General features: G+C 41.2%; 1 protein-coding gene and 1 long non-coding RNA gene across 3 annotated transcripts; one reads left to right on the forward strand and one right to left on the reverse strand.

Annotated features, from left to right (window-relative positions):
* Positions 1-12,031: 12,031 nt before the first annotated feature.
* LOC137096832 (uncharacterized) lies at positions 12,032-22,205 on the forward strand. Its single transcript, XR_010909760.1, has 3 exons — positions 12,032-12,224; positions 17,648-17,862; positions 21,829-22,205. It is a non-coding gene; the product is annotated as an uncharacterized lncRNA (long non-coding RNA).
* Positions 22,206-36,805: 14,600 nt separating this feature from the next.
* On the reverse strand, positions 36,806-121,347 carry TFEB (transcription factor EB). 2 transcript variants are annotated; one of them, XM_067468008.1, is made up of 10 exons: positions 121,009-121,347; positions 70,700-70,807; positions 50,704-50,950; positions 49,429-49,683; positions 48,707-48,787; positions 47,992-48,112; positions 47,782-47,838; positions 47,504-47,579; positions 46,055-46,202; positions 36,806-45,080 (listed from the first exon to the last, which is right to left on the reverse strand). In XM_067468008.1, the coding sequence occupies exons 3-10, from the start codon at positions 50,899-50,901 to the stop codon at positions 44,592-44,594; spliced, it is 1,425 nt and encodes a 474-aa protein (XP_067324109.1). In that variant the 5' UTR covers positions 50,902-50,950; positions 70,700-70,807; positions 121,009-121,347; the 3' UTR covers positions 36,806-44,591. The 2 variants fall into 2 exon arrangements, with proteins under 2 accessions (XP_067324109.1, XP_067324110.1); XM_067468009.1 differs by lacking the exon at positions 121,009-121,347 and adding an exon at positions 120,170-120,725.
* Positions 121,348-121,896: the final 549 nt, after the last annotated feature.

Genomic DNA, 121,896 nt, shown 5'->3' on the forward strand with positions numbered 1-121,896 from the left:
TTAGTTGAAAGAGGGTTCCGTTTTGTTAATTGCCCTGATACCATTTTGGTTTGTTGAGCTTGGAGGTGGGGCAAGGGAGGCTGAGGGGAGGGAGGGGGTTGCCCAATTTTTGCCCTCCTGAGAGCCTGGGCTGGTATCATGTTGAGATGCCATGGGGAAACAAAGGGCTTGTGCCTGCCCAGGCATAACTTAAGAATGTCTTTGTGTGTATCCTAGGTTGGAGAAGCTCGATTCCAGATTAACTACCATGGTTCCATCCTGTGGAATCTTGGGTTTTGTAGTTTGGGAGGTATACGGGCTTCTTTACAACACTCACCTGACCTCCAATACTAGAGCTTTCTGACAGAGTATTGAAGTCCATAGTCAAACTGCAAATCCCAGGATTCTACAGGATGGAACCATCACAGTTGAAAGTGATAGCAAACTACTACAATAATAGAATCATAAAATTGGAAGAGAACTCCATTCTACCATGCAGGAGCACCCAATCAAAGCACCCCATGAAATGGCCTTTCAGCCACTGCTTAAAAACCACCAGAGAAGTAGTCTGCCGAATATATACTTTGTTTTCCCTGGCATTGATAGGAACCAGCAGGTGATTGTTCTCTTTAATGAAGCGGGATAATGTAGATGCTGAGCTTAAATCAAAACATAGGGCGCTTCCAGACAGTGTCAAAATGTGGGGCAAATAAGTGGAGGAAAAAATAGTGGAACCTGACAACAAGTTCAAACACAGACTTGTCAGTCTCAATAAATTGTACCTCACCATCCTGACACCTTCATTTGTAGCTGATTTTTAAAATCCATAAGATGAATGGGGGACATCTGGCGGAAGTTTCCTTTAAAAAAAAATTCTTTCCAAGATGTGCTGGACCTCATATGCACTCATGCAGATATCTAAATGTACACACAAGCAGATATCTTATCATCTCTCCTCACCCTATTGTAAATTCAAGCTCTGTTTAATTTCATAAAGCTCGGAACAAAGCAATGGTTGTAGAGAGTTCTCATTGTAATTGCTTTCTAATTGTGCTTCCATTTATCCACCTGTGTGTTCATGGCTCTATTTGTTTACAGCCCAGAACAGTTGTTTTGGAATTTTTAAATGCGCACATGCGCTGGAACAGAACAATTAATTATTGACTGGAGACATATGCAGTCATGTGAATATGTGCATTTTAGGCTGAAATCAGGTTTTAACTAGTGCTTTTTAGCTGTTAATCTGAATCAGCGTGCATTTTTTTGAAAAGACATTTAGCCACCACCATCCCTTTTATTGTGGTGTCTTCTGCATTTTAGGGCCTGTGTAGAAGGGCCCATAGGGAGGCAGTGTGAGTTTTATTGGTAGAAGCAGGAGGAAAGGGATTAATTTCCTTCATGGATTGGATGGCCCTTGAGATCTATTCTGGCTCTATGACTCTAAGCCCTGCTTCAGTATACTGATAAGTCAAGAGGTACTATTTCACTTTAGTTTCTAAAAGAGGGAATGTGGTCATTCAGGTTGCCCTCTGTGTGTTTTATAATCTGAAGGAAAACAAAAGAAAATCCAGAATCCATAGGCAGCCAGTATTTTTACTAGAACCAACACATTCTTTTAAGTTCAGGGCTGCTTTGTCAAGATATATGTTTTATGAAAAAGGAATATGGTGGGGGAAGGATCTCAGCATCCCATAAACTGGAACCAATGCTGTAGCTACATAAACTCAGTCCTAAAATGGAGGTTGCAGAATTATATGTGTGATGTTATGGACATGGAATTACAACTCCAGGTCTTTGAAAACACTATGGAAATATTTCTTCTCTCCATGGCTCCTAAGGAATGGGTTTCACTGAACAAGCTTACTTTACCTCATCCCATGATATTACTTGCTGCAAGAAAAATAAAGAGACTTCTTCACATTGTTGTTGAGGTGTGTGGCAATACAGGAAGATGATCTGTCCATAAAAATCCTTACCAAATGAAGACTGTCCATGTTGGGCATGAGAGTATTCTAAATTTTAAAGTTATCATATATATAACAATAGAATAATAATCGTGATCAGTCTCAGTTCTGCTTTTCCAGAATGAAGGCTTAGGACTCCTCCAGTTTATATATTATGTAATACTACAGAGTGGAATGAACAATTCCATGTTTCATCACCTGGCAATACTGTTACTTTTGTTTCATTCCCAATTAAGCCACAGAAAGTGAAAAATTCTGCCTCCTCTATACCATGGGAATTACTAGATTGTCCATAAAATCAGTGGTGCTGTTTAGACTTTCTTTCCTGTTAGCTGACAGGAAAGAAAGTTCTTCAGACTTGGATCTGATAAAAAGCAGTTTATTCTCTTATATTTTATTGTCTTGCTGTTGGGAATGAATTAGAGCAGAATCTTCACATTTCCAGGAAGTCTTGCTACAAAGTGACCAGATCCCAGATCCAGGATTGGATTGTGTTTGAGACTGTCTCTGATTACATTTGAACTTATTTCTCCACCAAGGATGTCTCATAATTGCAATTCTATACCCAGCTGCCTGAGAATGACCCCTGAATTTAGTGAACTTTTCTGTCTGATAAAATAAAACTTAGCAATAGTTATCTTTCCCAACCATATTTTGAAAATATACATGTGTTAATGCACACAAAACAGGTGCTTAAATGGTGCTGTGATGTGCACCCACATCCAAATATACAGAAAGTAGCATGTGTACAAATCGGCCAAAAGGGGATGAGGAAAGAAAGGGGAGTAGGATCAAGATGCACTGGGCTGTAATCATGAGAGGAGAGCAAAGTGAGACCACTGTCCTGCAAATAAGAATTTTGGCCCCTCATGAAATACTTCTTCAGTCTCCTGATTTCTAGCATTGCAGTAACTGAAATCTTCAATCAAGCATTTACAAATATAATTTAGGCTCCAAAGAAAAGGGGCAGTCAGCAGGTCCAAGGGAATGCAGACACAGCAGATGTAAAAGTTCTACTTGTGAACTATTTTCAGTGTCTCGCTTTCTGCAATGCTAAAAAAATTGCAAACTGAAGGGAAATTTAATGTGGCATTCAAAATTCAGAATGGGCAATGCCCTCATCTCTCTCTCCATAAATACAACCCTGAAGATGCCATGAAAACTGTAGTCCCCAAGGTGTAAATGGACAGTTGCAATTCTGCTTCAAGATTACAGTGGAAGAGGATGTGAGGGCTATCTGGCTGCAACATCTGTCACCCCATTGATCGTCAGGGTTGATTCAACTGATCTGGCTGGCTAGGCGGGTGTCCCCTTCCTCCCTCACCGCTCCATGTGTGTCCCTCCTGAAGCTGCATGCTCGGTGGAAGAGGACGATGTCCAGGTATAGAAGGAGTGTACTGAGGTCTCCAGTCTTCGGTCCCAGGTATACGATAGCTGTGCTCCCCTGCTAGAACCTCCAAACAAGCTCAAGGTCCATTTAAAAGAAAAGAAAAAAGGTTATAGTGGAAGAGCAATGGGTTCTCTTACAATTGGGCTTCTCTTACTGTTCTGTGCAGTACCTTGGACTTCTCTTACAATTCTGTGAAATACCAAACATAGATTCCTATCACTATCATTATCCTGATAATCCATCTTTTCTTCCTGAACAAGTTATCTTTAATGGAAAGAAAAATATATAGAAGAAATGATGTGGAAATGGAAGTGTTATAAGTTGAAAACAGCATATCCCCCCAACATACATACACACATTCTGTTATCCCAACTTATAGGTTGTGCAGGCTTGTGAGGGTAACAAGGGAGCAGAAGCAGCAAACTGTCTGTCATTATGGGAAATTGTGTTTGCATATCCAAAGCTTCTTATGCCTCCTCTCTCTTAACTCTGGAATCTGGACTTTTTAGTTTATCTGTAACTTCACATCTTTGTTACAAATGAGATTTGCTATTCTCACCGAGTAGTAGAAGGAGAACAACAGATGTCATATGGCACACATTCCTAAGAGTCCCATCCACTGCAGAGTCAGGAGACAGGCTGGAAAAGAAATCAGGGGAGATTTCCAAGGCTGACTCACTCTGTGGGCCAAGTCCAGAGAACCTGCTGCTGAAGGGGCTGGAGTGGGGGGCATGGGACAAGCCAGGGCTGGCAGGAGATGCAGAAAGTAGTACAAGGGATTTGCTTCCCCCCCCCCCCCCATCCCAGTATGTGACTGAGCCGCCTTTTCTCCCACAACGGCTGCCAAAATACAGCGAGACAGGGTATAATTACAGACACTTACTGTGGCCATTACACCACCGGCGCGGGCTGCGCAAAGTGACACACGACCCGTCAACTCCTTATTCACGCCATTAAGGAGACTCATTAGCATCTTCACTCAGAAGCAAAATTACCCTCACTGCTCATTTCAAGATGTCATAAATTTTAATTTAGGACCCAAAGATAGCACAATGGGAGCGAGCACACAGGCTCTCTTTGGCACAGTTAGAAGGAGGGGTGGGAAGGAAGGAAGAATGGGCTAGCTGAAGGAAAGATGGTGGGCTTTGTTTTGCAACAAGAAAAAAAGAAGGCAGCGGTGTTGGAGAGACCTAAGTGGAGGCGGCCTGTCTAACTCAACAGGCAGAGAGCCCAAAGGGACCCTATTGCCATTTTGTCAGGAGTGCCCCGTAGTGTGTCCTTTGCATGATGGAGCTTTGTAGGTACAGCTCCAGTGATCATGGTTGTCCTTAAATGTCAGAAGATTGACGCAAGCCACCCAAAGGGATCCAATGAAACTCTCTTCAAATGATGCCTGAACATTTCTTTCCCCTCAAGCTAGATATCTCCCCACTGTCCCCAATGAGTTTGACTTCATTTTTTTCAGTGTAGAATATTTTTCTTGAGGCAGGGGGGACGGGACACCTCCAACGTTGTTTTATGATCACTTCTCCATATGAAATATCTCTCTAAAAGAAAACAGGAACTATACCGGTGGTCCCCAACCTTTAGACTGCCAGCTGGTAAGCTAACAGGGTTTTCTGGAAGTTGAAGTGTAAAACCATTGTTACCATTATCATTCTTATTCTGTTTATTTACACCCCACTTTTTCTCTCCACAAAGGAGACTCAAAGCAGTTACAAAGGAGACTCAATGTGATCTGGAAGACCAAAGGTTGGGAACCACTAATCTACATCCATTGTTCCCAAACATTGGTCCTCAAGCTGTTTTGGACTTCAAATCTAAAAAAAGCCCTAGCCCTCTTCACTAACAGGAATTCTGGAAGCTGAAGTGCACAACATTTGAAAAACCAAAGTTTGGGAAACACTGATCTGCAGCAAGTGTGATACTCATGTGGCTCTTTGAATGTTGATGGACAGCAATTTCCCCACTGGCATAAGCTATGGTAAAATTGTGTCAGGAGTCTCACTCACACACTATCTGGGAAAAAGAAACACAATTAATAGTTCCATCAGAACTGCTATTTTCTGCCTGGCCAAATTCAGCAAATCTGTAAAGTAATGTACATATTTTCTAGCCATGTTGATGTCATTCACTAAGCCCACCAGACTGCCAGATCGGTTACTGAAGTTGCTATTAACTTTGCTTAAAGGAAAAGACTAAACAGCAAGACATTGGAGAACAGTGCAGGCATTATTCTCTAGAACAGTGGTCCCCAACATTTGGTCCTCCAGGTGTTTTGGACTACAGTTCCCAGAATTCTTGACAGTTGGCCAAACTGGCTATAGTTTCTGGGAGTTGAAGTCCCAAACATCTGGAGGACCAAGGTTGGGACCCATGGCTTTAGAGAACACAGAAATGCAGGATATTCAACTTTACGAGTCAAATGGGCTAGTTTGGAAGACTTTATCAGCAAAAAATATGATTACCTATTGCAAAAGTAAACGTGGATTCCATTTGTAGTTCTGGTTACCCAGGTATCTATCTCTGGACAATTAAATGCTTAGCATCCTGTCTGTTTTGACCTTGGCTTGGCTGACTTTAGGTATTATTATTAATTATTATTATTATTATTATTATTATTATTATTATTATTATGTATATACTGCCCTATCTTCCCAACGGTACTATGTAGTCTGACATATCTTCATGTTTAAGTGGCAAAATGATCTGGGGTCTTTCTGAGCAAGTTCCAGGCAAAAGGGATAAGCAGAAAGGACTCACTAGACAAGATGGATCTGATAGGCTTAGGGGCCATGGGCCAAATCTTTGGGAAATGCCATGAGTTTATAGAATACATTGCTGAGCTCAGCAGCGTAGGGATGCATAGCCAAGATCATTGAAATCAGCTATCCTGTAACACCTTTTAACCTCCCAGTTGTATTTAACTGGAGAGTTAACATGCAGTAAAAAGAGTGGTTTCTTAATGCCCTTTTAGTGGGTGATTCTCATCCATTTTAATGAGTATGAGAGCAGAACCAAGGAAGAACTTGTGCACTTGGCATAACATGATACCCATATAGCCCCCTCTCCTGAATTTCTCAAACCATGGGAACAAAGTTGTGTAAATGTAAGGAATGAGACTTTAACAGTTTTACATTTGCCTATAAATCAGAGGTCATCATAGGCCACTGCCTGATGTGTTTGCTCCCATTATCACATTGTGAACGGCTGCCTTTAATTCAGACCGGATTCAATGGAGTTTACTTCTGAGAAGACAAATACAGTATTTTGTACAGTAAGTCTGTGAGTTGGTTCTGAAGTTCACTTTCCACCCCATTGTAAGATGCAGGAAAAGGACATAAAGAAATTAATATGAAACAAATGTATCCATTCTTTTTTTAAAAAAAATGCAACCGTAGAGGAAACGAGGAAGTAGCATAGTATGAAAGAGGGGAGGGGTTTTTACAGGAGGAAGCAAGGCTCAGGAAAGTGCCAAAAGAAAGAAAGGGTGGAGTTGTATTAAAAACCTGAGAAATAAAAAGTTTCACAGTCGTTTCTGCGTTTCCTGCCAAAGGTTGAAATGTCTGCCAGATATTCATGTTTCCATCCCAAGACAATATTTCACACATTCACCTCCATGTCTGCAAGACCTGTACCAGCGAAAAGAAGTCCTTTAAAATGATTCTCCTCTGATGTGTCAGAATGGGAAAAAAAAGAACTTTGTTAATTTGTGCCATTTGGGAGCACAGATGTGTACCAGTAAACAGTTAAGGGGGAGTCGAAGGGCAAGAGCCCATTCAGTGACTGCATAGCACAAGCTGTGCAAGCACAGCTATGTTTCACATTAAATTGCACCGTAAATCAACTGCATACAACAGGTATTACAGCTGTGTTCCTCCCCCTTTGTAGTGATCTATATGACTCATCTAATCATCACTAAGAGCCCACTTACTTATCTTTTTATAGTGGCGGCTCCAAGGCTCTTGAACCCCCTTTCTCAAAAAGGCTAAAATGCTCAATCTACTCTTTGCTATCCATTCACCAGTAGGCCATGTCCTTAGCAGGTCCCTGGAGATGAAAGGAGTGGGATGCATCCTTGCTGATCCCCTGCTCTCTGGCAATATGGAAATTGCTCTGTTAGCGAGACTGCACTGGTTACAAGTTGGGTTATAGGGAGGATTCCAACTTATGCAAGACAGAATTCCAAATGAGTTGGAATGGCACATATCCAGCTTACACCATTGTAATTAACCAAGTGGATACTAGCAATTGTTTGAAGACTGCTTCTAGCATATTTGTATACATGAAGTTAAGAACACTGAAAAAAAATTCTATTTATTTATTTATTTAGGGCTTTTATATTCCGCCCTTTCTCAACCTCCACAGAGGGACTCAGGACGGCTAACAAAGTGGCACCCCATGGCACCCACATCAAAACATAAATATACGATTAACAGCAATGTAATAATAACAATATAAAACAGTATAAACAATATAAAAACAGACAACAAATAGTCAGTGGTCACTGATTTAAATAATTATCCAAGGACAGTCCATCAGTTCTAAATAAGTCAACACGTCAGTAGGTCAGCCTATTCTCCAAAGGCCTGATCCCATAGCCTTAGACCCCGTTTACACTGCCATATAAAATCCAAATTATCCTCTTTGAACTTGATTATATGGCAGTATAGATCCAGCCTAAGTCATTGGGAAATACTATCCTTTGTTGCTGTAGGATACAGACTGAACTGGTGTTTCCTGTCTGTTCCACTGTAAGTACAGAAGAGACTGCAAAGTGCAAGACCGTAGGAGACAGTTTAACCAAATATATTCAGCACATATGGTATAACCTCCTTATCTATCTGTGGATACCTGAGGCTATGAATAATAGCAAACCCTATTTGATTATACTTGGGCCAGAAGTGTATCGTAGAATAGCATTGGGGGACCCAGAAGGCCCACAGACACTTCAAGGAGAGAGTTTCTTTGACTGTGGGTAATGATCTTGTCACATGGTTGCTGGAATCTCCCCAAGTCAGTGGGGAGCGGGGGAATCCAGCACTCCATGCCCTGCATCGCCCCGCATTGCCTAGCTCCTGTTCCAGCTGATCCCATGGACTGAAGTGTGGACTGTGTGCATTTTAATGGCAAAAATGGGAAGCCTCCCATGTTGCCTTGGCAGTGGCATGTGCCAGCTCTGTCCTACATCACCCACTGAGCTGTGCTGGTGTCGTTTGATGGAAGCCAGCAGGCTTCATGAGTGATGTAGGGTGAAGCTGGCATATGCCCCCGAAATCTGCCTTTGTGATGAGGTGGTAAGTGAAACTGTGGATATTGAATCTGTGAATAAGAGAGTCATACTGTATACTGTGGATACCCCAAGATAGCTAACAAATGCCTTATTGAAAGGTGAGAGACTGTCCCACAGCTTCCCATATTTTCAGAAGCCTTCAATATTGGGTAAATGTGCCCATCCACACAAAGGCAGACTGGTGGTCTTCTAGCATGCCAGTTGATTAAGAACCTTATCACATTGATGAGGGGCAGCAGGGCGATCTGCCAGCCTCTGTGGCGAATCTGTGGGGCAGCAGGGCAATCCCATCACCCCACACCTTGCCTCGTCTGCAGCAACACTTCCCCATCACAAGTGGCGAAGCATCACCGCGTGGCTTCCACCTCTGCTGGCCATGTGGCTCCCTACAGACCATGGGAAGCTTCCTGTGTTCTATGTGAAGCATTGCAGAATGCTTGCACCACACTTGGATGATGGAGTCCCACTGGATGTGAGTGTGCATTGTGTGATGCTTGTGCCACAACTGGATGATGGATTCCCATCAGATGTGAGTGTGCGTTGTGTGATGCTTGTGCCACAATTGGATGATGGAGCCTCACCGGATGTGAGTGTGCATTGTGTGATGCTTGTGCCACAACTGGATGATGGAGCCCCACCGGATGTGAGTGTGATGGGCATTGTGGGGCTCCATGGATCATGTTGCAAGCGTTCTAGGATGCTTGTGAAGACACAATTGATGTAGTGGTCAATCTGTGAACCCTTTCTTTGCCCCAAGTCCTTGTGCTCATTTGAATATTAATAATAGGACACACCCCCATTACACCCCCATAGACAGTCAGTTTCAGAACAGAATGCAATTACAGGCTCTTAAACTTTACCAGTTTTTAAGGATCTATGATTAATGAGTTCAAATGTCCACATCTTAAAAAAAAAAACAAGGGAGAAGGCTTTAAGTAGAAAAAAAGCAACTCCAATTACAGTAGCGGAGGGAATCTAGCATACTTCTCTGCTTATAAGCATATATATCCAGAAAGGTTATGTTAATTTTTAATGTACGAGACTATAATTAATTTCACTGGCTGGGTGGATTAGCTGAGAGTGTAAATTTCAGCCTTGGCTTGAGCAGAGGATAAACTAATGCCAGGAAACACCATAGAGCAAGGCACTTGAGTCTTAAGCGTTTTGCTAGATTCGCAGGGGCGCTTAGAGTCATTGCATGCTAGTAGAGATAATAAAATAATAATAATGCTTAATGTATTATCTGGAAATCTTATATCCTTCTATAAAAGCATCTCTGCCCCCTTGCTTTAAAGGAGTGGATCTTGAAGCACAGAAGTGTCCTCACATGTTAAGGGTCTCTGCCAGAGCTCAGTGTTGATAGCCCTTCTTGCCTCTGGAAGAGTCAGGTCAGAAAAAAGACCCGGGCTGGATGTTCACAAGGATGGGGCATGCAGAGAGCCTGGAAAGGTATTGCTTATAACAACAGCCTTTCAGTAGGCTAGAAATTCCCAGCAAATAAATTGTAAGCATGGAAAAGTTACTTTTTTGTCAACAACTCCCTCCAATTCCTTAACAAGCATAAGGAGTCCCACAGCTGATAGTGGCCAAAAAGGAGTGTTCCCAAGCTCTGTGTGCATAGTCACAGGGTGCCAATCTCACCAGCTTTCAGCTTTCTTGACTGTCCTGACTCCCTTCCTCACAACCAAATGAGTCTGTTGTGATGAGGGAACACTGAACTTTAAAACTGGACAGATCTTCGGTGTGAATCTGATTGTAGAGTTCTGGATCCATTCCTCAAATTGTTTAAGTCGCTAGAAGTTTATCCTGGAATTAAGAGTGACAGCCTTTAGGTTTTTTGCTCCATTTTCCCGCCAGAAAAATGGAATTCCCTCACTTCTCTCAAGTTAATGTAGATTTTATGCACAATATTTTTGTAGAGTTCTGTGCATGAAACAAAGTTTGTGCACAATGAACCAGAAAAAAGCAAAGATGGCACCATCTCAACCACTTATGTGGACAATTTTAGATTTTGGAGTCTTTCAGATTTTGGAATTCTGGTTAAGGGATGCCTTGTACATGCAAAGATGATTGAGCTATAATTCCTAAGAGCCTATTTATAGTGACTCCCCTGCTAGCTTTACGTAGCTGGATATATGCATCAGTGTAGTGATACATCCATGGACAAATGGATCTGTGATGGTCATGAGATGTTGCATTGGATTGCATTAATAAGGTTAAAGAAGATACAAAGGTCAAAAGGTCACCTGAGACCAACTGATATGATAGCAGTTTATTGGCAGAATCGGTTGACAGTGTTAACTGATTTATATTTCACTTTTCCAACAAAAAGTACAGATAGCAGTGTTTAATAGGATTGTAATAGCATAAAATAAAAATCAGTGAAAAGGGAAATCCAACAAACAATTTCAGTCAGCAACAACAAAATACAACAAATCAAAATGTATCTTTAATGGTAGCAGGAGTTAAAATGCTGCAAAGTAAAACTGAAAAAATAAAAGTTGTGTCATCTTGTCTCTTTCATAGAATCATAGAGTTGGAAGAGACCTCATGGGCCATCCACTCCAACCCCCTGCCAAGAAGCAGGAAAATTGCATTCAAAGCACCCCTGACAGATGGCCATCCAGCCTCTGTTTAAAAGCTTCCAAAGAAGGAGCCGCTACCACACTCCAGGGCAGAGAGTTCCACTGCTGAACAGCTCTCACAGTCAGGAAGTTCTTCCTAATGTTCAGATGTAATCACCTCTCTTGTAGTTTGAAGCCATTGTTCCGCATCCTAGTTTCCAGGAAAGCAGAAAACAAGCTTGCTCCCTCCTCCCAATGACTTCCTCTCATGCATTTATACATAGCTATAATGTCTCCTCTCAGCCTTCTCTTCTTCAGGCTAAGCATGCCCAGCTCTTTAAGCCACTCCTCATAGGACTTGTTCTCCAGACCCTTGATCATTTTAGTCGCCCTCCTCTAGACACATTCCAGCTTTTCATTATCTCTCTTCAATTGTGGTGCCCAGAATTGGACACAGTATTCCAGGTGTGGTCTAACCAAGGCAGAATAGAGGCGTAACATAACTTCCCTGGATTGTTAGGAATTGTTGGGAATTGTGGGTGTTGGAGTCCAAAATACCTGGAGGGCCAGAGTTTGCCCATGCCTGCTTTCAAGAAGCAAGGGCTACATTGTAGATTATCTTCATTGTTTTTGCAATTCTCACAATCAATTGTCATATTTTTTTGCAAGCTTTCACACACTTCCTTCAGTATCTAAACACTGTACTGAGCTTTGGCTTGATTTATTTAAATCTAAATAATTGGTCAGTTGAAAAAGAGGTGATGAATCAACACAAAAACTCCTTAAATATTCAATGGGCCAGCAGGGCTAAAGAGTCAATACAGAGGCTTCCCTTCTTTGCCTTGCGCTTTGGTCTGTGCCACATGTATGCGCACGCCGCTGTCTTCCCCGGATTTCTGCTTTTGACCCACATCCTGAAGGAATAATGGCCTCTGCTTTCTATGGGCTTTAGTGTACGCAGAATGGAAATGCCTAGCCAAAGAGCAGACAGAAGCAGGCCCGGGAAGGCAGGGAGCGCGTGGCCTTGAAATACAGTAAGTTTTTAAAAGAAAGAAAAGGCTCCATTATTCTTGCATTAAAGTGCCTCTCTCCCCCTTTCTCCCTCACTCTGTCACTCTCTCGCTCACTTGCTGACTCCCCCAGCCTCTCCGAAGACAGATCGCTCCCTTAATCACTCTGGAAAAGAACCCCAAGCCGATATAATATTATAATTAATTAATTCACTAAAAAGGTATTAAATTTCTTTTCCCCCCTGTGGATATTATCTGAATTCATTGACCTTTAGAAAAATCACCCTCTAATTGTAACCAGGTTCAAGTGCATTTCCAGCCTGTCCCTTTTACATTAATAATATCTTCCAGGACTCTGCTATGCTACTTAAATATTGTATAAATTTCAGTGCCCCCTTAAAAAGGAGAGAGAAAGAGGAGGGGAGAAAGGGAGGCTTGAAATGAAAACTGTAAGAGGTCTGAAAAGGCTTTTGAATGCTGGGAAAGGAAGCTGAAGGATTTGAGTTTAAACTGAGTATGTGTATGTATGAAAGAGGGAGACAGAAAGGAATAAACCCCAGGAAAGCCAAACTCTGTCCTAGAACTAAATGGAAAGAATGAGCTTAGTTGTCCCATTTCCGGGCCCTTAGATCTTGTGACTTCAAGATAACAGCAGGTCATCTGTAGCCACACTTTTATAGGTGACAAGAAACATCAACTTCTGCCACCTCACCTCAGTTATCTTTTCATATGGGACAAAAGTACTCAGTTCTCAGGCCTCCCTTTGCATCTGTGCATCTCTCCAAAATTCAGCAGTGAGTCCAAGTATCACAGAAAACTTTCCTGGCCTACAAGCACAATCAGATTTTACCTGCACTGTACTGTAAGTGTATATGTGCAAGGACTTTGAAAAATATTTTAATGGAATTAAAATATGTTGTGTGATTTCAGTTCTGATGAAATCAACAGATTATTTCTCTGTGAGCTTGGAAATAACGTCATACAAATAATTCTTTACTTGCTACTGAAGTTCTAAGTACATGGCTTTAATTATTGTAACTTGCTTCATTCCTTTGTATTAAACTGTACCTTTTGAAATATTTTACAGGCAGCCCCCGAATCACAAACACCTGACTTACAAATGACTCATAGTTAGGAATGGGGTGAGAGAACAGGAAGTGAGAAAAAAAATAACCCTTGGGGGGAGAATAACACACACATTCACACACACACACACAAACACACACATACACACACACTTACTTAAGCGATCCCTCATTGGCTGAGTATGATGGCCTTCCAAGTGTAGTGTCTTGGTGTTGGACATGTAAATGACTGTGGAGCCCTATTCTTGATGTGCATGTTCTTCCACAGTAAGGGCATCAGTTTCCAGGTGGAAGGCGATCCCAAATTAAGGTTGGCTTGAAGTGCCTTCCTCTTGGCATGCTTCTCCCTTTCGCCCTCCATTCATGCCTCTTCACATTCTGCAGCACTGGTAGTCACAGCTGACCTCCAGTTAGAGTGCTCAAGGGCCAGGGCTTCCCAGTTCTCTGAGTCTATGCCACAATTTTTAAGGCTAGATTTAAGCCCATCTTTAAATCTGTTTTCCTGTCCACTAACACTCTGTTTTCCATTCTTGAGTTGGGAATATAGTGACTGCTTTGGGACATGGTGATGGGACATTCGGACAATGTGGCCAGTCCAGCGGAGCTGATGGCATAGAAGACATTTGTCCACCTGTCCTCCCAAGAGATTTGCAGGATTTTTCAAAGGCGACACTGATGAAATTTTTCCAGGAGTTGAATGTGACGCTCGTAGACAGTCCATGTTTTGCAGCATATAACAGGGTTGGAAGGACAATAGTTTTATAAACAAGCACCTTGGTATCCCTATGGATGTCTTGATCCTCTACATACATACTACCCAAAAGTGCATATATATATATATATACACACACACACACACACACACACACACACACACACACACAATTGGTTCTGTAGGTTTGTATATGGCTGGAGTTATACTGAAAGAAAGCACCTGTTCTGAGTTACAAACAAATTCAACTTAAGAACAAACCTACAGAACCTATCTTGTTTGTAAGTTGAGGTCTGCCTGTATAGATATGGGGATGCTGCAGGCTCACTAAAAGGTAGAAGAAGGATATCTCCTTCTACCATTTCAGAAAAGAATAACCACCCCACTGAGATCAAATTGACCTTCTCCACATGTCAGTTAATCTGTTCCAGGATTTTGTATGAATCTTAAAGGATCTAGACAACTTTTTGGGGGGGGGGGGAGTTAGAATCCAGAATTTTTGATGGCTTCCTGACAACAAAGTCTAAAAGAATGGCTACACCACCCCACCAACATGGAAGCCACTAGGCACCACTCATGTCTTCCCTGAATTTTTTTCTCCTCTATGCTAAAACATATCCTGTTCTACCAACTGTTTGCTGATAGAACTTGCTTTCCAGATCCTTCAATGTTTTTCTATCCAATTTTTGTGAAGACGGGAATAATATTTGCTCCAAGTATTCTAGCACTATACCCATTCCTCAAGAATGCACAAAGATTACAAGTAGTACCTCTGAACCATAGTGTGTAATCCGTCTGTCCCTAGAGACCAGAACTCATGGCCCTTCCCTTTCGACAGCCATCACCTAGAAGTCTATCCTGGTTTTACAGTGCTCCTTGCATTAGTTTTTTGTCATTCAAATTATTATAATGTACAAATGCTTCAATTGTTTTCAGTGGTTGTATTTTATTATTTTAATGTTTGTTTGATTTATTTTAATCAGACCATGAGGCATGTCAAATAGATAGAAAAGCAAGATATAATATTTAACTGCATGAACTTCTCAGGCCTTTTGTGGTTTCTTTTCTTTCTTTTTCTCCCAATAGTACCACATTCACTATTGACTGTGAGGAAAGTCAAAATGATTAAAAACGAACCAATTGCTCTGAAAACTGTCTTACCCGTTTCCCCATTCTGGTCCAGTGAGCCCTACATGTATGTGAAAAGAATTGTAACTGAACTATATGAGGTTTGCTTTCTTTCTTTTCCTTTGTCTCCCTCTGGTACAAGTCCGTTCCACTATGTAAGAAAATGCTCTTGAAATCTCTCTTATTGTCAAAAGCAACCCATCATATCTCACATGAGACTCCTGCTGGAAAGTAAAAGTCAGAAGTAGAGACTGGAAGTATTATTTTTGAACTACATCTCCCAGTTTCCTGGAACAACTTGACCTCTGGGAACATTCTGAGAAATCCCTAAAAGGAACTTTTTCAGGTGATGGTCATATGCACTTGAGCACGTGAAGGTCATTGCACAGCCTGCTGAGTTACAGGTCAAAGTCTCGGCATTGCTTTACTTCATTCGACCACAGTATCAGATAGACTCCAGATGACCAATCCCTGTGTCACTCATAAAACTGATCTACTGCAACGCTTTTAAACTTACAAGAACTTACAAGTCAGCTAATCAGCTTTTTCACATCTGACTAGCTGCCACAATTTTACCACATCTTTATATATATATATATACTGGTCTGTAGGGACTGCTGGCTCCTAGCACATACAGGAGCAGAACTGATGCAAGCCCCTTTAAGAGCACTGTTGTACTCTCCCCTTTGAAATAATTGTTATGAAATGGTAAAGGGTGTGGAGGAAGAAACTATCTATACCAAATCTATCACTCCATCTAACCCAATATGTTTAACCTGACTGATAGTTGTTAACCTTCTTGGTTAACCTCAACTAGAGAAGACCCAATAGATCAAATATTGAATAGTGAGTCAACAGATAGATCAATAACATTTAGACCTTTATCCGTAATTGCCTGTGTTCAGTGTGCTGCCTATTTGAGGGAAATGCAGGTTATAAATAAAGGGATGGATGGGATTGTTTCCACCAGCTATTTTTAAAAGCACAGACATTGGGGAAACTTGGCACTTCCAACTTGCAAAATCCCAGCATACTGTATGCTTGGAAAAGTCACCTTTTGGACTACCACCACAGTGCTTTGCATATGTACTCTTCCCCTTGGTTTTTCTACATTTTCCACATTATCTTTTGGACTGCAACAGCTCTGGTGCCTTGCAGAAATATTCAGATACACACATTTGGCATTTCTGCACCAAACCTTGTGATGTAGCAAAGAAGAGTGAATATTCAGGAAACACACAAGTGCCAGTTTGTTTTTCTTTATTTGACTTTTGGGAACAATAAAAACATATCTTGCACCTTCATTGTGTTGAATATGTTGTGTATATCAAGTGGAAGCAATATCAATTCAGTCCATTATTTTACCCAAAGGTTCTGCACATATCCATCTTGCATAAGTCTGTCCTCTTTTGATAAAGGAGGTGCTATGCCTCAGTGGTAGAGCAAATACTTTGGTTACAAAATGATCCAGGAAAATTCTTACATAGAACTCAAGTAAGTGTTATGGTACACTCAGAGAAAGATTATGTCATAAACATCTATTATACGTTGAACAAACATAAAATACTGTTCAAACTGTTTTAGGAAAATGTGGTCTCCTAAATAGGACTCTTCACTGAGCACAAATTGTTCTGATGGTCCTTACTGAATTTCCAAAAATGATTTTTCAAGGCTTTGTCAACAGTGACCATATTTTGCTGAAATTTGTCATCAAGCCAAGCCATAGTTAGGCAAACAAATGAAAGGAGAAGGAAACTGATTTGTAACAGTGAAAGAGAGAGGAGAAGCGTGAAGCTCCAAACTATGCTCCTGGTTACAGATAAGACATCTGAATTAAAACAATTTCCATAATTTCAAAATAGAAGTCACCTCTGCCCCTTTCAGCTAGCAGACATGCTGTCTCCGTTCCTGCTTCATATATATCACCACGGTTTACAGCAGTTTGATACCACTTTAATGGTAATGCCTTCAACCTATAGACCTCCCAAGCACAGAATTTCTATCACATTGCCATCCTGAGAAGAATCTATATTCCAAAATGACTGGAACCTACAGATTTTTTTTGTATCGATTATATTAGAAAATAAAGTAGTCATGGTCTTTGTCTTGTTCAGACACTCTTGTTCAGCATCAACTATTCATGAATTAATCAATTTAATATTTCTTCCATTTATCTATCTAGGCTAGTTTCTTCATTAATACAAAGTGATAATATAGCAAAAACATGTTTTTTTTAAAATGGCTCAAAAAGAAAAAGGTGTGTTTTCACAAACACAGTGGGAATATACTACTGATCGGTCCTGATTAAACATTGGTGTAATTTTTCACAAAAGAATAGATTTCAAATAAGACAATCCTCACATGACAACTGGTTTATATCATGTTTGCAGATAATTATTATCCTGCCTTGTGGCCAGTTGGAGCAGAATGTAAGTGATTTAAAGTATGATCCGTTGAATTGGGTAAGTCCCCCTGAAATGTAAACTGTCTTTTGTGTCTTTGTCCATTCGGCCCAAATGAAGAAAACTGTTGCTGCTACTATTTGCTGCCACCATCATCACCGGATCCAGAATTAGAAGGTCCATGTGAGGACTTCGGCTTTGGGAGAGAGGACGTCCTTCCCAGGATGGCTGCTGCAAACAGGAGTACAGGATGTATGCTTGGACCAACTGGGTTGGTTTGTGCTGTGATGTAATTAAAAGGAAGAAAAAGTGCTTCTTTGCACAGATGATACCAGGTGAGACATGGATTTAAACTATTGTGTGAGGAACAAGGTGATGGAGTTGGAGTGAATTTCTGAATGAATGGTTTTATCTGAGCACCCACTCAAAGCTTCTGTGTGTAGTGCAAATAGATTGCATGTTTTGTGCAGTATTTTTCAAAAGCATAACAACACTAAAGAGTTAGCAATTAGTAATCCCGGGAGTTACTTTATGGAGTGTAGGAGAAGGTAGTGAGCTATTGGGTGATTATAGTAATAAGTAACATAATTAGTTCCTTTTAGGAAAACAACTTTCGAAGCTCCGATAAGCCAAGTTTAGTAGTTTCATCAATATAACACTAAAGACTTCTGGAAAGGTTCTTCACACAAATAGACCTTTCTAAACAGGGCAGATTTTGCCAGGGAAGTGTGTTGTTTCCTTGAACTCAAAAGTGATTCCCTCACCTTCACCCCATCTCCAGGAATAAATACCTGGATTAGTTCTGCTGCCATTGTATTCCCTGAATTAAAAAGAATTCTGAGCCAGCTTTTGCCAAAAGGCAGAGTTAGGTAGCCATCTTAGGAAGCAGCTTGTTTGTATAATGAAGATAGTAAAGTATGTCTTACTAATTGGTGGTTATTATTACTGTGTCTTACTACCCTTTATGGATTTTCTGTCTCTTGAGGCAAAGAAATTTGGCAGGCTTTGAGTAATTTGCATCATGAGAAGTGAGGAAAAATTGGTTCTTTTCCCTGGCTCACACCTGGTACTTGCCTCAGCTTCTTCAGTCCAAATTAGTTCAGGTAATTCCCATTGAAAGTGGTCAATCATTGGTCAATCAGTACTACTGGCTACAACCCATTGATTCCATACAAGGTGGCACCAGACATATTTCAGTTTGCCAGATCACAATCATTCTAGCCCCTTAAATTTCAGAGCCAAAATATTGAGACCTATGCATGGTCCCAAGTGTTGTTTGAGAAAAGAAGGAGATAAAGATGAGCCAAGGGCACCCGCTTGAGACATTACAGTCACCATTCCATAGCAGTCCACACACACTTTTGATACATTGCTCTTACTCTAAGATTCTTCCTCATTGTCCTTAGGACTAGAGAAGAAGAGCCAGGCCATGAAACTCTGGGCCAGCTTTCTGATTTGGTATCACTAGAACGAAGGCTGCCTGTTCACCCATGATGGGTACTCACATGAACCTGGAGGTGGCCTTGAGTTCTCAGGTGAAATCTAGCGTTGTTTATTCTGGCCAGGATCAGCCTGTATACAAGCTTGTCCAAGCTCTATGATTTTGGGGTGCAGCCCTTTCAGTTCCACACCTTCCCAGTCACATTTGGTAGGAACAAGGAGTGGGCCTCCTCAATGGTTGCTCCCAGAGTTTGAAACTTCCTTCCTCGGGAGTCTAGGATGGCTTCCCCTTTGCGCTTCTTCTGCTGAGAAGTGAACGCTTTTTTATTCAGACCCGCTTTTCAGAATTAACTGCAATGGCTTCAACTGCTTTACCATCTTATTGACTTTTTATTTTCTATTTTGAAAGAACTTTTAGAATAGTTTTGATTTTATACAGATTTTTTATTTGCATTATACATCCATAAACACTCAATATACTTACCTTTATATATTTTATTGGTGTATTTAAATCTGTACATTGTCTTGATCCAAGAAGAGAGATTCTCAGAGTATCAGGTGCTGTAGGACAGTGCCAGTCCCTGAGCAATTGTGTACTAGTCCCTTGTAACTATCCGGAAAAGAAACAAACAATTGTAGCCAATGGGCACAAACCTGGTGTTGGTTCCTGGCATATTGGAGAGGGAAGATGTTGGCCACCAGATCACATAATCTTAGAGGCTCTGCTGCAGGGTGTGTCTAGTAGAAGACCAAGGAAAACCTTGCCTATGGTATTCACAGGGTCACAGTGAGTCAATGTATACTTTATCTTCTAAATCAATTAATGGTAATAGTAGGTATGGCAGCTGGACAGCAGCTTAAAGCTGTCCCTTCACCTCTTGTTTCTGTCACTGCTACCCCAAATTAGACACATGGAAAGAGAAACCAGGAAATCCCACAACAGCACAATAAAACAAGACAATTGAATCTGGAGTTGCCTTTTGCCAACAGGATCAACAATCAAAAACAGAAAATCTCTTGTGCAAGAATTCATTTCAATAATGTAGGAGAATGTCAAGTAGATTATGCCCTTAAATAAGCAAATGAAAAATTCCCGATGGTTTTGTTCTGACCTGCTTCTTAAAATTATTAGTCATTCACATTTTGCAGCTGAAATTCATATAATTAAGGGCTTCGTGTCCAGATTGTCACTAATGCAAATCCACTAAATTTGTCACATACAAATGTCTCAACAGCCATTCAGTTTGGCTCTAATAGCAGTGGCACAGTTAAGAATCTATCAAGATGCTGTGTGTCCTCAGTTAATTTTTTCCGGTTACTATCTGGCTCTCTCTTGTGGCCGTAGATGTTCCATACAAGCTTCCTCCTCAGCGTGTACTCTTCTTACAAGATGAGGGAAAAAGACAAAACAAGCCTGCCATCTCTTACTATCAAATTTCTAGTCTCCTGCCATCACTAATTATTGGTGATTCTTGCAAAACAGAGAACAAACATATTGGGTACTGTCTACGCTGAAGCAACTGGGCTTAGTTTCATTTCTCCCTTTTGTGGGCTCCAGTTTACTTCTTCAGATGCATGAAGCTTCTTCTTCTATGTTCATGTTGATCCCAGTGCTTCAGATGCATTGGAAGAAGTCAATTGAAGTTCATGAATGAAATATACTGGTTAACATAGTGCTACATGATTATCATAATTCTTTTTATATTAAAGCAGAATAACAAAAATATTTCTCTGGATGCTGCTGTCCCTTCTTGCCATTTCTTGGGAAATACTCATAGCAGGGAGCCCCCGGTGTCACAGCAGGTTAAATCACTGAGCTGATGAACTTGCTAACCAAAAGGTCATTAGTTCGAATCTGGGGAGAGGGGTGAGTTCCCGCTGTTAGCCCCAGCTTCTGCTAACCTAGCAGTTGGAAAACATGCAAATGTGAGTGGTTCAATAGGTACTGCTTCGACAGGAAGGTAACGGCATCCCATACAGTCATGCCAGCCATATGACTTTGAAGGCATCTACGGACAATGCTGACTCTTCGGCTTAGAAATGGAGATGAGCACAACCCCCCAGAGTCCGACACAACTAGACTTAATATCAAGGGGAAACCTTTACCTTTACCTTACTCATAGCAGAAGGTCTGACAATCAGATATTCATATAACTATTACTCTTGAAACACCTTTGAAATGAACCATAGGGCTTCCCCAATTACTGTGGAATAACTTAACATGATGAACCTGTGTAAAAGTAGCCCATCAAAACTTTAAACAGTAGGAATGGAGAACTGGAAGGGAAAGCCCACCCTGGTCCTTCTCCCATCTGTTCTTTTCTACCATGTATCAACTAAATACCCCAAAGGTATTTTGATTTTGGAAGTTAAATATGGTCAGTTTTGCTTAGTACTTAGATGGGAGAATACTAGGTGCTGTAGGCCACATTTCAGAGAAAGAAATTGACAAAAAGCTGACTTGAATGTATATATACACACATCAGCAATAGCAGCTTCCTTCCCACGGCATTTTAAATGTGTACATTGATTTTATTTTTATTTTTTTAATGATTCAGTGGTTATGTCCTTTATGTTATGTATCCTGAGTCGGTCTTTGGGGGCAACATTCTTGTGGAAAAAGTCATCTATATGCATTTACATTCTAATGCAATCTGATTGTGATCACCCAACAGGGAGGAAAATAGCTGGAGGGGGATTTAGATTTGAAAAATGGTTACAGAGAAAATGCCCCATCTCCCAACACTTCTGTGATCCTTATCACCCTCCCAAGGCAGTCCTCCCAGTTTTAAAAGGGCCTTCATGCTGCTGCTGCACACATTTACATGTAGTTAACTTGGCTTCTGTTTTTACTCTTTCAGGCACTGGAATGCACATCAATCACAACTATTCCCATTGAGAAATACCTCAAGGGTCTAGAATAGATGAAGATAACAGAACATGGAATCTGTTATTGCTGTGATGGCTACATCAAAGGAAAGATCCTTTCTGAGCAGGAAAGCAGGAAAAATTAAGATCCTACATTTTAAAATAACCAATATATTAATGAATTAGAATGGAGTTATATAAAGCCACTAAGTGCTATATAGACTTGGCTTTGTCCCCAATAGTGGCATTGTTGTTGTCATCAAGTTGGCTTTGACTTACCTCATTGTAGTCTATAAATGAGAAATCAACAAGATCCTGTTATTAATAGCCCTATTTGTGTCTTATAAACTCAAGGTCCTGGTTTCCTTGATTGAAGTCTTCTGCTTTTCCTATTATTTTCAGCTTAAAGGGGCAAAGTGTAATCATCTTTCCAAATGTTGTCTCATGACATCTTCAAAGTATGATAGTTTAGTCATTTTGGCTCCTAGAAAGAAGTCAGGATCTTATTTGATCCTTTCATAGCTGCCCTTCCATATCTTCGTATTCTTGTTATTATCTAGCTTATATTACATATAATACCGGAGTTGAAAAGACATAAAATATTCAGTAATAATTGATTCAAAAATAATATACTGGCTTTTATGCCAGTCAATGTGATCACGCTGGCACTACCCTTAAGGTGAAACGGGAGACCTTACTAAACACACTGATGTCATAAGCATAGCCTCTTGGTTCACAGGGGTTTGCAGTCCCAACACAGTGGAAAGGCAGACTCATAGAATCATAGAGTTGGAAGAGACTCCATGGGCCATCCAGTCCATCCCCTGCCATTCAGGAAAAGCACAATCAGAACATCCCCAAGAAATAGCCATTCAGCCTCTGTTTAAAATTTGTCGAAGAAGAAACCTCCATCACACTCTGAGGCAGTGAGTTCCTCTGTTAAACAGCTCTTACAGCTAGGAAGTTCTTCTTCTAGCTAGAAGTTCAGGTAGAATCTCCTTTCCTTTAATTTGAACCCATTGCTTTGAGTCTTAGTCTCCAAGGCATCAGAAAACAAGCCTGCTTCCTCTTCCTTATGATGGAGCCCCCGGTGGCACAGTGGGTTAAACCCTTGTGCTGGTAGGACTGAAGACGACAGGTCAGAGGTTCGAATTCGGGGAGAGTGTGGATGAGCTCCCTCTGTCAGCTCCAGCTCCCCTTCCAGGGACATGAGAGAAGCCTCCCACAAGGATAGTAAAACATAAAAACATCCAGATACCCCCTGGCCAACGTCCTTGCAGACGGCCAATTCTCTCATACCAGAAGCAACTTGCAGTTTCTCAAGTTGGTCCTGACATGAAACAAGCAAACTTCCTTATGACATCTTTTCAAATATTGAAACATGGTTGTGGGATTATATATCTGTAAAACCTGTGACAACTATTAATTTTCATATATTTTCTTTGATAGGTAACAATCTGTGACATAGGTACACATGCACTTAACTCAGTTCACATCCTCTTAGATACATGATTGCATGAGGATTGGGGGTGCATTTGTGGCTGTTTAATAGTGCATGATTGTGCTGCTTAATGCACAGTTATTCGTGTATGCTATGCATATTGTCCCTTATCATATTTTAAACAGCCACTGAAGAAGGGCATACAAATATTTCTTGGACAAAATATGCAGGATCATTTAATGGAATAAAATATTTTATATATCCTGAGCTTTCTTCACCAGGAGTTTCAATAGCAAGCTGATCTGAAACTCATGGCAAGTATGTGAACCAAGTGTGTCAAGGCTTTTACTCCTGAGGAGTGTGCCACCTTGTGGCCTAGTTTTTCAACCTCACCTAATTACTTCATCCTGCACTGCAGATTTTTATATATTTTATGTATTTATTTATGTTACAAAGAAAATATATCTGAGATACACAGCCTCAGAATGCTTAGTATGCATATCAAGTTTTATATGTCTGAGTTTCATAGTTGTGAGGCTATAGCAAAGACAGATTTTCACACAACTTCTTGTAGATTTACATACAATTTCTTCATGCAGAAGGCTATGTATCTGATCAATCAAGTTATTCAAATTCATCTGTCTAAATCTGAGAGTATTTGCATGAAATACAGTTAGCAGGTGGTATCTGGCATCTACTTAACTTCACCACATCTTATGGAAAGGATCATAATAGCCATGTACAAATATGTGAAAGGAAGTAATAGGGAGGAGGGAGCAGACTTATTTTCTGCTGCCCTGAAGACTGGGGCGCGGAACAATGGCTTCAAGCTACAGGAAAGGAGATTCCACCTGAACATTGGGAAGAACTTCCTAACTGTGGGCCTATCCAGGCAGCCCCTTTAATGCGGGAGTTCCCGTAATTAAAAGGGAGCTGTCTAGATGACGTGCCTGAGAAACATGAATTCATTCTCCACAAACCAGAAAAACCCTGGTTTGTGACGAATGTAATTGTTAGATGTAAGAAAGATGTAAGAAAGACAAGATTTCTTTCACCAGTTTCATAATCTGCAGAGAGATTGGCTACACTTGACTATGCTTTGGTAACTTCTAGGGTTCACTGCTAGATTCCTCTGTATGAGGTTTGTCATTAAAAACTGTTCAGAAACTTCAGTTAGTCAAAATACAGCTGGCAGGATAAGAGACTGGAACCGGTTGACAGGGATAGGTGCCTCTCTATTTGTAAGTCCAGTTTAAAGGTGTTTTGACTGCTGTTCAAAACCCATATGGCTTAGTACCCAGGTGAACTGCAGCTGAAGAAACACTGCATTCTATACACATGATGTGTGTAATGAGATCATATGCAGAGGCTGTTTTTCAAATAACTCCATTACCTGCAGTCAATCAGGTGATGAACAGAGAACGTTCTCAGGAATTTACTGCCCCAAACAGGCCAACCAGGAATCAATATTGACATTCTTTCAAATCAGGGAAAAACATATTGACTTTCAGATTTTAAGATGTATAGAAATGTATTTCATAGGTTACTGTTACATTTATCAATTTGGCTTTTATATGCAAACCACATCAGAAGTTTCACTGAAATGTGGCTTATATGTAGTAATAATAATAACACTTTATTTATATTCCAGTCTGTCTCCCTGAAGGGACTCAGAGCGGATTACAACATACACAGATAGGCAAACATTATTGCAGTATAATAACAATGACATACAAATACTCATCTCCTGCTTTCTGGAGGCAATGTTCAACTCTGGCCATAAGGAGAAGCTCTTGTTCCATTTCCCAGTCAAGGAACCTGTTGTCCATAGACACATCCTGATTCTTTATTACCTTCCCGCCAAAGCCGTACCTATTTATCCACTCACATTTGCATGTTTTTGAACTGCTAGGTTGGCAGGAGCTAAGGCTAACAACAGTAGCTCACCCCAACCTGCGGCTTCAAACTGCCAACCTTTAGGTTCAATAGTTTAACTTGTTGCACCACTGTGGCCCCGTGTATATTTTATGGAAAGAGTTAACAAAATGTTTCAATGTAAGGTGGGCCTACAATGAACAAAATAATTTCTGATCGCTCTATATGATTATTTATTATTTATTTTGGGCTTTTATATCCCGCCCTATCTCAACCTCCGAAGAGGTTAGACTCTAGTCAAAAGAGTCTCTCCAAAGGATATGTATAAGTGTAGCAAAATAAATAAATAGAATCAGTAGTCCTTTATTGGGGGAGGGGGGCTAATTATGCTAAAGGCACCAGGTCACATCTGATCTTGGCTGCTAAGCTGAATAAGCCCAGGTTAGTACTTGAATGGGAGACTATTTCATAGGAAGGAACTGGCAAAATCACCTCAGAAGATTCCTTACCTAAGAAAATCCTATGAAATTCATGGAGTCGCCATAAGTCAAGGGGAAATTTGAGGGCACATAAATATACATATATACATGCTTATATATGAGAATTTGCCATGTACAAATACTGAAATTTACCCCTGCAAACAAATCTTTGAACAAAGTGATTATGAAATAGAAGCCTTGACTCATGGAGGAAACACGTGGGGCTGTGGAATTCCCTTCCACGGGAGGCTATTTTGCTTTCCTTTTGCCAGCATTCAAAGGCCTTTTTATTGAAGTAGGCATTTCATGGTTAATTGGTTTCAGAGAGCCTGTCTGTAGTGTGTGGGTTGTGCATTTTTAATCTTCAATGTTATGTTTTCTAAATGACTTTACATCTCTGAAAATTGACAGCATTTTGATATGATCTCTTGTTTATCTTTAACTTTCTATCATCAGGTTTTGATGGCTTTATTACCTTTCATCCCCATTGTGAGTCACCTTGGGTCCCATGTTGGATGGATACAAACTGATTGATTAAAGAAATCTGGCTTTATTGATCAATTAGTTTATATTCTACCTTTCTCCCAATATGAGACCTAAGACGGCTAAACAACAAAAGCAGCTTTTTGTAATAGGGAAGGGTCAATACTCTTCTATGCATGGGCAGCAACCAATATATGGTAATACAGCCAGGAACAAGGACAGAAGTTTCAGCAATTCTCCGCATAAATAGAAAGAGGAAAAATAAATGAATACATCTGTAGTAGTTACTGTCTTTACCCTTTTCCTCATCTCTAAGGACTAGATCCCTGTAACAGAGGAGCGAGGACTCATGTGCCATGTTCACGTGGCAAGCTCTGCAGGGAAGTTAATAAGAATCGCAACCCCAAGCAGCCCTTTGCTGCCTTCTTATATCCCACTTAGGACTTTGACATGAATCCCCCCCCCCCTTGCTTCAGGTGGCTTGTATTCTGTCATCAACAGCCCTTTCCAAGCCCTGTTTTTAGTGACAGCTGTTTGGCGGAAGGAAACCCCCTTTCGTCCTCTCTTTCTCCCTTCTGATCGCACAGGGAAGCCTGCACTGTTCGACGGGTCTTTTGCATTTCTGCGTTGGTTCTATTAATTGGAAGGAGGGTTAAGAATTTGCAAGGTCGTTTCAATCTACATCTGACCTTCAGAGTAATCCTCTATACCAACACCAGAGCATGTCATTAAAATGAGGCCCTCTACCATCTCCCAGCATTCTTTTATTCTCTCCTTGTGCACATTAATTGCTCATAAGTTGATTTGATCTCCCTATTCTGCAAGAAGTAAATTGGCCTCTTATTTCACCATTTTCATCCTGTTTTCTTAATTAGGCCCTTAAAAATCTCTAGGGCCTCAGCCAGGCCGCAGGCCTCATCCTGGGAATAAATTTTGATCTCCGCCTGATAAAGAGTGAGCAAACCCTGAGATTGAACAATGTCATTCTTCCCCTCCTCCCCTTCTTGCTATTCTCCTGACATGAAAAGGCTATCAGTTTTTCCTCTGTGTTAATATAGGAAATAATTCACACTTCAGGCGTTGTTCTCTATTTAGTGTTCACACTCCCCAGATAAATCAAATCAGGATGAGCATTTTTTTAAAGTGTCTGAACTCTTTTTCTTTCCTCCCTTACCCTTCTTCTCTTTTGATAAAGTTTCCAATATTAGTCTTGATAAAAAAAAATTACCCACATCATCCTGGTGAGTCTATTTTAAGGGCTTTGTTGCAGCAGACCAATCTAGGATGTAATTGTATCTTTTTGGGAAGAAAGTGGCCCACTTTACTGCAAACGTTTCTGTGCTGCACCTGCTTCGAGTAGTTTGGGATGGCTCATCCTTTTAAAGGGGCATTCCTGGAAATTAATTCAATCAACAAAACAAAATGTGAGGAATCTCTGGGAGCATGCGCATAGGCACACACTCAACTGGCATTAAATAATTTTTAAGAGCCAACAATGACTTTTTACAAACACAAGCAGGACAAGGAAATGTTTAAAACATTTTGCCAAATTAATAAATTCCAGAGAACCAACATGATGTGACAATTTGAATATTGAACACACTCAGAGACTACAATTTTAATCCCTGCTCAACCACAGACTCCAAGCCTGGATCTATACTGCCATATAATGCAGTTTGGAACTACAGTGTTCCCTCACTTATTGCGAATGTTACGTTCCAGGACCACTCACGATAAGTGAAAATTCGCGACGTAAGGACACTCTGCCCACTCGAATTGGTGGAGTGTCCCTACTTTGTGGCAGCCTCCCCCTCGCCACCTCTGCTGCTCCCTGCCTTGGAGGTCCCTTCCACGCCAGGCTGGGCACCCAAGCCTGGCACCCAGCCTGGCGAGGAAGGAGCGGGGAGCAGCAGAGGGATGAGGAAGAGGAAGCCGCCGCCAAAGCCTTTTTTGTCAGCGACCTCCTCTTCCTCACCACCACCGCTGCCCCCCACCTTGGAGGTCCCTTCCTCACCAGGCTGGGCACCTAAGCATGGTGCCCAGCCTGGCAAGGAAGAAGTAGGGAGCAGCGGAGCGATGAGGAAGAAGGCACCGCCACCAAGGCCCTCTTCGGCAGCAGCCTCCTCCTCACTGCCTCCTCTGCTCCCCACCTCGGAGACCCCTTCCTTGCCAGGCTGGGCTCCCTTGGGCGCCCAGCCTAGCAAGGAAGGAGTGGGGAGCAGCTAAACAGTGTTCCCTCACTGCTCCCCACGAAACAGCGAGTCAATAAGTGAAACACGAAATAGCAAGGGAACACTGTACATCATATGGTCAGTCTAAAGTCTACACCTATATGATGCAGCTCAATGCAGTTAAACTATACTGACTCTATAATACAGGTCCAAACTGCATTACGTACCAGTATAGATCCAGCCTATGATCAAATAACATTCTCTTAGTTCCGTCTAAACACCTCTTGTAAATAAACAGAAAATCAAAACCAAATTGGCGTTAAGGTAGGCACAAGTTGGAAACAGTTTGAAAATAAATAAGAACAAAATTCAGAAAATTCAACATAGGCCTACATAATGCAGTTCATTGCAGTTCAAACTGCATCATTTTGCAGTGTCCACCCAGCCTCAGTTTATCTCCTTCTGAATAAATGCAAATATTAACATAATGCATTCTTGCTTGGACAGTTTGGTCTCATGAAAATTATAACATGGAATTCACGGTTACTACCATGGCAGACTAAATCAAGAGAAAACTATGCTAAATAGGATTATTTCACAACTCATCCAAGATGTTGAGCCCAGAAGAGAGAGAATGGCTGGAGATTTGTCCCACCAGCTCTGTTGGGAAATGCCTGTGGAAAAGTTGGATGGAGTCACATCACTACACCCTTTTGCAGATTGACTGTGATTCTGATGAAAGTAAAATGATCACACAGTTGAAGCAGAAGGTCTTCCTCTTTCATACTTCCTCCTTTCGGACACTGTGAAGGATATAAGGCACCCAGATGGCTCCTCAGGTAGTTTCCTATCTGAATTGCTTGTGTCAGACATGTGCCCACCACTTTCCCTGAGGGTTTAATTACTGCGCTGGGCAGCTAATCAGAGGTCTGCAGCAGAAAAGGGTGTTGCTATGGTTACAGGGCCTAGGTATACAAAACCCACTACTCCTACCATCATGTTGGGAGGGCCTGAATGAGAATGGGCAATTGAGGAAGGGAGAAGTTTGGGATTAAAAAAGTTGTTGCACTTACAGCATTATCACATGGTGCTGTAATAGCGCTATTACTCCACTTTCTTGCCATGCCTTCATCCCATGAATTTCTGGGGTTTGTAGTGTAAGGATTACCTAAAAACTATGACTGAGAACCTTAAATGTGCCCCCTCCCCCAGCTTTCAACTGCAAATTCCATAGGATGTTGCCATGGCAGTTAAAGTGGAATCATGCTATAACAGTGTAGAGGAGGCATGGACAAACTTCGCCTGTCCCAGGGTTTTGGACTTCAAGTCCCACAATTCCTAACAGCCTCAGGCCCCTTCCTCCCCCCCCCCAGCCGCTTAAGCAGCTAAGGGAGGGGGGGACAAAGGGGCCTGAGGCTGTTAGGAATTGTGGGACTTGAAGTCCAAAACCCTGGGACAGGTGAAGTTTGTCCATGCCTGGTGTAGATAGATGAGGCTGCTATTAGTCAGATCAGTGGCTTGCTCGCTCCTCCCTATGACTTTCTCTCATATATTTATACATGGCTATCATGTCTCCTCTCATCCTTCTCTTTTTCAGGCTAAATATGCCCAGCTCTTTAAGCTGCTCCTCATAGGGCTTGTTCTCCAGACCCTTGATCACCCTCGTCTGGACACATTCCAGCTTGTCAATATCTCTCTTCAATTGTGGTGCCCAGAATTGGACACAATATTCCAGGTGTGGTCTAAGGCAGAATAGAGGGGTAGCATGACTTCCCTGGATCTAAACACTATATTCCTATTGATGCAGGCTAAAATCCCATTGGCTTTTTTTGCTGCCGCATCACATTGTTGGCTCATGTTTAACTTGTTGTACACAAGGACACCAAGATCTTTTTCACATGTACTGTTCTCGAGCCACGCATCCCCCATTCTGTATCTTAGCATTTTATTTTTCCTGCCTAAGTGGAGTATCTATCATTTGTCACTGTTAAACTTCATTTTGTTAGTTTTGACCCATCTCTCTAATCCTCTAAACCTCTCACAGGATGGTAAAACATCTGGGTGTCCTCTGGGCAACATCCCTGCAGACAGTCAATTCTCTCACACTAGAAGCGACTTGCAGTTCCTCAAGTCACTTCTGACCTGAAAAAAATCCAACACGTACTTCCTGTTGAGCATTAAGTGGAGATCTCCCATAAGGAAAAGGACCTTTGTAGCAAATCTCACTATGGCAAAACAGATTGGGGCAATAGAAGCAAAATTGAGGACTCCAACCTAGTGTGTCCTATTTTACAATGCACTTGTCCTCTGCTTGAGACATTTAGCAATTCTTCAGAGAAATAATGTTTCAGATAATGTATTGCACCAAATCTGAAATGTGAGCAACCACTCAAGTTGTCTTCTCCAGAAGACCAGAACTTGGAAAGGCAGCTTTGATAAGACCAGATGAGATCCTGAAGTGTAAAGATAGATGACTGAATAGTAATGTTAGGATGGCCCATGACATCAAGTTTTTTTATTGCTAAGTATGGTTGAGAATGCTGGACAGTGAAGAAAATTAATAGAAAGAAAATAAATTTTTTTGAACTGTGGTGCTAGAAAAGGGTTCTACGGATACTGTGGATTGCTAAAGAGACACATAAATGAGTCCTAGCACAAATCATGTCTGAGTTCTCCCTAGAAGCCAAGATGACTAAACGGAGGCTCTCTTACTTTGGTTATATCATGAGAAAAGATGTCTCACTAGAAAATGTGATAATGCTTGGATAGAGTAGAAAGCAGTAGGAAAATAGGAAGACAACCTTCCAAATGGATGGACTCAATCAGGGAAGTCATGGCCTTCTGCAAGACTGAGCAGGGCTGCTGCTGATAAGATGACTTGGAGGTCTCTCATTCATGCAGTCACCATAAGTCAAAGACAACTTGGAGACAGATAACAGCAATTTTATTTTCAGCTAAATTATAATATTTTGGTCCAAATTTGCACCTATACATATTAATTAGCATATGTAAATTTTATTCAAACTTTTATCTTCCTTTTTGGTGATGTGTGAGTCACTACCCTAAGGAGCTTTCAAAGCCCTACCTCTCAACCAAATCAATTATGGAGAGGATAATGAAGGAGTCTACAGGCAGTTCAGCCCTGCCATCGAGAAGGGTTCTCACTCAACTCTTTACTCAACAGCCACTTGAGATGCCAGTTCTGAGGCACATGGAATGATGTGATTAGCTTCTGTTCTGACAAGCTTGGTGATTAGGCCCTGTTAAGGACAGTAGGGAATGCCATGGGAGCAGAAGTGGGCTTATGAGGAGCTTTACAAGAGTTGCAGCTAAAGACTGTGAAGCTAGAATTAGGAATCTTTGGAATCCCATGGTAGTTAGTGGTGCTACCGCTTCTTGCTAAATGCTTCAGTTAAACTCTAGGGACAATGCATTCCTCTTGTGTATATTTAGCTCACTCATGGCTTTTGACAAGTTACAAATAGGGTACGTTCTTTTGAGTTTATGGCAACAGCTCACCGCCGTTTCAATATGCTCATCTAGACAAAAATAAGAAATGGTTTACAGCCAGATTATTTAGGTAAAAGACAGTGGATAAAAGGAAAAATATTCACAAGTTGAATACATTTTTTTTAAAAAAGGTAATGCAACCCAGAGTAGAAAATAAAGGGAAGGGGAATATGAATATTCAAAATATATTGTCTTGCTCCGAACCATGTATATGCAACTACAACTCATTTTTAATCATTTAGAGGATCTCAACAGGGAAGGAAACCATCTACACAACATCGTAAATTTGTTACTTAATGCTAATTATAGTAATGTTAAAGTCTCTACTAATCCCAAGGGCAATTGTATGGGGGACCAATCATCAGTGCTCCAGCTAAGAGATAACTCGCAACATAGAACTCTTCAATTGAATAGGTTATCTCTGGAGATACTTAGCACCCACCTCAATAGAGGAAGATGGGGTTCCCAGAAAGCAATAAGAAAGTCCCGAGTCAGCTTCTTAATAAAAGTCTGAGGGAGACCAACATCACTTCCATTGGGTGACTGCAAAGAAACAACAGCCGTGCACGCCTGATATTAACATTCAGGGACTTTGCCATGCCAAGAAGACTACTTAAGACCTTACTTATTGGGTTGGAAAATACAAATTAGGAGGGTATTCAAAGACCTATGAATTTGCCCCTTATTGGCAGAACACAAAAAGAGAACTCTTCCCCTACTTCCAGAACTACCCATAGCCTGGGAGGAAAAAAAAGGAGCCCTCTTCTTGAGCCAGGACATCATAGATGGGCCACCGCTGACAATTCAGCAGTGGCCCAATTCAGGTATGGGTCTGGTTAGGAAAGGCTAGTTATCGGCCCCAAACAGGCCCACAGGGAAATAGTTGAGACTGACACAATACTATACCCAAAAATACTGTTCCCAGAACCATTCTCAGGAAGTATTTATGACTCTTTTGAATTGCTGTGTTGAGAGTCGACTGAGACAACACACTCCCAATCTTGTTTTAGGGATTGACTAGGCCAACAGTCCCCTAATTTCCAATATCCTTGGTTAGAGGAAAAGGAAGATATGAAGCAAGAAAACAGGATTTTAGATTTCTCAGACCTGCCCGAGTGCAAACTCTAGTGTTCCCCCCAGACATGCTGTCTCAACTAACCCGGATAACACTGGTAGTACCCTAGGCTTTGCTTGCTGATGGTAAATGTCAGGTCGGTCAGTGGTAAAACAGCAACCATTCAGGACTTGATCCTGGATGGCCAGAGTGACCTGGCACGCATCACGAAGACCTGGCTGGATGAGAATGGAGGGGTTAACTCTTCCAACTCTGCCCTCTGGGCTTCATGGCCCAGCAGCAGGCAAGGTCTGGGGGACAGGGAGGGGGTTTGTGGTAACATTCCCCTGACCAGAATCCCCTTGCTCAGCTCAGAGGGTTTTGAAGGTGTCTACCCTAGAATGAGTGACTGGGACAGATTAGGGATTTTGTTGGTGTACTGGCCACCTCGTGGCCGAAAAACCTCCCTAACTCAGAACTTTTCAATGTGGTTAAAAGGCTATTAAACCCTAAAGTATGAGCCAGTATTAGCTAGTCAGCTGGGGAGATCTTGCTCTTCATCCCACCACTGTCGCAGGTCTGATTGGTGGAGACAAGAGATAGGGTCTTCTCGGTGGTGGCCCCTCAGCTGTGCAACTCCCTCCCCATGGTATTAGATTGACCCCCTCCCTCCTGGAGTTTAGAAAACAACTAAAAACTTGGTTATGTAAACAAGCATTCAGTGAGTGATATATCATTGTTTTAAACTTGCAGTGTACTTTTTATTTTATGCCAGGCATTGAATTTTCGCCATTTATTTGATGTGCACCACTTTGAGTCTCCCCAGGGGTGAGAAAAGTGGTATAAAACTGCAATAAATAAAGGCACTTTTTCGGGGGTGCCGCCAAAAGCTTTGGAATGCACTGCCTGAAGAAATCAGATCAGTTCCTACCCTTATGCCATTTAGAAAAGAAGTGAAGACTTTCCTGTTTGAAACAGCTTTTAATTGAATTTTAACCAAGTCCTATTACCTGATGGTTCATACAGGAATTTTAGATCTTTTTTATCTTAATTTAATTTTAACAATTTAGATGGATGAGACTATGGAGCATTCTTATAATTCATACGGTTTGTTTTAGCTAATGGTTTTATGTTACACTGTATATTTTAAATATGTTGTGAGCCCCCTTGGGTCTGTCAGGAGAAATTCACGATATAAATAGACTTGAATTTATATGAAGGGTGGGTAAAGTGAGGGCAATGGGCATTGCATGTGGCTACCAAAGGCTAGTTTGTGGCATGATCCAAATCCAGAGTCATTAGACTGTTGTTTTTCTAGTGTACATGGATGGATGGATGTGTGGGGGAGGGGATGAGTCATCTTTTTAAAAGGCCGCAATTGTATGCTTAATTTTTTTTTCAACACATTTTCAAAATCAAAAGCATTGCTCTGGCAAATTCTGTATTTTGGAATTGGTTGTTGGGTTTTGCTTTTTGATTTGGTTCAGCAAGACTGGACAGTTTGTGGAGGAGCTGATTGTTGGGTTGTTTGTTTAATATCCTACCTTTCTCCTGGCAAGATCTGAAAAGGTTTAACATAATTTACAACAGTTGACTGCTGTCCCTCATTCACACTGTTTTAGAAAGGATTCTATGCAGGGTACGTACACTGTAAAATTAATGCAATCATTTCTGATGTATGGAGATCCTAAAGCAAATCTAGAATTGGGACTATTTAGCACTTTCTGCAATAAGTGTGCTGTGTCCCTCATGTTTCCTATCTTCATTTCCATGTTGCAGTTCAATGAAATGGAGATTCCGCAGGGCATCTGTGAGCTATAGGGCAGTGCAGACTAAAATTCAGCCTTTGCTTACGTACACGGTCAGGACTGAGTACTCTCCAATCCTTCTAGACGAGACTCCCCAAACCACCTTTTTCCTGGTTAGAATCTAGCCAAGAAAAGCATCCTAAAGTAGCAATTAACTGTTTTGTAAAGGTTGTACGCATATATTTTAAACATTGAAAATACAATTTTTGCCAAATTGTATTCCACAGATATGTAAACCCAATTTTCCTAACTTCCAACAGACCTCACAACCTCTGAGGATGCCTGCCATAGATGCAGGCAAAACGTCAGGAGAGAATGCTTCTAGAACATGGCTACACAGCCTGAAAAGTACAACAACCCACTTTTGCCAAATGGATTTCCAATAACTGCCTTTTCTGTTTTGTTTTGTTTTGTTTATTCCCTCAGTATTTGGGGCAGTCACCAGTCTCAAGGGTAAAAAATGGCCCCCTCTCAACTTCTGGAGTTTGGCATCAAATTTGAAAATAATATCTCCTTGTCAGCGCTTTTAAAGCATCTAGTACACTGTGGGATATTCCCTGAACTGTGAAAAAAATGTTTCTCTGTAATTTGGAGTTTTGGGAGGAGGGTGTTTTGAATCCTATAAGGTCTCCTCTGAAATAACATCAGCTCCTGAATCTATTTTGAAATTGATTGTCCCACATATAGTTCAGTATATTCTAAGGACAGTGGGTGTCTAATGGCTTTACAATATACTGGGCCTCAGAAAAAAATGGCTTTCTATCACTGTGGTTGCTGTTTGCACCATCTGGGTAAGATATATGCTAGCATTTTTCTTTCAAGACCTCCTACCTTGTACTTGCATAGCTCAATGAAATCTTCAGTGAGTGTGAGTTTCTACAACTTGTGAATACAGCCTGAAACAATGAGTCTGTATATTGCATGGTGATTTTTAGAAAGCAATTTTTTTGTTTACTTTTCGTAGGAGTACTAGTCTGGGCTTTCGTTTGTGCTCTGTTTACTGAGATATGGGATGGAAATCTGCCTTTTTCAAAACTGCTGCAAGACCTTCCATTTTGTGGAATGCATGGCACCTCTTCCAAGTCACTCATTCCAATTTTGAACAACCCAAATTACCTCTCTATCTGTGTAATTGTGAAGAGTAAAGACAAGAAAGATTTGCACTATTTATTTACTACACTACATCTACTCTGTGCTGTCAAAGATTCTTCTACCTCAATCAGTCTATGTATTGTCAATATGAAATAAGTACGTTTACGGTATTTTTATGCAGAGCCTAACTAATGTAGATCCCTTATTAATAACCACAATTTCTAGAAAAAGACTCAATGAGCCCAACCTGCATTGCCATTGCTAAATATTCACAATTTAACTTATTTCTTTACTATTCACTATTCTGAAACTAGGAAAATTCATTGGGATTTGTGAGAATTAAAGGAAGGTAGGAATAGCAAATCTTGTTATAAATTGCCAATTTGTACACAAACGTAAAGCAATCTCAATATTTTACCTTGATTTTTTGAAAGGCCATAAAATGTCAAATCATGGCATGCTGATTTTATATGCAGTAAAAAAAATGTGATTTGGGAAAGTTCCATTCATTTGTGCATGAAAGGTAACCTTCATCTACAAACCAGAGACATGGGAGTTATAAATTCCTGGATTGCCATGCCAACAGCACCACCTTGTGCTCTTAATCGTCAAGCACAATTTGTTTAAGTGCATAAATCCTTTCCAGCTTCAAGATTTGTTAGGGGGGCAAGTTCATCTGTAGTGGCAACAAAGACCAGCACCTACCAAAAATATTTAAAATCTCCACATCCATACAAATCTACACATCCACATTTTCCTTCCTGAATGTTATATGGACTGCAATCGTTGGAAGGACGTAACTATTCATTTCTGTCTAAAAAGTTTTCATAATTCATTTGTAATTCTCGCTTTTCTGCCCCACATCCTTCTTGCAATAATTGGAAAGTAGATATCATTTGAGGAATGGACAAAAGGAACCACTTTAATTAAATTATATTGAGTAGATGACTTCTCACCATTAAAACTGTGGGGAAATAATATAAGTGCTATAGCATGAAATTGTGATTGAAATACATTTCTGCACTCCCTCCATCCCAGAAACAAGCAGATATATCAATCAATCATAAATAAATAAATTTTAATGATTTTTTCTCTCTGTTCCAGTCCATTATATATATTTTACATTTATTTATAAAACAGTAGTAACAATTCATAATCAAAGCATGGTGCAGTTCTTCCTTTTTAAAAAATAACAAAAAAATTCTTTAAAAATGTGAGACCAATTATCACCAAAAAAAAGTATCAGCCCCTCCATTCTAACACTGGAAGAGATTTTGGTAAAGTGTACCTTTCAGCTATTCCAGTTTGGAGTCAGATAAAATATACAACTTATCAATTTATACTTATTCCTTCTGTATACAAGCTAAGCAATAGAACATACTGTGTTATGGCATATACTAGGATGGGAAGAAGGGAGGAAATGTGGTATAAGCATCTTTGCACCCAAAGTTTCAAAAATGATTTCAAGTTCCTCTACCACAAGAAATTAAATCAGTAAAAGCTTGAGTTCCCCCCCCCCCTCAAATTAACCCTTTTTCATTTACTTGAGACTGATGTACTGGACGATAAGGTACCCAAAAGTTTACTAAATACATTTTTGAAGAAAAAACTTTGGTTCTGCATCTCTCCAAATTCACCTGCTTTTAAAAGCCTTCTGGGTCTGAATCAATGTTTACAAGCACATCAAATATTAAGGCTACAATAGAGATGCACACTTACTTAGAAGTGAGCAAGTGAGATTCATACACTAACATACACAACACAAACACACGCAACGATGTTTGGGTAGACTTACTATTAAGCAGATGTGCCCAGGATTTTGCCATAAAATCTATTGGCACATTAAAAATAAGTTGTTTTTATTTTGCAGATCACATTACTACATAAGGAGGAAATACAGACAGGTGTCCTGATCATAAAAGCTTTCAATTAAATCCTGAGAAGACAAGGCACTAAAGAGGGAAAATTGGCTTCTTCGGCAAAAGAGTGCTTTCATGCCTCATTCTTATGCTGTATCTTGTAAATCAGTTAAGCACACTGCATAATACTTGTAATAACTTTACATGCAAACACACTTTATAAGGTTCCAATACGTAACACTTTCAAGTAAGTTGTTCTCCTCATTCCTCCCATCAAAAAGTCTTTGCGATTCTGTGGTCTAAAAGCCATCAGATCTATCTTCCAGTATATTTGTTGCAGCAACAGACACCTTTTCTTAATGCCAATTCACATCTTGCATTCTGTTTCACCAAACCTTTAATATACTTTCTTTTTGCCTGCTAGGGCTTATCTGCAAGAGCTAAATTGTGAGACCTCGGGACACACGGCACCAACAAGGAGTAGACATCTGCATTCAAGCTGCTATACATTATGATTCAGAGAATATAATCTGTGCACCTACTGGCATTTGGCAAGACTTCACAATATTCTCTAGCTCAAGAATATATAAACACAATGTCCCAGAGTCCGCACATTTGCTTTCAAGGATGCCCACTACTCTTCCACAGATACTTCACATATATTTACAGCTGTACTTTTTGGATCATAATTTCAGGCACATAAATCTACAAATGCAGAACAATGGATCTTGGAGCTTCTGGAACTGAAACTCTGTTGATAGCCTTTTTCAACATGATACTTTCCAGCTGTGCTAAGAAGCCAACAACTCCCATAATCCAGCCAGAAGGGCCATGTGGAGCATGACCAAACAAATCTGGAGACCAAAATGTTTAGGAAAGTTGATCAATGCTGCTCATCTAAACTACACATTCTAGGCAGGAGCCAGCATGATGGGGTTTGAGCACTGGACGACAACTCTGAAGACCAGGATTCAAATCCCTGCTCAGGCAACGAAACCATGGGCCTTGAAGACCTTGGTCAAGTTAGACCCTCTCAGCCGCAGATAAAGGCAACCATAAATCCTCTCTGGAGAAATCTTTGCCAAAAAAACCACATGCTAGGTTCACCTTAAGAGTTCCCATGAATCTGAATGAGACCAATACTTTCTAAACTTCCAATAAATCCCTTCTCTGTGAAAACTCTGTAGCTGGCATCCTGTCAGTTTAATCCCAACTAGAATAGACCAACTGAAGGAATCACCTGATTTAATGGCTCTTCTTTAGTCAGGACTAACAATAGCCTTCCGGTCTGTTTATGTATGTATACTTCCATCCACCCACCTTTAGAATAACATTCCAATTTTGCAACAGCCATTATAATGCAAAATCAAAATTAAGAATCAATTAGAATGCCTCACATGCCTGCATCTCTACATGTGCCTTTCCAGATGGGCAAAATAATGCGCCCATCCGAAGTAATGCAAGCTCCTATCCAGCACCATTGTTACAATACTCCATCCCCACATAGTGGAGAGAGGCAGAGGTAGCCTTGCTGTGCAAATATATATATTTACAGATATCTGGGTGGATGTGTGCTGCCCTGTTCAAGCGTGGTTGTGCACAACATCTAAACCAGGAATGGGCAACTGTGGCCCTCCAAATGTTTCTGGACTTCACATTTAATCAGCCCTCATCACTGGGTATATACACTGGGGCTAATTGGAATGGTAGGCCAAAACACTCTGGAAGGCCATGGCTGCTCACTCCTAAAGGCATACAAAACTCATAAGGAGGAAATACAAAATGGCATTGTATGAAATATCTAAAAATGTCTTTGGGAAGAAGAGGAGAAACTTGTATCACTGGCTGTAATGATGCCAGAGGAAAGTGCCCGTGATATTATTGCATGTATGCTGCATACAACATCTGTGCAATGTGAATGACTGCAACAGTGGTCATCGCTGTGGCTAAAGGGAAAGTGTGTCTTCTATAAGATCTCTTGATCATACTGAGCAGTTCAACAGCACCTAATTCATTCACAGCTTTCTCAGTTATTCAACATCTTAAATGTTCAAATGCATTATACGGCATCACACAGTATAACTGGTTTCACAGTTTTAAAATTGTCTTTTTTCAACTCAAAATGAAATAGAATTAAGTTGGGAAATAGGAACAAGTTTAAAGTTGAAATGGGTATTTGTGGTGCATGAGTTCACAGGAGGTGCTTTGTCATAAAAAGATTAAAATATTTTCAGAATACCATTATCTTAGAAAAAACATTTTATGTTGTGAAAACACTACAAATAAAATCAGATTAAAAAAAAACTCCCTTGGATGAACTTGGAGCAGATTTCACCCAAGCACAGGACACAGTTTTTATCAAAACCAGCAATTTGCAACATTCATGTTTGATGCAACACATGCTCCCACCTGAATGCCATTGTTAATGAAATTCAGAAACTAGCTAGAAGAAGAAGGAAGTGCCATCTTCCTCTGAAGCAGCTTTTATCCATTGTTTTTGAGACTGCTGCTTGCAAACTTAACAAAGGCTTCAGGTGGATTTTGTTTCTGTTGTGATTAATGACTGTCTAATGAATTAATTTTACCTCTCCATCTTTATAATATTTTATAACATTATAACATATATGCCATGATCATTGTTTCCATTTTTTCAAACCTATGCACTCTGCTATTTCAGTAGAGGAATGCTCACCTAGTCTTTTTATGTTGGGAATTTCTCTAGCACATTCCACAAAGCTGTGTGTGCGCACCTTCAAGTCACCTGTCAACTACTTAAGGTAACCATGTACACAGTTTTCTTAGATAATGAATAGTCAAATTTGGCTTTGCCAAATTCTTCCTCTGAAATATAGCCTACAGAACCTGGCATTCATTGGAGACTTCACATCCAAGTAGAAAACTCATACTCTACTCTTTGGTAGATATTTTATTTCTCCGACTCTTTAAAAAAAATCTTTGGAAACCATGTCTTCCACTTGTCCCTAAGATCTCTCTCTCCCCTGCATACATTTTCCTCCTCTAGTAAGGCATGTTCCTGCCTTGTTTCTAATCAATGTTGAAAGAGCATTGCCTCCTTGTAATTGTGGGAAGAATGGAATTGCAAGAATACCATGTAAATTGTACAGAAAGATTTTAAACAGCTACAGTTCCCAGAACCACGATGGATCACTGAAGTCACTGTTTTACCTGAAAAAAGTATTTTGATTATTCTACAGCTAATGATTCCTAGTTCCAGAATCCAAAACTGTATAAATAAGATTTGTTTCACAAAGTAGTCACTCTTTTTTAGTATCTGCTGGGGTTTAGTTCTAGGACCTCCGAGGATTCAAACTCTGTGGGTGCCTGTCCCATTATATACAATGGTGTAGAAAATGGTATCCCATGTATAAAATGATAAATCAAGTTTGGTTTGGCATATTTTCAAGCCAGGAATGGCTGAATCACTGGACACAAAGGACTGACCATGTAAGGAACTGCCTTATGCCAGGATAGAGCATTAGTCCACCTATCCCAGTATTTCAACTGGTCTTGGATGGTAAGTAGAGTCAGTACAGATTAGTACTTGGTTAGGATACTGTCAAGAAACACCTGGTGCTGTAGACTATATTTCAGAGGAAGGAACTGGCAAAATCACCTTGCCTAAGAAAGCCCTATGAGATTTCCATAAGTTGACTGGTGACTTGAAGGCACAAGCATACCCATTAGCAGCTTCCTAGTTTCTCAGGCAGAGGTCTTTCCCTTTACCTGATAGGTCTTTAACTGGTGATGCCAGGGATCAAACCTAGGCCCATCTGTGTGCAAGAGAAGCACTTTTCTGAAACAGGAAGTAACTTGTAAAATGGCTCAGAGGAACTACAAGCATGGCAAAAATGCCCACATGCCCCCTAGAAATAATTTGTGGACATTTAGGGGGGGGAAGTGTTTTTTATTTTTTCTTGTGGGGAGTATGTTGTGGGTTGCATTTTCCAAGATTACTTGGGAGGCTAATGAATCCCACTAGGCTTCCATGTATGCCAACCCTGAGATGAAGCATCTCTTCTTAACCCCTTCAATAATCAGGCTGAGCAGGATTCTGATGTTAAATGGGTGGAGGAAGACATTCTCCCTTCTCCACAGGTTGAAATTCATAGATTCTATAAGCATTAGTAAGACCTTAAGGCATACTTGCTCCAAGTTCAAAAGGACTAGACTAACAAGCTTAATATAACAATCCAAACAGTATCACATTTAGCCTTTACCCAAATGCACAAACACTATTCCCTCCGTCCCCATTGGACTGGATCTTACTGATTCCTTTAAAAAGCAATAATATTCTATATTCTAGTATTTGAAACAGATAATTCACATTCAAGCAGGTCCAATGCAAACCAACCATCTCAAGCCCCTCAATAGGAGACTTTGTCTGCCTAACATTTCACAAGCTTGATGATACCAAAAGTGCTCAAACTGAAGATGGGCCACTGTCTACCCTGAGATCATTCAACAATCAAAAATATACATTTCCCATAAGAACTATCCCTTGATTAGTTACTCTTAGGCACTGAACAAAGTTCTTGTCAAAAACTTCAGGCCAAGCTTCTGACAGCTACCTGATGCAAACACAACCAAGGCTGGAACTAAAGAGGTCCAAGCGTTTTGATTTTCCTGAGCTACCAAAAAGGATTATTAGGAACTGCAGAGAAAACAATTCACCCAAAGTTTCCAGGCTGGGATTGCAAAGTACCACCAATTGCTAAGTGGAGGTATCCTTAAGTCCTGATCTAAAATGCCCTGGGAAACTGATGGCAGGAATGAAATCCATTCATTCTCAAACTCCCAGGTTACATGGTAGAGATGAAGGGATTTTTGACTGCAAAAAGAACCATGTACAGATTTTATCAGTTCTAGGAGACAAGGGATACAAAATTATTCATAAGACGGTATGAAATAATTCAGAGCAGTAACATATCACCAGCACTGTTGGGCATGGTCTCCACTTTCATTTAGGCTACATATGAGAGAGCGCAGAATAGGATATCCAAGAGCAGGTATGCTAGGTGTTTCCCTCCACAGACAGATGTGCAAAACTTCAAATTTATGTTTACTAGTTAAATATACCACATCACAGAAAAGTAGCTGCATTTCAATGATGTATTGCTTTGTAAATGGTATTGAAAATAAGGACCTCGGGTATATGTATAATGAAAGCATCACACAGATCTCAAAATCCAGACAGTTAGCATAAACAAGTGTATGTATGCAACTGCCCTCAAAACTTCACTATTAGCTTAGCTGAATATACAGTATTTTAGATCAACTAATGCAAATGAAGAACAAGGAAAGCTTTGCTGAAAGGCTAGCATTTGTAAGTTGTGGGTCACCAGATGTTTTGACCTTCAACTCCCAGAAATCCTAACAGCTGGTAAACTGGCTGGGATTTCTGGGAGTTGTAGGCCAAAACATCGGGGAACCCACAGGTTGAAAACCTCTGGTCTAAAGAAATGTGTTTTTCTTTGTAGCAAAGCTACAGATAAAACATACAGCCTATAGAGCAACAGAATCAGCTGAAAGAAAGATGGCTCCTAGTTAACCTGATCGGCTAGGTCCTCAGTACATTATATAGAAACCTCATCTGAATAAAGAGTGAGATCCTGTGTGCAGTGGTACAAAAGGAGCAGACATGCAATAGGCTTTTTTAATGAAACCAAGCATGATTTTAAATGGCGAAACAACCTGATAATGCTCCATGGTAAAAGGCTGCTGCTAAATGACTGCAGGTGTGCACACAAAGCCATCCTGCCCCACATATACCTATGAGGCTACACAGGGTTCTAGCCAAAAGAAATTCAGAAAAAGTGAGGAAGGGTCAAAGCCAAAAATAAACTGCAGTGACCTGATCTTTGGGGTGGGGGGTCAGATTAGAGCAGAGTTTTCCAAACATTAGTTTATTGGCCACAGTGGATACGTGCGTCACACCATCATAACAAGAAATGACAAAAATCCTGGAAATGTATATTTTACAAAAATATGAAAGTTTTTCATGAAATGTTGTGTCCCTATACATTCTGTCATTACAATTTATGTATGTGTCCGTATCTCTTGTAAGAGGTTGGTTTAACCTCCAGTTTGCTAGTAAAACTGAATTATTGTATCGTGAAATGATGCATGTCTAAGTAAAAGTAAGTAAGTGAGTCTAAAATGTGTGTTACCAACATGAAATGTTTGGAAAACTCTGGATTAGAGATTTACTTCAAAGCCTAATGGAATATTACTTTGGAAAATTGCAGTAACTTCATTAAGGCTACAGTGCTGCATTTGGGCTTCTAGGTTTAAAGGTGTTCTACACTATCTCTTTATCCCTCAAAAGGATAAATACACCTACTCAGGACACATGTTTTGGCAGTAGCACCACACTCTCCCTTTTGCAGAGTCTACTGGGCATCCCTGACTCATATAAGGAAAGAAGCCCCAATATGGGAGCATCCCTGAAGTGGTCTGTAACCTTGTGATTGTAGCTCAAGAGGCATTGGGAAGGGAACAGTGAGGGACACAGATGGGCCATGATGGTCTGTGAGCACAAATTAGCACCAAACCTTGTTCAAACCTGCTTTTTAGACAGGATGAACTACTGCTTGGCCATCTGCACCAAAATCACATTGCAGCAAAGAAAAACAAAGCAACAAAAAAGGCAAAGTGGCTTTGCAGGACATGCAGTATGAAGGCACAGGAATCAGACAGTCTGGAAAGGAGTTGCAAATCCTGAATATCCTCCGATCATGACCAATGAAGCAGGATTTCTCAGTTTTTGGCAAATCAGGACTGGGGGGAAGGGGTGAACTTTGTGCTGAGGATCCGTCTCACCTGCACACAAACTGTCCATATTTTAGGATGCATATCTGTTTAGTCTCACAAGCCCCTAAATAAGTCTGCAAGGATAAGGCAGAAGGAGAAATCTCAGAGAACTAATATTTGACTCTTAGTCTGTTCTGCCTTGGAGGTTTCAAATCACAGCATGTCTGTGTCCTCCATGCTGAAACTGCTTCGGCGACTGCTGGCCTTTGAGGCTTCTGGGGAGACGGCAGAAAACAAGGGGTCAGGAGCCACAGGCAGCATGGTATCCTCCATTAGCATCAAGTCTAGCTCCTTCTTGGACAAAGAGGGGAAGGAGACACTTTGGCTGGGATCCAGAGAGTCATGGAAGCCTCTAGAGTTGTCATCAAAGCTCAGGCTATGGGTAAAGTCCAGCTGATCGTAAGGAGACTGTGGAGGAGCAAAGTGAGGCTGGTGTTGTTGAGCTTCCAGCTCAGGATGGAGTTGTGGCGGTGGCTGAGGGGGCAGTGGCTGCTGTTGCTGCTGCTTCTGCTGCTGGATCTCTGGTGTCCCCTCATCCCCAGAGGTTTCTTGCTTGACCACCTGCTGAGCTAGTTCAGCCATGTTCATGCCAGAGGGAGAAGTGGTTGGCAGCCCATGGACCCGAGCCTGCATCTCCAGCTCCTTTAAGAAGGCATACAGAGTTCTTACACAAACAGTAAGAGTGAGCACAATGCAGACAGGGCTGCACTAAGACAAGAATGCAGAAACAACAGGAATCCAGTCTGTATAATACCTGCATACAGGCAAACCTAAGCACACACAACAAATAATTGCTTTTGAAGACAGCATGCAGGAGCTTTCACAGGACCAACTTATTTATAATGCAGTATTTTTTTTCTAGCAGCAACTCTATTGCTGCTATTGTTTTTAATTTATATTTTGGTCATCAATAAATTTGGAGCCCCCGATGGCACAATGAGTTAAACTCTTGTGCTGGTAAGACTGCTGACTGACAGGTCAGCAGTTCAAATCCAGGGAGAGTGGGTTGAGCTCCCTCTGTCTGCTCCAGCTCCCCATGCGGGGACATGAGAGAAGCCTCTCACAAGTATGGTAAAACATCAAACATCCAGACATCCCCTGGGCAACATCTTTGCAGATGGCCAATTCTCTCACACCAGAAGTGACTTGCAGTTTCTCAAGTCACTCCCGACACAAGGAAAAAAATCAATAAATTGCAGCCGACTTCATACTGAATGTCATAGCTTTGAAATAAAAACTGACAAACTTTTTAAATATAAATTATTAAGATAATGTAGTTTTATGGGATATTTGTGCTTCTTTAGCACCCTGCACCTGGTTAGTGAGCTAAATAAGCATATGACATGATCTTTGGAAAAACATTGTCAAATGCATATAGCAACCAGTATGATCAACAAAAGGAGTACATGAGTAAAAGACAGAGAAAGAATGTGCTCTGTAGTCAGGGATGTGAAGCACTCTTTCATGTTTTCTCGGGGCAAGAGGATATGAGACAGGTGAGCAATGGATGGAAGCTGGTATATCTTTAATGATGGGATAACAAAAATACAGTTTCAACAAGCATGTGAAGGTGACTTAGAGAATTGTAAGCAGAGAGCAAAAAAGGGGGAACCTACTTGTATGCGGAGCCAGAGCTGCTTGTTTGCCATTTCCAGGCGTCGAGAGTGATTCTCAAGATCTCGTGACCTCTGCAGGTCTTTCTGCATCCTCCTGATATAATCAACAGAGGCTTTCAGGATTGTCCCTTTGTTCCAGCGCACATCCCTGATGTTGAGACATGGGAACAAGTAGAACATTAGCAACTGAAAGAATTACTTCCAGATTGACAGCAGGTTTACAGCTGGCTGTTTTCAAGCAAATGGATGGAGGAGTTGAAATGTCAAATATGTCAAATCATTTACTTGTCTCAAAACCAAGAAAAAATCCCTTTTAATGAGTTGTGTAACCTTAGAATTATTGAAGTCCACATTCCCTCAGGGGCAATCTGTCAGTGGCTACATGTCAGCATTGAGTTGATATAATTGATTAGTCATGTGCCACAAATTGAGGCACCATTGGTTATTTTGATTTCCAGTGCTATGACTGTAGTTTACTTCTCCAGATGTGCCAGGTGTTGATGTTCTTAGGCTGCCATTCCATTTAGCTGCCACAGGACATGATAGTCAGAGAAACTATCCTGTGTTCTATTCTTGTTTCCTATCCGATTTCTCTTTTCAAAAATGACTTCTTTGGCTTTTTAAATATTAAAGGTTGCTTCTTGTCACAAGGATCCAGTGAAATAAAATGGGTTTGAAATATCAGTTTGGCAAAAGGGTAACAGGCATAAAAAGAAACCAGCCACTCCAAGACTGACGATCTACACTATTTCCCAGCTCAGCTTTGTAGCGATTCAGCTGCAGCTGAAACTTGACACATGAATATAGGGCAGTGGTTCTCAACCTGTGGCTCCCCAGATGTTTTAGCATTCAACTCCCAGAAATCCTAACAGCTGGTAAACTGGTTGGGATTTCTGGGAGTTGTCAGCCAAAACACCTGGGAATCCACAGGTTCAGAACCACTGATACAGGACCACAATGCCGAGTTTGGCCCTAAAGATAAAGTTTTATGTACTACTGTTTATTGATTTGATCTACTCTTACATTTTTAAATAGAAATTAGCCAATCACACTGAGAATTCTGCAGGATGACACATCAGCTCCCTCTCACTAGTGAGCAGTGGTGCCACAGTCACAAGCAGGCGTCCCTACGGGGTCCTGTTGTAACTCCGTGGTGAAGTGTGGCTCACTGAAAGGAAGGAGGACTGGACATATCATCCTTCAGTGCCCTGCTCACCAGCACCAGAGATTGCCACCCATCAGTGTGGCTGGCTGAATTATAAGGTGGATTTGGACAATCAGATTGGGAGATAGAACATAGCCATGACATAGTGGCAATACGTCTGCTGCAGGATCTCAGCTAATTTGAGTTATATACAAAACATAACATGAGATAACCCCTTTTCCATTGTTTCTTTCTCAGCATGGATTCTAGTGCCAAGAAAACATGGAGCTTTTACCAGAACTTACAGATCTCCAGCTTTTGGGATGAGCATCCCTAGTTCTTTAATGCGATCATTGATGTTAAACCTTCGTCTTCTTTCAACTATAAAGAGAAAGACAAAGAAAGGGAAATTTAAAATTGCCTAACACATTTCGCCTTGAAAAAAGAAAAAAGGGAAGTATAATTTTACATTTTGATACTGGTGCATAGGAGACACTGTTGACATCCCAACAAGAAAGGATAAGAAGGAATAGAATAGGAAGCTCTGAAGAGAAATTGGGAATTTGTTCCAGCTAAAACTTACTTAGATTGTGATTGTCCTTCTTCTGCCGTTCCTTAGCCAAAGCACGGCTCTCAGCATCTAGAGACAAAGATCAAATTAAAGTAGCCAGTCAAGAAAAGACTGAAGCACTTATCCATACATATGCATAAACACCCCCTCACTTGCACTCTAAGGCAAAGCTGGAACTGAGTATTTTCCCAACAACTCACTCAGAAGGCCATCATAAATTACCTGTGTAGTCTCTTTTCTGGGTGAGATCAGCAGGACAGGAGCTGCTGGTCATGCCCACCACAGAGGGAGTCATTGGAAGGTCACTGCTATACACATTCATATGGCTGCTGGAGAGAGGCAGCTACAAAACAAAGATGTGGAAACAAAATTTTATCTTAGCACAGAAAAGGCAAAATGAAACTTGCAGCCTGTTTCAAATATGATAGATGAACCATCTGTTTCAGATGTCCAGGCAACTTATATGCTATCAGATGCAGAAATACTGCTTCCTTGTGGAGAGATTCTGCGCCAGAGTAAAATGTATGAGTATCAGAACAAAATAGGAAGGCAAACTGTTAATAGCTAACTGTTGCCCTTTTCCCAAGCCAGGAAGTACCTATGATGCACAACCACTATCCATATAGCTCTTGTATACACACGCACACAGCAATGCAAGATTTTGCCTCAGGAAAGATTTCAAAATGCTAGAATGAGATCAAAGATCTCTTTAATTCCTGCCAAATGATGGCTCCAAACCACTTGCTGGGAAAGAAATCAAAGAGTGAATCTATCCTCTATATCTAAATTGCAACTTACAGCTCATCTGGCTTAAGACCATTGGCCTTCATGGTGCAAAAAAAGGAAGCAAGAGCCAAATAAGCAGCAACAGGTAACTTCAGAAACAACTTTTGCTGAGAGGGACAAAACAGCAAAAGGCAAAACCAGAAACACTCACAGTATTAGGCATATGGATTTCTGGGTTAATACATCCCACTGTTGTCGTCAGCTGCATTATATCTTCAATAACGTCATCTATCTGAAAGAAGTATCCAGACAAGTAAATTAGTTATTCTGTTTTCGCAAAATTAACATAAATCTTGTAGTACAGAAGAGTTTTCCCCATTTTTCAAATGCATGCTTGTGCACAGATATGGGTAACACAATGATACATTTGAGAATCTAATGGAGACAGCTTCTTTTTACATTTCTCTACAACATCCCTTGCCAGAAAAGAAATGGGACAAAAGCTCCACCACAAGTATTTATACATCATTTCCTACACTATGGAGTGAAAATCAAATTTCCTTTCCCCACCTCCCAAACATTAAGTTATGCAACCAGAAGAATCATGTGGCACTGCTCTGTGAGGACTTTACCACTTCTCATTGCATGAGGAGGGCTGCATATTTGAATTTTCACTGCTGGAAACTCACTGAAGACTTCTATAAACTTGCTCAGAATAGAAAGCCCAGCTTTCTGTACTATCCTTTTCTGATGGGCTGAAATAATCCCATGTAAGCATCTGTCTGAGAGGAGCTGTGCCTCCTGAAAGAGATGCAGACTCCCTCACAAACAGAGGTATCAGAGGTAAGGTACACAAGTAAGAGCTTTGAAAATATCTACCACTACCCTCTCCAAAAAAGTCCTCCTGTTTCTAAGATTGTAACATATACACACCTCCCTTTCTGGGTTAGAGCCAATGTTGAGCATTGCCATCGGACTGTTGGGGGTGCTATTGCCTGCAGAAGAGGACAAGACATGGCTCGGCGTTGGCCTCACACCAGGTGAGGCAGAAGGGGGAGGCTTGGGAGAAGGGGCACTGAGCAGCGGAGCAAACTTGTTCCCATAGGTTTCAGACAAGAAATCTTGGACCTTCTTGTCTCGTGACCGTTGCAGGTGGTACGTGGTAGGGTTCTCCAGGAAAGACTGAACCTGAAAGTAACCATTAAAAAGTCAGCAAAGAAGAAACAGAGAGATATTTCTATGAAAAATGGCAATAATTTTCAAATGAATATGTCTTCAGGGGAAAACAGCTGCTTTTTTTCTCCATAGCATACTGACTTACAGACCTATGACTGACTGGTTCATCAACTGCAACCAGATTTCAAACCCATGTAAATGGCATGGGTCTGGCATTCTTCCTGGTCATATTTGATTTCTTTGCTGTTCATCTCAGATTGTGAACTCCTTGGAGACAAAGACCTTATTGGCAACCCTGTAAAGTGCTATGCACAATGACAGCTCAAACACAAATCTCTGGTTAAGAGACAGAAGTTATCAATTTGTTCCCTAATCAATAATAACCTTCAGACTGAGGTGAATAAACTATGTCCTCCAAAGCTTTTGAAGCTTAAAGAATCTCACACAAAAGTCAGAAGTATTTAGGCTGCTCATTTTTATATATAATTTTGGGGTGACAGTAACCTTACTTTTAAATGAGAACTGGTTGACAGGTTCTATTTCTCTCTTTCCAGCAGCACCCAAAGTTTTACTATTGCTTCAAATAATGGTTGTTTAGTTCTCAGCAGACCTGTGGTACATCATGATTTAGCATTGTTCCCAGAATTATTTTGACCAAGGAATCTAGCTGAGTTGCTGTTACCAAACTAGCTGTCATTGGAAACTATGACAAGTCTGATAATTTTAAAATGTTAAGAAATCTTCATCACATCAACTGACTTGTTTTAGAAAATATCCTTTCTTTGTCTGGATGTAAATCTCAGTAATTTTTTTGAAAAATAATTACTATCCTTAATGAAAAGGGCAACATTAATTCATAATGAGCTGTAAGGTATGTATTTTCTAAAGGAATAAGGAATTCTCAGCTTTGTTTGTTTGAAATGTCTGTAAGATATTGGTTGACTTGTAAGCAAAGCATGTTGACTTTCGCAATTTTTCATATGTCAATGGTTAATCTTGTTTGACATTCCCATTAGTCAGGGCCAACTGTACCTTTAAGACTTCTCCTGGAACAGGGGGTGGTGACTGGAAATGAACTGGTGTGTTGATGGCAGGAGTTGGAGCCATTGGCATCTGCTGCTGTTGCTGCATGTAATGCATCATTGCCTGTTGTTGCATGCGCTCCCGTTGCTCCTCTTGTTGCACCTGTTCTCTCATAAGCTGCATCCGTAGACCAATGCGTGACGCCATGGTTTGTATTTTTATGTCTGTCAAGTCTTCCTAAGAAACACCTAAAATCCTGAGAAATCAATTATATGGATTAAGACATAACAATTCAGGATGTACTTGTGGTCTTACCTATATGGCATAAATATTCTCACACACTACAAATTGTGCACTGTGCTTCAGAGAAAGTAAGAATAACTGCATGAATGATTGCAAGTGGTGCAAAAGCAACACTGACTCAGCAATGCAATAATATCAACACAGAGTACACCTAGAAGAGATTAGCTGTATGGAAATTGTAGCTCCCATATGTTGTGGGATGTATTTCCATCATCCCTGGCCACATTGTTTGAGGCTGAGGGGAAACTGAAGGTCAGCATATAGAGTGCCATAAATTCTTCATTCCAGAAGTGGGTTCTTTTCAACCATTTTACAAACATATAGCAATTTGTCATCAGAGTGATATTTTTACTGAAGTTTTATAAACATCAACTTTAGTGGCAATCAAGATAAGGTTTACAAGAAATTAACTGTTATGCAAATGCAGAGATTTTGTTTCTGCAAGAGATCAGATCACATCTTGTTCACTGTAGGTTTGCTATACCTGCACTATGCAAGTTAGAAACTATGAACAGAACCCCCACCCAAGATTATAACTTTGTTGTTGCTGTGTGCCCTCAAGGCAAATACAATTTACAGGATTTTCTTAGCATGATTTATTCAAAGGAGGTTGCATATTCCCTTCCTCTTAGAGTGATTTTCCAAGGTCGCCCAGAGACTTGCCACAGCTCGAGCGAGGATTTCAACTACACCAGACCAGCTCCTCCTATGATAATTGATTTCATTTTATACTTTATTTTATTCTTTCTTTTATAAACTTGCAGCACAGCAAAATTATTGACTTTTTTTATATAAGCACATTTTTTACTTCTCCAAATGGGAAGTAATTATTTTACATTTTGATTACTGGCATCATTAAAACTCTTGCTTTTCCCTGATCACATAACAACTGGTACGGCACCCTCCCACATTCAAGAGTTTAAAGTTAAAGTGAGTTAATAATCCCCATTCCCTTGACATTAAACTTTGCCCTGGCATAACTGGGGGAATGAAAGCCCACTGCCCCCCCCCTTCTATTTTGTTATCACCTCCAATCAGATGACAAGAAACACATATTTAACTTTACTGAATGGACCCAGAGGTGCTTATGAATCTGTCCCCCCCCCCCCACCCCCCAAATGCATTCCCATCATGTGATACAAGTGGAATTCAAAACAAAAAAAGGAAAACATAAGTGCAAAACTAAATGCTAAGAATTCTTCAAAATGTTCAACTGGATATTATTCTCCTGTTACATTACGCCTAGTTATGATATCTGTAATAATAGAAGAATAGTCTTTATCTTTTATTATGCTACAGCCCACCAGGCATTTCAAAAATGCGACCATTCTTTTCTTCAGTTTCTTTTTTACAAGTTTCTGGAGTTATTTCAGAGGACTTGCTTTTCACATCACTGAGCCACCTCTGGACCAATTCAAACCTTTCTTGAAATATGATGGTCAGGGCTGGACACCTGTCTGATGGGAATACGGTAGATCCATGAGTTTTGTGACTTGGAAATTTTGGTTCCGGTAAGATCATATTTGACTTTTTTGCAGCCAGTCCACATTACTAGTTCATGTTCAATCTACAATCAGTTGCAGTTCAAATGCCCATTTTTATATGTGCTTATGTCACCAACAACAACAAAAAAGCAGAACACTTGCATTTGTGTCTGTAGAATTTTGTTGATCAGGTTCATCCTAAATTTCCAGTTATCAAATTACTGTCAGTGTTATTCCTGTCTTCTGTTTGCTCTTTTTGCTTATCTTCATAACTCTATAGGAACTGGGCCAATGTTATTTTGGTGGGAGTAAAAATGATACTCTCTATTTCATTAAGTTAAAGGAGCACCAAAATCTGGGCAGGACATAGGAACATGGAGTGTGTGTGTGTGTGTGTGTCAGGAGTGACCTGAGAAACTGCAAGTCACTTCCATGTGTGAGAGAATTGGCCGTCTGCAAGGATGTTGCCCAGGGCCGTCTGCAAGGATGTTGCCCGGACATTTTTTTGATGAGAGATCTGTATGTACTAAGTGGATCTTGTTTTACTGTACCATCTTTTTTCTTTCAGAACTTCCAGCAAGTGAGGCCATCTTCTATTTCATTATTTCCCTACAAGGAAATGATAGATAGTATCCATCCAGCAACTTTAAAATAAACTGCATGCAGACATCTAGACTTTCTCTTTTTGAAAGAAAGCTATCGAGTAATTCTGGTGCCCCCCATGCGATCTGTTGGTTCTCCATCACACAAAAACATTTCTTTGGTGGCTGTTTTCAACTAACCCACACAGAGCATTGTTTCACAGCAAAAATGGTAGAAATCATTTCAGCCCAGTCCTACTACTAATGTGACCTTCATACAGATGGGATCTAGGATACGTTGACGTGATCATGGCCCTTCCATTGAGTCCACAAATGAGATAAGATTTGAACTGAGGACTTTCCTGGCTCATCAATTCATTTAACATATGCAAGCTGCTACACCACATAAAGCTAGGAAGAATTGTGGTAAATGTTCACATATACCTGCACTCATTTCAAGCAGTATGGATGAGGCTGCTTGAATCTCTCTATTCAGACTGGAATCTTCCTATGCCATAGATATATTGAGAGTAACAAGAACCTGTAATATTAAAGTCTTTAAAGTGAATACGCTTTCATGGTGACTTTGCAGTGTAAGCTCAGCATTTCTGAGAATGGATCCAGCTGCTTATTCAGATGCTGAAATATGCATACAGCATTTGACACCCTGCCGATTAAGCTTTTGTCCCCAGGGTGCCTTGGTTTTTTTTACTAGCGGCCTCCTTCAGTCATGGAGTGTGAAAAGCTTACAGGCCCTATCTGGGCACAGATTAAGTTATCTTATTCCCTTTTGCCATCATAACACAAGCAGTACATAACAACCAACACACACAATTATGGATGGTTTATTCATAGGCTACACAAGCTGGCTCAGAAACCATCTTAACCTCCTATACATTGTAATATTTCTCTTAAATGGAAAGGAGGAAGTGATCCATGGTATATGAAAAATCTTCTGAATCACAGTCTAGGACAGGGCTTCTTAAACTTTTTCCACTCCTGACCCCTTTCCGCCCAACACTTTTTTACATGAACCCAGGAATATAGGCATATAAAACAGGTATAAAAATCAAGCAATTACCAATAAATCAGCATATGCAAGGCTTATTAAAAAGGCCATTCCTTTTTATGAAGTACAACTTCCTTTTCATGAAGTACAACTGAAACATTTTCTGCAGAGTTCACTGTAAATGCTGCAGATTGCTTAACCCCAACATTGAGCTAAGGGGACCCAGTGATGTATGGCCAAGCAATGCCAGAGTGTGATTGAGATACAATCCTTTATCAGTTCAATTTCCATCTTCAGTAAAAGTTTGAAGTGTGCAGAGATGGACAATGGAGGTCTTGAGCAAGGGCTGCTGGGGTGTTCTATTTCACATTCTTCCCATTTCCCTCCATAGTTGCTAGTCCTCAACATCCTGCCCAAACTGGCCTCTGTGGGTTGGCCCTTAATATAACTTTCCTTCTACCATCTTTGTGTGATGAACTTTTAGAAATAAAGAGGCATATATTTAATAGTTATTTGGAAGTCCTTTCTCCCAAACAATAAAAGTAAGAAATAAAACTATGCAGGCAAACATGGCAGGTGTTCGGACACATGAATTGTATTTCAGAAAGACTTTCCAGTCTCCATTCCTGTACTATCCTAAGCCAGCTTGGATATAAATAAATTACATGGATCAAAAGCTATGGGATGGTGTGAAGAACTGAATTAATTATCTATAGCAGAGAATTGATTTAAAAGGCTGGAAGAGTCACCCATGGGAAAACTGTTTCATATTATCGTTCAGACATTTGAATGTCTGCTTAGAAAGTACTGTTAAGGATAGCAACATACGCACATTCCATATTCAGTTTTAAATGTGAACCAACAGGGACCAAATAATTGTGTTTCAAAAAGTGGTGTGTTGTACTAATGTATTTTGCCCAGAAGTTTTTCCATATATTTTTGTGGTTCTTTAGTGCACCATGACCTCCAATCTACAAGATGTTACGTGTTTTGGCCAGTCACCTGTTCATAACCTGATTGGAACAGAAGGACATTCATGCATTGCTATACTTTCAGACAAGTAATTGTTCATATTTGTAGTACTGTGAATTACAGATCATCATAATCTTTTTTTTCCCTTTAGAATGAAAAATGGCACAATAGGAACTTTTCAAGGTCTGAGGTAGCCCCAAACAAAACACCTCTATTACATTCCAACATCTAATGCTGGACTCGTGTGTATGTTTGTGCGAGCCTTCAAGTCGCCTGTCAATGTATAGCAGCTCATAAGTTTCACGGGGGTTTCTTAGGCAAGAAATGCTCAGAGAAGGTTTTGCCAATTCCTTCCTCTGAAATATTGCCTACCACACCTGATAGGTGATCTTCCATCCAAGTGCTAACTAGAGCGGACTTTGCTTAGCTTCCAAGATCAAGTAGGAAATAGTGCTTTTAGGATCTTTAGATCAGCTCATAAAATCATGTGTCCAATTAAAACACTACTTTTAAGAGATGATTAAAATATATGTTGCATACTAAAAGCAGTACACTTATTTGCATATCACCCCATCCCAGTCATTTTAAGGCCAAAGGCCTTTTTAAGCAAGAAAGCCTTTGCCTATCATCAGAAAAGTAAAGAGGAGAGAGACTGAACCTCTCTCTGGATCAAATCCCAAAGTTTAGGAGCAGTCACTGAGAAGGCTCTTTCCCACATCCTCATCTGCTGAATCTTGTTATTAGCTAATTGGCAGCAGCCATATTTGTACATCAGTTAACATAAAAGTGTTGCTGCATTACTTGAACTTGAACTGCACAAATATCTTTTCAATGCAGCACATCTCTGATAAATCTATATTAGCTGTACTTCTCTGTTCCATCCACCTACCCCTCAGTAAACAAACCTTGTGTCAGGATCCGCTGGATCGTAGAAAGGAAACTCACACTCACAAGTAGGTACTCGGATTTGGAGTTTATTTCAGTCCATACAGAGCAAAAACAAAGCGAGAACTGAAGTTTCCCGCCCAGAAGCCCCAGATCTCCCCTCCTGGCACTGCCTCCTCCTTCTCCCCCTTCCTTATCACAGTTTAGTCTAAGATCCCTCTTTCCCACAGCTTCAAAGCCAAAACCTATGCCCAGATGTCCTGCCATAAACCCATCCGTCATGACTGCCCCCTCTGGTGTCAGGAAGGAGGCTTCGTGGAATCTCAAACATGAAGGCACATCCTGACATATCTCCCCCCCTCGGAAGATGGCCCCCATCTGAAAAAGAAAGAAAGACACAGGGTGAGACACAGACTTTAAGGCTTGGGCTTCAGAGGAAAAGCAGAGTGGAACCGCTTCACAAGGCGAGGGGCCTTGACATGTTCCTGTAACACCCATTCGGGATGGATGGCCTTAGAGGACCACTGGACCAAATAATAAAGTTTTCCTCGAGACTTTTTTGAATCTAGAATGTCCTTGATCTCAAAGTGAGTGTGAGCCCCCACCATGATGGGGACCGGTTGAGAGTCAGCTTCCGACCACTTAGGGGTGGCAGTTGCGGCCTTGAGTAAGCTCACGTGGAACACCGGGTGGACCCTCTTCCACGTATGGGGCAATTCCAGTCGAACCGCGACAGGGTTGACCACGGCCTGAACGGGAAAGGGTCCAATGAACAAAGCTGACAATTTACGTGAAGGCTGAGTGGATCTCAGATATTTGGTGGACAGGTAGACCAGGTCACCTACTTTAAACTGGGGCTGAGGGGACCTCTTCTTGTCAGCGAACTTTTTGTAATCCATTTTGGCCCTGTCTAGAGTCTCTTTGATCACTGGCCAAGCTGCTGCGATGGACTCTCCCCATTTATTTGGGGTCTCTCCTGGGTCGGGGGGCGTTAAGCCAGGGAAGGGAGGAAAATCTCTACCCCCCACAATTTTGAAGGGCGAAGCACCTGTGGATGCATGTTCGCTATTGTTATAGCTATACTCGGCGAAGTCCAAAAGAGTCGCCCAATTGTCCTGCTGATAGGTGGAATAGCACCTTAGGAACTGTTGCAATGTCTTTTGGACCCTCTCGGTGGCACCATCGGTCTCGGGGTGGAAGGCCGTGCTGAGTGCCCGCTCAGTCCCCAGCATAGATAAAAAGGACTTCCAGAATTTGGAGGTGAACTGTGTGCCTCTGTCACTTATAATCCTGCTGGGGCAACCATGTAACCGGAACACATGGTGGAGAAACAACTTAGCCAATTCAGGGGCTGAGGGGAGTCGTTTTAAGGCCACAAAGTGAGCTTGTTTAGAAAACAAGTCAATCACGGTCCATATGGTATTGTAACCCTGGCTATCAGGCAGCTCCACTACAAAGTCCATGGCAATCTCTGACCAGGGTTGTGAGGGGTTGGCTACCGGTTGTAATAACCCCGTGGGCTTTCCCACTTTTTGTTTGTTCTTGGCACATGTTGGGCATTCTTGGGTGTAGTCTTTTATATCTCTGCGCATATGGGGCCACCAGAATTGGCGGGCTAAGAGTTTGAGAGTCTTAGTGAACCCAAAATGACCTGCCAGCAGCGAATCATGGCCCCTTTTCATAATGTCCTTTCGCATGGAGGCCGGTACGTAATATTTGGATCCATAAGTCCACAGCTCTCCCCTCTGGGTTAGTTCCTCTTTGTGGTTTTGCAGCCACTCATCCTTTTCAGCTGCCTCTTTTAACCCCTGTAGTACCTCGGCTGGCTGGCTGGGAGGCGAGGGCTTGTCCCGGAGACTGGCCCGCGTCTGCACTATTAGACCCAACTGTTGTTTGTCAAAGAGCGTGCCTGACTCGGTGGGGGATGAATAGTCTGCCTCAGGCATACGCGAGAGTGCGTCAGCGACTTGGTTTGTCCTTCCTGGGACGAACTTAAGGCGAAAATTGAATCGCTGGAAGAACTGGACCCATCTGAGATGCTTGGCGTTAAGTCTCTGTGGGGTCTGCAGGGCCTGTAAATTTTTGTGGTCCGTCCACACCTCAAAAGGGGTCTGGGTGCCCTCAAGGAAATGTCGCCAGTGGGCCAGGGCCGCCCGCACTGCGAAAGACTCTTTTTCCCAGACATGCCAACGTTTTTCAGTCTCAGAGAATTTTTTTGATAAGTAAGCGCATGGCTTAAGCTGGCCTGACTCGTCGGCTTGTAACAACACTGCCCCGTAGGCTGCCTCTGAGGCATCACATTGCACTACAAAAGGCTTGGAGGGCTGGACGTGCGTTAAGACGGGCTGGCTTGTGAATTTAGCTTTTAGGACCTCAAAAGCCCTTTGGCACTCAGGGGTCCATTCCAGCCTTGCCCCTGGAGTCCTTGCCTTTTTAGTTTCTCCCTTTCCCTTTGTTTTCAACAACTCGGTAAGGGGCAGCGCCACCTCGGCAAAGTCCTTGATGAACTGGCGGTAAAAGTTTGCCAACCCCAGAAATCCCTGCAGCTGTCTTCGTGTACGAGGAGGTTCCCACGCTAGCACATCCTGTATCTTAGCTGGGTCCATGGCCAGCCCCTCTGTGGATATTCGGAACCCCAAATAAGTAAGTTCGGTGCTGTGGAACTCACACTTTGAAAGCTTAGCATAAAGCTGGTTTTCTCTTAGGATTTGGAGCACCTTTTGTGTGGTTTTTATATGCTGGTCTATGGAGTCTGAATATATCAACAGGTCATCAAGGTAGACCAGCAGGCCATCATATAACATCTCTCGGAAGATGTCGTTTATGAATTGTTGGAACACCTTGGGGCCTCCTTTTAGGCCAAAAGGCATTACGGCCCATTGATACTGCCCATAACAGGTGTTGAAGGCCGTTTTCCAGCAGTCTTCCTCCCTCACCCTCAGGCGGTAAAAGGCCTCTCTAATGTCCAATTTTGTGAAGATCTTGGCTTTGCCCAATTGGCCCAAAATCTCTGACATGAGTGGGAGGGGGTACTGGTTGGTGGTGCATATGGCATTCAGGCCCCTATAATCCACACACAGCCTTAGCGTCCCGTCAGCCTTAGGTCTAAAGAGTACTGGGGCTGCCACCGGTGACGTGGACGGTACTATGAACCCCCTTTCCAGGTTTTTGTCCAAGAATTCCCTTAAGGCTTTTCTCTCTGGCTCCGACATAGCATAAAGCTTTGGGCTGGGCAGCTTAACGTTCGGCTCAAATTCTAAAGCACAGTCCGTCTTCCTATGCGGGGGCAGCTGATCACATTCTGTCTCGCTGAAAACGTCTGCCCACTCCCGATAAGCCTCTGGGATGTCGGTTTCTGCGGCCTCCGGAGATGCCTCTGCCTGTGCTCCCCGTAGCTGCATGGGGGAAGGGGGATCCTGTGGCCGGCTGTGTCCCTCCGGCTTGTACTCCCCATCTGCAAAGGAGAGCACCCCCTCCGCCCAGTTAATTTGAGGGTTCTGCCATCTCAGCCATGGGATCCCCAATATGACTGGCTGATGGGCCATGGGAGATATCACAAACTGCAAGGTCTCTTTGTGAGTTCCCATTTCTAGATGAAGGTAGTCTGTTTTTTCCCTTACGGGGCCCCCATGTGCTGCTGTCCCATCCAGTTGGGAGAAAACCACGGGGGTCCTTAATGCCAGGGGCTTGACTCCCAGTTTGGCGGCCAGGGAGGGGGTGATTAGGCACCTGGTGCACCCGCAGTCCAGCATTGCCACAGTTTTTACTTTTAGTCCCGTGTTGGGGTTGGTCAGGGCCACAGTCATTTTAAGCACGTCATAATTCAACTTTTTCAACTCACCGCCTGTCGCCTTCACGATCTCCCCGCCGGCGGTCCTTACGGGAGATCTTGTCCGTTTCCCGCCATGTAGAAGTCTCGGTCTGCGCCCTCCGGCTCCGACTCCTCCTCCGCGGGGAGCTGGTACGGGGCCAGTGCGGTCTCCACGGCCGTGGAGGCTTTCCCCTTTACCGGTTTGGATCCTGGTGCTGGCTTCGGGGGAGGGGGCGTCTTGTCCGGCCTGGGAGCGTTGGGAGGAGTGCGTCCTTTCGGGCATTCTGCTGCTCTATGCCCTTCTTGGCCGCATGCGAAGCAGGGGCCTCTCCTTCCTCTCCTCTCTCGGCTAGCCGACCTTCCTCTGGGCGAGGGGCGTCGCGGCCCCCCCTGCGGGCCCGCTGCGGGGTGTCGAGTTCGGCCTCTCTCTCTCGCCCTGCGCGGCATCTGCTCCTGGTCGCACTCGACTCTCCCGGCCAACACAATCCACTCTTCGAGCGTGGGCGGGTTACTCCGGTGTAAAGACCACTCCAACACATCGGGGCGCAAGCCCGCTCGGAAGTGTTCGAGCTTGGTGGCATCCGACCAGTCCCTAATCCGGCCTGCAATGGCTTTGAATTCCAGGGCATATTCAGAAACAGTCTTATTGCCCTGAGTTATCCTCTTGAGCTGACCCTTTGCCTTCTCTTCTGCCAAAGGGTCCTGGAATCTCTCCCGCAGCGCCCTCAGGAAGTCGTCCAACCTCCTCAACTCCGGCGCCCGGGTGTCGTACATTTGCATGAGCCAATCGGCCGCTGCTTCCTTCAAGTTGGCCCCCACGGCGTGGATCATGGCCCCTTCTGAGGGGAAGGAATCTCCATAGTCTTCCATATAATGCCTCATGTTTGTGATGAAATAGGAGAGCTGCTTGGGGTCCCCGTTGAACTTCACACGTAGCTCTCCTCTTCCAGGGCCCCCTTGGAGATGGCTTCTCCCTCCCCATCCTGACGTGAATGTGGAGGTCCCGGGCGGGGGGTGCGAGGGTTCCCCTTCCGTGGCAAACGCCACTCTCCCCGAGGGCCGGTATCCCCGTCCCATACCTTGCGAGAGGGAGCGTCGCGTCTCTCTCTCCTCCAGCGTGGCTCTCCAAGATGCTGCCACCTCTCTTCTCATTTCCTCCAGTTGGAATGAGAAAGTCTGTAACATTCTCTCCATCGCGTCCACCTTTTCCCCGAGGTGCTGCGCGGGAGGGCCCTGGGCGCCGCCGAGGGGCGAGGGTTCTGTGTGGGGCTCCCTCGGCCCCAACATGGGTAACTTGCGCCGCACGGTTATGTCCTTTTGCGGAGGCCTCTGCGTGGATGTCAGGGGGGCTCCCCAGGTCCCAGACGCCGCCGCGGGGATCTCTCCTCCCCCTTCCAGGTCTCCGGCTTGGGGAACTCCCTCGTCTCCGAACTCCTCGTCTTCCAGCCCCGGGGAGGGGGAAAGGCCGATGCTCTCTCCAGCTCCCATCGGGATTTCCTCTTCCTGGTACATGCTCCTGTCCCGGATAGCTTGAGTCCTCACGGGTGGAACAAGAAGTTGTGAGTTCTCGCTTTATGTCAGGATCCGCTGGATCGTAGAAAGGAAACTCACACTCACAAGTAGGTACTCGGATTTGGAGTTTATTTCAGTCCATACAGAGCAAAAACAAAGCGAGAACTGAAGTTTCCCGCCCAGAAGCCCCAGATCTCCCCTCCTGGCACTGCCTCCTCCTTCTCCCCCTTCCTTATCACAGTTTAGTCTAAGATCCCTCTTTCCCACAGCTTCAAAGCCAAAACCTATGCCCAGATGTCCTGCCATAAACCCATCCGTCATGACTGCCCCCTCTGGTGTCAGGAAGGAGGCTTCGTGGAATCTCAAACATGAAGGCACATCCTGACACCTTGTCTTTGGAATACCGGTATGTCTTTTTGCCTATCTCTTGATAAATGATGCTCCTGCTAGAATCAACTCCACAGTCTCCCCACTGTCTTTGCCTATAAAAAGCCAACATATCCAGAAACTATAGTGATTGCATGCTGGGATTGTTACAGATAAATCATCCACACTCCTTCAGAAAATTAACACTCGACTATTTTGCAGCGATGCCATAATTCCTAACCTCTCATCTACAGCCCTGCTAATGTACCATGTTTACATAAATGATGCATTGTATCTACATTGATTGGCTGGGTCACTTTATTTCAGAGAAAAATACTACTTGTGCCTTGAATTACAAAGATCACGAATATCTGTCTTTATTAATTCCAATGGGGTGTGTGGAAAAATATTAACCAATAACAACTGCATTAAACTACTAGACTTTGTATTTATGCCTGACACAAACAAATGGCTTTTAAATGAATCAGTGAATTCTTTCTTCAAAGACAAGGCATGGCAATCACTGCTATGACATAATTAGTTGGCTAAATTGTAAAAGTCTAGCAACTGGGCCCTCAGCAGATGGCACTACTGTCCTAACTCAACAATGTGCCAGCCACTGGAGGTCAGAATCCAACCCAAATATCTCTTCGAGATAGCCTTTCTGTTCTTGGATATGGGCTAACAAAGCAATTGCCAGCAGAACTGCCCTCTGGCTAAGATTTGCCCACAGCAGAGACAAACTAGGGAGCGGGGGGGGGGGGGGGGGGGGGGGAGACGGACAATAAAGCCAAACCTCCAATGGCCCAGGGACACTGTCATAAAGTTAGGCCAGGGTGTGGATAATCCTAATTTCCATATCATATAGTGTTCTATATTATATTAAACACCTGGTGTTAGGCCCACCAATGAAAGATGGGATGTACCACAGGATATTTTGTTTTGGTCCTTCTCAAATCTGGAACAGATTCTATTACACCAATGGTATATGCTAACCATTTGAGTAGTCCCGAAGTAATACCTAGCATTTGCTGAGAGCTTAAAGCTGTTTTGAGGGTTTTTTAAGTACTTAGGGTACAGATGGAAATGTTTTCAATATTTTAAGTACATATTTTATATTCTAGTATAGCTTTACCATATGTTTCAACCTACTGAATAAAAACATGGAGAAAGGGAGAGTGTTACAAAATGCCTGGTGGTCTGAGGATTCTCATTACAATCCAATGTACAATCCTCATTATAATCCTCATTCATCCAAAGATTCTCATTACAATCTAAGGGTTTGTTATCCAAATGTCATTTCTTGTTGTGTGTCTTCAAGTTATTTCCAGTGACTTTAGGGTGATTATACCATAGGTTTTTTCCCCCTTAAATTTGTTCAGAGTTTGCCATTGCCTTCCATTGAGGCTGAAAGAATATAACTTGCCCAAGGTTACCGAAAAGGTTTTCACAGCTGAACATCAAAATGTCACTATTTAAACATACATAATTCTTAAACTGGCCCCAAACAGTAGTGTTCCTTGACTGACAAGTACATAAGTGCAATGCACCAATCTAACATCTGCCTGCTACCCAGCCAAAACCAAGGTTACAACATCATCTGTTATAGAACTCCAGTATGCTGATGGCAACGTCGGCTGTGCGCATTCAGAAGAAGACCTACAAGCCACTCTAAACACCTTTGCAGAACCGTACAAGAAGCTCTACCTGTCATTAAACATTGAGAAAACCAAAGTGCTCTTTCAGCAGTCACCAGCCAATCCCTCTCCAATGCCAGAAATACAGCTTAATGGTGTAACATTAAAAAATGTTGACCATTTCTGTTACCCAGGCAGCCACCTCTCCACAAAAGTCAACATTGACACTGAAATTCAACACCGCCTGAGCTCTGCGAGTGCAGCATTGCAGTAATGGTCCTCCACCATCAACTCCGCTGGACTGGCCATGTTATTCGGATGCCCGACCACTGTTTCCCAAAGCAGTTGCTCTATTCCAAACTTAAGAATGGAAAACTGAATGTTGGAGGACAGGAAAAGAGATTTAAAGATGGGCTTAAAGCCAACCTTAAAAACTCTGGCATAGACACTGAGAACTGGGAAGCCCTGGCCCTTGAGTGCTCCAGTTGGAGGTCAGCTGTGACCAGCAGTGCTGCAGAATTTGAAGAGGCACGAATGGAGGGCGAAAGAGAGAAACGTGCCAAGAGGAAGGCACGTCAAGCCAACCCCGACCGGGACCACCTTCCACCTGGAAACCAATGCCCTCACTGTGGGAGAAGCTGCAGATCAAGAATAGGGCTCCACAGTCACCTAAGGACCCACTGCCAGGATACTACACTTGGAGGACCATCATCCTCAGACTACGAGGGATCACCTAAGTAAGTAAGTAAGTAAGTAAGTAAGCTACCCAGCAGCACTTCACAATTGCTTAGTCATCTCACACTCAGACATATCACTGGCCTGACTAGTTTACCCAGTCTTTCCTACACTTGGTCCTTCCCTGATACTTTGGATTTAAATGCTCCATCACCTTTCTCAGCAAACTTGGCTAATGGTCAGAATGCTAGAAGTTGTAGCCTAAATATATGAAGGGCATGACTTTGGGGAAAGCTGGTCCACAATGACTGGCAGCAGTTCTCCATTATTGTGATGACCCCTTTAGCACTATGACTCCATTTTAACTGCCATAGTAACAAATTTGGATTTTAAGTTTAGAGAAGGTTATTTAGAATTTTCAACCAGGCAGTGTTAATGTTAAAGTAGAATCATAGTGCTGTAACTGTGTAGTGTAAACCAGGGCCCAAAGAGTCCTGCTCTGCATGTAAACTATGTGTTTTACCACTCATTTACTGGCACCATCCCAAGCAGACCTGAGCAAAGAAGCATTTCTAGTTTCACTCCTCTTTTTTTTTCCTTGTGGGAAACCCTAATTTGACTTTATCTTTGATGTAGCATAACATTTGCATGAACTACAGCACTTTCTATTAGACACTTGCATTGACAGATTTAACATTATGGATACCTGTAAAGAGTTTTTGAAAGTCATGAAATGCAACAAAAAATGCAAAATACGGTCTGTATATGCAGTTTTGCATAGAAATACCCAAAACATTTTATTCCATTATGGATATCTCTCTGAGTGCATGTGCAGCTACATCTATATCCATATTTTAATATATTGTATCTGTAATATACATTGGCTAATGGATATTTTTATTGCAATGAATCTATCAGCTTTGAAAAGTCCACAAAGTTATTGTTGTTGCTGCTGAAATAAGCTAATATAGCTACTCATCTGAAACCAATGTTTGCTCTCATACTGGACCATTTGAAAGCATTCCAAAGATTACATATAATCAGGAGCCATACACGGGTCAAAACTTTAGGAATACATACAGATGGAAGCACCACAAACAATACTGTCTCCATAAATGTAGAGATCAGCTGTAGTCTTGCTAGCATGGACCTTTCTCTTAGTTGAAAAGTAGGATATTCTTGGCATCTTCAAGCTTCAACTGAATCACAGCCATTTCTTTTGTTGTGGTTTTAGGAGTGTCTTTTCCACACTGTTTATAATAAAGGTGGATTCACCAACCCCATAAGCAGAACACTCTAAGATAGATTTTCCCCTTTAGGAAATTCCTGCACTTCACTTCAGAATGAGAACTTAATCTAGAGTAATAGGACTAGCAATAAAAGGCATGGAGAACTGCAAACCAAGACCGTTTTAAAATAGCTCTGCTGGCTTTGCTTGGCTTCACCCTATGCAACGTTCATTAGCTTCTGCTTTCACTCTGACTCACTCAACAGGATGGGCGGGTATACAGGACAGAAGGTCTAAAGGGAGGAAAATGAAAAGCAGCAGGCACAGGGAACACTAGCACAGCAATCCACCAGATGTTTAATACAGGCATACCTGTTTTAACAAAACTTTGTGACAAAAAGCTACTTTTTGCAAAGTCTTCATGACTGCCCAAACCCCTTCATCCTCATTGTCTTCTGCCTAGCTGGATGTATTTTCAGAAGAAGCAGCATGGGCAGGATAATGAAAGATGGTTTGAGAAACACAGACTGGATCTACACTGCCATATAGTGCAATTTGGAACTGAAATATATGGTCAGTATAGATCCATCCAATGACATTTAATTGCACTGAACTGCATCCTATGGGTCTACACTGACCATATAATGCAGTTCCAAAAAGCAAATCCGCATTAATGTAATGAAAGCTGATCCTAATATTATGTAGCTGTATGCATTTGTTTATTATAGACAAGGTAAACATTATTACAGGCAAGGTAAACAATTCCTGCCTCAAAAATGGTCATGCACGTCATTATCTCATTTCCTATGTGCATATAGTTAGTTTTGAATAAAAAGTCTGATGCAACATATTGAACTTCTTTTTGTGGTTTATGAGCCTATCCCCATTCTTTCCATATTATTTTTGCATCTGATACCAACTTTTATTTTAAAGAAGTAATGCCCAGAAACTCATCTATTTGGTTCACTGAGGTATATCCCTACACAGAGATGATTTCCCTTGTATTCTGTGGTATTTACCTCTTAGCAGGTATAATATGAATTCCAGCAAAAGGATACAATTCTCTAGTTCAGGCATGGACAAACTTTGGCCCTCCAGGTGTTTTGAACTTCAACTCCCACAATCCTAACAGCCGATACACTGTAAGGAATTGTGGGAGTTGAAGTTCAAAACACTTGGCGGGTCGAAGTGTCCCCACGCCTGATCTAGCACAATGGGCCTAACTGAAGACAACTGTAACTTAACTTCCAAGGACTGCCCCTCACAATGTAGCAAAGTCAGTCACCAGTAGAAAGAGTTTTTGTCATATATTGCATTTATCTAAAAACGATAGACCTGCCCTTTCCAGCAATGAGACCTGAGCTTGGCCAAATTATGTGTAAGAGTAAAAAAATGTGACCTAAATATATCTGCAAACTCTGGGAGCATGAAAACAACAGAAATACTTTTGAGTTATATGATGAAGTCGTTGAAATTTTTACTTTGTTTTTCCTTCTAGAATAAAGAGTACAGCCATCCATTAGCTTCTTCAACTTTATTATAAGTCAACACACCCCAGAAATCTCCAAAATTTGGCTTCCTTTTTTGCGGATGAAAACTCGCCTCCCATGAATGAAGAAGAACATTATGAATTGCATAATGGGATGTCAAGCCACAGTTCTGTTCAAGATCTTTTTATTCATGACTACCCAAAAATCAATACAATGCTGCATATAAAACAGTTTGATGAAGTAGCATAATGATTCTTAAATCACTTGCTGACTTCCTTGCATTTTTTGTACACTACAGGCATAACAAAAGTATATGACTTAAGTCTCTGTGGCATTTAATTGACTGTTTCTATTGTGATTAGCACCAGGATGTAAAGCTCTAGGTAATTACCATATTCTGCTGGTATGTGCTCCTTCCCCCACTGAAAAATCAAGACTGCAGTTCTATGCCTTCTTCCTAGGGAATAAGCCCCACTGAATCCAGTGGGACATGTTGTTGTTGTTGCTGCTGTTATTTTTTACTCTACTTTTCCCCTCTACAAATGAGACTAAAAACAGCTTCCAATACAACCAATTCCATACAAGTTAAAACCCAAAAATATACAAACGTTAAAATAGAATTAAATATTAACCTTATGAAGAATAAACAAATTAAAATACTTAAAACTGATTCAGAGCTAAAACCATGCAGAGGATTACAAGCATGGAAGAAGCATCATAGTTCTATGCCCACTGGGCAAGGAAGCCAAATGTATCACCCTCTCCACTCAATCTCATTTCTGAGTCTTTTGACACGATGAAATGATAATATCAGATCAGTGCCTGGAGGATTCTGGGAGTTGTAGACCCAAATATACACCACATTTTCAAGGTATTGTTGGGATACAGCTTGAATCCCCCTTGTGCAAAAATCTAAAATATTCCAAAACTTGAAACTTTCTTCCACCAGACACCCACTTCTGCCTTTAAGATACAGGGGCTAGTCAGATATCCAGTGCTCAGAGTTTTCCTCCATGACAGAAGAAAGAGAACAGGGGGAAGAGGGAAAGATTCCACTAATACAAAGTCTCTGTAAAAAGTAGAAATCCCAGACACTGATGCATTTATCTTCCACTCAGTTGATAGTGGTACGTGACAGGGCGGGACCTTGGAAATAGCCATGAGAGCACGTGCAGAGCAATTCTATTGACCACTGCCTCTATCCAGCCCAAGACATATGGGAGGTTTATGGGAAGAGGTTTTCTCTCCCCCCCCCCCCCCACCTTTCTCTGGTACTTTGCTAAAAGGGCAGAAAGTGTACTGATTACTCTTGAGGAAAAACTCAGTGGACTCTGGATGTGTGAGTAGCCCCCTTTTATCACATTTTTTACTTATTATGTTTAGGCAAATACAGATAGACCACAAATTGAAAAAAAAATCCAAAAGACCAAAAATTTCTCTTTCAGATAAAAGAGGTTTGCAAGATGAACTTGGATACCTTGCATTTATAAGGCAGATGCCTTCCTATTATCTTGGGAACTAAAATAGGACTAAAGTGTGTCCTCTGGAATACAGATGTGAAGGCCTGAGGAAAAAACAGAGAGGAAAATGGGGGAAATGATTTTCCTTTTTTTCTCAAGGTAAGCTTTCTTTTCTTGAAAAAAATTAAAGATTATGTAATATTGTCTTTAAAAATGATGGATAAAAATGATTAATACAATATGCTCCTCTATTTTTCCCCATATCATCTTGGAAAATGATATAGCAGATTGAACAGTCTTTTATGTAAGACTGTATGTAATAATTTACATAATTGCAAATCCTTTACTTGCCCCCCCCCCCCCCCCGGTTTTATATGCAGTATCTGCCTGACACTATAGAGAACTAAAACTGAGGCAGTCTTGTTGGATTATGAAAAACCTTTCATTAATGAAGATGAAAAATATTAAAATTGGCGTGGCAATCTGGAAGACACCAGTTGTCTGCATTTTTGGACTCTCCTTGCAGAAATGGCATAGTGTTAGTTATGATGAGCACTTACAAATCAAAACACACTACTATTTAATTTAGTATGAAAAGGATTTTACTATTTAATTGCTCCCTAAACTTCTAATCAGGGAAGTGTGTGTAGTAAAATTTGACTCAGAATGATGGGAGATAGTGATGACTTTCTACAATTTGGGTTTGATGATGAGATGACACGGAATGACTTTTGTAGTAAGGTTGATGTTTTGATGTTTTGATGAGGATGTTTTGATAATGATGAATTGTGGATTATTTTACAATATGTCTTGTATTTTGCACCTGTTTTTCTATGTTGTACACCGCAGTGAGTCGCCCCTGGGCTGAGAATTGCGGTCTATAAGCGAAGTAAATAAATAAATAAATTTTAGAAAAGCCCAAGAAGGCATCCAGTCATATACCATTTGGGAAATCATTGATTTTTTATAGCTGCCCTGTGATGTTATTTTTACAATCTGCAGGCTACAACTACGATGAAGACTTTATGATATAATTGCTTTCATTATTCGTTAGACAAAAATGAGTCTACATATTTTATACCAAGGAAGCAACTCATACCAATAAAAAAAAAAGATTAGCTATGACTGACTCTTCTTTTACTTCAAGTTGACAATACCTATGTAAGAAAAAGATTCTGCAACTAATAGCATACAGTATTAAAAGGTACAATAAAATATTACAATAGTACATCTGGAAATTTCCAGATTACTAGTTCAAGTTCCTTTTTAAATACTACAGTATTCACCGGGTATCAAAAAGCACACAGAGACAAGGCTATTATTTAGTCTTTTAAGAAAGATCACCACAACAACAAAAAAAAGGCTGTGTATCTTGGGTTGCTCAGAAATTAAGTCTGAAGACAACAACTGCATAATAAGTGAAGAACATGGGATGGCACATCAAATACTTAAGAAATCCAGGTTCCAATGCATTTCAAGTTCTAAGAGGTCAGAAACACTGTTATTATCTGAGCTCACAATAAATTTGTAGCCAATGCAGGTCAAAGGAACAAGAATTATACACACAATTGGCCCATTCAATGCATCAGGATGGGCAAAGTGAGGCCACTCCCTTCTGTAGACCCCAAGTTCCATTAACATCCCTGAAGCTCCAGACTGACATCAACCACACAGGAGTGACACATTATTTATTTCATCCTGAAACAGATACTCCAATCTTTAAACTTCAGGAAGTAAAACCAAAAGTGATACCTGATCATTTCAGAGCTGAAAACCTGGCCAATACGACCTGGCAGTGGAGGCCTGGTGCAAAAGGTGGGCTTATCTCCACTGTAGTTGCCTATTTATGATATACAATCACTGGTGGCAGCAGGAAACCTCTTGGAAGCATGACAGAAAACCTGTTTCCTCCCCCAAATACCCCTAACTCTCTGCTTTCTCATGTTCTCTATGAACTAATATCCTGCTTTCTCTTTTATATCTCAATTAAAATTCACAAAAGTCACTAAAATGCACTAAAGTTCGAGTGTCTTAAAAATAGATCCAAACCATCAGCTGGTTCATAAAGTCCAAGGTTTTGCCCTGGCAGATATAACTATGAGAACAAAGCTCCACACTCTCAGCTATGTCTGTTGATGCCATTCCCCTGAAACCTACAATTTGATCCAAGCAGCACTCCAATTAAAGAGGCCTCAGACACAGCAGATCAGGCTGCTGGGAAAGGACAGATTACTCCCAGTTGCAGGAAGCAATGAAATTGATTGCTGCATGCAGTCACTCCTCACAATACCTAGTAGGAGGCTGCTGCAATTATAATTTCCCTGCAACCCAATCTGCAGTGCTTCAAAAACTGATTGGAGAGCTGACTGGATTAAGAGATAAGTGTGAGTGGTCATCTTCAGTTATAATGCCCATTAATATGAATCTCAGAAGTTAGAAGATAATAAATCTAACTTTGTCGTTGACTGCTGTAATGAGTAACAGGAATGCCCCCTCCCATCTTCCTAAAAAGTACGTAGTCTGTGGAGCCCCAAAAGTTACTTTTAAAAAGTAATCTCCAAACACATGAAGAAAAGCAGTTAAGTTACTCACCAAACCTCTGCTGAAAAGGGTACCCGCAACCCTCTTCTGATGTTGTCAGGGATTGGGGAGATACATGTGGAAGGAGGTATTCTTTCAATATCCCTTCTGTATGGCTTCCTAGCATTCAAAGAAGGGAGAAAATAAAGGGAATTTATGATCAATAACTATGACAAGGAACTCTAGTATATCTCTTTAAAAATCAATATTCTGCATCAAATCAGAAAAAAACCAAAATGAATCTAGAGTATAGCATCATACATTCATATCAGTGCACTTGTTCTTACCTGCTACTGAAAATCACACTAATCTTTGACATTCAGTAGCACATGCCTTAGCGAAAAGCTTCAAAGATAAAATCTATGCCTTTTAGGTTATGATATAGTGCTGGGGGAAGAGGGGAAATCCTCAAGTAGTACTAAACTTGGCAGTAATCAGTGAGAACTTATTAGATAGGTAACAAACATCAATAGGGTAAACTAGAAGGAGACGATCTGGTTAGGGAAACTCCAACAAGAATTATGCTATGTACTAAAAACCACAAATGCTAGAATAACTGTATATTGTGATTCAACAGCACATGAGCCTGTGACATCTGATATGAAAGCTCATTTCCTGCACCATCACAAATAGGAGTAGCTTCAAATGAAGGAGTTGGTCTTTTTGGAAACCACTTGTTCTTCATTTACCTGTAAGTATTTTTATTTTTTTCTGGATCTAAAATTTTATGAAGGTAGATGGTATTTTAAAGATGGGGAAAACCCACTTTCAAGGAGAAGCAGGCCGATTGTCCACGGGGTCTACAACAAGGAGATGGAGGCATCCAACTGCAGTTCCAAAGAGCTTTGGCCACCAAGGAATTTTTCACAGCTGTTTAATGAAAATGAAGGGACCCAGGCAGCATGCCATAAAGGGATGAATGATACTACCAGTTGCAAACCAGCAAAGACTCAAGGAACCAGTAGAAACACCTCAGATCCAAGGAATTATATCTACCCACCATTCACAGTTCATAAATCTAGCAAAACAGACTGCCTCCAATTACTTCAGGTCAGCTGCGTGCTTTCCTTACTATTTAGCAACTTATAAGTGATGGTTTATGAGAGGAGATTATTGTAGTTGCTCAGGAGATGCATTTGTTTGTAAACATACTTCTACACACAAACTATATATATAAATATATATATAGTCAAAGGCTAATATATATATTAACAAATCTTACATAGTATGGTATTACTGGTGTATCAGTTTGAACTATTATTTGAATTTTCTACTACTGTTTCGTTTTTGGTATCTCAAAAGGATAGCAAATGCCTGCAAAACTATATTTATTAAGAAGGTTAAAAATAAACATCTAAGAGGACAGGAACTATATATAACACACCAAAACATTTGGGGATGGGTTAAGTTACAGATTCTTTCAACCTGCTCAAGAAGGTTGCATTGGACAGCTAATAAAATCATCCCTCATTGAGAGAGGGAAGAGAGAGAATGTTTTCAGCCATTGGTCTGTTTGCTAGATCATGTTTTAAAATAATCATAAGTGCTACCTAAAATAAGGAAGTCTGTAGATTTCAATACATTCATTATCACATATAATGAATATCTCTTTGGACACATAAAAAGAGAAACAGTGTACATGAAGAGGGATAGTATAATTTAGGAGATCTGCAAGCTTGATGAAGTTCTTATAGTGAAGGCAGAATCAGAGTATGTTCACCTCCCACAAATGGCCATAAGCCATGTCAGGTGTCTGTTCTTCATATTAGCTGTGGAAGATCCTGGCATGTAAAATTAGCTCAAGACTTAGGAAGGAAGGAAACTGTTCATGCACTAGGTCCTTCAGCTCATCCTGCTTGGTTAGAGCAGCAGGAACAAACTGCATTTTCTTGCTCACGTCAAGCCAACTGCAACAGTGCATGGCTCAGAGCTGGGACCTAGCACCAACCTTCAATCAAGAACCAAACTAAGATTTTGTATGATGTTCAGAGGTCATACTAGTCCTAGGAGTTTTCCAGGTGTGAAGCATTCCTGCCCAGAACCTTTCACACATAGCTTTCACAGAACTAGAAGAGCCATAGCAGTGAAATGATGATACTGTTAAGACTGGGATGTGGGATATTCAGATTCAACTCCTAAATGAACCCACCATAGGTGGCCTGAAACTCTCTTTTCTTGGGCTGATCAGCCTTGTAAGCTTATTCTGAAGATGCAGTGAAAAGGGAGGTTGCCAACTTCCCCATATTGAACTTAGCAGAGGAAAAATCACATGTAACTAATAAACAAATACCAAATTCCTAGATGAGGCAAATGATACTGACCTACCTACCCATTTGGGTGTATCTACACCGTAGATTACTGCAGTTTGACACCACTTTAACTGCCATAGCTTAATGCACCATGGGAATTGTATTTTTACAAGGCATTTCACCTTCTCCACCAAAATAATGATAGTACTTCAGCAAACTACACCTCCCATGATTCCATAGCACTGAGCCATGGAAGTTAAACTGTTGTGTCATCCTGTAATTTGGATGAACCCTTAGTCCATCAATTTCATGGATCTGCCAAGCAAGGGGAATAGGAATAGGATAAAGACTGTAATCTGAATTCAGAGAATATGTATACTGCATTGCCCTCTTTCTACTCTTTCCAGGACTCAAAATTCTTCTAGCTTCCAAAGCTTTTGCTTGTTCTATACTGATCATACTATATCTATGCCCAAGACAAAAGAACATCTGAAGAACATCTGAAGAACTCTTTCACATTTTTTAAATGCCCTACTTCCCCTTAGTTACTGTTGGGTATTTGCTTTACAGCTGACAGTGAATGAATGGAAAAATCAATTTCACCATGGAGTCTATTACAAAATTCTTTGCCAGCACAAAGGTCCCAGTAGAGACCCAATAATTACAGACTGCCTAAGGAAAGGAGTGAGAGGAGAGGTCAGACCTTTGCTCTGTTTTGTGATACCTCTTTGACACATGTGAGTCCTCAGAGAACAAAATCCAAAACAGAAAGAAAGAGTGTGGGGAAGGAGAACCGCACTCGGTTGTTTTCTCTTCTTTGTTCTGTATTTCCTTTTCCAAGTGCCACTAAGAAGCAAGCAGGGAGAACGTATCCTGGGGGGCAAAGTTCCCAAACTTATGCCAAGATCAACATACACAGTTGTGATACATTCAGAGAAAGCATAAGCCCCAGCCAATCTCGCTGTACAGATGCAATGCTGAAAAACAAATACTCTTGCTTTTGTGAGTGAGAAGGATGCTCACTCAGGCTGGGAACAATATGAAGAAATACATGGAATAGACAGTGCATCAACATTGTAAAATTAATGCAGTTAATGAAATGCTATGCAATCCAGTGATGCATAGTTTGGTGAGGTACCAGTACTCTTTGGCAGAGACAGCTAAAGTCCTTATAAAACTACAACTACCCATGATTCCATAGCATTGCATCATGACTGTTAAAGTGATTCAAGCTATTACTTCTGCAGTGTAGACTTTTAGAAGTGCTTCCAAATACAGAGCTTGGAGGGAAAATGGACTACATCTCTCAGAATTCCCTAGGCAGTTGCTGTGATGGCTGGAAGATATTAAAATGTGATTTTTAAAATCTCAGCTTTAGCAAAAGGACTGACAACTCTATTCTCAGAGGCTACCAGTACAGTAAAATGTATTTTTTTAAATAATTTGCTGCCCAGAGTTATGCCTCTTATGGGTGGCCCTGCTCCATAAAAAACCAACATGTTCTTGCCATAGGGTTTCCAGATAATAGAAGAGTGCTTCCAGTTAAACTTTTTATTCTGCAGTTGCCTCACCATATTAACAGAATTTTATGATGGTGGGATGTTTCCAGGTTATGATGTCTTCTATTTGCAACCCTTTTGTGTTTTTTTCTGCTGCTGTGTTTTGTCATTTGTTTTTCTCATCAGAAAAAACATACACACCAAAGATGAACAGGATCAGAATGCTAAGAATCCTTCATCTGGAAACACCCTCAATCAGAAAATTACACATGAATATGTATGTTTTCACATGCACACATAGAGCAAAAGAAAAAAAAACAGAAAAATAAAAAGCTTGAAATAGGTTACTTTTCTTTACATGTGATAACATTGGTAATTAATTTTAAATATTATCTTGAATGAACTTGGTACGGCTGTTGGGGCAACATAATACAGTGACAGAATATGGCCTGTGGGACACCCAATCAACCAAAACAAATTACAATGCAGTATAGTCAATTGAGTTTAGTCCCAGGCAAATATGCATAGGATTTCAGCTATAGTTCATGTGTTGTTGTTGTGTGCCTTCAAATAATTTTGGATTTACAGTGATCCTAAGATGAACTCATTACTGGTTCAGGTTTGTTTGTTTTTTTACAAGGTTTTTTCAGGGAAGATTTGTCATCGCGTTCCTCTGTGGCTGAGAGAGTATAACTTGCTCAAGATCATGTAGTGAGTTCCCATAGCCAAGCAGAAATTTCTACCCAGGTTCCCAGTATACCATGCTGGTTCTATTAGTACATGATCCATAATCGCCAATAACCAAAGTAATGAAAGAAATCACAATAACTTTGGATGAATTTTTGAACATGAAGTTTAGCAATTTCACTCAATTATTCTAACCCCCTAACATTGTTATACTTTTATAAATGTTTGTTCCTTTATAAACACTAGAGGTTGTTAGACTGCAACTCCCATTAGCCCTAGCTAGCATTTGATGGAGTCATAGTCAAATAGTATCCGAGGGGAGGTGTGCAATGTGCTACTCCTTGATTAACACTTTACACCACTTATTAAATGTAAAGAATAACAAATATGTGAAGTCCATCAAATTAAGTAGAAAGAACAGAAAAAATGTAGAAAGCTCCAAACTGTTGACAGAATTATAAATGGAAGAGGCAGGGACCTTTGACAAGAGCAATCTTTCTAGTTTTTTAAAGATCAACTATGAACACCCATCTAGCAATTTATGCCCATCAGATTCTTTATTATTCCTAGGCATGCATCTAGCAAGCAGGATGCTGTTTTAGCAATATATTTTGATGGTTTTTATTTTATTGTCAGATAAAGTTGACTATTTGCAATATTGTGCTCCATTAATTTAAGTTGAATGCCATATAGCATCTATTCACTAAAAACAATGGTGGAGGTTAGAACAAAATGGAGCTATACATGCCAGAACAGGAGAATCATCATTATCACTACTTGTATCTCACCTTTCCCCCAATACTGGAATTTATGGTTGCTTAAACATTATTGAAAAAAGTACAGATTAAAAGCATACAAAACTATCAATAAATGTGTGTGTGTTATTTTAAAAACATTTGTCAAAAGCAGATTCTGTAACTGTATGTCTGGACTGGTAGGATAAAATCCCAAATTGATAGATTTCTCAAGGGAAGAATAATCAGAATTCAAAGCTCTTTCTAACGGCTGTAGATTTTGTACTTGGGGCTCGCTCTCTATTATTTGCACATTCGCTCATAGCTGTGCAAATTCAAGTCTGGGTAATCCATGTACAGATGCTTCTTCTGTTGGCTGAGTCACACATGAAATGATTTCCGGAAACAAAACGGCTGCTTTGATTAGCTTAAGATTGCCGCTTCAGGGAAAGGCAGCAAAGATGAAATGGATACAAAGATTTGAAATGTGGTTTTGATAAAACCATTATTTCTGTGCATGTCTCCAAACGGCAGAAATCAGTGCAATGTATAAGTGGTTTATTTTTCCTCACCACCTTTGGCAGGCTAAAGAGACCTGAGACCTATTCTCATAATCTTCTGAAACTATAGTCCTACTGTAGTACTTCTGAACTTGTTTGTTTTACTTGGAGTCAGTTTGTGAATGTGCTGAAAACTATGGATCTCCTTCCAAGAAAGAAAAGTACAACTAAATACAATTTTGAAAGTAATGGGGCAAACTGATGCGGGGAGGGGGAGGAAACACACATTTCTGTTCATTTTATAGAATCCTATCCATTCATCCACCGTTATTCACAACATACATTGCTCTCACCACCATCCCAAGCATGGTGGGGACAAGGGAGACAGCCTTCCTGGTGGTGCCCTTCCCAAAGAGATAAGACAGGCCTCGTCAATATCCTCCTTCCGCAGGGACCTAAAGACCTGATGGTTCCAGCAGGCTTTTAAAAGTTATTAGCCCCAGGACCTACCCTGGCCATCAGTTAGGACCCTGCCCTACACTTTACCCACTTCCCCAGTCCTATGTTACCCTGTGGTACTAGCCCTGGCCCAGCCCGCTTATAGCTGTCCAGCAGAAATGAGCAGCCCCAGGCCCTACTCTAGCCATCAGTTAGGTCCCTGCTTTGCACTTTGCTACCCTGTGGTATGAGCCCTGGCCCAGCCCACTTATAGCTGTCCAGTGGGCCTTGGAAATGAGTAGCCCCAGGCCCTACCCTGGCCATCAGTTACGACCCTGCTTTGCACTTTACGCACTCCCCCGGTCCTATGTTACTTCATTGCACTAGCCCTGGCCCAGCCCTCTTATAGTATCTAGGCCCACTTTGAAAGTCTGGCCACTGGTAGTCCAAATTTTGTCCAATGGAACACTATTGGAACTGGCTTTTAAATGTATATGATTGTTTTTAATAGTATTATTTTCATGTTTTGTAATGGTTATTCTGTATATTTTATTGGCAATTGAATGTTTTGCCTGTTGGAAACTGCATGAGTCCCCTCAGGGAGATAGAGCAGTATACAAATTTTTATTATTATTATTATTATACACCATATATTAAGAACCTCTGTTCTGCTCTACACTTTCTCTCTGATTCATAAGACAATCTATTTTAGGGTGAATTTATCTGGACATTATCTCACCCATGTCTATTGCATTCCAAAAAGGAAGACAACATTCAGTAACTCCCACACAGCTCTGAAAATTGTACAGCCTACACTTCTCCTGCCAAGAAGCTTACAGTTGTACAAAAATATGCCAGGCACAGTCACACAGTTACCTCATGCACCAACAAAAATAACCAACAACCATTAGCGTACACTGTCATCTCCCAGGCCGACCTCAACCTAAAGTGTGAACACACAGCACAGTCATTATTATTATTACCTTAATGCTCAGAGAGCCAGGATGTCTATTTCACAGCCCCGTAAGGGGGTGGGGGTAGGGATTTCACAGAATTCTCTCTTTGCCAAACAAATTCTTGCTTTCCAGTTGTCATATAGCACCCTGCATTTCCTCATTTTTTATTTTAAAAAATTCAATGCTCATCAGCTGAGAGGAGAGGAAGTTGCAAAACTCCTGCTGGACTGCTTAGCTCATTGTCTTAATGTGACGAAGAAGTTAGAAAGAAGGAACCCAAGCAAGAACCCAAGCATCACTAATGCAGAACCGGTAATACACTTCCATTTTCTCCTCACTGGACTTGGTCATACAACAGGTGGGCAGGATGTTTTATCAGGAATAATTGGAAAGAAGCTATAATATTTTAAAAATATCATTATTGTTAGTATTGCCCCTCCTCCTTCACCACCAGATTTCCTAAAATGGTCTCCCTATGCTTTTCTACTCCAACAGCTCAGAGCATCTGAAGCTCTGCAACAGAAGACTGATTGCATGGTCTCTTAATCCCAGATCTAAGCCTCCACCCACACCTTCACAACATTCAAGTTATATATTTAAACCACATTTCCATTTCAGAAAGTAAGTTGAGATTGAGTTGGGTTGTAGGTTTTTTCAGGCTATATGGCCATGGTCTAGAAGCATTCCATGGCCATATAGCCCGAAAAAACCTACAACAACCCAGTGATTCCGGCCATGAAAGCTTTCGACAACACATTAAGTTGAGATTCTCACTGTTGTATTGAGAATCTTTCCCCTAGTAAATATTCTCTAGAAAAAGTATGATCCAGAGTTTTAATTGCAGAACTCAATCCTGGGGCTCTCCCACACAGCCCAGTAGCCCAGAATATCAAGGCAGAAAATCCCACATTATCTGAGTGTGGACTCAGATAACCCAGTTCAAAGCAGATATTGTGGGATTTTCTGCCTTGATATTCTGAAATATAGGACTGTGTGGAAGGGCCCCTGCACCCACTTCTGGATTCAATTGCCCTGATTTAGCAGGAGCAGTCCTGTTTAATCTCGCGGCTTCTGTAATGTCCCAATTTCTTGCACTTCCTCTCATTTTCCTCCCTTGTTTTCAGCTTACTTCTGTTACTATAACCTGAATTCAAAGTGCAAAAGTACAATAGTTTGCAGCCAATTAACTCAAGATAGCAGAAAAGAGAAGAGCGGCTGGATCTTGCCCTTCCTTGTAGATTTAGGCAAAACAAACTGTTGCAGCCTCTCCCAGTCTACGTGTTCTTCCAGTGGCACCTCATAAACGGTGCCAATGGCCATATTCTGATGTTGCTTGGTCACCTGTGTCCTGATTTTCATTTGTGAAATGTTGTCGAATACAGTATCCTGTGCTTAAATATTTAGAACATTGTGCTCCCAGAGATTCAAGTGTATCACCATTTGTAATGTTTCTCCCGTTAGCAAAGCAAGACTAACCGTTCAATAAATAGTAGTAAATGCAACAGTTACATATAAGTGAGGTAACTTTAGTTTTATAGACTTCAGACACAAAGTAAAAATGAATGTGTAACATAGTGACAATACAAGTGGAAACTGTGAAAAGGGCCATTCACTTTGATTCATTTGCACAAAGGAGTGTTGCTTCCTACAGGATACTTTGTTTTGTGCTTTGTTTTGAGCAAAATATATATTTTGTGTGTCACTTCAAGTAGCTGGTAAAAAGCAGTTTAAATGGTCATAATGTACGGTAACTGATTTTGTATCCACTAATTTGATAGCTACCCCTTTAAAATACATATAAGCCAGTCCTTCTCAAATACAGTTCATGTGCAGAAATAAATGAACAAGTAGCTGAAAATGCATGTATACTTACAAACAAAACTTCTAAAAATGGTACAGAGACCTTTTTCTGGCAATATGAATAAAGTCAACTCTAGAATATTTGGTTTGCAGTAAAGATTCAGGGATAGGGCTCTTGTCCAACCCTTTCTCCCTACAAATCAAACGTAAGTATTATCTTGATGAAGAATCCATCCACTAGACTTCTTTGAGGCACAGCGGAAGCCAAATACATAGTCCTGGCTCAAAATGTAATCTGTTGGTGTACAACTTAAATTACATCTGACCTCTGGATGTTATTATCTTCCTATATACTCTTCAAAAGAAAACTGGAAAGGTACATGGGTACTCCAGGTACAAGATACTTTGAACTGTTTTCAAACTGAATGTGCTAGGAACTACATGTAGCATCTAATGAAAAAAAATGTTTATAGTTACTATCACTTCCTTTTGACCATTCTGGTAAAAGAACCTCAATCAGCGCTCTCCAAGAGCCCCTGTGGCGCAATGGGTGCCAGCAGGACTGCTGACTGACAGGTCAGCCATTCGAATCCAGGGAGAGTGGGTTGAGCTCCCTCTGTCAGCTCCAGCTCCCCATGCAGGGACATGAGAGAGGTCTCCCACAAGGATGGTATAACATCAAACATCCGGGCATCCCCTGGGCAAAGTCCTTGCAGATGGCCAATTCTCTCACACCAGAAACAACTTGTAGTTTCTCAAGTCACTCTTGACGCACACAAAAAAGCGTTCTCCAATAGATGCCACTTAGAGTTAAGCTCCATTAAATCTAAAGATGCAATCTGCAAGGCAAATGTGTTTTTTTTAATGTCAAGAGCAACTTGAGAAACTGCAAGTCGCTTCTGGTGTGAGAAAATTGGCTGTCTGCAAGGACATTGCCCAGGGGATGCCCAGATGTTTGGATGTTTTACCATCCTTGTGGGAGGCTTCTCTCATGTCCCCGCATGGTGAATTGGAGCGGACAGAGGAAACTTGTCCACACGCTCCCCAAATTTGAACTTCTGGCCTGTCAGTCTTCAGTCCTGCTGGCACAAGGGTTTAACCCACTGCGTCATTGGGGGCTTCAGGCAAATGTGTAAAAAAATTGAATTGGGGGGTCGATTCCTGTGACCTTCAAGGATTGCACTGGCTGCCCCCACCCCCCCCCCCCCCCCAAAAACCCTGGAAGCAGCCAGAATTCCACTTCTTATTTTGAAACAATATTTTAAAATATTAAAGGAAAAGAGACATACAATCAAATTAAAAGATTGCTTTTTTCCCACCAGAAATTGACCTTTATTGACCTAAATTGACCAGAAAAAGATTAGTCCATAAAAGTGTTGAGATGTGCAAAGACCAGTATTGTGGGGCCACATGTGACCTAGCACCATATTGCTTGCCCACCCCTAATGCAAAGGGTTACATCCTAGCTCTGAATGAGCTGGTGGAGCTTTTATAGGGGTGAAATCTAGCCATCCATGTTGGAATTTAACCAGATCCTTATACAGAAATGTCATTCTTGGTGACCAATGAGCATTTGGGACCTTGCCTAAAGATGTTACTTTCATCTGTAAACAGGTCCCTGGGAACATAGTATTAGAAAATGGTTCTCAACCTGTGGGTCCCCAGATGTTTTGGCCTTCAACTCCCAGAAATCCTAACAGCTGGTAAACTGGCTGGGATTTCTGGGAGTTGTAGGCTAAAACACCTGGGGACCCATGGGTTGAGAAGCACTGTATTAGAACATCATTTTTAAAAGTTGCATATTTTCTCCTTTTGTGTGGAAAACTCAGATCATGGATCCAGGAACAAAAATGGCAAGCACATGGCCAACAGTAACAGAAAGCAAGCTCACTATTTTAAAAAAAATCCTTGTATAAAACTGTCTCTGCTCTGGTTATGCTTTCAGTGTCCTCTGAGCGTCCTATAACTTTCATCACCCATTTAAATCTGTCAGTAGAAAGCAATGAAAAAGCAGTAACCAGTCAAGGTTAAGCAGACACCAAGACCAGAATAGGTGCAAGACTGTGTATTCAGAATATGTTAACTCTTCTGTTGATTGATATTAACAATTAGTCTTTCTGGACCAAGAGAGTCTCCAGCTACTGCCAAAATATAAAGAGAATGGCTACACATTTCTTTTTTACAGCAGAAATGGGGAACTTTGGGTTTTGAGATGCTACTGGAAAGCTAGAGTTCCCATCGACTTAGCCAAGTATTTCTAGTCAGGAATTATGAGAATTATAGTCAAAAAACTTCTGGAGAGCTACAGAAATGCCCCCTCAACATGACAAAAGATAATTGTTTTTCCTGGTTCCCTGTTTATAGGGAACCAGACAAGCTCCTGACTTTGAGCATGAGCAAAGAGTTTGTAAATGCCTGAACTTCCCTAGCACTGATGTAATCATATTAACTAACTTATTTATTTACTTTTTATGGCATTTACACACTGCCCTTCAAAATATTTATCCCATGCTGACTGAGAATGCAAATCAAAATAAAGACAGTAAGATCGCTCTGCTGTTCTATCACAAATATTAATATACTAGCTTGGTTACCTGGAAACACTAGGTAATCAAGCTAGTATATTAGAAGACAATTTTAATGGTACAAAATGCTTTAGGCTGTGGATGAACTATAACTCTGATCATGCCAGGTTAACCCCAAAAAACTCCATCAGTACTTAAAGCTTGTTATGTTGGGCAAGTTTGCTCTATCTAGATTAATCACTGGTGGGGTTCAGTGTGCTCTCTTACTATAGGGTAAACTACAACTCCCACTATGGTGAGTCAATCCCCTCAAACCCCTCCAGTAGGTTGAGTTAGTCATGGGGGTTCTGTGTGCCAAGTTTGGTCCAGGTCCATCATCAGTGGAAGTCACAGTTTCTCTGGTTGTAGGTGAACTACAACTTCCAGAAAGGAAGGTCAGTTCCCTCCTAACCCCTCAGTAATCAAATTTTGGCATATCAGGTACGTGTGCCAAGTTTGGTCCTGATCCATGGGTGTTTAGGTTCACAATGTTCTCTGGATATAGGTGAACTACAACTCTCCAAAATCAAGGTGGATTTCCCCCAAAAGACCTCCTGTATTTTTTGCTGGTCATGGGGGCTCTGTGTACCAAGTTTGGTCCAAACCCATCATTGGTGGAATTGATTGCATGTGAACTATAAATCACATGGAAAATGAATTGGATCACGATTCTAGTTACGAGACGTTAATGTGTTGTTATTGATGTATCATTTTGTATATTATGCTGTTAATGGTTTTTAAATTTTGTATGCTGTTGGATTGACTTTTGCTCTTGTTGTAAACCGCGTTGAGTCGCCTACAAGGCTGAGAAATTGTGGTATACAAGCAAAGTAAATAAATAAATAAATACAGTACCTATAACTCCAAAATGTCCAGGCCAATCCCCCTCAAAACCCACCAGTATTCAATTAGGGCATATCTGGTATGGATGCCAAATGTGGTCCATATTCATCATAGTTTGGGTTCATAGTGTGCTCTGGATGTAGGCGAACTACAACTTCTATAAATCACTCCAAAGACTTCCAGTATTTTTTTGTTAGTCATGGGGGTTCTGTGTGCTAAGTTACTTCCAAGGTTCATCATTGGACCTGGAACCTCCCAATACAGTTGGCCTTCCACATTTGCAGTTTTGATCTTTGCAGGTTTGATTATTCATGAATTTGATTTAAAATGTTATCTCTAGAAATCTCTAGGTTCTCCAGCAAGCCTATGGTCAACCTCTGCTGGAAGTTGATCACAGAGTCATGTTGAAGGACTTGGAGGTTCCTAAAGAAAACACTTCCCTAGGAATCCCTAGCTACTCACTAAACAATTTTCTGAAAGTTTGCAATAAAGATGTGCTCCTGGCCATTCACAACTAGCCACCACCACACAGCTGGCATTAATTCCTTGCTGGTATGAACTGAGCCTATATCACTGCAGTGAATACTTTAATTACATGACTCTTTTGCTGAAAGAAACTCTCTTTTTGGAGCTGACTGGGTTTTTAATATTTTCTTTCAAAATGGAACACAAAAAGCTCCAAATACATGTTTTAAAAAACATAAATGCCTGCTTGCATCAAAACCATTATGATCCCAGTTATCAGCGACATATAAAATATGCAAGATGAAACAAAGTAGGGGAAGTTTCTGATTGACAGTTTAATTTGAACACATTTGCAAAATCACTGATGATAAATACACTGACTCATAATACCCCAAGTCTCACATTCAGGCATGGGATGTGTGTGAAAGAGGGACATTCTGGGGAGGCAAGAGACAAGAGACTCCTGGCACTGACTACTTCCAGTGCCAAGAAATCCTCATGCTTACAACCCAAAATGCTAGGAAGCCCTGCTGCAAAAACAAGCCAAGATAAAGAACCAACAAGGCTCTTGTGTAAGAGGCCTTGCCCAGCTGGCATCAACGCCAGGGAGCAATGCCGTACACTTGCCCTCTTGTAGGCTAATAGCCACGTTTCTACCTTTGTGTTTGGGATTCAAAGGGTACCCCATGGCAGGCCTCTCACTGTGACATGTTCCTAGTGCCAGCTGAGGGACCTATCTTTAGCTCTTCACTTATCAGAGGTTTTAAATAACCATGAACAACACACAAGGCTTCAGTTACTAAACACAGAACAGTTCTATGCAAGGAGGCATCCCCAAACTGCTGACTTTGAGCAGACCGAAACAAGTTGCCATTAACCCCAGATTGAACACAAAAAACCTGCAGAGAACCAAGTATTTAGCACCTCACTTTAAATGCGGGTCCATTTACACCAGGAAGGCATAGCAAGTTTACCTATGATTCTACCACACTGTGCCTAGTGAGTGTCCTTCTGCATAATCGCTGCTCAATCAAAAGGAGCATGGATTTGCAGGATCTGCTTACAAACTATCCTGCTACAACTCAAATGCATCCAAAAATGTGGAGAAGCCTCGGGTGAATACTGTACTAGCACTAATGAGAAGCCAAAACATTACGCTCAAGTTTGCTTATGACCTGGAGACCTGAATCACCTCACTTATGCACCCTGCTTCTTCTTAAAGAAGCAAACACAAAGCAGTATCCCATGAGATCTTGCTGAGAGACGGCACCAAGTGGTTTGTTGTTGATACTTGGGCTATTCTCAGACTCTGACAGATCTTGTTGGAGTCTGCATCACAAGAAAAGAATTCCTGCCTCAGAGTTCAATCACAGAAGGCCATGGTTCTCCCTTGATAGCCAGGAGAGGCTAAATAAGCTAGGCTGAGCAGGCAGAGGCTGAGGAAATAATGGGGTCCAGTTCAGAGCAAACATTTGCATCTGTTACAACGTGTGATCAGAAAGCTATCCACTTTAAGTATCGTTTATCCAGAACGATTGGGATCAGCAGATTGGATTTTGGACTTTTTCAGATTTTGGAATACTTGTATTTACACATATGTATATAATGAGATATGTTGGTGACGGGACTCTTTTAATTATGTTTCATGTATATCTTATGCACAAAACCTGAAGGATGTTTTATATACAATATTTTGAATAATTGTGTGCATGAAAGAAAGTTTGCGTATACTCAGACACCTGAAAGCAACGCTATCACAATCTCAGCCACCCATGTGGACACTTTTAGAGTATTTCAGAATTTGGGATAAGGATGTTCAACCTATGTTAAGTAAAGTTTCAATGTGGCCAAAAAAGGTATTGCAGAGAACCCAAGGAAGAGAATAAAGCAAACTATAAAGATGAAGTATGTGTGAAGATGATGTGTGTGTATAATTGGTCAACAGACACAGGCAGCTCATGAAGAGGTGGGTGGGGGGGATATACCCACAATCAGGTTAATGTTCTCTTGGTAAGTCCACACAAGTTTGCTCTCCACATAATAGCTTATCTTTTGTAAGAAGGACAACCCATTAGAAGAAATTAACTAAGGTTTCAGGTGCCAGATCCACAAAAGAATAGATAGGCAAAACTGCTAATCTCTTGTAATCTCTTGGAGCCAAAGGTTGGCATTACTCAGCCATCTCAGGGCTCACTCCCTAAGTAGAGTACTCCAAGAGCCCCTGGCCTGCTGCTACTCTTGACTATGTACTTGTTACCTGTTCTACTGTCCCCAGTGCTGACTGGTCATCTAATGTCAGTGGGCCAGGAAATCAACTCTGGGTTTTAGCTTGAACTTTAAATGAACAATCAAAAGTGATGTGCATTATTCCCAAATTAGGTTTAGCACCTTGGATAGTTCCTTCAAGGTTAACCCTGAAACCAGATTCACTGTCTCTCCAGTGAGCAAGGAAGAATGGACAATGGGAGTCAAGAAAATAAAGAAATAGTCTCTGTTTACTTTATCATCTCCCTTTGGGTCTCAAAGAGAATCGGAATGCAAATGGGCAACAGTTGTAGCAATGAAGAAACTAAGATCTGATGTTTCGGTCTCAGCAGAATGGTGCAGTGTACATTAAAAATAAGACAAGGATTGGAATGAGTTCCCTGTTTGCTCTGGGGCAGCAAAATGGAAAACACTGCACTGGGACAAACACTAAGCCCTTGGAACCAGGTTAATACGGTAATTTATAAGCTTTCTTTGCTTTAGAGATTTTCACTTTTTCTATCTGCTGAGAATAAAGCAAGACAGAGTTCTAGAGCTAGACACTCAATTCACATGAGATGGTAACCTGTCCAGTTGGACCTCATTGCTACCTCAATATTTTCCCGTGACTGCATACTGTTGAAGAAGAGCGATAGTATCAGAATGCCTTTTGTGGATGCTCCTGCGTCATTAGGGTGACCACATGTTCTGCTTTACGGCCAAAGGTTCTGCAGAAAAATGACTGGGATAACATAGGCAGGCTGAATGCCATTTTGAAACTTCTTTGGCCCTCAGTGATATAAGCCCTGGGGCAACCTAGGAAATTCTATCCTCTTTATTTTGACCTCGGTTGTGGAAATGCTATAATTGTTACAAAAGATTAGTGACAGATAAAGTGTCAGGCAACCCTCATTGTCTATGTAAAGAGAAACCCACCTCAAAATGGAGAAGTGGCCCATTAGTCACCACCACAGTAGCTTTGGAGTCCTTGCAGAGTTAAGAAATGTTGCAAACACAGAAACAGATGAATGGCCTTTCCTCCATCCCAACTGCCACTGCCTTGGCCTCAGAGGGAGAGAAGAGATGGCATGCGCAGTCCCACTACGCCTAGATCCATAAGCAGATGAAAGGCCCTCCCTCCTCCCAAAACTATCATTGCCCTAGCCTTGGAGACAGAGAAGAGGAGGCACTATCTGTTGGCCTTAATCTCCTCCCACATTGCTATCCCATTTTCCTTTTCTGACATGCCTTTAATTAGATTGTAAGCCTGAGAGCAGAGAATTGGTTTGTTGCTCTTTTAGTTGTATAGCCCAATGTACAAAGATGGCACTATATAAATAAATGATGACTTAATAGAGGAGGAGGAGGAGGAGGAGGAGGAGGAGGGAGAGAGAGAGAGAGAAGGAAAAAAAGGAGGAGGAGAGGGGGGGGGGAGTATGATAAAACTAGTGAGCAATTGAATCACCAGACTGTTTTAGCCCTAGCTTTTCAGCAACATAGGCTGTTGGGCTGTTAACAAGCATTTGGGTCAGAAGCCAAATGTTTTTCCTTCCATGCTTGAAATACCATAGTCAGATCCAACTCAGACATTTAGTTCAGTGAAAACATTACTGCTCTGAGTAGGTAGAAGATTCAGAAAGATAAAGCCTCACCGCTTCCCAAATAAAGCAGAAGGTCCTATTTGAAGGGCAGCATCATTCTCCCTTGAAGATGACCACTACTGAAGATTTATGTATTTATCATATCAGAAGCAAACTGAGGGTACAGTTGTAATGTATTTAAAAAACACAAAGTTTAAAAAACTTGGCATTATACTAAATGTCCTTTGACCAGCAGCTGGTCACTTGGAGTGCCTTTGGTGTTGATGACTATTGTGAAAACTATTTAATAATTTACTTGGGGCATTTGTCTACCATGTGATGTCTTAACATCTCTATATAGTGCTTCATAATTTCCATTATTACTTAACTATATGTAACTTAACTATATACTTTTCTTGAATCATGTTTGCTCCAACTGAAACGCACACACATACAAATGATTTCAAGGGGTTTTTAGAGTAAGTGGTAACAAGTGGTAGCAAGAACACTTAAAAGTTCAAAAATAGCCCAATACACATTTCTTCACATGTTATTCTAGCTATACCTCATATCCAGTCAAAACACCTGGCCAATTTTGTTGTTTTGCTTTGAATCCTCGATCGATTGCCAGACTTGAGAATGTAAATGCCATAAAAATGTGGATCATTTCCACTTAGCATCCATGGCATTGAAACTGCATAGTCAATAATGTACACATTATTTTGTGATGATACTCCTGATTTGCTTGGCCCTCCTGATCAAATTGTAACTCAGATACACATACTGTGGGGGATTGATAGCCACTGGGGCTTGGTTCCAGGATTCCCTGTGGGTACTAAAATCCACTGATGTTCAAGTCTCTTTATATACTGTAGTGTACTAAAACATATCCCTTACATAAAATGGCAAGATTAAATTTTTCTTTTTCTTTTTTTTCAATACTTTCAATACTTTCAAGCCATGCATGATTGACCACATGAGCATAGAACTTGTGGATATGGAGGGCTGACTGTACATTTAAAAACACTAGGAAACATAGCCAACTGATTCAACAACAGGCCAACTCACATGTCAAAATCCTACATGCAAAAAAATATCTTTGGATGCTGGTTGAAGAAGACAGAGAGGAACTGAACCTAGCCTTTCCGGGACAGGTTTCGCAGAGCCTGGAAACACTCACCAAGATGGCCCTTAGTGTCTCCATAAATTGAGTTCTTCTGGTGGTACTTGATCCTGTGGAAAAGTCTCTCCCAGAGCTTTCAAAACTTAGACTGGCTGATATAAGAAAATATAAATCCCTAGAACTCAGGCTGAAACCTACTAAGAAAATAACACAGAAGCCAGAGCTAATAGAAATACCTAAGAGCGCCTCATAACTGTTACATCCATTGGTGTACCTTTATAACATCATTCCAGCACTGTGCATATCTGTGTGCACACATGCATCTTCAAGTTGTCAGCTGATTTATGGCAACTCCACAAATGTAATAGGGTTCTCTAGCAAGGAATACTCAGAGGAGGTTCCTTCTTCTGAAATGTATCCTACAGATTGGTGGTCTCCCATCCAGGGTTAACTCTGATGGTTTCAAGATCAGACAGAATATAATGCCTTTAGGGCAGCAATATAAACCGCTGGCCATCCCTGTGAACAGGTATAGTTATTTATTCCATGCTAACACAATTGTTTGCTTTAAAAAGAAACAAGATGTTGGAAAGCCAGTTGAAGGATCATAGTGGAGCAGTTCCCTGTGCGCTGCCAAAAATGATGATGACTGACAGATCTCCAACAGAACCTGCTTCAGTCTTGCAAACTCGGGGCTGTGACTTCCTTGACTCAGTTTATATAGGATATTGGCTCTTGTCCAGCATGAACTGAGAGCATGACCTAGAATACACTCCAAACATTCCTGAAGTTGCACATTGCAAAGGAAGGCTGGGAATGAGTGAGCAAATTTGGCTCTCTTTCGGAGAAGCTTGTCTGCCATCAATCAACTTTTCACTGAGGAATTAAAAGGTACACTGGAACATGGCTTGAAATTCAAAAGATACTTTGGTTTTCAATCTACAAAATAAGCTAGTGGCTAAAGTACCAAATCTAAAAGCAGATTTAATGTAATTTACAAATGACCCTGCAGCACCTTAAATATTAATGTATTCACTGTTTACCTTCAAGATTCCAGTGGCAGAAGTAATCCTTGTGTGGTTGTTTTTACAAATGACTTCCCCCATTTCCTGTTAATTTTGGGAACTGTTTATACTGTGTTTTAGACCCACAGAATAGTAATAGAAGATCAGTAATCACTTTTAGGTCTACTTGAGAGTTTTATTCAATTCTTATACTGTTTTAAACAACAACAATCAAACTACACACAACCAAATCAAGCATCTATTTCGATCTTGGTTAATAATAATAATAATAATAATAATAATAGTAACAAAGCATTTTCAAAAGCAAATTATTTCTGCTAGTTGGGTGTGAGCAGTGCTCAGACAAACATTCAAAGGCACTGTGAAAACAAAACATCTCTTTAGTTTGCACTACCAATAATTTAAAATATTACTGTTAACTCCATGTGCCTTTGACAACTTTTATAATACTTATAGGAAATAAACACAAACCCTAATTCAAATAATGCTCTAGTTCAGATAACACCAAATGAAAGGATGGAAACAGAAACATACAAATGATCTGAGAGGCACTTAGGAAATTAAACAGAATGTAATCAGCTTCCTAGAGATAAGAGGCAAATGAATTAAATTATTCAATTGTTGGAAATCAACACACTCTATAGTAGTCTGAGTACAGAAATATCTGTGTTAATAGCAATCTCAGCAAATTGTTCAGTAGCATCCTCAACCAAAGGATTATCTGCTACCTAACAAAGAGTACATTAATCCCTCAAAGCTAAACTACTATGTCTCTGTCTCTGTCTCTCTCTCTAGCAGAGACTAACACAGGTAGCCATGTAAACATCTGGGAGTCAGTAAAACACAACTGAATAGATATGAGTAGGACTTTTATTTATGAATAAAAGCTTTACAAATCCTGATAAAGCAAACTCATTCCAAGAAAGTTCTGTTGAATTCAATCATTCAGTATGAGGCCAAGATGTCAGACTTTCAAACCAATAGGAGCATGTCCTTTGGACTTGGTCTTCTGCTGACCATGGACCATTATTTCTTTAAAAAAAACCTGGCTAAAACCAAGTTGAAATGTGTTCTGTCCCTCTCTCCCCTGACTCCAGCTTGCAAAATCCAAACCATAAGGCTGCAGGGCAGAAGGTGGAATGAATGATCAACCAGGCTTCAAAGCCATTGTTATCACCAAGTGGAAGGTAGTTGCATCATGCAATATTGTGGGGAAATAGTTAATTAATTTTATCTCATAAGCAATCCTAGATGCTTTCTTGGCCTTGATGACATTGGCAAAACATGAAGAGTACTGTTTACTCTGCTCCAGTTTTAATATAAATTGGAAAGCATCACAACAAAAGAATAAGCATATATAACAGGCAATCAGATTATATTTTGTTGTATATGCATTATCCAGCATATACCATAAGAGAAAAAGGGCATCCTTGCCATAAAAGATATGTGCTCAGATTTTAATATATAGTTTGCTCACCATTTCCTATACAGCAATAAAGTCATTACAATTAGTGTCAGAAATGAAATTGTGATGTGAAATCTGCAACTTTTCAATTCAATTCCAAGTCAAAAAAAGTCCTGATAAACATGCAGAACGTTCCTCAGAAATATCAGAAATGTCAGAAATATACCAATATATTAGTTGCCCAATATTTTCCCATTCTCCGACCTTGTGCAAGGGTTTCATATTGCAGTCTAACCTGTTTCCATAGAGAAAAAAGAAATGAATGTTTTTAACATCATCATAGAATATCTACAGTGCAAAGTGTTCAGGTGCATTTATCAATGTGTATTTTTATACAAATATGTAAAAAAATCCATTTAGAGTAAGCCTGCTTTCCTGAAATTGTATGTGCCTGTTTCTTTTTGCTTTCCCTTCATTATTTAGAAGGTACACCACACAGTCCTAGGCAGAAAAAGAATATTTATAAATGTGCAGTCCCCAGCTGGGAGGGCTACCAACATGTAATTATACCCTTGGTTGTATTACCCTCTCTTGTGTACAGGGGCTGCAGCTGTCCTCCGTTCCCAATAATAAACAAGTGAAAAGAACAGCCTGTGACTTGACGTCCCAAGAAGATCTCAACAGTTTCTCTAATCAAATTCAGGTTTGTCTTTACTTCGCCTTTAACACCCTCTTCTCACGGCTATACACTTACAAATGACAATTGGCCATGAGTTAGTAAAAGCAGCATAGAAAGAACTCGGCTGAATGCTTTACTACATACAGCCCTTCTCAAACAGACTCCACTGTCTTAAGAAGAGGAGAGTCGTAACTTGGAAAAGTTACTATTCTGGACAATTCTTATCCCTCCATCAGCTTTGGACTGCAGCTCCCTGAATATGCCAGTTAGTATACCTTTTAGGATTGTGGTGATTGTAGTCCAAAAAGCTAATATTTCAATGCTCTGGGTATAGGGATACATCCTCATGCTTGAGGGCATATTACAGTATCTCACCTCTCAGCTTTCAGTTCAAATATCTGAACCAACATCCTTTCAGGAATGGATGTTTTAAAGCTCATCATTATCAAGCTCAGCAATTAGTTTATTACCGTAATTAATTGATTAATTTACACTCAGCCTTTCTCCCGGGGCCCCTGGTGACACAATGGTTTAAACCCTTGTGCCAGCAGGACTGAAGACCGACAGGTCAGAGGTTCGAATCCAGGGAGAGCACGGATGCACTCCCTCTGTCAGCTCCAGCTCCCCATGCGGGGACATGAGAGAAGCCTCCCACACGAATAGTAAAACATCAAAACATCCAGGCGTCTCCTGGGCAACATCCTTGCAGACGGACAATTCTCTCACACCAGAAGCGACTTGCAGTTTCTCAAGTTGCTCCTGACATGAAAAAAAAGCCTTTCTCCCAGTATGGGACCCAAAGCAGCTTTCTATTTAAGTTAAAGCAAAATAACTAGAGCCAAATAAAGTTTACCACCCATTAAACAGCCAATACAATTAGACAGTGAGACAAATAAAAGATACAGCACAGCCATTAAACAGTGTTTGACTTTAACCAGTTAAAGGTGGAAAGCCTGTTTTAATAAAAAGGCATCTGCATGCCAAAGACAAGAGAAAAAGGGGAACAAGTCACACATCTAAGAAAGAAATTGTGTAAGTGTTGTTCATACCAATCCTAAATAATCCCTCACTTGTGTACTCTAGCATTTATAAAATCCAAAGGCTTTCCCTCCCATAACTCCACTGTTCATTGGTGATAATATGTAATCACCCACGCTGCTATTTGTACTGGAAAATCAGCATCAGCTGGGGAGAACAACAGGGATGGGCTTCCTTTCAGCGCCCACCATGCCAAAAAATGTTTCACCCATCCTGTGTCAAACGTCTTCCTGAACCAAACAGTTAAGCAATCCAGCCTTTGTCATGGGAGGAAAGACCAAAGCTTGTGAGTATTTTGTTGATTTAGGAAGCCAGACAATTTTCTCACCCAATAAAATGAACTTGATCACTAAATCCAGTTTTTTTCCAGCGGTGCAGACTCTGTTGGCCCCAGAAATCCAAACAACTGTAGTAGATTGGAACTGACCTTTGACTGTACACTTATCACATATTGCTGATAATAGCAGACAAGCTTTTGATCTTCACAAAACTACACCCCCACCCATGCAAACTTTAGGCAGGAAAGCTACTGAAAAGGCTTCAAGACCTTTCCATGGGCCTCAAGCTCCCGACATCTCATCATCATTATTTGGCTCAATGCAACCCCTAACCTAGATTTAGGAGTATTGCATTCTAAAAGTCATATGAAGCCTTCTTTACTTCCATGCATGTGTGGAGGATCCAGATCAGCACATCTGCATCTGAATAAAGATTTTCCCTAATCTATTTGCTACCCAAATTAAATTCTCTCTCCCTCTCACTCTCCCTCCCTCCCTCCCTCCCTCCCTCTCTCTCTCACATACACATACACACATATACAATTTATATATACCAAGGTGCTTGTTTATAGCTATTGTCCTTCCAACCACCTTATATGCCTATGAAATATGGACTGTCTATAGATGTCACACTCAACTCCTGGAACAATTCCATCAGCGTTGCTTCTGAAAAATCCTGTAAATTGCTTGGGAAGACAAATGTTAGTGTTCTGGAAGAAGCAAAAACCACCAGCACTGAAGTGATGCTCCTACGCCATCAACTTTGCTGGATTGACCATGTTCTCTGAATGCCTGATCACCATTACTCAAAATAGATACTATACTCTCAACTGTAGAACAGAAAACAGAATGCTGGTGGACAAGAAAAGAAATGTAAAGATGGGCTTAAAAACTGTGGTATGGACACCAAGAACTGGGGAGCCCTGGCTTTTGAGTGCTCTAACTGGAGTCAGCTGTGACCAGCAGTGCTGTGGAATTCAAAAAGGCACAAATTGAGGGTGAAAGAAGAAGGTGAGTCAAGCCAATCCTGACCAGGATTGCCTTCCACCTAGAAACTCATGCCCTCACTGTGGAAGAACATAAAAATAAAGAATGTCTTGTATCCACCACCAAGACATGACATTTGGAAGGCCATCATGCTCAGAAAGCAAGGGATCACCTATGTATATACATTTTTTTTTATTAAAAAATGACATCAAAAGCTCAATTCTTTTAAGCTTGCATTCAAGATGAGCAATGAAACATCACTGAGGGAAAAGTTAAATTTCCCATATCTGAGTACAGTGGTCCTAATCCACATGGGGAAACACCCATGCTTGCTTATTACAAAGAACATAAATGGAGTTGTATAAAATGTTTTCAACTGAGCATGTAACTCAGTCTTTAAAAACAGAATGTCTTTGTCACTTGTTCTGTTGTTCGTGGTGGCGCTATGTATAGTTCAGCTTCATTTCTACTCCATATCCCATCTGTGGATAATTCAGTCAGATGTGATTACATTCAGTCTAGATACTTACATTCAGTCTGATTACCCACAGCCTTCTGATTCCAAGAAGCAGGCTGCCAGAGCATGCAGACTGGGAAAGAGAGCATGGAGCCACTGTGGCTAGATGGTACTTCAGGCAATATTTCTCCTAGTCCTATATTTAGTCAGGTCATGGATCTATTTAGATCAGCACTGCCTATACTGACATGGAGTGGTTTCAGACAGAAGTCTAGAGAAAAGAGAAATTGAACCTTGGACCTTTCATGAGAAAAGCAAGGACAGGCAGTTCCCAAGTTACAAACAAAATAGTTTCTGTAGGGTTGTTCTAAGCTGAATTTGTACATATTCGAACAGGTACATTTTTTAAGTGCAACTCCAGCCATATATATATATAGAGAGAGAGAGAGAGCGCGCATTTTGAACAGGATAGGAAAGGGTTAACACCCCTGTGGTGTTTGTTTTGCTATCTGCACCTCTGTTCAGAAGATTTCACCTCACTTTCTATCCCTGTGATAATTGGATTTTCGAAAACTGGCTTGTTGTGGAAACAAGGATTAGTGATAAAGCTTCAGTGGAGACCCCTTTTCTCCATGATAACACTTTCAGGAATGAATGTCCCTTCCTAGGGGTAGATTTCTCTCACACCCTGTTCTCTCACCCTGTTCTTAACTATGAGTCGTTTCTAGGTTCGATATGTGTAAGTCAGGGACTACCTCAGACCTGTGACATTTTCTTTAAGTGGAAACAGCTTGAGTATCCCTTATCCAGAATGCTATGGAACACATCCAGTGTTTTGTATTTCAGATTTTATTCATTTATTTTGGGATGTCTATCTATCTGTCTGTCTGTCTATCTATCTATCTATCTATCTATCTATATATATATATATATATATATATATACACAGAGAGAGAGAGAGAGAGAATATGACGATGGGACTTAAGTCTAAACACAAAATGTTTATTTATTATTTAAAATATTTATATTCTGCCCTTCTCACCCCATATGCACAACATATATATGGCAAACATTCAATGCCAGGATATAAAACTATAAATATAGGGCCTTCTCAGTGATTGCCCCCTGGCTATGGAACTCCCTTCCTGGTGAGACTAGATCAGTCCTCTCCCTCCTGTCCTTCAGAAGGATGGTAAAGACCTGGCTGTGGAACCAAGCCTTTGGGGCAGTGCAATGAGGTAATAATAAGAAACCCACTCCGCTGACCAGAGCCAGCATGGTGTCTGGAGATGGTTTTAAACAGCTGATTTTAAAGCAGATATAAGTGCTTTTAATATTTATGTGTCTCTTGTCCCCACCAAACGCACCTGTGATGGTGGCGGGAGTAAGAACAGAGCCTCCCCAGAAGATCTTAATCTTCATGGTGGTTTGTAAAAGGAGATGCATTTGGACAGGTAAACTGGGCCGATGCCGTTTAGGGCTTTATAGGCCAAAGCCAGCACTTTGAATTGTGCCCGGCAGCAAACAGGTGGCCAGTGGAGCTGATGTAACATAGGAGTTATGGGCTACCTGTATGCCGCCTCAGTTATCAACCTGGCAGCTTAACGTTGTACTAGTAGAAGTTTCCAAACAGTCTTCAAAGGCAACCCCACATAGAGCGTGTTGCAGTAGTCTATCCTGGATGTAAAGAGAGTGTGGAGTCTCATATGTTTCATATATGCTTGAAGATAATTTTACATACAATGCCTTCAATAATTTTGTGCATGAAACAAAATTTGTGTACACTGTGAACTTGTGTACACAATAATCTTGTTTGTAGTATTGTAGATACTTCATAATACATGATGCATGTAGCCATACTTTGATTTCTTTGGCATAAATAAATTAGCTGAACTGAACAGTAACATTAACTCACCAAAGAGTATGATTTTTATTTCAGTGTCAGCATACAATGAGAATATTTACCAATAATATTAAACACTCCAGTTCAACAAAATATGAAGAGGTTGTTATATCTGAATTCTTGGGTTGTTTGAATGTACAACCCAATGATGAAATATTAATTCTATGAGTCTAACTACGACAAGAAACTGAAATGGCAAGATCATTCTGAGCTTTGATTTCACTTTTAGGATAAGGAAACAAAACTAGTTTGGGTAACAGTCATGTTTTACCCCTTTCCTGTTTAAGCTATTATTAAATATACAAAGATGGAAGTTCCGCTTGTGAAATTCTACCCTTTGTCAACCAGAACAACTCCCACAGTCTTTATTCTGTGGCAGATAAGGAAGGAATTTTGCAGCAGCAGTTAATGAAAGCACTTACAAATATTTCAGATGTCTATGGCCCACTCCTCTGGCATTCAGATGAGTCCACAAATAAAGGGAATAGGCTTGTTTTGGTGCATCGTAAGACATGTGAAAGGTTTTGGTTTCTGGAAATGAATGCCTCTTGGCAGGGGTAATATACACAAAGCACAAAGTTTCAATGAAAATGTATAAATGTTTAATATGGCGTGGTTAATTCTATACATGGTCTTTAAAACTCTTTTGCTTTCCCAGCTAGAGGCAAGAATGCATGAGTAGTACACTGCTAGTGCACTCTTACCTCTATAGACACATGCATATATTCACCTTATGAGAATACGTCATCTTTTACTTGGAAAGGCTACTGTTTACAATACAGTTCCCAGGAGTCTCCAGCGAGAACCATCACTTCTTTCTTCCTCGGATATTTGTCTCCTATATGGTAGAAACTAGACAAGATTTTTTGCCTCTGCAATACACATTCTTAGTCTAGTACATATCTCTCAACAGCTATAATCCAAACAAGCTTCTGTTATTGGCAAGGAGTCACAATATTGCTTCATGAGTCTCCTCACAGCAAACAGTTGTGCCTTCTCCTCACCCAGATTTCTGCCCCTTGCTCAATGAAATACTTCCCTCCACTTCCTGGAAAAGGTGAAGATGTTCTTGGAAGAATAAAAGGGGAAGTTACCAATCAACATAAGGGAGTACTAGAAGTGAGGAGTAAATAAGCTCCATGATGTAAAAAGCAGTGGTGTCTCAATTACCATTACTTTGCTAGATCAATGTAGGATGGATCCAGTGCTCCTTTGATCTTCTGGGCATATTGGCTGAGTTCATGGGGTGAAGTAAAAACTACATGTCATTGATTTCTCTTCTCATCGTTACTACTATTTTGGGACAGTAATAGCACTAGTTTGTAGTTCCATCATACTAAAACACTCTCAACTCAGCATTTGAATCGTGGCTTACTAAACCACTTTCCTCTGCATTCTCTGCTTTGAGTGTGCTGCATCTGTAGTGGTGGAAGTCACAGATATAATGAGTTGTGAATCACGTGGAAGCCTCCATGCTACATCATGTCCTTCCAACAAGTAAAAGTAGATTGTTCCTGCTACTCTAAGGGAAGTCATGATGCCCAGTTTGGGGGGGGGGGGGGGGACAGACGGACAATACTTCATAGCTGAGAAAAACACACCAATAAATGGCATTATACATATCAATAAATGGCATTTCATTTTAAATTGTTGGACTTAATGAAGCATTAAAAAGTTGGAAGATAAGGCTGAAGCAGCCAGGGCAAAGAGTTGGTCACCTGGACTGGCAAAAAGTCAGCCCTCGACACAAGCTTTTGTTACCGAGTCTGGGATAATGATATTCTAGGATATTGCAATGTAATGGAAGACTGATGATTACAAAAACAAAAACAGTATATTCAAAGAAAGGTTCGTAGTGGTGCAGTGGGTTAAACCACTAAGCTGTAGAACTTGCTGACCAGAAGATTGGTGGTTCAAATCCACAAGATGAGGTGAGTTCCCTTTGTTAGCCCCAGCTTCTGGCAACCTAGCTGTTTGAAAACATGCAAATGTAAGTAGATCAATAGGTACCGATTCAGCAGGAAGGTCATGTCGCTCCATGCAGTCATGCCAGCCACATGACCTTGGAGGTGTCTACAGACAATGCCAGCTCTTCAGCTTAGAAATGGAGATAGCACCACACTCCAGAGTCAGACTTGACTAGACTTAATGTCAAGAGGAAACCGTTACCTTTACCTATATTCAAAGAAAAATTTGTAGTGGCCTTCTTTTACTGGACTTCAGGGCAGTGGAGGGAAAAGGAAAAAAACTGACAAAATATGTTCTCTTCAGTCATTTTCTAGTTCCTCCAGCATGACTCTATAGTATTCTTTGCACAGGTCTAGGGTTCCTTGATGCTAGGTGCAATCTAAACACACAGTACATATTTCCTCCTTACTTTATGTGCTCATGTTCAATTCATATGAGCCAAGGGAAAACACACACATTAAAAGGGGAAATCCCTTACATGTCAGGTCAGTAGGTAATGCCATAGTCAGAAAGAGGTTGTCAAGCTTTTGAAGTATACCTTGACATTTCTCTGTCATGTTTGCAGAATCATCCCTTGGAAATTAAAAAGCAAACATTGCTTAGGCAGGGAAAAATGAGGCCCAGGCAAGCTGTAGGCGCGGAGAAAGGATGATCCAAACAAACCTGATTCTGAACAGCTGACAAAGCTGAAATGCAAGAAATCTGCAAAAGCCACCGTCAGTGGTAAAAAAAGAAATTGTTAAACCCTTTTGATCTACTCCAAGGCAAGGAGTATGGCACAAATAACTTTTGGCAATATTTTAAACTAGGCAGGAAATGCAGAAATTCAAATTGCATCAACGGAAAAGATGCTGATTTTGAAAAGCTTTACTGCCTAAATGCAGAAGGAGGACGTCTGACCTCTCTTGTTTGAAATATTTTTCTCTCTCTTCATCCCAGTGTCTCCAATAGCAACACTTCAAGTTGCTTCAACAAAATTATGTTGTGCAGCGTCTGTGCATGGAAAAAAAATAAGGATACAGAGCCAAGTTAAAACTGGCCACCTTCTCCAAAGACCTGGATAATGCCTGATAAGTAATGTTTCAGCTTTGTCTACTAATTTGCAACACTATCAGTGTAAACAGAAGGAAAGCAACCCTATATTTCTGCAATTACGCAGGGCACATTGGCATGTCAGGCATTTTGGAAAGTCCAGTAAGTAGGTGGAGCCAAATCCTTGGCCTGTGAATCAAGCAATGAGAAATGGCAGGAAGCCTGTTGTAGTGGTTATCATTCCATAGAGGGCATAACAATGATAATTTCCTGACTGGATTTTTCAAAAAATATTCCTCTATACAAGCAGGAAGGTATGTGGCAGAAACAGGGCACTGCAAGATTTTCTATTAAGTTCCATTAATGTTATGGATCTCACTTTCCTCATGCCATATAGATGCCCTTTCCCTTTTGTCCTCTGAAATATCTGAGTTTCATGAAGTCCTATTTTGTGTGGGCAGAAATTGTACTAGACAGCCAAGAATGCCCTCGACCCATTTCCCCCAATTTTTGAATATATCATAGAGTTTTACTTTCCAAATCTGTGTTGTCAAGTAGTTTAACCATCCTAGACAAGACAAATCCATGCATAAACATCATGTCTCCATACTTGTAGAATGGCTGGTTTATCTGAGCTACCTTGACTATTTTACCAAAGCTCTCCTTAGATTATAGTGATATCTCGGGGATGTGGACTGTTATAATCTGTTAGGCAAGTGCAGGTGTGATTCATGCACAGAATGGTCTTTGTAAAAAAAAAGACAAGAACAAATCTCAAATGAGTGTTCATCATCTATGAATATGAATAACTATATTGCCTGCTTATTCTCATCAAACTGAGCAATGTGAGAACTACTGCATTTTCTTGCCCTGCCTTTGAACTCTGGGAAGACAGTGTGGTCTCATGTTAAATATGGTAACTTACTATTGCAACTGCAAAGTTCTCCAAAAAATTCTAAATCCAAAACAAAGCACATCTGGGGCTTTGAAGTATGCAGCCCTATGCACACGATATGGCACTTTCTTAGGAAAGCACCATAAATCCCCTCTTCTGTTGTACTTTCAATGTCTGAGAGCCTTATAAAATGAGAAACACCTACTGTGTCTGTTTTGGTGAATGGCTATCATTTGTAGCAAAGAAGAAACTGAGGAAAATAGGAAGTTATGTTCATCATTTTACTCTTTGCATGGGGTGGGTGTGAGCAAATTTTCAAAAGATAATCAGACATGGATTATCCCCTAGGCACAATCCTACTCACCCCTAGGCACAATCCTACTCTATGTGCCTACTCTACATAAAGGAAGAAAATAGAACAATAGAATGGTGTATACTGCCCACTAAATATTTAGCAGAGCGTGTGGATTGACGCCAACAGCTCCTACAGAACTTCACACAAACCTCTTTCTTTTACACTTAGTTCAGAGTACTTGGCATAGGTGCTCACCATAAATAATAGCTATTACCAATTGCATGTCCTTTATTCAAAATGCTTGGGACAAAAGGTGTTCCATATTTTATAATGTTATTTTGGAATATTTGCATATACATGAGATATCTTGGAGATGGAACCCAAGTCTCACTTTGATATGACTTGTGGAAAAGTGCCAGTGTCACTTCAAGGGACCAACCTTCTGCCATCACAATTTTCCTGCCCAGGTATTCAGAAAGGCCAAGAACAGTGCCATGGCAGAGAGAGAGGGGTCGGGGATTTTTTTAGATTCTCCTGAAACAGATTAAACTTTTGGTCTTTTGCCACTTTAATCACAGATTGTAGTGGTTCCTTTTTGGACAAGAATTAAGGTATAAGTCGATCCAGGGTTTTTAAAAAACCAACATTTCCAAACTGATAGATGAGTATATACACAATACATTCAGAATTCCAAAGGATCTCTAAACTGAAAAAGAAGTATTTCTACTAAAAGACTGTGTTCTCCCATTTGATCTGCTTGATCTTTGAGATCTTCAGCAGTAGGCCTCCTCACGGTCCCAACACTGTCAGATACACAAGAGTAAGGGACATCAGAGTAAGGGACATTGATTGTTTTTATGATGTTCGGCATCCTATGATGTTTTTGTGAGGCCACCCTGAGTCCCTCCTTGGGGGTGAGAAGGGCGGAGTAGAAATATAGGAAATAAATAAATCAGGGAATGATGGCTGACTTTTCCCACACTCTGAAACACCTTACCAAGAGAAGAAACCAGATCTGTTGTTGTACTTCCAAGGAAAATAATTCTGGAAACCTTTTGGAAATCATTTGCCAAGAGTGGGGTACATTATCAGGTGTGTGTTTTTTTCCCTCAACTACAAGCCTTTGTTATAAATTGTGGGGTTATTTTTGTTGTGATCTTGTTTCATTTTTATTTGTATGTTTTTAACTGAAAACTGACTTGTATACTTTTTTCCTTTTTTTCAGAAAGGCAGGATGTAAATTAAATAAAAAAGTACATATTAGCAATGCACCAGACAACTCCTTCGTGTTATACTTTTTAAATTATGTTCTCATGTAATGGGTAAAGTGCAGTTCTCATGCAATCAAAGTATTAAAGGACTTTTGGGCAATGAACATTCTGGCTAGCAAAACAAAGCACACACATCCTTAAAAAGAAGGAAGGTTTGTGTGGTATTAACTCGATTTCCAAATTACAGTGATCCTAAGGCAAACTGTTTTATGGTTTTCTCAACAACATTTGTTCAGAGGGGGATTCCTGTTACCTTTCCTTTGAAACTGAGTGTGTGTGATATGCCTAGGGTCACCCAGTGCGTTTTCATGGCCAGGTGGGGGATTATACTCCAGCATCCAAACCTTCCTGGTTCCCATTTACCTGGGAAGACTTGCTCATGTGTGTCACATTTCCTCTCTTTACAGAAATGCTTAAGTGTGTATGTATCTTGCTGACACAGAGTGAGTACCTGCCTTGTAAATTAGCACAATTAAAATATTTTAAAGCACTCAGCAAAATGGCATGAGTACATGTGCAAAAGTTATGTAATTCAGTCTCAGTCATGGTGTCATAGTCACTATCAAATTATTACATACGACACCTTAACAATTACATTTCACATAGTGTTCTGTGGCTCTGCCATCTAAAGAAAGAATCACATTTACTTAGTCACTTTGGTTGTGGCTTTGAATGCTGAGATAATGCCGTGTCTCTGAATCAGCACCTCATTCTTCAGTGGTTGGAAGAACTCCAGTGCCACAACTCAGCATTTAGAACAGTGGTTCCCATCCTTTGGGCCTCCAGGTGTTTTGGACTTCAGCTCCCATAATTCCTAACAGCTGCTAAGATGGCTGGGATTTCAGGGAGTTGAAGTCCAAAACACCTGAAGGTCCAAAGGTTGGGAACTACTGATTTAAAAGGTTTTAGACTGTTTTCAAAAAGTATACACTATAAATTACATAATATTATGGTAAACACTTTTTTTAAAAAAAACAAACACCCAAACTATAAATTTGTTAATGCTTGTGTCTTCTAGACTGAGATATACATACATACATACATATATATATATATATACACACACACATACACACACACACACACACACACACACAGAGGGGGGGGGGACTCCTATATTAGCAGGGATATATTCCCAGTCTTCATGTGGTTATATGAAATCAGGGCTAATAGCAAACCCTATTGGATGTATCCACTTCTTCCAAAATGTAGCCTCTCTGGGTATTTGCTAGGCTTGCTACTTCAAACCTAAAGTATTCCTGGGCCAGAGATTCTTACTGAAATTAAATATTTTCTTTTTTTTATCAGAAGGAGGCAATGGCAAACCCCTCTGAACAAATCTTGCCAAGAAATGACTTGAAGGCACACAAAAACAACTAAGAGGGTAAATATGTGATCCCTCATGAAAAAAGGGACAACCTGTTCCTCCAAGGGATCATTCTCTTAGAAAGGCTATGTATTATGTTCCCAAGAAAGTTGACTGTCATTCTATGTAGCCTTTTCACAAGAGATAATGCTCATTGGAGAAAGAAAGTGGATGTTGCTATGAGAGTAGAAATCAAAGAGAAATACAAACAGGTGAAGTTTACACATTTCAATTCTATGCTTACGTAACTCCCATTACATACAATGGGCTTCACTCCTGAGTTAGCATGCATAGGATTGGTCAGTTATGCAGATTTGTTTATTTGGTTGAAAGGAGGAATCAGAGGCTAAAACGAGCTGAAAGTAAGAAAAGCAGACATCTCATTCTTCCTAAGTCTAACTCCCAAAGGAGATGGACACAATTGATTGCCTTTGTTGCCAAAGAGCAGAGATGTCCACACTCTAACATTATGACAGTCAGCATGGTGCACAGTAGTGAGCTGGATGTGAGCAAAAAGAACTCCAAGAGTAGGGAATCTAAAGTGTTCACAATCACTATAATAACTGAAGTAGAAATGTGAAAGGTGCCATTACAATTATGCTAGAATAATGGATGTATAAACCCTGCTACTCTACTGGAACAAGAACAAGGTGTAAAAGGCATTGGCTATATTTTTCAAGTCAATAAAAGGAAGCCAAAGCAGTCTGAGAGCTTGGAGAGTACACTAGAGCCATCCAGTCCAACCCAGTGCCATACAAGAATACACAACCAAAGCACTTCCGACAGATGGCCATCCAGACTCTACAGTTTTAAAATCTACAGCAAGGAAACTCCACCACACTCCTAGGCAGCATATTCCACTGTCAAACAGCTCTTACCTTCAAACCTCTTAAGGTTTAGATAGAATCTTTTTCCTGCAGTTTGTATCTGTTGCTCTGTGCCTTAGGATGCATCCCCCAGCACCAATTGACACTCCGAAGCCAGAGCGAAGAGGGGCAGCCAGGAAGACAGATTTCTAACATGTCTCCTGGGTCATTGGCTGGGAGCCCCTCCCCCCAGCAACAATACTACATCTGCCTGCCACCTCAGGAGGAGGAGGAGGAAATCCTGCTGCTTCTCCCCCCCACCCCCCAAGCCAGTTAAGAGGAGGAAGGGGACTGAAGAAGAGACTTTAAAAACACCTGTCTTCTGGTTGTTGCTTACTACATCTGCCTGCCACCTCAGGAGGAGAAGGAGGAAATCCTGCTGCTTCTCCCCGCTCCCCAAGACAGCTAAGAGGAGGAAGGGGACTGAAGAAGAGACTTTAAAAACACCCATCTCCTGACTGTTGCTTATTATTTCTGTTGTGGTTTTATATTGTATTTAATGTTTTATGTGCATTTTGATATTATGTATATTGTTGCCTGAAAACCGCCTTGAGTCGCCGAAAGGCTGAGAAAGACAGTATACAAATAAATAATAAATAAAATAATAAATAAAAAGTTTGCCACCACATTATTTGCAATGGCACAATGTTATGGACTCATGGGAGTTGTAGTTTGGTGAGACAAAATAACTCCATGGCAGAGAATGCTAAATACCTTGTAATACTACAATTCCCAGAATTCCATAGCATTGCGCCATGGCAATTAAAGTGAGGTCGAAATGCATGTATTGTTCAATGTTTATGTTATTTATGTATGAGTTTTATTTTTAATTGCTTTGTATTAGTATTTGTATTTTGCTTTGTATTGTGGTTGTTATTGCATGTATTGATGTATTGTGGGCTCGGCCTCATGTAAGCCGCACTGAGTATTATTATTATTAATTCTACCGTTTAGGTGCACATCCTTATCCTGAATGTGCATCGGAAATCAGGGTGCTCCCAGAAGCAACTAACTGGATATAGATGTATACCTAGAGTTCTATCAGATGCCCTTCACAATAATGAGCATCCTTACACAGGAGGCAGAGGTTACTACATCTTCTCAAGGTGAGCAAGGCAGCTCAAATGTGCTTAGCAACACTCTCACAGACAGGAAGTAGGTGGAAGGGTGGAGGAGGCCATGGCTGCTGTTGTGCATTGAGGCAGCAAGTGTGAATAAAGGAGCACCCACTGCACTCACCCATCCCTTCCCATGATGGCAAAGGTTCTGTATAAAATAAATGGCATAGGATTGCTGACAGAGCATTTCACTCCACCACAGCATGCTTCCTGGATCTTAGCCATAATCTCTCATGGCTGCTTTGCATTTAAAAGCATAATGCTTTTGCTCCTGTCATGTCATCAAATATCACTGGTTTCAACTCAGCTAATTAACGCAAACATTAAAAATAATAGAGTTATTGTTGAAAGACATGTGTTAATTGGGACTGGGCATCTAATAACAGCTGCTTAAATGCTTATGACTTTAAACAGTAAATGTGTCAAAGGTCCATCTGTACCACAATGGTATGATAAAGAATGAGGCAATGTCAATAATGGCTAAATGGTTCATTATAGAGTAAGGGAAATCTGAACCTATGGTACACAGACACCTTTGACAAACTTGGCTCATTTTTTAAAAAAATGTGTGAGAACTAAACAGAAAGAATACAAATGATGGAAAGGAAGGGAGTACGGATTTTTTTTTACTAGTTCTTTTTACATATAAAGAAGTAGTCTATGTATCCTGCAAAATCGAAGGATGGCCCACTTCCTTGACAGCTAAGGCAACCTGAAATTCCTTGTTCTGATAAAAAAAAATGTATCATTGCTCTGGATTCAAGACTGGAAAAACAAATGCTTCTAGATCATGGTTGTATAAGTAAATTGGTTGAGAAATTCCCTTAAGAAGAATCTACTGGACAAATGGATTCACAGATGATGTGCAAAACTACCCCACACACCAACTTGGTATCCAGGAAGCTGGTATCCCATGCAGAAAAAAATTAAAAGGCCTCACCTGAGAAGATATTTCTCCTGTGACTGAGTTTCTGATATCGCTGCTCCAGCACCAGCGTTCAGAGTCACTTACTCCAAAATATGATGTTCATGTTTCAGTCAGCAGTTTAGTCAATAGGCTTCTTGCCAAACATGCACTATACAGCTGTAGCTGCTAGGCAACTCTGGAAAACTCAGCTAATGCCATTAAAGCAATGAACAAAAGCCCAGGGAAGCCTTCACCAAAGCCTCCACAGTACTAGAGATTTAAGGTTCACACACTCTGTGAGACTGAGCGAGATGTCGATATCTGCCATATTACTCATTTACTGGGCATTTTGCAATGGTTTCATGTTCAAATCAACAGAACAATGTTAGCAAGACACATTTCAACACGTGGAATAAAATGCTGTAAGTGTAACTCTGTTTTGTTTTACACTACTTTTAAAGCATTTAATTACCAGACCACTTTAAGGTAGTGATTCTCAGCCTGTGGTCCAGAGACCCCTGAGAGTCCACAATGTTGTCACAGGGGGTCCATGAAGGATTCAATTATTAAATAACTATTATTAGTGTTGATACTATTATTTTAAATGTGTATGGCATCATTATAATATTATAATAGGAAAGTGTGCATTAACAAGTTACCTTATAGGGAGGGAGCAGGCTTGTTTTCTGCTGCCTTGGAGACTAGGACATGGAACAATGGCTTCAAACTACAGGAAAGGAGATTCCACCTGAACATGAGGAATAACTTCCTAACTATGAGAGCTGTTCAGCAGTGGAACTCTCTGCCTCAGAGTGTGGTAGAGGCTCCTTCATTGGAGGCTTTTAAACAGAAGTGGGATGCCATTTGAATGTGATTCCTGCTTCTTGGCAGGGGGTTGAACTGGATGGCCCACAAGGTCTCTTCCAACTCTATGATTCTATGATTCTATAATTATTATAAATAATTATATTATAATTATTTGATGTGCCTTAAATCTTGAGTTAAGTCTTGGGGTTCCTCAGCCACAAAAGTATTTAAAAGGGGCTCCATGGTGAAGAAATGGTTGAGAACCAATGCTTTAAGGGATTTTGTGTGTGCAAAATAAATGCATAATTTCTACTATTTAGAATTGCAACTATCTGTTGCCTTTATACTAAGAGGTATCCATAATGAATTCCAAAGTACAGTGTAAACATGACCACATTAGGCCAGATGTCTGAGAAGAGAGTCCAAATATCCTGAATCATAAAGAGCCATCCCATATTTTATGTGTGAATCTTAAAGAGCATAACATTCCTTCTTTTGGAAACTTCAGTTCAAAAAATCAGAAAGAATTCAGTAGCACTTTCTATCGTAAGTTTTTACGATTTAGTGCTATCATCTAGAAGACTTGTTTTTAAAAAAACTGAAAAAATCAGGAGTCCAGTTCATACACACACACATAAATAGGAGACTAATTAGCTTCTGGGAGGCACAATGGAAGTTATCTTTGGGCACATCCATACTTATTTAAAAGACCACAACATCTAATGTTTTGTTCCTATTCTTTCCCATTTTGTTTTAGAGATCCATATACATTTAGCTTATTCTGTCAGCTATCAGTACACTCAGAAACTTATTCTGTCAGCTATCGGTACACTAACTCTCCAGGTTTGTTTTAACCCATTATAAAATAAGAAAGAACAGCAACAAAATCTGGGGCTTTTCCATCAGCCTGGATTTCTATTCCTCTCTAAAACAACACATAAAACCATAACAGAGAATGGAAAACCAGCTCCAGATTTCATACACTATATCACCCAGGCAGCATATTGCCACAGAATGAGAACAAAGGCACATGGAAGAGGGAAAAAAGAGCGGGGGGGGGGGGGGGAGTACATTGACATTGTACTGCAGCTTCCTGCTGATAAGAGAATTCCTGGACTTGGGCCACCCAGTGTCACTTGGAAAGCTCCATATACAGTGTGGAAGCTTAATATCTGCACGTGCAATGACTGCATACAGTAATTTTTTTTAAAAAATAGATATACAGTGAAATTCTGGCACCTGTTCAGAACAGATAACAGAGAAAAGTTAACATGCTTCAGGGAACCATGCTATTCTAGAATGGATTGTACAAGGACTTGAAACATAATCCTGTTCAGTATTCCAGGCAGTTACACCTTCTTCTAGGATATTCTATTCTATCACTCTTTCTGCCCAATTTTCCATTCCTTTCAGTAGCCAGCATTCCATGTCCACTATGTATGGTCAGTACTGGCTGAGCCACTTTGACAGAATAAACTGTTTTCTCCAGCTACTTTAGCAAGATGGTAAGGAAAGTCATACCTAATAGAGATCTCTTTTCTGTTCTACACTTAACTGTAATAAAAGCCTTCTTGGGTAGTGTTTCCAGCTTCGATATAGTACAGGCCTCCTGTAATTTTAGACCTTAACGAGTGAGATAAGGTACCATAATCTTTGTCAAGTGACACAAAGATATCTGTCCCACCTCATTTTGCAAACCCCAACACTGGTGGAATGGGCCTGGAGGAGCCTGAAAGAAGACTAGAGTTTTGAGATGACAAGAACAGAGACAGAGCTGGACATCACTCCAAGACCCTACAAATGTCCACATTTGGGGGGGGGGCAGCTGTGATTGAAAGATAGGGTTTGGAAGAAAAGGGAGGAAAGATACCTGCATCCCACCTGAGAGTGATTTATGGTACTAATATCAGTTAAGAAATAAAGTGAGTAGAGCCTCCATGCTGATCTAATCTGGCAACCTTATCTCTTGAGTTCTGGACCTGATAGCCTTTCATATCTGTGACTCCAGATCTGCTATATGTGCTCTAGAATAGATGATGACAATAATAATAATAATAATAATAATAATAATAATAATAATAACCTGAACAAACTCCTGAGGATGCCTGCCAAAGCTGGAGATGAAATGTCAGAGAGAATGTAATGGAATATGTCCATACAGCCCAAAAAACTCACAGCAACCCAGTGATTCCGGCCATGAGATCCTTTGACAATACAATAATAATAATAATAATAATAATAATAATAATAATAATAATGGGTTGTTGTGAGTATTCTGAGCCATGTTGTGAGTATGGCCATGTTCCAGAAGCATTCTCTCCTTACATTTTGCCCACATCTATGACACGCATCCTCAGAGGTTGTGAGGTCTGTTGAAAACTAGGCAAGTGAGGCTTATATATCTGTGGAATTCCAAGGTGGAAGAAAGAGCTCTTGTCTGTTGGAAGCAAGTCTGAGTCTTTATTAGCACTCAGTGGCCTTGCAGCTTCAAAGCCTGGCTGCATCCTTACTGGAGGCATTCTTGGTTGGCCCTAATTGGTTCTTCTTACCCGCCTCTCTTCATGGCTCAAAGTGGGGCACAATATGTCACATGAGACAGTCAAAATGGTATTGCAGCTGGACCATCACCTTTGGTGATGTTCCCTATCACACAATGCCATATGCATACTAATGCTGGTCTGCCTCCCACCTATGATCCTTATCTATTAATGAGTACAACCCACCAATAGTTCTCAATGCCACAACGTTCCTGTCACCTACCTTGGTGCAAAGAGTCCCTTCTGTTTCTGTGTAAGCATGCCCCTTCCTTCCTCCTCTCCCCCTTGCTATTACCAAGCTGTCCATTTTCCTTTTATTTTATACTTTAGAGTAATTTTTTCCTTTTTTATTTTAAAGCCTGGCAAGTGCTCTCAAAATTAAAATTAAAAATTAAGGAATAGCAGTAGTGTAGGAAGAGTAGGAATTACAATGGTATGGGAAAGTACAATCTTGGGATCATGAAGTGGTGAATCGATGTAACTGTGTGACTAAAGAGAGGTACAGTATGAAAGAGGCTAAATCTTTGAATTTTAAACTCCATTCTGTGTTTTAATCTTTGTTCCATGTATTCTAATATGTATTATATAGAAACATGCTTTAATATGTGTATTTTAAAGAAATACGTTTCAATAAGTGTAATTTATAGGGTTTTAACAATGATTATGTGTTTTTAACTATGTTGTTTGTTTGGTTGCATGTTGCAAGACACTGCTGGTGTGAGAGAATCAGCCAATTACAAAGACGTTGCCCATGAGACGCCTGGATGTATATTGATTCTGCAGGGAGGCTTCGCTCATGTTCCTGTAATGAAAGTACCAAGGCATTGACATCTCCAACCCATCCTCTGTTCAAATATCAGCCAACAGGTCAGCACTTTAAATCAAGAAATAGCTTCCTAAGATCTATAGGCATACTCACAGGAACACCTCAGCAAGCGAGAGTCCAAAAATGGCAGGCTAAACCCCAAAACCTCACTCAGTGGCTGATACCAGATGAGAAACTCCATCATGGGCACACAGAAGTTTGGGTGACTTGGAAGGCGCTGAACAGACTGCCTTCTGTCATCATGAGATGCAGAGTTAACCTTAAGAAATGAGGCTATAAAGTGGAGTCCATGACATGGAAGTGCGGAGAAGAGCAAACCACAAACCGCCTACTACAATATAACCTTCTCAAACAACACGAAGCACTCCAAGTGACCAGCTTCTGGTCAAAGGTCATTTAGCATAATGCCAAATTTTTAAACTTTGTGTTTTTAAATGCATTGTAACTGTACCCTCAACTTGCTTCTGACACGATAAATAAAATAACTATGTTGCAACCCACCTCAAGCCATGAATAATAATATTTGTATCAGCTATCAATGATAGTGCAACTGTAGTGGAACACCGTGTTCGTGTGATAAAGTCCCTAGTTAAAATCTAATACAGATGATCAAACTCTGTTTAAAGTTTGTACCTAAGAAATGAAGCCTCCAAAGAAAAGAAAAGCTACTCTTATTAGATCTTCTCTTCTGATACAAAGTCAGCTGCATAGATAGTATCTGTAAACAGAAAGAAAAGCAAGAGGCACAAGAAAAAGCAGGCAGCAACCTGTCTCTGCAGCCCCACTCAACCCCCAGCACAGAGACAGAGAGCAGCCATGCATAAAGTCAAACAAATATGGTAGAGGAAATTAACAACATGGCGGGGCGGGGGGAGAGGGAGAGAAGGGAATCCACCTGCCATCTGCTCATTTTATTTCTGCCATGAACGTTTAAGTTGCAAGTCATTGGGACAAAAGCAAAAAGGCATCCAAATACTCTGAAAATTACTACAAACAAGTTAAGGAAAGAGGTAGTTTGCTAAATTCCGAGGATTACCCAACAAATGACATTCCCCTCAGTCACGGATGAGGAACTATAGTGGGTCTGAAGGGCATTTTTTCAGTCCCTGGACTCTTCTAAGGTCTGAATAGATGGCCAAATATATAGGAAACAGAACAACACTGGGAGTAGGTCAGATTCCATGACTGAAAAAGCATGTTTTGTTTTCTTAATGTTGGTGCCAGAGAAGAGGTCACAGCCTATGTAAAAGATGCATTAACACTCCTCAATCCTTTCAGGAAGGCAATTCACCTGTTTTTATGGCCAGAAAAAGAACACTTCAAGAGATTAGAAGGGTTAAGTGCCACAAGATCACCTCGGTGGCCACGTGCAAATTTCTACTTCTGCCTTAAGTCATAAAGCAACAGTAGCCGTTCAAATTATAATGCTTATATGCACACACATTCTTGCAACCTTCAGGCTTGCCAAGGTTGAGAGTGTTCACAAGAAGTCCTCCTTGTCCTACTCCCTTACCTCTAATGACAGCCTGAAAAAAAAAAAGGTAAACCCTTTACAAATGTATCTGTTTTAACTCATGAGACAGGAGGAAGTCATAATCTAAATTTCTACTTTTTTAGAGAAACTGCAAGTTGCTTCTGTTGTGAGAGAATTGGCCATCTGCAAAGATGTTACCCAGGGGATGCCTGGATGATTGATGTTTTACCATCCCGTGGGAGGCTCATCTCGGTCCCTACATGAGAAGCTAGAGCAGGGGTCCTCAAACTAAGGCCCAGGGGCCGGATACGGCCCTCCAAGGTCATTTACTCGGCCCTCGCTCAGGGTCAACCTAAGTCTGAAACAACTTGAAAACACACAACAACAACAACAACAACAATGCTATCTCATCAGCCAAAAGCAGGCCCACACTTCCCATTGAAATACTAATAAACTTATATTTGTTAAAATTATTCTTCATTTTCATTATTTTTAATTATGTCTTTAGCACTACAAATAAGATATGTGCAGTGTGCATAGGAATTCATGCATGTTTTTTTCAAATTATAATCCGGCCCTCCAACAGTTTGAGGGACTGTGACCTGGCCCTCTGTTAAAAAAGTTTGAGGACTCCTGAGCTAGAGCTTGACAGACGGGAGCTTACCCCACTCCCCGGATTCGAACCACCAACCTGTCATTCAACCAGTCTTGCTGGTACAAGGGTTTAACTCATTGCGCCACCAGGGGCTTTCTACTTGCAAGGCCATTGTTAACTAGCACTAAAGCGAAGTCAGAAAAGAGAAGGTAACAGCTTTATTACGAAGAGTTAAAAGGTTTATCCACATCCCTGCAATACTTTAAAGTCACCAAATGGAAACTAAGCAGGGTCAGTCCTGATTGGCACTTGAACGGAAGACCACTAATGAATATTAGAGCAGTGGTTCTCAACCTGTGGGTCCCTAGGGGTTTTGGCCTACAACTCCCAGTAATCACTGCCAGTTTACCAGCTTTTAGGATTTCTGGGAGTTTGAAGGCCAAAACATCTGGGGACCCACAGGTTGAGGACCACTGTATTAGGGAAAGGAAATGGCAAAATCGGCCTATGAACATTCCTTATTTACACTGACCACTGAATGCAGTTTCAAACCAATACTGAAGAAAGCAGTTTCACTGTGAACATGATTACAAAGGAAATCCTGGAACCACTTTGAGGCCTGGATGGTCCGATTACACAAACCACAGAGCACTGATACACATGAAGAGCTTGCTTTTGCACATCTTTGTGGATGTTTGCTGTCTGGCTGTTGCGGTTTGGAGCTAGCCTCGAACTGCATTCATGGAACCTTTGAAAATCCTATGAAATCCATGGGGCTGCCACAAGTCAACAGGCAATTATTATTATTATTATTATTATTATTATTATTATTATGCACCAGGCATGGGCAAACTTCACCCTCCCTCCAGGTGTCTTGGATTGCAACTCCCACAATTCCTAACAGCCTCAGGCCCTTTCCTTTCCCCACTTAGCTCCTTAAGGGGCCTGAGGCAGTTAGGAATTGTGGGAGTTGCAATCCAAGACACCTGGAGGGAGGGCTGAAGTTTGCCCATGCCTGGTGCATAATAATAATAATAATAATAATAATAATAATAATAATAATAATAATAATGATAATCTTTATTTCTAGACCTCTCTTTCTTCCAAGAAGGACTCGGGGCAGTTTACACATAAAAAGGCAAACATTTAATGCCTCGAAATGGGTATGAACACATCAAAATAATGCAGAATAGTAACAACAGAAAATTTACAACAAAGAAATTAAGCATCGAAATAAAACAAAAACAGGAACAATCCATTAAAACATAAAAATTAAAACATAAATAAACATTGCAATGTACACCCTAAAGGCAAATTATGAGACATTACATTACAAATGGCTGACAAAGGTGCTTAATTTAAGATGTATCATAACACCCATGTAATACACGTGGGTTAGCCAGCATTTAAAATGTCCTAATCCTCCTCCTCTACAAACCTCTACTAGAGAGGTTTGGGCAGAATTCACCATGATTTATAGCAGTTGTACGTACTGGGATGTATAGTTCACCTGCAGTCTAAGAGCACTCTGAACTCCACCAACAATGGACCTGGAACTAACTTGGCACACAGAACAAAAAATACTGGGGGTCTTTGGAGGGATTTATAGGAGTTATAGTTCACTTACATCCAGAGCACACTATGAACCCAAACAATGATGGATCTGGACCAAACTTGGCATGTACACCCAATATGCCCAAATTTGAATTTATGACTCTAATTACATAACTGATATATTCCAGAAAGCTGTACATATAAGTACATCCCACAATGCAAATATAACTTAAGCCATCTAACAGATAGACTGATGAACATAGAAACAAACACATATTCTTCAACAAATAAATAATGAAGTGACTTCCCACTTTTGTGAACGTGGTTTGACTCGACTTTAACCACCATGGCTCCATGCTATGGAATCACAGGGGTTGGTGAGGAGCTCCCACTCTCTGGCAGGGATTGTGGGTGGGAGGGTAGGTGAGTTGTGTGTTTGGGTGGGATTATGTGTTTCAGAATGCATTTTAGTTGTGCTTATTATATCTGGCACACAAAACAAATTGTGTGCCAAACATTCTACGTGGGGCTGCCCTTGAAGACTGTTTGGAAGCTACAAATGGTCCAACGGGTAGCAGCCGGATTGCTCACCGGAGTGCCATACAGGGAGCGTACAACTCCCTGTCACGTCAGCTCCACTGGCTGCCAATCTGCTACAGAGCACAATTCAAAGTGCTTCTGTCTAAACGTATCTCCCTCTATGAACCATGGCAGAGTTTAAGATCATTTGGGGAGGCCCTGCTCTCAGTCCCGCCTCCCTCGCAGGCACGATTGGCAGGGACAAGAGACAGGGCCTTCTCTGTGGTGGCCCCTCGACTGTGGAACTCCCTCCCCAGCTATGTTAGATCAGCCCCCTCCCTTCCACAAGAGAATGAAAATGTGGCTTTGTGACCAAGCCTTTAAAGAACCTCTGAAATAGACAGACTTGGAACAATGTGCAATGACCATTCGAATGGCCCAGATTACATTCGTGGATTACGTCTTTAACTCTTAATGTATTGTTTTTAAATGTTTTACTTGTTTAATGTACTTTTAAAAACTATTTTAATATTTATTTACAAGTACATTGTGTTTTAGGGCATCAAATTGTTGCCTGTATGTAAAGCCGCCTTGAGTCCCCTCCGGGGCGAGAAAGGCGGGATAGAAATGTTGTAAATAAATCTATCTATCTATCTATAAATGTTCTGTTCATTTTGAGTAACATCATAACTCAAAATCCACTGGACAAATTGCCGTCAAATTTGGACACAAGAAACCTAATAACCCAAGGAGCGACTATCACTCAAAAAATTGATTTTGTCATATGGGAGTTGTAGTTGCTGGGATTTATAGTTCACCTACAATCAAAGAGCATTCTGATCTCCATCAACAATGGAATTGAACCAAACACACAGGACTCCCATGACCAATAGAAAACACCAGAAGGGTTTGGTGAGCATTGACCTTGAGTTTTGGAGTTGTACTTCACCTACATCCAGAGCACTGTGAACTCAAACCAGGAAATCTCTACATCAACACTGATAAAGAAACAACAAGAAATACTGTTTACCCACAAGCATAAAGAAATTACATATATTAGAAACCAACATGGGCAGAAGCCAGATTGTTCACCGGAGCACCATACAGGGAGAATACCATCACCCTATGTCAACTCCACTGGCTGCCGGTCCATTTCCGAGCACAATTCAAACTGCTGGCCTATAAAGCCCTATATGACTCTGGCCCAACTTATTTGTCCGAATGTTATCTCTATGTTCCACCTCGTAGTTTAAGATCCACCGGGGAGGCCCTGCTCTTGGTCCCACCAGCCTCGCAAACGCATCTGGTCGGGACGAGGGACAGGGCCTTCTCGGTGGTGACCCCTGCCAGTGGAATTTGCTTCCCAGTGAGATTAGATCGGCATCCTCCCTCCTTTCCTTTAGGAAAAAAAATGAAATTGTGGTTTTGGCACCAAGCTTTTGGCTAGCAGGCACAACGGCACTTTGGACACTGAACTGGACCATATGATTGTTATGATAATGAAAATGGCTATATGACTGTATAATTAATGTTATTGTTTTTAACCTATTATGTATTTATGGTTTTATATTGTGTTATATTGTTGCCGCTCTGAGTCCCCCCTCAGGGGTTGAAAAGGGTGGGGTAGAAATGTTGTAAATAAATAAATAAATCTATATAAATAAAAATGTAATGATAGTTCGTGCTACCATCAGAACTCAAAAACCACTGGGGGAATTGACACCAAATTTGGACACAAGACACCTAACAGTCTAATTTATGTCCTCCACTCAAAAAAATTGATTTTGTCATTTGGGAATTCTCGTTGCTGGGATTTATAGTTTACCTACAATCAAAGAGCATTCTGAACTCCACCAATGATGGAATTGGGCCAAACTTAGCACACAGGGCTCCCATGACCAACAGAAAAAACTGGAAAGGTTTGGTGGACATTGACCTTGAGTTTGGGAAGTATAGTTCACCCACATCCAGAGAGCACTGTGGACTCAAACAATGATGGATCTGGACCAAACTTGACACAAATATTCCATATGCCCAAGTATGAACACAGATGGAGTTTGGAGGGAATAGGCCTTGACATTTGGGATTTGTACTTACTGGGATTTATAGTTCACCTACAATCAAAGAGCATTCTGAACTCCACCAATGATGGAATTGAACCAAACATGGCATACATGAACCAAACATAGCATACATTTCATGACCAACGGAACACATTGGAAGGGGTTTGGTGGGCATTGACCTTGAGTTTGGGAGTTGTAGTTCACCTACATCCAGAGAGCACTGTGGACTCAATGATGGATCTGGACCAAACTTAACACAAAAATTCCATATGCCTAAATATGAACACAGATGGAGTTTGGAGGAAATAGACCTTGACATTTGGGATTTGTAGTTACTGGGATTTATAGTCCACTACCATTAAAGAGCATTCTGAAACCCACAAACGACAGAAATGGGGCAAACTTCCCACACAGAACCCCCATGACCAACAGAAAATACTTAAGGCCATCCAGTCCAACTCTCTTCACCAGGGCAAGAAAATGTAATCAGAGCCCTCCTGACAAAGAGCCATCCAGTCATAAATATAGATAGATAGATAGATAGATAGAGATATGATTCTCACACACACACAGATATAGTATCATAGATTTGAAAGAGACCCTTAAAGAAGGACTATGATATGTTGCATATTCCAGAGTAGGCAAACCAGACACTCTCCACATCCACACTGATAAGGAAACAACAAGAAATACTGTTTACTCACAAGCAGAAAGAAATTGCATATATTAGAAACCAACACTTTCTCATTACTTTATTTTCCCGATCACCAGACTGGGCCACAGCAACGCGTGGCAGGGGGCAGCTAGTAAATAAATAAATAAATAAACACTTTCTCATTACTTTATTTTCTAGATCACCAGACTGGGCCACAGCAACACGTGGCAGTGGTTGGCTAGTAAATAATAAACATTTTACTTGCATTATAACTTAACTCACATAATACTATTTCATTGTGTGTGTTTTTCTTTTAGTTTTGTGTTCAATGGGGGTCCAAAGCGAGCCGTTGTTAGCCGCCTGAAGTCCCCAAGGGGAGAAAAAGCGGGGTGTAAATTCAATATAAGGAGGATTAAAGCTACAATAATGCTACAACTCCCACGGCGCTGAAGCGGTGCGTTCCACGGCGCCAACGCACCCAGGAGGAGCCATGCGACACGTGTCGGCGGGCCTGCTTCCCACGGGTGTCGCGGGTGACGCGCGGGGCAGGCATGCCTTCGCGCGCCTTTCCTTCCCCGGTTTCCACGGCGAAGCACGTGGGCACTCCCCGAGAGGAGGACGACAACAAGCCCGCCGCGGCCCACGAGAGATAATCATGAGGCGCCTGCCTGTCATCGGGAGCTTCCGCCTTGAGAGAAGGGCTCCCAAGGCTGAAAGGACTTGCCAACCGAGCCCCGCTTTCCGCGGTTACATAAGCTCCCGCCCGGCTTCCCCTCTAATCTCCTTCCTGACTCGGTTCACTTAAGAGTTCAGCCTCCGCTTTGTTTTGCACCTTCACTTCCGGCTACAGCAGGCATGGGCAAACTTCGGGCTTCCAGGTGTTTTGGACTTCAACTCCCATCATTCCTCACAGCCTCAGGCCCTTTCCTTTTCCCCCTCAGGGGCTTAAGCGGCTGAGGGGGGAAAGGAAGGGGCCTGAGGCTGTGAGGAATGGTGGGAGTTGAAGTCCAAAACAACTGTAGAACCCAGGCTGGCCCATGCATGAGCTTTCACGACCTACTAATTTGCATATGGTTTCTGATTGGCCAGCCTCAACATTCTAACATTCTTAAGCAGCTGAGGGGAAAAGAAAGGGGCCTGAGGCTGCTAGGAATGATGAGAGTTGGAGTCCAAAACACCTGGAGTTTGCTCATGCCTGAGCTAGACTGTCACATATTCATGCACTTAGACACAGATTGAGCCACCATTGGCTCAGTGCTGGAGAATCCTGGGAATTGTAGGTTGACACCAGCAGTATCTTGAGCCTTCTCAGCTTAGAATCATAGAGTTGGAAGAGACCTCATGAGCTATCCAGTCCAACCCCCTGCCAAGAAGCAAGAAAATTGCATTCAAAGCATTCCCGACAGATGGCCATCCAGCCTCTGTTTAAAAGCCTCCAAAGAAGGAGCCTCCACCACACTCCGGGGCAGAGAGTTCCACTGCTGAACAGCTCTCACAGTCAGGAAGTTCTCCCTAATGTTCAGATGGAATCTCCTTTCTTGTAGTTTGAAGCCATTGTTCTGCGTCCTAGTCTCAGGGCAGCAGAAAACAAGCTTGTTCCCTCCTTCCTATGACTTCCTTTCACATATTTATAAATGGCTATAATGTCTCCACTCAGCCTTCACTTCTTCAGGCTAAACATGCCCAGCTCTTTAAGCCGCTCCTCATGGGGCTTGTTCTCCAGACTCTTGATCATTTTAGTCGCTCTCCTCTGGACACATTCCAGCAAACTTCAACAGCCTGGATGCTAAGCTCTCTAAGGGCCCTTCCACACAGCCCTATATCCCTGAACATCAAGGAAGAAAATCCCACATTATCTGAATGTGGACTCCCAGTTCAAAACCCAGTTCAAAGCAGATAATGTGGGATTTTCTGCCTTGATATTCTGGGACATAGGGTTGTGTTGAAAGAAGCTGGGGATGTTTACCTTGGAGAAAAGAGGCTAAGAAGGAACCCGAGAGCCCTATTTTAACTATCACTTTGAAAGCGGGCAGGATGGCATTCTGTTGCTCTAAAAACATAGCAATGGAGTCAAACTACAGGGAAAGAGACTCTGTCTGAACATGAAACACAGTCCCCATGTCAAATATGCTGCCTGGGACTGTAGTGGAGCCTCCTTCTCTAGAGGTTCCTGCCAAGCAGCAGGTTAGACTAGATGGTCCTTGAGGTCTTCAAACTGGGATTCTAACTCCCAGGATGCCATAACACTGAACCAGGAAAGTTGAAGATTCCCACCATGTCTCCTGGGTCATCAGTTGGGAGCCCCTCCTCCCAGCAACAATACAGTAATATATAATACTCATATTGTTCTGTGCTAATAATATATTGCATATATATATAATATTGATAATACTATTATAATGTAATATAATACTAATAATATAATACGATATCATTGCATATTTTATATTACATGTAATATTACTAACAATATTGCGGTATATTGTAATACAATATAGTGATATATAATACTAATATTATGCTCTGATAATAATTATAATATATTGTATGTACATATAATATTGACCATAATATTGTAATACAATATAATACTAATAATAATGCAATACAATAATTGTATATTTTATATTACATGTAGTATTACTAATAATATTGCAGTTTAGTGGTATAGAATGATATAATAATATATAATACTAATATTGTGCTATGCTAATAATATAATATATTGTATGTACATATAACTTGGAAGCTGCTCTGAGTCCCCTTCAGCGTGAGAAGGGCAGCATATAAATGTTGTAACATAAATAATAAATAAATAAGCACATCAATTCAGCAGTATAGATGCACAAGGAGACTCCAGACAAAAATCAATCAGCGCCAGCGAACACCTCCCAACAAAGGGTCCCCAAGCAGGAAGCAGCCAGGCTTTGAAGTTGCAAGGCTATTCAATGCTAATCAAGGTGGTCAATTGCAACATTCACACCTGCCTCAAACAGACAAAGAGTTCTTTCTCCCACCCTGGATATTCCACAGATATATAAACCTCATTTTCCTAGCTTCCAACAGACCTCACCTCCTCTGAGGATGCTTGCCATAGATGTGGGTGAAACTTCAGGACAGAATGCTTCTGGAACATGGCCATAAAGCCCGGAAAACTCACAGTAGCCCGGTGATTCCGACCATGAAAGCCACCAACAACACACACTCCTCCCTCCCTTTCTTCTGCCAAAAAAGGAGCTGGAAATGGGCGACCCCAAATGACCCCTCTGTCCCCACTTACCCCTCTCTTAAGGGTCTCCAAACGGCCCTCGGAACAAGCAGAAGAAAGTGACCACCCAGCCCGAAAGACCGACAACAACCAAAGTGGCCTTGCCTTCTTTCTCCCTGAGTGTCTCCTTGGCTTTCGGGTTCAAACGAATGCCTTCGTCCCCACTTGAACTGCCTTATCTCCAAGCTATGGCATCCTGGGGGTTGTCGTTTGGCGAGGGGCCAGCCCTCTTTGGCACAGAAAGGCTCCCGTCTTTGCAAAACTACGTCTCCCACAGCATGGAACCGGGGAAGAAGTTCAAGTGGGGTCCGACTGCAATGATTAAGGGTGCATCTAGGCTCAGTTTGACCTCACTTGAACTGCCTCGGCTCGGGAATCATGGGAGCTGTAGTTGCGAGGCTCCGGGTTCTTGTAGGATGCCTGCCATAGGTGCAGGCGAAACGTCAGGAGAGAATGCTTCTAGAAGATGGCCATATCGCCCGAAAAACCTGCAACAACCCAGTGATTCCGGCCTTGAAAGCCTTCGACCGTACAAGGCTACAATACTTTGTGCCAAACTGCAAGAGACGAATGTCAAACTGGAGTGTAAACGCGCCAGTCCTTGGAGGCCTTTGAAGTTTTGGCCCTCTTTGGCAGGGAAAGCGAAAGACCTTGTAAAGCCATTGCAATGAAGAAGTGGGGTCAAAGCGCTTCTCTGGGAGGCGCCGTGGTTCTTTCACCTGCTCAGTGGGGAGGGAAAGGTGCAGTCAGGCGGCCCCCTTTGCCCTTTGCTCTTTCCTAACGAGGCACCCCATCTCCCAACCTTTGTGGTTTGGCCCGCAGCGGAGGCTCTGAAGCCCGGCTTCTCTTACCTTCTTCTTCTTGGCCGTGAAGGTCAGCGCCTCCTGGAACCACCTCAAAGGCGGCGGGAGGGAGGGAGAGAGGGAGGCAAAGAGGGAAAGAGGGAGGGAGAGCCAGTCCACGAACTTGGCTCAACTTTGAGCCTCTTCTGCCTTGTTCCTTGGACTTCTTTTTCCTTCCCTCGCCTTTTCGCTGGACGCCGCCGGGCAAAACCACACTCGCTCCTGCCACGAGCTGTCCTTTCCCCCCAGTCTCAGCCCCGCACAAGCACGCCGCGCGCCCTCCGCCTCATTTGCTGCTGCTGCTGCTGCTGCTGCTCCTGCTGTCACCTTCTCGAGCTCCCTCCGACTTCCTAGGTGTTCCCAAAAGAGGGCAGCACTACGACGCCGCTTGGCCACGCCCCCTTCCCCTCGATGCTGTGGCTCCCTGGGAAATGTAGTTCCCAGTGCCTTTCTCACCCGGCTGGCTTTCCAAATAGGAGTGGAAAGTAGGACTAGGGGAAGAAACTTGGGGTGCTTTCGTTTTCCTTTTCTCAAGGAATGCATCTACACTACAGGCACTACAGGCAAACTGGTGATAGTATGATAGCTGGGTCCGGAAGCTCCGAGCGTTACGCACATTCCGTAACCGCGGTTATGAATAAGGGAAGGGGAGAGCGGCACACTAAGAGCGGGAATATTCTTCTTAGTTGCATTTGGTGGAAGGATAGAAAGGAGGGAAGGGTTAGGATAAGGTTTAGGGCAGGGGTCCTCAAGCTTTTTAAACAGAGGGCCAGGTTACAGTCCCTCAAAGTGTTGGAGGGCCGGATTATAATTTGAAAAAATCCCATGCACATCTTATTTGTAGTGCAAAAACTCTTTGAAACAATACAATAATTGGGTTGTTGTAGGTTTTTTCGG

Source organism: Anolis sagrei, chromosome 4 (assembly GCF_037176765.1).
Source record: "Anolis sagrei isolate rAnoSag1 chromosome 4, rAnoSag1.mat, whole genome shotgun sequence".
NCBI lineage: Eukaryota > Metazoa > Chordata > Lepidosauria > Squamata > Dactyloidae > Anolis > Anolis sagrei.

Coding starts and splice junctions, on each gene's coding strand:
- TFEB (XM_067468008.1), bottom strand. CDS start 50,901: ATGGCGTCACGCATTGGTCTACGGATGCAGCTTATGAGAGAACAGGTG. Junction 48,788..49,428: donor GCTCTAACCCAGAAAGGGAG/GTGTGTATATGT, acceptor TACTTCTTTCAG/ATAGATGACGTTATTGAAGA. Junction 45,081..46,054: donor AGCTCTGGCTCCGCATACAA/GTAGGTTCCCCC, acceptor GCCTTCTTAAAG/GAGCTGGAGATGCAGGCTCG.